This window comes from Malus sylvestris, chromosome 5, assembly GCF_916048215.2.
Source record: "Malus sylvestris chromosome 5, drMalSylv7.2, whole genome shotgun sequence".
Lineage (NCBI taxonomy): Eukaryota > Viridiplantae > Streptophyta > Magnoliopsida > Rosales > Rosaceae > Malus > Malus sylvestris.
The window spans coordinates 6821459-6965637 of NC_062264.1; the positions used below are offsets into that span (position 1 = coordinate 6821459).

The window sequence follows — 144179 nt, forward strand, 5'->3', positions numbered from 1 at the left end:
ACTGTGGCTTATCATGGGGCCCGTGAGTCTTTTATGCTTGATTTCCAGGACAGAGAGAATGGAAAGCATTATCACTCTAATGGATCGCACCCAAGAAAGTCCTTAATAATGGGTGAAACGGGTGGTTAATGGGTTTCGCGGGTTCACCCAAAATGACCCGTTATTTAACGGGTGATTAACAGGTTGACCTGTTAACCACCCGACCCGTTTATCATTCACCCGAAAACTAATTTTAACGAGTCGGGTTGAAAATGCCAGGTATAGGTTGTATGGTTTTTCAAAGAGTTTTCATAAAACATAATGAGTCTCTATATTCATATTTGACCTGAACGTCCGGACGAATTGCATGTTAGATATATGTTTTATGTTGAAGGTTCCAAGTAGAATATAAATTAGGAAAACTTAACCTTCAAAGTGGCATGTGTAGATCATAAGTAATTGGTAAAAATACATAGGATTGCTAGGCGATGGAACCCTAGTGCTTTTATAAATTGGTATTAAAACTCTTTTCTTTTATTGTATTAATTTTGGATGAATTTACTATTAGTTGTTAATTAAAATTCGTATTTAATATTACCCAGTTCCAAAATCACCTTTCTCAATTCTCAGTTTTAAGTAGTTAATTAGGAATTGTTTCTACATAAATCATTAAAATAGTCCTTGTGGAGAATGACCTTGCATGAACATCTATACTACATCCTTGTACTCTTGCAAGTATTTCATGTGATTTTGACCCTATTTGTGTAGACGGTAAAAATCCTATCATCACTAACAGTAAAGACATAACCGTTTGAGGACATGCCTTGTCTTGGGGTGATAAGTTACATGTGTCAGCATAACAACAAGATAAGCATCGTTTCAAGGATCAGGGAAAGGATCCGCTCGGAATGTATAGGGATGACCCCAAATCCATAGTAAGGTAAAAAAAATTTCATGCCAATCCAGTGCCGGCAAATAACACAGTGCTGAATCTTATCAATATATAAACAACAGAGAAGATGTCTTGCCTTATGCAATGAGTTAAGTGCAACAAAGAGTTGAGAAGATGGGAGGGGAAGATTAGAGGAAAGGGTAGAGGAGATGGGAGGGAAGGGGGAGGAATAGAGAGAAAAAGGAAAGGGGGTAGCGAGCTGCTGTCGACCCCAAGCAAGAGCAAAGGGCGGTGATTGAGAATCAGGTCTAGGGTTTGTACTCAATGAGTTATGTCAAATCCTATATTTATTTTAATCATATAAATTTTTAATTCAAAGCATCATAATTCTACACTTACACACCAATTAAGTATGGGATGATCTCAGTGATTGTTTTGATCTACTTTCACATATATTTCATGTCCGGGGAGTGCGATTATTGAGCACAAACAAAAGCAGCAGTCGGTTCCCCAAATGCTACACAAACCGCAAGTCCCAGTAAAAAATATCATCTCAATACAGAGTTCTTGCATTCTTAATTCAATCAATATGGCGACAAGCAATTCTTCATATGGTTGCCTTAAATGGATTAAGTTGTCATGTCATTCAAACTCAATATAAATTGTAGTTCCAACTCCAACCGACTAAAATCAGCCGACATGAACCAAAGACAAATCTAAACAGTGAAGTTGACAATTCTGAGTAACACTAACCGAATACGAAATTGAAAAATTCGCACAATGATTACTTCGTAAAATGCCTGAAACTTGATCTCTAAAATCGAACCACTTGAACCAGTTCTGAAATAAAATTTGACGGATTAAAATATCATCTCTATGATACCGTTTACTTACATTCATAAAGAAATATCATTAGACAGTGACATCATGTATTTTCTTATTATATATGGACGATGGAGTATCATTTTGTAATAAAAGTTGAAAAAGTAAAAAAGAATTCTTTTACAGCTAGTAAGCACTTTTGCATGGACCCCACTTGTAGGAAATTCAATGCAATTCCTTCCTTTTCTTTTCTTTTCTCCTTCAATTCAATCCCTTCTTTGACAATCCCCCCTTTTTCCTCTGTCCATATTTTACGGCTCCAGTCCGAGTCTTTCTTCTCCGCGTCTGACAGACTCTCTCTGTGGACTCTCACCACCACCACCACCACCACCACCACCACCAACTTCTTCACTCCCTTCTACAATTCTTTGCTTTCGATTTCTGCTTTTCAAATACACGCGTCTGGGATCGTATGGATGTCGCAGCAGACAGCCATCTTTGTTCCTTCCGATTGCTTTAACAGTAAGTAATCAATTTATTCCTTCATTTTTCTTTTTCTTGTTTAATTATTTGAGCGCTGAAAATGGTAGGTTTTTATTATTAATAAATAGTTTATTTCTTTATTTTGTATGTGTAATAATCTTGTCCAGTTGTCGAATATCTTGGCGTTTTTAATTTTGGAAACATGAGATTTTGATTGATGATTTTATTTAGTGGATCACTTTTTTTCACTTCAAATTCTTTGTTGGGTTTGTGGGGCTTTTCTCTGATTTTTGCATATCAATTTTCTGAATCAGTTTTTTCGTATGATTTGTTCATAATCTGTTCTCTTGGTGAAGGCTGGAATTCATTCAAGAATTGGGTATTTATCTTCACTTGTTGCTTCTTCTTTTTTTATTTATTTTTGCATCTTTTATTTTTATTTTTTTTATTTTTTACAGAAACAAACCTAATTTTTGGTTTCGGTTTAATGTAAAAATATTTAGGAAGATTTGTGCGTTTTCCGTTTGAATATTCATTTTATATAGTACCATGTGGTTATTTGATGACCAAATTTTAATCTTGATTTGGTTTATTTGGACTTTCATATTATTTGGACTGGTTGTTCAACCTTCTTCTCTTTTTCTTTTTTTTTTCACTGGGTGATGTAAGTATGTGTGCATGTTCATCACCTTGTTTTGTTGTAGTATAATCTGATTATGAATCGATTTGTATTGATCCTTGTAACTAGAATTCGTGTTTAGAAATATCAGATAACCATAAAAGAATCCCGGTTTCTTAAACTTTTAATGGTCAATCTTTAAAGTGTTTAGACTGTTAGCAGGCTGTTAAACATAGATTTTCAACAAGCGAAGATACGATTGGTAACTGGTTTTCCTGTTTTTCCTTGTATTATTGTTTAATTTTTCCTCTTAATTTTGTTTGAACCAAATAGGTGACTAATTAGAAGTCCGTTTTCGGTTTCCTTTTGGAATTGGGTGTGTGGTATGTGTCACTACTGTGGTGCAGTGACACAGTCCAAGGAAAAGAAGATCAAACAGGAGAATTTGAAATCATTACCATTAGGTACAGGATGCCCCAGTCAGTATTGCAAATTTTGTGCATAGAAACAGGAGCGAGAATCTATCAAGCAGGGTAATGCAATTTTATATACAATGCCAATGATCAGTCCAGCAACTTCCTTGTCAAGCAGTGACAGTTGTGTACCTAGCTGCATGCAATAGGTATGTACCCTCCTTTTAAAATTTGTTTCTGGTTACAGTGATCTTTCCAAAGTACTTTGCATGACCAATATTTTACTTTAATTTCCTTTAGGGGTATTCAAGAGGAAAACATGACAGGCAGTTCTCAAGAGGATCTCATTTGTCGGTCTAATGGGAGATTACAACACTCAAGCATTGGACATCCGGTAAATGGACTTGATAGATCAAAAAAACAGAGGCAAATCAACCTGAGCGAAAGTAGTTGTGGCAGTGATGTGTATACAGTAAGAGATGTTCAGATTATGCAGACAAGCGATGACCATGAAGCAAAAGGTAATGTTAATGCAAACACTGGTTCATATAGTGATGGAATTGAGAACTCAAATTCTTTCGAAGATGATACGAATGCTGAGATATGGGAACCCCCTGAACCTGATGATCCAGAGGATGACATGGAGGGTAGTGTTGCTTTCAATGATGACGATGAAGAGGAATGTGGTGATGGCATGAAATGGGGTAAACCGAGTTCTTTGAGTCATTATAGAGATGAAGGAAGTGGGATTTATAGGTTTAAAGAGGAAAAACAAAGAGCAATGGAAGCAGTGATAAATGGAAAGTTTAAAGCCCTGATCAGTCAGCTACTTAAATCCGTGGGTGTTGCATCTTTGGGGGAGGGTGGTGAAAGTTGGGTGGACATTATTGCTTCTTTGTCATGGGAAGCTGCTTCATTTTTAAAACCTGATGCTGTTGTTGGTAAAGCAATGGATCCAGATGGCTACGTGAAAGTAAAATGCATCGCAACTGGTGTTCGCAGCCAAAGGTGACAGTAATAAACAACTGGTTTTCTTTTACGTTTCAGTTTTTAATTGTTAATTATCTTCATCTTTTTTTTTTTTTTTTTTTTTAAATTTAGGTATTTTTATCTTTGTCGATATCTTTATGTTCATTGAAAGCATCATGGCTGCATGTTTTGGATTTTTTTCTTTAGAAAACTGCTGTTGCTAAATTTTTAAATGCAACCTGAGCTTCTTCTTTTTTTTTTCTCTCAAAGTTATATGAGGTTGAAGAGTCAGCTATTTCGACTTCATCTACAACTACAACTTATAATCTTTATAAAAAAAAAAAAAACTTATTTCTCCTTGAATAAATAAAAAATGTTGCATCTTGTTCCTCCTTTCCATTACAGAATTCCTGAAAAAGATAATTAAATTTTTGCCTTCTAACTCATTAGATGTATTTTTTAATATAGGGAATGCTTGCCTGGTTGGTTGCTTAGAATCACCACCCAAAAGTTCTATTGTTTCATTTTATCGATTTTTAAGACTTTTGAGATGCAATTCAACAGTGTAATAATCACCTCACTATTAATTTTAGTTAGCACATTCTGAGAATACTTGTCATCTGGGGAGATGAAAATGTAAATGTGTGTATGCCACTGCAGTCAACTAGTGAAAGGTTTGGTCTTCAAAAGGCATGCTGCACACAAGCATATGTCGACCAAGTACAAGAACCCAAGGTTGTTGCTAATCAAGGGAATACTTGGTCAGTCTTCAAGTGGATTGTCATCCTTTGATTCAATGGAACAGGTAACTGGATAATAATTCAGTCATTATATCAGGGCAGTAAACAATTACATGTTCTCATATTTTCTTGCTAACAGGAAAAGGGTTATCTGAAGTTTGTCATTGAAATGTTAGAACTGTGCCATCCAGATGTGATTTTAGTGGAAAAAACTGTTTCTCGTGATATTCAAGAGTCTATTCTTGACAAAGGAATGACACTGATCTTTGACATGAAGCTCCATCGCCTAGAGAGAGTTGCTCGTTGTACTGGATCACCAATTTTGTCATCAGATACAATGACGAGCGAAAAGCTAAAAAAGTGCGACTCTTTTCACATTGAAAAATTTAAAGAGGAACATGCTGGAGGTGGAGGAAAGGTCCCAAGTAAAACATTAATGTTTATTGAGGGCTGTCCTACACGCCTTGGCTGTACGGTTAGTGAATAATCCACCCCATTTTAGTCTGATATTTGCATGATCTATACACACATGTTCCAGTGTTGAATACTTTAATGACACTCCAAAGTCCTTTTGAATATGAATTTTCCGTATAATATTTGATTCTTACATGTTGCATTGTTCTTTCTGTAACATTCACGTTCAAATAGCTTAAGCTTAACTTAAATAATTGCATCTTATTTTTTCACACTTATTATTAAAAATAGTGCCATACTGGGAACTACTGCTCAAAGAAGGAGCTGCTGTATTTCCGGAAAATATTTATCTCATCTCAAGTTATATTTACTCAGTCAATGTCTTTTTTAATCTACAATTTCAGAGCCCTACAACTTCTTTAATTCACTCAATGTGCCTTCTTTCTCCATCATTTTTATTGAGTCATAACTTTAAATTTGAACTGCCTAGGTTCAGAGTTCAGACCACTCTTTTTTCATTGGACTTCTTGAACATTCTTTTGTGATCTGACACTAGCAAACATATGATAAGCATTTTGTCAAATTTCGTAAGAGAATGAAAACTTTTGTAGACTGCTTAGCATCTCATATGAATAACTGTGCTTGAATTTACCCTACAGATTTTGTTGAAAGGAGCACAGAGTGATGAATTGAAGAAGGTCAAGTGTGTAGTGCAGTGTGCAGTTATTCTGGCGTATCATTTAATTCATGAGACTGCTTTCCTTGTTGACCAGAGAGCAATGTTCTCTACACTTCCATTTGCTGATGTAGAAACTGATTTGTCCACTGATAAAGAAACCCTTAATTTAGGATCTATTAACCCATGTGTTCATCAGAATACAGAGACTAATGCTGAAACTGGGTCTGATACAGTTGATATTCCCAGTTCCAATGGATTTAATGAAGGATGTTCCCACGATTCTACCTTGGAATTTGAAGGCCGTTCCACTTCCGATGCATCTTACAACCCTGCTGTACTTCCTGGCTTCTCGTCCATTTCAGCATCATTAAGGAAAGTTATAGGGGAGAATTTTCCTCAAGCATCTTCTTCTTATCAGTCTCTTTCTTCATACTTTGGATTCAGTGGAAGAGAACTGAATGACCCGATCACAAGATCTGTTTCTGCTTGTACAACTCCCGAGGCAACTGATCATTGTGATGTTGAAGATAAAGGTAGTTTCCACGAAGAGAGATCACTTAATGGGCATAATCAGACATCATTTACATGCTCGGAAGCGTCTCTTGAGGTGAAAGAAAATGGTGGAAATAGTGAAGATCAAATGAAAAGTAAGAACCAAATCAGCACTGTGTTGGATTCTCAGAGTATTTTGGTTTTGATGTCTAGCCAAAATGCTTTAAGAGGCACTGTTTGTGAGCAGAGCCATTTTTCTCATATCATGTTCTACAAGAATTTCGATATCCCCATCGGAAAGTTTCTTCAAGATAATTTACTCAATCAGGTTGCACATATCTCTAACCTTAGGCATTTTACTGACATTTACTTGTTGCATGGTATGTCGTAAATGGTTAGGTCCAATGTGTTATTATGTATGGGTTAGGATCCGGGGACACACATTTTGACACATGTTTTTGTGGCTCCCATGTAACTTTTTTCAAGGATCTGAATCGTCTATATTTCAATGCATCATTCATTGATCATCCTTGCTAAAATTGGACAAATCCAAAACCATTAAGACATTCATTTGTAGTGAAGAGGATGGACGAATACGGTTCTACAAAGAACACTAAATTAATCCAATGGTCATATGTGTTTCGGATTTGGGTGCTTTTTAGTAGTCATGATCTTTGAGGTAAGACATAAAAGATAGACGGTTGGATCGTTGAATACATTACGGAGTGGGCCCCACAAAAAATGTGTCAAAATGTGTCATAGAGGTGTGTCGCCGGATCCTAACCCATTATGTATATATGTTTTCTGGAATGTTTTCAGTCATTCAAGTACTGACTATCAGTTCCTCCTTTACATTAAGGATTTGATTTTTTTTTCAAACTTAAAAAAAAAAAAAAAAAAAAAAGCATTTTTGAAGATGGGACTGAATGAAACTTGTATCCTGCAGCAAAGCCAGTGCACATCATGTGGTGAACTTCCAGAAGCTCACTTCTACTATTATGCACATCGTAACAAGCAGCTTACTATCCGAGTTAAACGGCTCCCTGGAGAAGTGCATTTGCCTGGTGAAGCAGAAGGGAAACTTTGGATGTGGAGTCGATGTGGTAAATGTAAATCTAGGAATGGAATCTCAAAGTGTACAAAAAGAGTATTGATTTCCACTTCTGCTCGTTGTCTATCATTTGGAAATTTCCTGGAGCTCAATTTCTCGAACCCATCTTTGTCTAATTTATTTTCTAGCTGCGGCCATTCTTTGCAGAAGGACTTTCTCTACTTCTTTGGGTATAAATTTATTCGCTCTCATCTAGTGGTACTTTTTGCTTATATCAGCGGTTACTTCAAGTGTATTTTCAAACCTTCTAGTTTATGAAAGGATTTCCATTCAATTACATGGGGAAATCTACTTAGGATTATGCACTATGGGAGGTTGCGTTTGGCACTTATCTGGTGCATGGGAAGACATTTCCTAGGTTAAAAAGCATTTTGATGCTGTGCTACATTCTGTTTTTATGGTTATTTTAATTTTTAGAATAAAATCATGGGAAAAAGTTGCATATTCTTTTGGATTGGATCTGTTAGTATATTTTGGTGTATCTACTTTTATATTAAGTCTGCAAGCAAGCAACTATACACTTTATTTTTTATTTTTTTTTATCCTTATTATGTTATTTTTGGACACTCTGCAGATTAGGCCCTATGGTTGCTCTGTTCAAGTGTTCCCCCGTCACGACTTATACTGTTTCTGTGCCTCCTCTGAAGCTTCCGTTCAGCAGTTCAATTAGACAAGACTGGCTTATGAAAGAAACTCAAAATGTATATTTATTTTCTGATTTTTGCTTGCTTCTTTGATTTCTGATGATTCATTATTATGTCATATGCCTATGGCAGAAACATTAGCCTTCTCTTACCTAACCTTTTCCTATTTCCTTGCACTGGATGTGACCTTTTTGTTTCAATCCAGGTGTACATGAAATTGATTTACTTGTTCAAAGAGGTTGCCAACTCTTTAGAGAAGATGAGATCTCAGTTTGATGGGTTGACTTTGAAACTTCGAGGCTCATTTAAAGAATTCTCTGACATCGAAGAGATGCTAAAGCAAGAAAAATCTGAGTTCGAGGTCACCTTTCTCTATACATTTTTTTGTCCTGTTAATTTTGTGGCATGTATTGCAGAAAGGCTTTGTTGTTGTTGTATTGCAGAAAGGATTGCTTGGTAGTCTTTGTTTGAATGTGAATGCATTTGTTACAGTATGTTGCTAACATTGCCCATACTTCTGTAATGGCTTTTGTGATCTGTGAAAAAGGTTGTATTGCTCGAGTGTTCTTTATTATTTCCATAATAATTGCCTAATTTGTTTGTGTACGGACATTTGGTCTGGATCTTCTCATTTGTATGTAGGATGACATTCTTGTACAGATTTGTTGTCCTTTTAAAAAATTATTACTTTTCAGATGCATTGAATTCATTTTGTTATTTGTTTTAAACTGAACTTTTACGATTTCCTTTTTAAACATTTAAGAATGATGTTATGAAGGATGTGAGCTTTGTCTGCTTATAAATCTTTAGTTCATGAACTTCTTTAGTTCACGAATTTTTTTTGTTCTCGGTAGTAAATTCAATTGTAGGAAATTTGCTTTTCATCCTTTTCACCGGATCCTAATTACAAAAACAGGTAGTGCTCAAGAATGCTGTTACCAAGACTGAGAACTTGGACCAGGCTGCCTACAAACTACTTAGCTTGAACAGAGTACTGTGGGAACTGCTCCTTGAAGCATGCATTTGGGAACAGCGCTTGCATTCATTACTGTCACTAGATCCTATGATGATCCATTCTAGAGCTTCTGAGAAGGTAGAGCCAGAAAAAGTTGATTCGGATATTGGTATCAAATTAGAAGTCAAATTGGATACAGCTGCAGATGCTGATGGATCTCCAATAGAAGACATTCCAATTGAAGGTCCTGTTCAAGAATCTAATGGAGCTGATCCAGTTGATGTGTCCGATTTGGCTGAGGGTTTCAAAACACCGAATGTGGATGGTTCAAGCCCAAAACGGTTGGCCAGGCAGGGGTCCAATCTGAGAAATGGCTCCAGCTATGATCATTGTGAGAATGATCAGCTAGCAGAAAATGTGGATTGTGGTGCTTTTGCTGATTCAAATCTATCAATGAAAGGTACTTATTACCGTTCACTATCATTCGACTTGGAAGGTTCACATGACTGGTTTTGGGCACCGTTCTCCGAAATTCGTCAAGTTGGCGTGAGAGATCTACAGAGAGTGTTCTTTTCAAAGTTTGAAACAATTAGTAGCTATACTGCAGAGCACTTACCCACAGCGTATCAGCTGATCACGGAAGAAGGGAAAATGCTGCACATTCCTCTTGGAACTGATAATCATATTGTGTCAGACTATGAAGGAGAACTGTCGAGTATGATTGCTTGTGCACTGGCCATATTGAAAGATCTACCTTTACAAACAGAGGTTGTTGCTGACGATGGCAAGGGAGAGAGTGGAGTTGCTGCGAGAACATTTGAGCATTTACACGGTCTGACTCGACTTCCCACTAATACTACCCTGCATTGGTCTTCAAATGGTTCGTTAGATTTAGACTCTGTCCATAATATGGCAAGCATTTCTTCAGATGAGTCGCGCTTCTCCAGTTTTGATGGGTTGAATTTGTTGGATTCTCTGGTTTCGCCTGGAACTGTTAACCCAGTAGTCCCTGTTGGAGTTTCAAAATCACTTGGCAAGGATAAATATACTGTAATATGTCCATATGCCAATCAATTTCGTGATCTCCGCAATCGATGCTTCCAATCTGAAGTTGATTATATTGCTTCCCTTAGCCGTTGCAGAAACTGGGATGCTAAAGGTGGGAAGAGCAAATCCTTTTTTGCCAAAACACTTGATGACAGGTTGATAATTAAAGAAATCAAGAAGACAGAATTTGAGTCATTTATGAAGTTTTCTGATGAGTATTTCAAGCACATAAAGCTTTCTTTTGACAATGGGAATCAAACATGCCTTGCGAAAGTTCTTGGGATTTATCAGGTTTGTAGCATTTGATTTTCTTTCCATTGGTGGATTGTTTCTTTCTGCGTACTAAAATTTTTCTATGTAGGTGATTGTGAGACAGACAAAAAGTGGGAAAGAGATGAGGCATGATCTGATGGTCATGGAGAATCTTACCTTTGGTCGGAACATCACTCGCCAGTATGATCTGAAAGGTGCTCTACATGCTCGATTCAATTCTGCTACTGATGGTTCCGGAGAGGTTCTTTTGGATCAGAACTTTGTCAATGACATGAACTCATCTCCACTGTATGTTAGTAACAAAGCAAAGCGTATATTGCAGCGGGCTGTGTGGAATGACACAACTTTCCTCAATGTGAGTTGCACATATTTCACTCCATTTGTATGTAGTTCCGGATCTTATGATATTCCTTTAATAACGGCAGAGGATATTACTGGTCCTAGCCTATCTAGAAGGGGTATCTTCTGTTCTATGATAATTTTTTTAATTCTACATTTAATTTTCTTCCACCCGGTTTATTGTTCATTGGCTGCAATTCTATTCTAATTCTATTATAACCTCCGCCCATAAACTGATATGGTTTTGTTCTTAAATTTTTCAGTCAATCAATGTCATGGATTATTCATTGCTTGTGGGAGTAGATAGTGAACGCCGTGAGCTTGTATGTGGCATTATTGATTATCTTAGGCAGTATACATGGGACAAGCAACTAGAGACATGGGTGAAGTCTTCACTTGTGCCAAAAAATGTCTTGCCGACTGTCATCTCTCCAAAAGAGTACAAGAGGCGATTCAGAAAGTTCATGTCTAAGCATTTCTTGAGCGTCCCTGATGATTGGTGCTCACCAGAATCCTCTGACCCTTCACCAATGTGCTGTTGGAAATGATGATTCATCTCATTCAAAATCCCATAGGAAAGGCGGATTAAACAGTTTGTCAACCTAAGCCAGCCTTTTATCCGGTATCATCATTTTTCTTTTCCCCATCGACATATATCACTGCTGCTCCTTTTGACAGCTTTATTACTGTAAATAGTTCATCGTCCAGTTCTGCCCTGTTATTGTGCGATTTTTGGCAAATTTCTGGGGATGGTTTCAGACCTTTTGGTCACAATATTCAGCTAGAAGTATAATTTTTTTTTTGTAAAGCCTTTTAAGAAGGTATAGAGTTGCGGTGGTCGAAAAGCTGAGAGTAAATTGGAATCAGTGAATCGTAGCCATTATTGTTGTTGACGACATTGTTTCTAGTACATCTGTAAATGCTACTCGCGGATTTTCAGTGCCGGAAGTGCGCAAAATACAAGCTAGTGACAAATCTTATACAATTTATTGCTCTTACTCGAGTTTTGTTTGTGTTTTCCGATTTCTATTTCTTTCGGCTTTTCTTCAGTTCGGCTTGAAGCTAATTTGGTTAAAACCCTGCATTTGGTGTATTAAGTAGATTATGTGTGGGCTTGTTTTGGTCTTTACATACTGCTAAATTGCTAATCCAATAAAATATGGATGTTGGTCAGTTGGAGCCTCAGTACTGGAAACTCTTCGAAGTGTGGAAACTTTTGGGAGAGACAGGTATAACATGGCTCACTGACCTTTTCAATAGGATTTTGAAAACGAAGAAGATGCCAAATGAGTGGCGAACGAGCACTTTGGTGCCTATCTACAAGAGTAAGGGCGACGTACAAAATTGCATGAACTATAGGGGTATTAAGCTAATGAGTCATACAATGAAGCTCTGGGAGAGAGTCATTGAGCATAGATTGAGGCAAGAGACACGGGTTTCGGACAACCAATTCGGGTTCATGCCAGACCGCTCAACCATGGAGGCAATCTATCTCTTACGAAGATTGATGGAAAGATATAGAGATGGGAAAAAAGATTTACACATGGTCTTTATAGATTTGGAAAAAGCGTATGATAGGGTCCCAAGAGACATTCTTTGGAGGATTTTAGAGAAGAAAGGAGTACGAGTAGCATATATCCAAGCTATAAAGGATATGTATGAAGGAGCAAAGACTGCCGTAAGAACTCATGAAGGACAAACCGAAAGCTTTCCCATAACTGTAGGATTACATCAAGGCTCATCCTTAAGTCCTTACCTTTTTGCGTTGGTAATGGATGAGTTAACAGGACATATTCAAGATGATATTCCTTGGTGTATGCTTTTCGCAGACGATATAGTGTTGATAGATGAAACTCAGGAAGGGGTAAATGCAAAGCTTAACCTTTGGAGAGAAGTGTTGGAATCTAAAGGTCTTCGTCTAAGCCGATCAAAGACAGAATATATGGAGTGCAAGTTCAGTGCAAATGGAGGCCAAAACGAGTTAGGGGTGAGGATCGGAGATCAAGAAATACCAAAGAGCGACCGTTTTCGTTACCTAGGATCTATCTTGCAAAAGAACGGAGAATTAGATGGAGATCTCAACCACAGAATACAAGCTGGATGGATGAAGTGGAAGAGTGCATCCGGCGTGTTGTGTGACCGCCGTATGCCACTGAAGCTCAAGGGAAAATTTTATAGGACGGCAATAAGGCCGGCGATGCTGTATGGCACAGAATGTTGGGCGGTGAAACATCAACACGTACACAAAATGGGTGTAGCGGAGATGAGGATGCTTCGTTGGATGTGGGCACACGAGAAAGGATAAGATTAGGAATGAGGATATCCGGGGTAAAGTAGGAGTAGCCGAAATTGAAGGAAAGATGAGAGAAAATCGGTTACGGTGGTTTGGACATGTGCAAAGAAGGCCTATTGACGCTCCGATTAGAAGATGCGACTATGGGACAGAGGTTCAAGGCCGAAGGGGTAGAGGAAGACCTAGGAAAACTTTGGAAGAGACTCTAAGAAAAGACTTAGAGTACTTGGATCTAACGAAGGACATGACTCAGGATCGAGCACAATGGCGTTCTAAGATTCATATAGCCGATCCCACTCAGTGAATTGGATTTTCCAAGTCTCCAACCGAGAAGTTTTCCTCACTCGGGAAATTAAGGGAACACTACCCCAACCTACATGCTCCACTCAGAAAGCTTCAACATACAAGCTTCAACAAAAGAAAATTCAAAGAACTTAGCGAAGAAGGCTTTGGTGTATTTAACACAATACGTTGAAATGAAGGAAAGCTTATTTATTGATATCCCCGATAAGCTACAAATATGTACATATACATGAGTCAAAATAAACACACAAGAGGGAGCCTTCACAAAGGTTGCTTAGGAGAAGTCTCAGCAGTCGGTAGAGCCCCAGAAAGAGAAGGCACCGGAGGGGGATCATTTGGAGCCTCAGTACTGGACAGAACCCTAAAAGGAGGAGGCATCAGAGGTTGATCATTCGAAGCTTCATTACGCGGTACAACCTCAGAAGACGAAGGCAATAAATGCCTTTGGAACAAACCCACAAATCTCTGATGATCAAGTAAAACCTGGCCATCAGTTTCCTTCATCTGGTCAAGCTTCCTCTTCATGTTTGTAGCATAGTCATGTGCGAGCCGGTGCAACTGTTTATTCTCATGCTTGAGCCCTCTAATCTCCTGTTTGAGACTCATCACTTCAGCCGCCAATGATTCAACTTGGCGGGTTCGAGCAAATAGGCGTTGGGCCATATTAGACACAGAACCTGCACACTGAACACTGAGAGCCAGCGAATCCTTAACAGCTAACTCATCAGACCGTTTGGAAAGTAGTCTGTTATCTTTGGGGGTGAGAAGGTTCCTGGCCACCACCGCAGCGGTCATATCATTCTTCATCACAGAATCCCCAACGGTAAGAGGACCAGTAGGGGAGACGAAGGATGGGCGCCATATGTTGTCTGGAGAAGGCGGGGCTGCCTCTTCAACAAGGTTCAAGTCAAAACGACGGTCGGAGGGGCCAGACATTTTCAAAGGTGTTGAAGAGAAAAGAGGTCGGACAAATCAAGATCTTAGAAGTGCAAGAATGAAGCTTCTACTGGTGGAGATTCAAGTGTGCTTTGGAACTTAATGCCAGCCCCTATAAGAATCTGCACTCGACGGAGCTTCAGAAATCGAAGAGGCGCCTGCTCAGAAATCGAAGAGGCGTTTGCTTTCTCAAAAGCTGGGCTGCTTAGAGATCACGAGGGTTGATCTCAGATATCGAAGAGGCGTTTGCTTTCTCAAAAGTTGGGCTGCTCTAAGACCACGAAGGTCGATCTCAGAAATCGAAGAGGCGCTCGCTTTCTCAAAAGCTGGGCTCCCCAGAGACCACGAGGGCCGATCTCAGAAATCGAAGAGGCACCTACTTTTCCAGCCTTGTCAGCACCTGTCACACGCACACTCAGCTTTGCGGAAATTATGGGCATTCTGTCGAAGACTTCTGGGGAAGTAGAAAACTCATGAATCTTACTGTTCAATCACCCACTTCCCACACGCAACAATAGCTCATGGGTACCACAGATAACTTTGCCAAAGTTCTCTGCCAAAGTTGAGCACGTGAAGCTTGCAGCTCCCACTACATCGCTCTGACCAAGAAGGGTAAAAGAATAGCAAAGAAACAGCACTAACAAAGTTTAGACCCATAAATTTTGAAGGTCTAGCTACCATATTATTACCCACAAGGGTAAAGGAACAGTACCACTGCTGGATAATTGGAAAGTCCCTGTGTGTCAACCTCTGTGCTTCGTGGCAAGGTAGACTAGCAAACATGCCCAACCTTTACTCACATTCGAGAAAACACTCCCAATAAGATTGCTTGCTCCAAAATCGAAGAGGCACCGTCCTCCGAATCTCGAGAGCCAGACTCCCAACATGACTACTTTCTTAAAAATCGAAGAGAGGGTAAAGGAACAGTACCATTGCTGGATAATTGGAAAGTCCCTGTGTGTCAACCTCTGTGCTTCGTGGCAAGGTAGACTAGCAAACATGCCCAACCTTTACCCACATTCGAGAAAACACTCCCAACAAGATTGCTTGCTCCAAAATCGAAGAGGCACCGCCCTCCGAATCTCGAGAGCCAGACTCCCAACATGATTACTTTCTCAAAAATCGAAGAGACACTGCTCCCCGAATCTTCGAGAGCCAGAGCCCCAGCATGATTGCTTTCTCAAAAAATCGATAAGGCATCGTTCTCCAAATCAATCGAAGAGGCACTCGCTTTCTCAAAAGCTGGGCTGCTCAGAGACCACGAGGGCCGATCTCAGAAATCGAAGAAGCACCTATTATTCTAGCCTTATCAGCACCTGTCACACGCACACTCAGCTTTGCAGAAATTATAGGCATTCTGTCGAAGACTTCTGGTGAAGTAGAAAGCACATGAATCTTACTGTTCAATCACCCACTTCCCACACGCAACAATAGCTCATGGGTACCATAGATAACTTTGCCAAAGTTCTCTGCCAAAGTTGAGCACGTGAAGCTTGCAGCTCCCACTACATCGCTCTGACCAAGAAAGGTAAAAAAATAGCAAAGAAACAGCACTAACAAAGTTTAGACACATAAATTTTGAAGGTCTAGCTACCATATTATTACCCACAAGGGTAAAGGAACAGTACCATTGCTGAATAATTGGAAAGTTCCTGTGTGTCAACCTCTGTGCTTCGTGGCAAGGTAGACTAGCAAACATGCCCAACTTTTACTCACATTCGAGAAAACACTCCCAACAAAATTGCTTGCTCCAAAATCGAAGAGGCACCGTCCTCCGAATCTCGAGAGCCAGACTCCCAACATGACTACTTTCTCAAAAGCGAAGAGAGGGTAAAGGAACAGTACCATTGCTAGATAATTGGAAAGTCCCTGTGTGTCAACCTTTGTGCTTCGGGGCAAGGTAGACTAGCAAACATGCCCAACCTTTACTCACATTCGAGACAACACTCCCAACAGGATTGCTTGCTCCAAAATCGAAGAGGCACCGCCCTCCGAATCTCGAGAGCCAGACTCCCAACATGATTACTTCCTCAAAAATCGAAGAGACACTGCTCTCCGAATCTCGAGAACCAGACCCCCAGCATGATTGCTTTCTCAAAAATCGAAGAGGCATCGCTCTCCGAATCTCGAGAGCCAGATACCACAGACCACTTTTTCAAAGTGCTCTGACAGAGTTAAAACATGTGAAACTGGCAGCTCCCACTACCGTGCTATGACCAAGCAGGGTAAATGAATAGCATTACTACTTGTTGTTAGGGAGACTCCTATATATGTCGACCTCCATCCCCAACGGACAGGCAGACCTGCAAAAATGCTCAACCCTTCATCATATCTGAGAGGGCACTCCCAACGAAGCCTTTCGAAATATTCAGCTTTCTTTCCCCCCGATAATACCTCTGTAAACAAGCTATACTAGAGCAAGAATATCTCATATCATCAGGATTAAAAGCAAGAGTATCCCATATCATGCTTTTTCCCTGTCTTTTCCTTTGGCCTTGTTTTTACCTGCAAGACAAGGAGAAAGAGAGCAATCAGTCAGCACTTGGAATCAAGCTTCCAGCCAGGAACTGACTGCCTGGAACCCCTTACCTGATTACTTACCTGGCATTGCTCTCGAGTACTCATCTTCAACATCTTATGTTTCCAGGGAAGATTCCGCATCTGCTTGAGGAACAGATAGGGCAAGTGCGAAGGATACAAGGAAGCATGTGGAGACAAGCGTAACAGCACACGTGCCGATACATCCATTACTCTGTCAAAAGCAAAAGTATCCCATATCAGCAGGGTGGAACGTACTCTAGATTTGATGGACTTGTTTTGACCCTCAAATTCTTCAGTCGGCCTTATACTCTGGAGGAAACTAGAAAACCCTCCAGCTCAGTTCAAGAATAAGCCTGTGGAAAGTTACTTCTTCAAAAGCAAAAGTATCTCATATCATCTCTTCTCATTTTTCTTCTCTTTATCCTTCATGCTGCTGCAAGATGGGGAGAAGGTGAACAATCGGTCGGAGCTCTGATTGCTTACCTTGTCTGTCACCTCTTTCAGCAGACCCCCTAGCTCGGCGACTTGGGGGACTCCTACTACATGGTTTGTATCGCGCTTGACCAAGCTTGAAACTACAAGTAAGCTTCAAGTGAAATTGATACATTACCTTGTGCATCTCCACCAGTTAAAGATACCACCCCTGGATGGAGGAAGAGTACTTCCAGAGAAGATGCCACATCTACCTATGAGACAGATAAGGCAAGTCAAGATGACACCACACTCCGATACTTAGAAGTCTCGTGATTACGAGATCATTCTCCCACAATATTTCCTAATGTCATTTGTACTAAATCATTCACTTGTACTCACTAAAGGAGAGCTTGAACTTATGTACTTGTGTAAACCCTTCACAATTAATGAGAACTCTTCTATTTCGTGGACGTAGCCAATCTGGGTGAACCACGTACATCTTGTGTTTGCTTTCCTATCTCTATCCATTTATATACTTATCCACACTAATGACCGGAGCAATCTAGCGAAGATCACAAAAAGCGACCGTTTTCGCTACCTAGGATCTATCTTGCAAGAGAACGGAGAATGAGATGGAGATCTCAACCATAGAATACGAGCTGGATGGATGAAGTGTAAGAGTGCATCCGGCGTGTTGTGTGACCGTCGTAGGCCACTGAAGCTCAAGGGAAAATTTTATAGGACGGCAATAAGGCCAGCGATGTTGTATGGCACAGAATGTTGGGCGGTTAAGCATCAACACGTACACAAAATGGGTGTAGCGGAGATGAGGATGCTTTGTGGGATGTGTGGGCACACGAGAAAGGATAAGATTGGGAATGAGGATATCCGAGGTAAAGTAGGAGTAGCCGAAATTGTAGGAAAGATGAGAGAAAATCGGCTCCGGTGATTTGGACATGTGCAAAGAAGGCCGACTGACGCTCCGGTTCGAAGATGTGACTACGGGACAGAGGTTCAGGGCCGAAGGGGTAGAGGAAGACCTAGGAAAACTTTGGAAGAGACTCTAAGAAAAGACTTAGAGTACTTGGATCTAACGGAGGACATGACACAAAACCGAGCGCAATGGCGTTCTAGGATTCATATAGCCGACCCCACTTAGTGGGAAAAGGCTTTGTTGTTGTTGTTGTTGTTGTTGTTGTTGTTTGATGTCTCGGTCAGGTGAAATTCATTAAATAAAGGCTAATACAAGGTTGGGAAAGTCCGAGACATACCAAAACAACCAAGCAAGCAAGAGTACAACCAAATAAAATACCAGGGAAAATGCCCAACAGGGGAGCCCATACAACACTAACCCCAATTAAGAGGAGGGGCCGACGGCTGGGAAGAGTTTGTGGGTAAAGACCTTGGCGAGGAAGAGAGAAGATGAGAAATTTTAGAGGGAGAGTCTTGCTTGTGTTTCAAGTAGGTGCTTGTTTAGAAAAAAAAAGACATTTGAAAATGCTTTTTTACAACCCACAAACACTAACCAAAAGTGATTTTTCGTTATTATATCTAAAAACACTTTCATTTCACCAAAAGTGCTTATGATAATGCTTGACATTGAACTTTAAAAACAATTGAAGTGCTTTATGAAAGAAACATATGTTATGTGTATCCTTAATAAAGCAAGCACTTGAATTTATCTTAAAAATTTCGATGTACTCCAAATAAAAACACTTTTATTGAAAGTGAATCTGAGCAAAAATGCTCTTTAGAGAAGCATTTCCAAACGGAGTCGACAAAGAAAACCTTCCAACAGGAAATTCAATACTTAACAAACAGAGAATTGCTTGTCCCCCTCACTTGAACAAAGAATCCTCCCTTTCTGCAGGGCGGTTGTTATAAAATCCCTTCCATCTAAATTGCCTCAGAAGCAATTGCCTCCTTGAGAAACGATGGACAACAACTCCATCATCCAAGACCTCATTGAAAGCACTGAAGAACATGATGACGATCAACATAACGAATCCAATTTCATGTTTGCTATGAATGCAATACTAAGTGGCACTGCACGTCTCAATGCTCTCCTGCCCACAGCCCCCATTCTTTCCTTCACCATTTTCACTCCTCTCTTCACCAACGACGGCGTATGCACCCCTTTCAACCGCTGGCTGACGGGTTTCTTCATCGCTCTTTCAGCAGCATCCTGCATTTTCTTTACATTCACCGATAGCTTCAAAACAGCAACTGGCAGGTTATACTACGGAGTGGCCACATTTCGGGGAATATGGACTTTCAATGGCGGCCGGAAAAGGTCACGCATGCCCTCCGATTATAGGTTGAGATGGGCTGATCTCTTCCATGCATCGCTTTCGGTAATCGCGTTTCTAACGTTTGCAGCTTCGCATTATGATGTTGTGGGTTGTTATTATCCGGCAATGCCTAGGAGGGTGACCAACAGTCTTCCTCTTGTGGTAGGGTTTGTAGTTAGTGTTTTGTTTGTGTTGTTTCCTTCTAAGAGAAGGGGAATTGGATATCCTTTCTTGCTGCTGGGGGATGCCTTTTACTCTAGTTGTTGATAAACTTTATTAAGGGAAAGGAAGATTAACCGGGAACCAAAGGAATACATTCTATTTCCACTAAGAGTGGAAGGAATAAATTTGTTACAAATTCGTCACTTATGAAATTCGACATATGACTTTTCAGTTACAAGTGAACAAGAATATCATTCAGCATTGCCTCTTCCTCTAGCCCTCCTCCCGTCTCCTTCGCCCCCTCTTTTTTACTGTACCTTCTTCCTTCTAGCCTCCTCCTCGCCCTTTCTCTCTAAAACTTTCTCACTCTCCCGTTCTCTGCCCTCAATTGCCTTCTATAGTTGCCATTTTAAGAGTCGGTGGCAGGTATTCTAGGTAATCTTCGCCTCTTCCCTAACATTTATTGTCGAATTTGGCTATTTTATTGTCTATAGTTTTCCACCTTTTCCTTCTCCCTACCGTCCCTTTCAAACCCGTACCTCCACTCTCCCCATCTATTTTCTCTACCTTCCATCCTCATAATCCATCTCCACCACAACCTTTGCATAGCCACATGAGCAGTGAATCGAAGAGGGATGTCATATCTGTTTTCGCCCCTCACTGCCCCTCCTCGACTGGCATGTCGGATTTCCCTCGAGGCCAAGCGTCATGCGGCTTTGGCCAAAATTGGAGAATCCCATGATAAAGAACCTTGTGCACAAAGCCTTTAGCAGAAGCAAGAACCTAGATTATATAACTGACCCTCTAGAATTACATCAAGGATAACTCCAACATTCTTGAAGTTGAAGCAACAACCATTGTTAACATAACAAAACCATCCATTTATGTTTTGTCAAAACTAGGACACAAAACACAGACATTGCAATGATTTTGGGCAACATTTCGTGTGACATAGACTTTCAATGGCGGCCGGAACAAACCATGCCTGCCCTCCGATCAAAGGTTGAGACGGGCTGATCACTTCCATGCATCGCTTTCAGTAATCGCGTTTCTAGTGTTTGCAGCTTCGCATTATGATGTTGCGGGTTGTTATTATCCGGCAACGCCTAGGAGGGTGACCAACACTCTTCCTCTTGTGGTAGGGTTTGTAGTTAGTGTCTTGTTTGTGTCCTTTCCTTCTAAGAGAAGGGGAATTGGCTACCTTTCTTGCTGCCGAGGGATACTTTTTTAGTCTCTAGATGTTGATAAACTTTATAAAAGTAAAGGAAGCTTACAGGGAACGAAAGGAATATAATTTGTGTGTGAATAAATTTGTAACCAATTACCGTTCTCACAAAGAATAAAAAGAAAAAATTATGACAAAGGCTATTGCACAACAAGAGATACAATTATGTATAAGTATAGGCCTATAAAAGTCACGTACAGTGGCAACGGCGTGGAACTGAAACACCGGGAGGTTTTCTCCTTTCACGAACGATTGATTCCTTGATCATTGGCAACTTTTGATGAACCTTCTTCCACATGTGGTTCACTGCACCGTCGGGAGGAATTGGCCCGATGCCACCAGGATGACCATTGTCATACTCAAACATGGGCTGAAACTGTGCCATTGTTTGACGAAATCTATCCCTCTGCTCTCTAGTAAAGGTCCTAAGATGGCTCACAATCCAGTTCGGTTTCAACGCATCATCGACTGCCACAAAAACAGAAAACTCTGAATAATCTACCATCCCTTCGAAAGGAAGTTCTATGTTGTCACTGACAATAACGGGTATACAGAGACTTTGCATTGCATCGAACAGCCGACATGAAGTGGGAGTGTCCCCAGCTGGATGCAAGCAAAACTCTGAAGTTCTCATCCCTTTTATGGACTGTTCCCTCCCAGTGGCGTTAGGGAAGCCTTCTTCCATGATAACATCTGGCTCATTAACCAACAAGTCCCACAATGTTTCTCGAACTAAGCCTCCCTGTTATCAGAAAACTCAGTTATGTTGCTAAAATAATTACACAACATAGACAAGTTAGCTTTATGCCAACCAAGATTAGGTCACAAACATAGTATCCTATATCACATAAAGCATTATAATGATTGTTAAACTTTACGACAACCCAGCGATGAATGACATGAGATGTACGCAATGCATTAGGACATAAAAAGAGTGTATCTGGTGGCACTTCAAGAGTTTGCCACATAACAATATAAACAAACTATTTTAAGACTAATTGCAGTTTCAACAATGTCAGTTCAGTGATGAAACCGGGGAAGAAAGTGCAATTTACAAAGTGATGAGTTACAAGCAGTCAAAAAAGAAAGGCAATGAAAATCATGTCATATGTCAGATACAATGGGAGAAGTAAGATTCAAATCTAGCATACTAACCCGGTGCCTATGTTTAGCTCCTTTAAAGTAAAGTAGCGTTTGACGCTTCTTATTTTCTGTCAGTTGCAATCGGGGAAGTAGATGGGTGTAGGGCACAATGACATCTTTGAGTAGTGACACTTGTGTGTGCTGAATCACATCTGATGAGTTACCGTTTGATGACCTGGATTCGAGTGCGTACCACCCTCCAAAATCTACAACGAGAAGGACCGCCGGGGCTATCTCTGCTCGAACGTGCCACATTGCCACTGGGTCTGCCAAAAATGCTTCAAGTTTTAACACAACCTACAAACCCAGAGACTAAATCATAAGCTGCTATAGCATATACTACATTTACATTGTTCTCTTAACATTTTAATGGTGCTCCCAGTTACCTCCAATTGATCAAATGGTATCCAAGAAAATAAAACTTTGAAAATCGCAACGTCTTGATAAAAGGACCAAACTTTCTAAATTCCAAGGATCAAATGGAGAATGGAGATGGATTCATTGCAAATACTAGAACACATTTAAATCTACAGACCCACATAAATAATCACAGAAATCACACCAAAATCACCACCTAATCATCAAAACCAGTGAACAATCCCATCAATTACTCAATGGCCATTAGCACAAATCGAATTTAAATAATAGCAATTAAATCCCAACGAAAAAATTAAATAAAAAGCCAACATACCAGTAAGCACAAACACATGGTCTCTTCCACCTGACCTTTTCCAAGCCTCAGTGTTCTTCACAAAGTCCACCACTTGCCTCTGCCTCTCATAGTCCTCATTCCCAGCCTTCTTCCTAAACACCCCTTTAGCCGTAGCCAGCTGCAATTCTGCGCTCAAGGTCGCGAAAAAGGGGACGAAAACAACGTCGGCTTCGTCGGCATCGAAAACCCGGGAGGAAAACGACCCAGTTCTGTGCTCCGGAGGGGTCATCAGGTCCCCCAAAATCCAGTACTCGGCGCTGTACTGTTTGATCAATGGATTATCTGGATAGGGTGGAAATTCAAGGTTTTTGGGCAAATGGGAGTCTGGGATTTGGTGGTCGGTGTCCGTTTGGAGGCGGGAATCGGGGCCGGAAGCCCAATACTTTTCGAGGAGGCCATAGTTGAGGGATCTGGGGAGGTCTGCTAGGTAGACTTTGAGGGAATTTTGGGGAGAGAGAGGGGCGTTTAGGGAAATGAAAGATGAGCAAGAAGGAGAAGGAGAGGAAGAAGGAGAAGGATTGGAGAGGAAGAAGAGAGAAAGAGAGAGAGCGCAGAGGAGAGTGAATGCGAAGAAGAGAGTGGGAACAGAGCAAACGGATGAAGAAGGTGTCGTTGTGGCGGTGCCCTTCACTGCCATGCCTTTTGCTTTCCTTCTCTTTGGTTTGGTCGCATAAGGAAATCGATGAAAATGAAACCCGTACTTAGACACACAGGCATTGATCAACTAATTAAATTCATTGCAAAGACTTAAATTATAATTTAATTTTTTATGTTGTTTATTGGATTCAGCATCTAAAATCTTTCAACTTTTTAATGTCATTTTAAATTGATTTCAATCATTTTAACAAACGATATTATCTATCTTAAAGAGATGAAAGAGTTAGCTAAACCTAACAATGTACTATCAATAATATGATTCAAATTTATCTTTGACGACTAGTGATATTCCTCTTCATTTATAAATAAGAGGTATTAGGTTCGATTCTCGTTAAAGGCGAATTTGAACCACATTATTACTAGCTCATTGTGAGGCTAAGCCTACCCCCTCCCCTTAGTGTAGATAATATCATTTGTCGTTTGTTCAACAATAAAAAAATTCGTTTTTGATGAAAATCAAATATAAAACCTCTCACTTACAGATGAAAAATACATAACATTAAGTGGCTTGTTTATTAATACTTAAAAGTCCAAGTTTTGTAGAGTTTGGTGAATAATAGGTATAAATTAAGCGCGTTATGGGGACATGTCCACCGAGGCACATCAACATGAAGCAAGAGCCCATAATTGCATGTCTTGGAGGATCCCAGGTCTATTATATCATATTATTATTTTATCCTGCACTTCCGAAGCTTCCTTTAGAATTTACTGTTGGACTATACTAGCCTCGGTGGCGCGTGGTGCGTGGCTCGCGCAATTTAGCGGTTGAATACTAAGCCTCAATGCTACTACCGTCCGGGCACATGCGGTATCACGCAGTTTATGACCTGTTTGATCATAATTTCGTTTGTAGCTAATAATTTTCAGTTTTTGAATTAGATATAGAAGAAAAAAATTAAGGGAGAAACGAGGAATGCTACAGAGGGGTGGAATGCTGTTGAAGAAATGCATAGTGAAAATCTAAAAACAAGAACGATTTTAGGGGCGGGCTTGGGTCGAGCCGGGTCCATTTTTGGTGGATCCGGACTTGCCTTTTTTTTTTTTTTTTTTTTTTTTTTTTTTGTAAATGAGTTCAAGTTGGTATGAATTATGCATTTTTATTAGTGGAATCGACTCATTTAGATCTGTTTGATACGGTCTAGTTCTTACGGGTCAAACAGATTTGTTTTCAATCATGTCGTATAACAAAACAACAATATAAAAGGATCTCTATGTGTTCTATACAAAAGAATTATGTCTAACAAAGCCAATACAACAATCGTTGTTTTATTCCTTTGTAGGGTTAGATAGATGTGAAATTATGAATATGTGCTTCATTGTAGACCAGCAACCCTTGATAGTCTAGGCCAGATCACCCACACATAAAAAATGTCGATTCAATTTTGGACTTGTTTTTACACAAGCAGGGTCCAACTTGGATCATTTTAAAAATTAAAAGTAAGAATCAAATAGTTTTACATGAGGTCAAGTAATACGATTTGGATATGTATTTTGCCTTCATGCATTTTCCTTCATTTCTTTCCTTCTCTCCCATTGCCCTTCATCATCACTCCTTTTCCCCAAAAACTAATCTTACTTCTCAAGCACAAAAATTAAAATCTAAAAACAAGAAATCTAAAGTATAAGATAATCCGGACATGTGGGTACTTTGCATTCTTTCGGGTCTCTTTTGAAGTATTGTCCAAAACAGAAATCTCTCAAATCATGTGGTTTTCATCACCAACATTTCATTTTCGGAAACACATCAATTGTTAGTATGTTTGATTAGAGTTTCATAATTAAATGGTTTTCGATACGACTGATCTGCCAAGGACATTATAAACAAACGCGACGATTTTCGATGGTTACAAATGGACAAACTTTCCCAGAGGGAAAAGTGTGTTCAATGTAGCCATATCTAACAAAAATAGACTGCAAGATTGTCTCCTACAACTATACCATGGAAAGAGCCTTCTTTTCTCCAGTCAAACTGGAAAACTCTTAACGCCCCATCACAACCTCGTCAAAGTTCCAGTCCCTCACGATATCCCTTCTCACAGCCCGGCTTCGAACTAGCCTTGGGGTACCTGGTATGGAACCGCTGTTTGAAAGAGTTGGTTGCGGGGTTACTTTGGATGATGCAATGTTGGAATGTCTTGGCAATGGAAGAGATGGCCTCCGTGTTAAGCAGTTGGCAATAGCAGAACATCTTCCATCATTTTCTGTGCTCGATACAGAGTAACTCCTAAAAGAGTGTGACGGACTTTCTACACTGCACACAAGGCATGCCAAACTCATATTTAGACTTGCAACCTGCCACCGATTGCAGAGTTCAAATCTGCAATTTACATCAAGATAGAACCATAAAGTTAGCCCATTCCATTTAGATGATAGATTAATAAATAGCACACAATTAAAAGAGAAGAATACAGATGGAAGCAAAAAATGAAGAAACTTTTTTTTAAAAGATGTAAACTGTTTTTACAACTACTAGACTATTAGTAGTCATAGAGAACAAGTAAATTCTGTATCCAAGGAATGCAAAAGACCAGGTAACCGAAGCATTAGAAACTGGGGACTGCACATTATGCCAAGTTGTATAAGAGATCAAAGCTGTATTCTTGAGCTTTTGAAGGGTGAGTATTGTTCTCATGTTGTAAAGATTATGATAAGGACATGCAATCACAAAGTAACAAATAAGCAACGTAGAATAGAGTGCCAAAACTACGCATTGATTCAGCACAACGCTTCTTTATGTGTGTGAGCAACAACACAACAACAACAACAAAGCCTTATCCCACTAAGTGGGGTCGGCTCTATGAATCCTAGAACGCCAATGCGCTTGGTTTTGTGCTATGTCTTCCGTTTTATCCAAGTAGTCCAAGTCTTTTCTTAAAGTCTCTTTCCAAGTCTTCCTAGGTCTTCCTCTACCCCTTTGGCCTAGAGCCTCTGTCTCGTAATCACATCTTCTAACCGGAGCGTCTGTAGGTCTTCGTTTCACATGTCCAAACCATCTTAATAGATTTTCTCTCATCTTATGTGTGTGAGCACTCGCAACAAAATTAAGTTAGAACTATTACTATGAAGGTTTGGTCAAATACATCTGTAAGTTCACTCGGTAACTACAAATACATAACCCATAATGTTGCCAGACCTCACCTAAGGGTTAATCAAGTTAAGTTTCAACAGTCATACGCCTTGCACTTTGATTTCTCTTTCAAAACATTAGTTTAGAATCTAAAGGCCAAGCTTGTTATATGAACTCAGTTATGAACATTGAATGTGCGTAAATGACCATGTATGATATTTGCTCATTTCTTAAAATCTCGTACTTATTTGGATCATCTGGTAGCTACACTACACCTTTATTACAGTCATGTCTTAGTTGCATGAATATGCATGCATGAAGTAAAGGGTCCAGGTACCGCAGGTCCAAAGGAGGCCCATTCCTTTCAATTTATCAAAGGAAAAATATACAAATGAAAAGCATCATCATCCTTTGATGCATCTACAAGGAATAAACTGAATGAAATAGGGAAATCTTAATATAACACTCAGAGAAGCACGTGAATATTTGAAGGACCACAAAACAGTAAAAGTAGAAAATGTTAGCTGGCTAAATGAAACACTAAGAGAAAATAATAACTGTCCTTCACAACAAGTCAGTACGGTTCAGTTCATAGCTCCTATACCATTGACTCTAATCTTGATGATAGCTTAATAGAATTACATTGTTTTTGTTCCTGCTCTAGACAAGCACTTGGAATATTATTATTCAATGCAGTACATAACCAGTTCTTATCTTCTAGTAGTGCTTTTTGATACAACGATAAGCCACACAAAGGGCCAAGGTATCGAACTCATCATTTGCAGCAATGCTAACTGTTGAGCAAGAGGTTATTGCTTTAGCTTAAATGTCACATGAAGGAACTCAATTAATAGTGTTGACAACTGTGAGATTAAAAAGATGCAGGACGACATAAGGTCGGTGTGGCCTATGATTGCCATGAGCTTAGGATGATAGAAACTTTAAGTCGTAAGGCATTCTTAAGGAAAATGATATTTAATGATCTATATATTACTTTTTGGTCACAAGCAGCAATCAAACACAAAACACACCGTATCTACATCTACACACACACCCCACCCCTCTCCCCCCAACTTTGGTGAAAATTGTGCAATTAAAGTATACGATCCTTGATTTCCATTGCCTTGTCATTTTAAAACCAAAACCGTAGAAAAAATTGGTCAAACAATATTAAAACCAACATATATGCTATATGGCAAATAATGTGTCTAGGCAGTTAGAAAATAAAACATCATAAAACAAGGGTGCTGTTATTGGCACTCCAAAAATCTCATTGTGCACTCCAAACGTTCTATATTTCTTATTTAGAAAGAAAAATACACTAATGAGGAGTGGCCAAAGAAATTTTTGGAGTGCCAACAACAATACCCTAAAAAAAATGTGCCGGAAGTAGGATGTTTATATGGATGTGTCTGGGGGCAGAGAAACAATTTGGATGATCTCAGAGAGAAAAAAAATTGAAGTAGCACCAGTTGAACACAAAATGAGAGAGAACTTATCACGGTGGTCGTTTAACAAAGACCAATAAGTGCCCCAATAGATGCATCAAAAGTGACCTAATCAATAATGAAGGTTGGTGCCAGAGAAAGAGGAAAATCAAAATAATATGGTTAAAGGTAACTAAGAAAGATATGATAATGTGACTCTCACAAAATTATGAGTTAGGATATGATGGAATGTAGCACTAGAACTCATGGCCATTGCTTCTGTTTGTTGTGTTCTAGTGTTTCAAAGTATGTCAAGTATTTGTTCACACGTATATGCACAACTAGTTATAGATTTTCATATCGCTTGTCTAATTCTTTTAAAATAGTTATTTCAAGTTAAAATTCCTCTATTTATTTTCTAACTGATTAAGGGCTGGTTTGGTATTGCTGTGCTTTAAAAAAAAGCTGCTGTGAGAATAAGCGGCTGTGCTGTGAGAATAAGCGGCTGTGAAATAAATCAGCAAAGTGTTTGGTAAACTTTTTTGTAAAAGTTCTTTTGGAAAAAAAAAACAGTCTGATAGTGGATCTTTTCATTAAAGGAGCACTGTAGCTCCGTGTGCTTTGAAAAAAAGCCAATTTTCCAAAGCTGCAAATAGCAGCTTCAGCTTTTTCCTTTGATTTCAGCTTATTCTCACAGCAGCTTCCAAAATAAGCCTTTTTTTTTCAGTTTACCAAACACCTAAAACCCTCACAGCTTTTTTTCATGGGTGCTTTTTTTTTAAGCACCTCACTCCCAAACCACCCCTAAGAATTTTGTACACCTTGAACATTACAAAGGTTCTCACCTGGAAAGAAGGCTTCATGCACTTATACACTTACTCTTCAGAGTCTAACTTCAATAGCCGTGCACCAAAAGACCCTTCTGAATAATAATACTAATAAGGTACATTAGGCTTCTACTTCCTACCCCGGAAATAGAATGCAATTAGGATTCTAATCAAATAAGGATATAAAACCAAATTAAGAAACTGAATCAAGTTCTAAATTCGAACACTGTGTATTGAAAATCCAGCCCCACAATCCTCCTAGCAGCAACAATTTGTTACCCCCCAGATCTTATGTTGCTAACCAAAGAACAATCAAAGAAAACCCTTATCTGATTATTCCACAGGCAAATGAATAAACATGAATTCCAAGATATTTGGGAGTTAGAGCAATTCAATTGATAAACACCCAGAACACAGTAAACCAAAATTGAAATAGACAAAAGCAGAAAAAGATCAACATATGCAAATAAAATAAAAACGCTTTTGTAAGATGTAATCAAACAAAATAAATGGAAGTAAAAGAAAGGATCTGAGATCTGAGAGACATACAGACCTTCTGTGTTCTGAGTTTGATGCGGAAGCTTGCTAAGGCGGTGGTGGCTGGTGGCGTTGATTCTTTCAGCGAGAGAGAGAGAGCGGAGGAGAGTGTTATATTTATGGGCGGTAGTTGGTAAAGGCAAGAGAGGATCATAATATTCTACGATTCTGGGAAATTTGTGCGACTTCTTTGGGATGTAGTCCGCCTAGTGGTGGCCCACACGGAATCTATCTCTACACAAGTGGGCTTGTGCTGAATTATGTACAACTCCCTATCCAATACGTCCACTTTTGATTTTTGAATAAGGACCAGTTAAAAGATGGTTCAAATCTTCTGCACTTAAAAGAGGTTGTGGTCTCTTTGTAGCCTTTTTAATTTCGTGAGGATAACATTTAGTACTTACCATTGAATACATTATAAACTCATTTTTGACACATGTTCATTCATAAAAAATGAAGTACCTAAGTGTATGAAATACTTACTATTAAATACAGTATAAACTCATTTTTGACACATGTCCATTCATAAAAAACGAAGAACCTAAGTGTATGAAATACTCACTACTAGGTAGCTAAGTATTATCTATTTCGTGACACTTGTCCATTCATTAACTCTTACTTTAACAATGTCACTATCTCTAAATAAAAAATAAAACTCTAAGAAGAAAAACCATAAAAACGAATTTGAACCACATTATTGGTATTTCTCTTCCATTGTAAGTGAGAGGTTTTAGGTTTTTTTTTTTAAACCGAAAGAGGTTTTAGGTTTGGTTCTCACCAAAAGAGAATTTGAACTATATTATTGCTAACTCATTGTGAGGCTAAATCACTCCTTACTCTTAATGTAGATTATATCGTTTGTTCAAATAAAATAAAATAAAAAGCCGCCCCCACCCACCCATCCACCCAATACCGACCACCACCATTGCACCTCATCAACATCACCACCCCTCTCATCTTCCTCATCCTCTCTCTCCTTCTCCCTTATGATTATTTCTTAGAAAAGTCCACATACTTTGCAAAAAAAAAAATCCCTATTCCCACCTCCTATAACTTTCTACGTAAACCATGAATTTGGTATTTCCCCTCACTCCTCAAGTTTTTCTATCATTTTCCATTTATGTAAGCAATGCTTTATGGCACGGAATATTGGATTATGAAGAATCAACACGCACACAAAATGAGTGAAACAGAGATGAGATTGCTTCGTTGAATGTAGGGGCACACGAGAAAAGATAAGATTAGTAACGAGGGTGAATTAGGAGTAGCCAAAATTGAAGATAAGATGAAAGAAAATCGGTTAAGGGAGTTTGGACGTGTGAAATAAAGACATACAGACGCTCTGGTTAGAAGATGTGATTACGAGACAGAAGCTTAGGGCCAAAAGGATAGAGGAAGACATAGAAATACTTGAAAATAGACTCTAAGAAAAGACTTTGACTATTTGGATCTAATAGAAGACATAGCACAAAACTGAACGTAATGACGTTCTATAATTCATATAGCCGACCTCACTTAATGGAATAAGACTTTGTTGTTGTTATTGAGAATGGTGGACTAGTGGTGATGTGCCCAATATCAGCAAAGCTATGGAGGGTAACGAAAGGACTGCTCGGTGTGTGACTATGAATTTGAGGAAAGGGTAATGCTAGAAAGACAAAATTTGTAAACAAAATGATATGTCACTAATAAGGATGAGTACGTTTATCAATGTTTAGGTAATAATCCAATCATCAACTTTCAGGTAATTAGTTTATCAAATTTTGTCTACAAATTTAGTTTCTCTAGTATTACCCTTGAAATTTAACAGGAAAGAAGTGATACTGTTAAGTTGGACTAAGTGAGTGACAAATGTCATGAAATTGGAGATCACAAACTGTTCGAGTGGAGAAAATTTGAACTCCTAACTAGCTAGCTTTTGTTTAATGCATACAGTTCCAACGTATGCTACTGGTCATAGTTCCAAACAAAACGGGTCAGCCGTAGGTAGTAAATAATCTGATGAGTAGTAGATGATATAGTATTTGTAATCTGTAATATGTCTATTTCAATGTCGGGAAACAGCGACCAAGTCAAGAAGAACCATTTACAGTCAACAACCACACCCCTCATATTTAGCCCTGATTTGGTACTGAGGTGATTCTGAAAAAAACTGATATAAAAAAAAACTGGGAGTTTTTTTGTGTTTGGTAAACATTCAGCTTCAGTTTTTTTTCACAGTTTTGGGTGAAAAAGCCAAAAACAAGAAGCTGCAAAACCTAGCTTTGAAAAACCGGCTTTTTTTTCACATCTGTTTTACATAAAAGTTTACCAAACACTATAATACTGCTTTTTTTTTTCAAAAACATTTTTACAAAAAAGTTTACCAAACACTCTGCTGCTTTATTTCACAGCTGCTTATTCTCACAGCACAGCAGAAACAGTTTTTTTTCAAAACACAACAATACCAAACTAGCCCTTAATCTTTCAATCACGACAAGGAGAAAATATGTTCTTGTAACCCAAATACAAGCCGGTACTGAGAGTATAAATTTCATGTCAGAAGAACATGAATATACCATCAATGACATAAATATTGTTACGTTACAAATAGAGTACAACATTTAATCTTTAGATCTATTTCACCTGGTGTCATCGGTTGAAAAATAATCTACGAGGCCTCCTTGTTGCTTACAAGGCTTTTCAATGATTTGTATTACAACCTGCATATATATGATCATTTCATGTAAAAATAACATTTAAGATTTCACCTTTTATGGTAGCTAGTAAAGCTTTATTTATATACGAGTATATTATGGAGTGCAATCAGATAGACTACTATTTGATAATTGTTGGAGGATACATAGACAAACATAAAGTTCATCACTCAAACCCAACACACTGAATTTTCTCTACCTACACGCCCTCCGTACATTGTTAAAGAGTTATACCTTAAGTGGCTAATAGTGTTTAGCTTTACACTCGAGTTTCTATATCGAATCTCCATCTTGTAATATCGCTCGTATAAAAGGAGCTCTCGTTACTGACTTTTGAATCACCGGGTGTGGTTCGTGGATGTTTAACAAGGTCTTATCCGTGAGTGATTATACGTATTTGAAATTACATTGATACATTATACAAATAAAAATAGTGATAGAGGCTTGCATATAGAATTTTGTCTCTACTCAGTGCTTGTAGTTCGATGGACGTTTGATTCACTAGAATTCAATGATCAAACTAGAATTTTAGCACCGAAAAACTTGGCTTTTGGCGAATATCTTTGTAATTCTTTCAGCAATAAGGTTTTGGGATTTAAAAGGAGAATTCATTTTTTCTTTGTTCTAAATGTCATGCATGCAGATGGATACACACACACACACACATATATATATATATATAATGCACATATGCTTGTTTGCAATAAGTATGAATATGGGATGCAACTTTTGGAAGGCATTTGCTCAGAGGTGTGTGTTGCTCTTTGGCGTTCTTTCATCGTCTCAGACTCTATTGATTAAAAAATAATTTAAAATAAAAAAATTAATTATTAAATTTAATATTAGAGTCCGAGCCCAAGGTCCATCTTTTGACAATTAAATATATTTTAATTATATATTAAATTATCACAGACCCAAGCCAAATCCAAGGTTTAAGCCCAATATTGCTTCTGATAGTCCATCATTCCAATCACTACTTTGTATGATGGACAAGATGTTATAAAGTGTGTGAAACTTCCCAACTTGATTAATTTGGAACAAATGAAATGAAAGAAAATTTCCACTCAAAAAAAAAAAAAAACAAATTGGCTTGTAAAAGTAATAACTTCACCACATTTTGCAAGATTTTTCTTTTTGTTTGAGAAAAGAAATTATTTTTCTATATTCACAAGCTAGACAAGAATTATATGCATAAAAATATGTCATCAATTTGGTGATGATTGCAGAAGTTGCACAGTTTGGGAGCTCGAGAGTTTGTGGTGACGATGTCAAAGAAATCCAATTGGGTGTAATCCTATGGTGCGGATGAGCCGACCAACAAATAATGTGCATGCAGAAAATGAACCGGCTGGGCAGCTCATCTCTTCAATACTCACTTGAAGTCGTTGGTTGATGTTATGAGAACACAGAGACCGGGCTCCGCTCTTGTATTTGTCAACTCCTACAAGATCATCAAAAATCCCGTCTCCAAAGGTACGTATAGAGATCTCTTTTCCAAACATTCATTCACGTCTTTATCCATCTGAGGTTTTGTCTTCGAAATAAAATAAGATGATCAACATGAGACACATAAACACTCTTTAATAAATTATCATATATGATGATGTTCTTAGCATTCATCCCTGCTTGGAAGTTGCCCATAAACAATTCGTACACGTGTAAACCAAGAGCATGTATTTATATGTAAAAAAAAAAAAGAAAAATGCTAAGGAGACTCTTGAGCGAGAGAGCACGGGAAGGGAGGGGAGGTGTGATATGCATAAATGTGAATGCAGAAGCTCAAAAGGGTGCACTGGTTGGTTGTCTTTTCTGTTTTTATTTTATTTTTATTTTTTTATTTTAAATTTATGTATTAATAGGGAACGATGTTAAGTTGTGATTAATGCCTCGTTTGGTATTGTTTTTTTTTCACTATAAACTGCTTCACATTAAAGTTAAGTAGCAAAAAAAGTGTTTGGTAAAAGTAAAATAACCTGCTTATTTAAAAAGTAATGACCTTTAGACATCAACTTTTAAAAGCAGCATATAGGTTGCTTTTAAAAGTTGTTTTAATAAAAAACGGACTTAAGCCTTTAATAAATATTTTCAATTGTTGTAATACCTTCATTAATTTTTTAAAATGACATTATTTAGCCTTCCACACACATTTTATCCCTTAGAGAATAAAGTGACCACTACGACCTACCATTACAAACAGTAACCTTACACCATCAACACCATTACAACCACCATTATTGTCACCACCATAATCGTAACTGCAACCGTTGCCACTACCAACATACCATCATCGTCACCACCATCATTGCCACCACGGCCACCACCACCACCATAACCACAACTGCCATTACAACCACCACCACCAACACTACCATTGTGCCTAACACCATTGATACCTCTATACCCCAACCACCACATCCCACACTACTAGCGCCACCATCATACATCCACCATAACCACAACTGCCACCACCGCCACCACCGCCACCACCATTGTTACCTCTACACCTTAACGACCACAACCCACTATTAACACCCACTACTACCACCACCACCACCATTACCACCATTGTCCCCGCCATTATTGACGTCTTCCCAAGTTCTACTACTATGTTCATTTTGTGATTGTATACAATTATATTACCTTTACATTAAAATTTACCAAATATTTTTACACTGCTTTTCTTACTCACAACACTTTTAAAATATAGTTAACCAAAACTCATCTACTTTATTTTATAGCTGATTATTCTTAAAGTACAGCAGAAGCAGTTTTTTTTTAAAAGCACAATAATCCCAAACTGACCCTAAGTGATGAAATTTAAAAGGACATGTGTCGACAAATGAAATAAGCCACATAGAAGCACAGGGAGTTCTAAATGTAGAAGATTTGGACTCCTCTGATCAAAAGTGGGACTCTTCATAAATCTTGCGCCATCTCATTTTTGTGGCATTCCCGTGCCATCATTATAAAACAACGTGTCAAAAAGATGAGGTGACAAGTTTATAGAGTCCCACTTTAAGAAAGTCTCTTTAGCATTTCTCGTAAAAAAAAAATTAATGGAATTTTGCAGGATTCAAGGATGCTAGCACCAATTGTTGTGAAGTGGCATCAATAAATGATGGAGGGATTGGAATTTTGGGCAATAAGGGAGGGCAAGTGTGCGGAAACAAAAGCAGTCCTGTGTTCCTTGATGGTTTGCATCCAACGGAAGATGTGAACGTTCAACTAGCAACCAAGGCCTTTGTCTCTTCCCTTAAAACTGAAGTTTATCCCACTAATACTAAGCGAATGACCAAATGCAAAATATAGGGTTATCATCAGATCAGATCAGACTCTCCAAAATATATATGTATGGACTGTTAAACATTAAAGTTGATGTTTTGGAGAATCTAAATAGCCATGTATTTTTTGTCTTTTGTTTGTATGTGCTGGCAGTGCCTAGAATTATCTTTTTGGTATTATTTATTAGGTCCAGCTTTATTGTCTCTTAGAGAGAGAGAAAAAAAAAAAGAGGAGTCTTTAGAAAGAAACGAAAAGACACTAGTTGTGCCTTTCCTCCTCCCTGTACCAGATCTTTTTGTGTGTGCAGAAAATAGAAGTTGGAGTTTTTTTATTCATCTTTTTAGCTTGTTCTTCTTTACATATTTGTGTGTTGATCTTGGGCTAGTGTATTGTATTACACTATTGTTGTTGTTTACATGGTATCAGAGCCACAAAGGTGGTAACTGGTTGTTTGCTTGAATCCCTTGGTGAAGAAGATCAGCTGGTGTTGCTCCAAAAGATGGAATCTTTAAGTCGGGTTACTGGGCTCGGCATAGAGCTGCTCAATCCATCAAATTACAAGATCTGGAGATCATGTATGGAGTCGTATCTAGTTGGTGAAGATTTATGGGATGTTGTTGGAGGAGCGTACACAACCAAACCCGAAGACGGTGCAGATGCCGATGACTTGAAATGGTGGGTAATGACTAATGCGAAAGCCGAGTTCGTGTTGAAGAGATCTGTTTCTCATGGGTTATTCGAACATATCATCAAGTGCAAGTCTGCCAATGACATTTGGGAGACTCTTGACAGACTATTCAACAAAAAGGACATTGGGAGGCTACAGATGCTGGAGAATGAATTGGCAAATTCAAGTCAAGGTGACCTTTCAATTTCTCAATTTTTCTTGAAGATTAAGAACTTGTGTTCCGAAATTTCCCTTTTAGATCCGAATGAGCCCGTCTCTGAAGCTCGAATAAGGAGACACATTATTCGTGGCTTAAAAAAGGAGTACACTTCTTTTGTGGCTTCAATTCAAGGATGGGATCGACAACCCACCTTGGAAGAGTTTGAGAATTTGTTGTCATCTCAATAGTCTCTAGCTCGCCAAATGGCTGGAGTGTCTATTTCGAACAACTCCGGAGATGCTCTTTTTACTGGAAAAAAGAAGAATTTTAAGTTTGATAAAAGGGATTACAAGAAATTTGATGCTGCACCTAAAGAGTCATTTAATCAAAGAGATAAAAGGCCTCTCAAGTGTCATCGATGTGGAAAACTTGGTCACATTCAAAAATTCTGTAGAGTTAAAATGAGCGAAGGAAATGTGGCTGAAACAAATGGCAACTCTCGTATTTCTAGCAATTCAGAAGATGAAGAAAACTGGGGGAAGTGTTTTCTAGCAGAAACTTCAACCATTGATGCCATGGCTATTAACTTTAAAGATGAATGGATTGTGGATTCCGGTTGTGGCCATCATTTGACAGGTGATGAGTCAAAGTTTGTCTATTTACAGCCGCACAAAGGAAATGAAGCAATGGTGACAGCCGACAACACAGTGCACCAAGTTGAAAAAGAAGGTACTGTGATCATTAATGATGGAGGTAATGATTCTATCACATTGAAAAATGTTTTCCATGTTCCGGGGATGAAGAAAAATTTATTTTCTGTTCCTAATGCTGTGGATGCTGGTAATTTTGTCTTATTTGGACCAAAAGATGTGAAATTTCTCCGGAATATAGAAATTTTAAAAGCTGATGTTGTCCATACCGGTATGAGGGTAAAAGATACATTTGTTTTATCTGCCTCTTCATCATATATTGATAAAGTTAGCTGCAATGAAAATGCTTCCTTATGGCATGCTAGGTTAGGGCATGTTAATATGGAAAAATTGAAGGTGATGGTTCAGAAAAATCTTGTAAATGGGCTGCCTAATATTTCAATTTTTCCCAGCAAAGTCATTTGTGAAGGATGTCAATTTGGCAAGGCTCATCATCTTCCTTTTGCCAAATCTAATTCTAGAAGCAAAGCTCCTTTAGAATGCATTCATGGTGATGTTATGGGACCAACTAGAACTCATTCCTTCCCTGGTTTTCGCTACATGCTAATTCTTGTTGATGATTTTTCAAGATTTACATGGGTCTATTTCATAAAACAGAAGTCAGAGGTTCTCTCCAAGTTTCAGGAGTTCAAGGAGACTGTGGAAGGTGTTCTTGGTTTGAAAATTAAATGCTTGCGTACAGATAATGGTGGGGAGTTTACTTCCGAAAGCTTCTTCAAATTTTGTCAACAATTTGGCATAAGAAGGCAATTATCCTGTGCTGAAACTCCGCAGCAAAACGGAGTTGCTGAACGGAAGATTAGACACTTGACGGAGACATGTAGAAGCTGGTTACATGCTAAAAACTTGCCGAAAGCCTTGTGGGCAGAAAGTATGATGTGTGCAGTCCATGTGATTAATCGGTTGCCCCTCAGTCCGAATAATATGAAAACTCCATATGAGTTGATATTTGGTGATAAGCCTAGTGTAAAACACTTCAAAGTGCTTGGCTCAATTTGTTATGTTCATGTGCCTGACTCTAAGAGAGGGAAGCTAGATTCGAAGGCGAAAAAAATGCATTTTTGTGGGATATGATGAAAGAAAAAAAGGTTGGAGATGTATGGATCTTGAGACGCACAGTTGTGTTGTGTCAAGGGATGTGATCTTTGATGAAATCTCTTCTTTTTATGGCTAGAAAAATGAATCAACCGACGACAACACTCAAGAACCTATTGTAATTGAGTTGCCTTCGTCTTCCAATCCTCCTAGTGTTCATCATACTTCACATGTTGGTGAGTGATGCGATGAAAGTTACACACTCAAATTAAACCCTCTTGTTGTCAAATTGTAGTATAAATGCAAGTATGGATCGTTCTAAACCGGGGATTAAGAGGGCTTGCTAAAACCTCTAAACTGACTCAAAAACAACAAAACAGATTTTAAACACTTTGGAACAAGAAAGTAAAATGGGGGTTTTGATTTGGATGAATTCGAAATAAACAAGCAAGTTACAAAACTAGGCAGATTATAAAATGAATTTGAGAAATAAGATGATGGATGGATTAGTTAGAGGTCCGTTCTTCACACATGACACACTTGTACATGAATCGATTTCCAATTGCTTTTGAATAAACTATGATGCTCAACACCCCAGATTAACCGTGATGCACAAATTAACCCTCAGATTTTCCTTTACTCATTGAGTTGGATGAATGCATGCAACAACCCAAATCATTCTCTAAAAGTCCCCTATATGAATGCATAATAGAGATACAATCAGAGATCATTACGTTCAATGAAAATCATAAGTGTTGACGAGGCAATTGTAACTATGAATGCATGATACATTTGCCAAGAATTCAATTAACACAATTGTGACAAACAACTTTCACTACTCATGAATATAAACTTGTAACGATTAGGTGAAACTCATTTATATTCTAGCATCTAATTCATGCATGAAAACTAAGTATGCATCCTTAATAAACATACAAGAATCAGTTATGAATAAAATAGATAATTGAATTGCAATCACGACTTATCAAATCACAATTGGAAGAAATCAATTCATATCTCAAGCATGTTCATGGATTCAAACTTCCCCCTAACTAAATAGGGGTTTAGCCACTCATAATTGCAACAAAATTAGAAAATAATAAAGTAGACATTGAAAGCAAGAACGAAGTACACCTAAAACGCTCCAATCTTCAAGCTTGAAACGCCAATGACCTTCTTTTTCCCCACCTTGTTGCGGCACAAGTGTCTATGGATGTTTATGGATGAATGGAAGGATCATGGATAGGTTTAGATTGGATGGAGAATGTGGCAAAGAGTGGAGAGTTGTGTAGATGATGTGTGTGTGTGATTTTGGATCAAGATGGGATTCTTTTGGAAGGGGAATGGTGGATGTATTTATAGGCTAGGGAGAGGACCACTCCATTTCCTTTGCATGTGCAGATTGCATGGGTGTGTGCTGTCCATGTTTCCCTTTACATTTGCACACACATGCTTCATCATTTCAGCCACCAATCCACCCATTTTCTGCCCATGTTTCTCCTTTCCTTTGCATGTGGGTGTCCTCTTTCTTTCCCATGTGTGTGTATGATGTTGTCTCCATGTTCTTTGCATGTGTTTGCTGCCATGTTCCTTTCTTTCCCATGTGTGTGCTGCCATGTTATCATTATTTCCACATCCACAAGCTGTCACACTTGCACACACACATGCTCTTCATCATTTTATTAGCCAAATCTGCTTAGCCCTTTTCTGAACCTTTCAGTGTTACAATGCCCATAACTTCTTCTAGAAAACTGATATTAAGAATCCGTAAATTTCTCCAGAAAATAGACATCCGTAGCTTTCCAAGCATATAAGGCTCATTCTCTCATTCATTTTGAGCGGTTCGTAACATGCTTCCAAAGTCAGCTAATCTGCACAGGCAATTTTGACGAATTTGTTACTTAATATCTCACTTGTGCTACTTTTCTTTTATTTGCTTGATAAATCACACAAAACACAAAAACATAGTAAATAGCTCAAAAATATAAGGAACTAACTAAGAAAAGACAAGTGAATTTTATGTAAAATATATATAAATATGAGCTTATCAAATACCCCCACACTTAGCTTTTGCTAGTCCTCGAGCAAAATAAAGAAAACAAAACACAACCTAAACCTTCCAACGTTTGCCTCAGGGATTTCCAACGCACATGACAAGTTAAAAATCATCATTCCCACAGATTTTCGTCAACTTAACACTTAAGCACATACTTCATCACAGTCACCACTTACTAGTTCACATTTAACCAATTAAAACGATGTTTTGAATGTAGTAACATGCCTTAGAGGATTTGCTCAATTCCTTACAAGATATGCACTCAATTTTCACTCAGATTTTCTGACTACACACCCTGCACTAGGTACATGTGAAAAGATTGATGTAAACATGAAAACTAGTATTCACATATATGTATAACAAGAAAGCATTTTCTAGTATTAATAAGCATGTTTAGATATGATCTCATGAATGGAATGCTACTACTTAGATGCAAGAACCAGTGACATCATATGCTCATACCAATTCCAAACTCCACATATTGAAACGCATAACACTCAAGATGAAGTTAAGGGTTGCAACGAGGTTTAAGGGTAATGGCTAACAAAGAAAGGATAGGGATAATAAACGTTTTGAAAGCAATAGCAAGCAAAGTAATGAAATAAACGCTTGGAATTCACTCAATAATGCAGAAATTAACTTTTAAACACAACGGGAAGATTCAAGCAACACTTAGGGCCGAATTCCATGTTTTGGACCCTTTCTTCAACAAACAACACTTTAGAGCTCTTTTTCACAACTTTTCTTCTTCTCATTCTATTTTCCACGAATGTTTCTTTTTCTTTTTTCTTTTTCTTTTCTACCCATGCCTTATTAAGGACTTTGGCACACACACACACACAAGAATCACTTCCCCCACACTTGTTTTTCTGCAAAAGTTCAACAAAAGGAATTCCTTCTAAATTATGTTTTACTATGCTTCAAGAACAAGGGTATGGATGGTCCTAATCTAGTCTAGGTGAGGATAGTGTGGGTTAACAAAGAACATAGGCTACACAAGGCTCAACGGGGTTAAACTTAAACACATAATGAAATAGGGCACGACAATTTGGCTGTGGTGGTCACTATACAACTTCATCTTGAATATGTGTTATGCAAATCAATAGCATGCTTTGAATGAAATGGGCATGAGTTCTAGCATTTGGAACTAAATGATGAAACGCCTTCTAAGTAGCAACCAAGCAAAGAATAACGAGATCATACAACGACTTTAGAAAACAACAATGCACAGATTATTAACTCTCCAAATAAACGTTTTAGGCTCAAGTCTCACAAGGTTGTAGCGTTACTTTGAGTTCCTTCCTTTAAGCATGTTACAAAAACAGATTTTTTTCCTTTATGATTGCATGTGAATTTATAAATTATAACCACAACCAAGCATAAACCAAGGAGTAAATCAAACTTCCATCCATGTTTATAACTCTCTTTAACAGTCATGCAATTAAAAACCAATTCCTCATCACTGTGTTGAAAGGTATCCTAAGACACAAATAAACACACAAAAACAACTCTTTTTGGGTTTTTCAAAACAATTTTTCAAAATTTTATGAGATTTTCGGATTTTTATGTCAAAACACACTAAAACACTCCAAAACAACATAAAAACACTTAAAAACAACAAGGAACAACACTAGAAGTAATGGGTGATAAACTCCCATGAATTTCATGCAAAACAACTTGGTTACCCCCCACACTTAAATCAAACATTGTCCTCAATGTTTCAGGCATAAACTCACACAAAAACAAGCAAACAAACAAACAACTAATAAACATGACAAGTATGGCAAAGTAAAAACCAGACAGAGTAGAGTTTAAGAACGCAAATCTGGTTATGGATAGATGATCTTGTTGACTTTCCACAGCTTTAATCTCGAACTGGGCTAGGGAACTTCTTAGCAAGGAAAAGGAGACTTGATTGGTGGTGGTGATTTGATGTCCTTGTACGGCGAGGCTTTGCTCTTTGGTGACTGATGAATCCATATGTTATTGAAGCTTCTCGAGCTCTTGGTTTCAACTCAGACTCATTCTGCTGGGTTGATTGAGTCTGCAGGCAGCATTCTTCTCTACTTGTTTCTTCTGCATGGCAGGTAGCACGAGGTAGAGGTGATGGTCTGTTTCTTTGTTCAATCTGTCCAAGTGCCGACCGATTGCTTTCTTTCTCCTTGTCTCGCAGGCAAGAGCAAGGGTAAAGGAAAAACATGCCATGAGATATCTTTGCCTTTGACTCTGATGATATGAGATACTTTTGCTTTTTAAGAAGTATCTTTCCACAGGTTTATTCTTGAACTGGGATGGGGAACTTCTTAGCAAGGAAAAGGAGACTTGATCTTGAAGATGAATTAGCACGTTGTCTCCACATGCTTCAAGGCCTTATCTGTTCTCCAGGCATATGTGGCATCTTCTTCGGAAGTACATCAGCAGTTGAAGATGAGCACTCGAGAGCAATGCTAGGTAAGCAATCAGGAAGGAGTTCCAGGCAGTCGGTTCTTAGATCGGAAGATTGACACGAAGTGCTGGCTGATTGCTCGCTTTCTCCTTGTCACAAAGACAAGGAAAAGGACAGAGAGAAAGCATGATATGAGATACTTTTGCTTTCAACCTTCATGATATGAAATACTTTTGCTCTTGATGACTTGTTTGCAGAGGTACCCCAAGGGATGAGAAACACAGAGTAAATCGAGATGCTTCGTTGGGAATGCATTTTCGGAGATGAAGAAGGGTTATGTATGTCTGCCTTGCTATGGAGGGTGAAGGACGACATTTATAGGAATTAATAACCGATACTATTCTTTCACTCTTGTCGACACCCGTTGGATGATTGAACAATAAACTTCACGTGCTTTCTACTTCACCAGAAATCTTCGACAGATTGCCCGTAATTTCCCCAAAGCTGACTGTGTATGTGACAGGTGCTGACACGTCTGGAAAAGCAAGTGCCTCTTCGATATCTGGAATCGGCGCTTCGACAAACTGCCCGTGATTTTCACAAAGCTGACTCTACATGTGACAGATGTTGACATGTCTGGAAAAACGCTTCGACAAACTGCCCGTGATTTCCGCAAAGCTGACTCTGCATGTGACAGATGTTGACACGTCTGTAAAAGCAGATGGTTGGAATCGGCGCTTCGACAAACTGCCCGTGATTTCCGCAAAGCTTACTCTGCATGTGACAGGTGATGACACATCTGAAAAAGCAAGTGCCTCTTCGATTTCTGAGATCGGCCCGTGGTTTCTGAGCAGCCCAGCTTTTGAGAAAGCAAACGTCTCTTCGATCTCTAAGCTTGCCTCTTCGATTTCTGAAGTTCCATCGAGTGCTGATTTTTAAAGAAAGGCACGTATCACATTCCAAAGCACACTTGAATTTTCCGCTTGTAGAAGCTCCCTACTTGTACTTCTAAGAACTTGATTTGTCCGACTTCTTCTTTTTCTTCACACCTTCGAATATGTCTTGCCTTTCTGACCATCGCCTTAACTTGAATGTCGGGGAAAATAGTGACATATCTTCTCCAAACAACATTTGGCAGCCATCCTTCGTATCCCCAAATGGTCCTCTTACAGTTGGGGATTCCATGATGATGAATGATACAACCGCTTCGGTGGTGGCCAGAAATCTTCTCACTCCTAGAGACACTAGGATACTTTCCAGGCGGTCCGATAAACTGGCTGTTCAGGACTCTCTGGCCTACAACGTCCGATGTGCAGGCTCAGTATCAAACATGGGCCAGCGCCTTCTTGCTCGATCTTGTCAGGTTGAGTCGTTGATGGCTGAAGTGGCTAGTCTTCGGCAAGAGGTCAGAGTGCTTAGGCATGAGAATAAAGAGTTACACATGCTCGCAACTAATTACTCAACAAGCATGAAGAGGAAGCTTGATCAGCTGTAGGAGTCCGAAGTGCGGATTCAGAGTGATCATCAGAGGTTTGTGGCGTTACTCCAGCGGCAACTTCTGCCTTCGTCCTCTGACGCTTCACCAAGTGTTGAGGCTCCGGATAATCAATCTCTGGTGCTTCGTCTTTCTGGAGCTCCGTCGAATGTTGAGGCACCTCCTGGCCAATGAAGACTCCTTACTGTTTATTTGCACCTTCTTGTACTTTTCTACCTTTCTACCTAATGTTCCTCTTCCACGAAAATTAATGTAAAAATACTTTGTTTACTTGTCAAAGTTTCAAACATAAACCTATACCAACAAAAAAAAAAAAAAAAACAATCAAACAAGCAACAAATAAATATGACAAACATGGCAAAATAAAATTGCAAAAAAGGGAAGGTTTTTAGGAACGCAAAACCAATCGTGGAGCAATTCAAAAATCGTCCTTATTTGAATACATGGGTTGCCTCCCAAGAAGCACTTGCTTTAACGCCTTGCAGCCAGACGATACCTCCAGTTAAGCTTGAATAGGACCCACGGTATGGAGGGGTATGTCCTCCATGGCTTGCTCCTCAAAATACTCATACATTGGCTCTCTGAATGGAAGGGAATAGTAATCTTTCCTGATTGGGGCGTTGAGCATCCTAAAGTCAATGTATTCATTCCCACCAGCTTGGATTCGATTGAGGACCTGCACCATACTAGGTAACAACCTATTAGTTGAAATGGGAATCGAAATTGGAATAGATGGCTTACCAATGTGTTGCAATGAAGTGGCAGCACTGTCAACAGATTTTCCAAATGTGCTTTCGGCCAAATTATGCATTTGGAGGTCAGTGGTGTGTTGTTTGTGCTCCACTCCAATTCCCTCTTCGTTGATGGTTGGAAATTCATCCTTCATGGTTGGTGCTGAAGGTTCTTGCCCTATATCTTTAATTACATCAATGGCAAAACAAGAACGAACATCAGTAAGATTCACATTAGATTCAGGAATTTTAAAGTGAATCATATCACCACCAAATGCCATTGTTAATGCTCCCTTAGCCACATCAATCTTGGTTTGAGCTGTTTTCATGAAAGGTCGTCCAAGCAAGATTGATGATGGTGGAAAGTGGGCTGCATCCTCCATGTCAAGCACATAGAAATCTGCAGGAAAAATTAAGTGGTCTACCTGCACCAACACATCTTCCAAAACTCCTTTCGGGTAAGCATTAGATTTATTGGCTAGTTGAATAACAACACCATCATGTTTAAGCTCTCCTAGATTCATAGATGCATAAACAGAATATGGCATGACATTAATTGATGCACCTAGATCTAGCATAGCATGTTCAAACCTTGTATTACCAATTACACAAGGAATTGTGAAACTACCCGGATCTTTGCATTTGGGTGGCAGCTTTCTTTGTAACATTGCGGAGACATTCTCGCTTACATGTACCACTTCTTTCTCCCGAATACGTTTCCTTGTTGTACAAAGCTTCTTCAAAAACTTGGCATACTTCGGGATTTGCTTTATAGCATCAAGGAGTGGGATATTGACATGCACCTTTCTAAATGTCTCCAGAACATCGTTTTCCTCTTCTTCGTTCTTGGCTTGCAAAAATCTGCTAGGAAAGGGTACATTGGGTGGAATATGGTTAGTATTAACCGAAATTGGACCCATCTTACCTGATTTGGACTAATTAGGATGTGGAGAAGGTGTAAGGGGTTGCGGTATGGATTGCCCAATCCTTGCCGTGGGTGTGCTAGTGCTCCCTTTCTCGTTTTGCAGCCTTTCGTCCTCTTTTTAGGCAAATTTGGGAGTGTCGGACTCACTTCCAGCTTCTTTTCCACTACGCAACATGATGGCTTTGGCAGATTCGAATCCGCCCTTTGGATTCACATTTGTTGAACTGGGTAACTTGCCTTGTTCTCTACTGAATTGCCCCATGAACTCAGCCATTTGTCCCATTTGTTTTTTCAAATCTTCCACTTCCTTGGCTTGATTTTGCATGCCCTGCGCCACATTGGTTAATAATTGAACAAGTTGATCATTATCCATGGACGAACCTGTTCTCGGTTGGGCCGGGGGTGGTTGATTTTGTTGATATGGCCGTGGGAACCCAGGGGGGTTTTGCCTAAATCCCCCTTGTTGTGTAGGTTGTTGGGGCTCTCTCCACTTCATATTTGGGTGATCTCTCCATCTGGGGTTGTATGTGTTTGAGTATAGATCGTATCTGGTTTGATTTTGGCCTTGGAATCCAATAGCATTGGCAGATTCCCATCCACCATTCTCGATCAACTGAGGGCAATTCTCGAATGGATGCCCTTGGATGGAGCATACGGTGCAAACTTGATTTTCTTGTGGTTTTGACCCAATTACAACCTGAGACACAAGAGAGGTAAGATTAGCAAGTTGTGATTGAATTTCAGAAATTGCATTTACCTCATTCACACTATGTTACCGTGGGCCTTCTCTTTGTCCAACACCCTCATATTGTTGTGCATTGTGTGCTTGGTTTGCAATTAAAGTCTTGGCAGCCACTGGAGTCATGTCAACCAACACACCACCCGCCGATGCATCTAGCATTTGACGTTCAATGGGGAGGAGTCCTTCGTAGAAGTGTTGAATGGGCAGCTCCTCCTTCATTTGGTGCTGTGGACATGAAACAACAAGAGTTTTATAACGTTCATAATATGTGGGAAACGATTCATCTTGATTTTGTTGAATCCCACTAATCTTCTTCATCAAGAGAATGACTCTTGAAGTGGGGAAGAACTTCTCTAAAAACGCCCTCTTCATGCTTTCCCAAGAAGTGACCATTCCGGGTGCTAACTCATAAAGCCAATCTTTAGCCCTTTCCAAAAGAGAGAATGGAAATGCCTTCATCATCAAAATGTTCCCATCGACATTGATGGGTGTCATGCTCGAACAAACCACTTCGGACTCTTTAAGATGCTTGTTTGGATCTTCCATGGACAGCCCATGGTATTTAGGAATGTGATGCAACAAGCTTGACTTCAATTCGAACTCATTGGTCTTGCCTTGAGCAGCCATGGGGTATTGAATGCAAAGGGGTGCGGCATTGGCCAACCCCGAGACCGAGAGTTCTTTGATTGTACGATTGTCTGCTGCCATGACTTCTTCTTCTTTTTCTTCAAATTCAGATTCGGCCTCTGAACTTGAACTAGGTTCACTAGGTTCTGGATGCCTCATCTTTCTTCTCAAAGTTCTTTCAAAATCGCCGTCGAACTCCGAGATGTTTGCACTAATATGTTGAGAACTACGAGTTATAAACTAGTACCTGAAAATAAGAAATAAACCCAATCAGCAAACTAAAATAAAAACACACGAAAATAAATAAAAAGAAACAACGAGGGATTAGCAAAGTTTGCTAATCCCTGGCAACGGCGCCAAAATTTGATGCGATGAAAGTTAAGCACTCAAATTAAACCCTCTTGTTGTCAAATTGTAGTATAAATGCAAGTAGGGATCATTCTAAACCGGGGATTAAGAGGGCTTGCTAAAACCTCTAAACTGACTCAAAAACAACAAAACAGATTTTAAACACTTTGGAACAAGAAAGTAAAATGGGGGTTTTGATTTGGATGAATTCGAAATAAACAAGCAAGTTATAAAACTAGGCAGATTATAAAATGAATTTGAGAAATAAGATGATGGATGGATTAGTTAGAGGTCCGTTCTTCACACATGACACATTTGTACATGAATCGATTTCCAATTGCTTTTGAATAAACTATGATGCTCAACACCCCAGATTAACCGTGATGCACAAATTAACCCTCAGATTTTCCTTTACTCATTGAGTTAGATGAATGCATGCAACAACCCAAATCATTCTCTAAAAGTCCCCTATATGAATGCATAATAGAGATACAATCAGAGATCATTACGTTCAATGAAAATCATAAGTGTTGACGAGGCAATTGTAACTATGAATGCATGATACATTTGCCAAGAATTCAATTAACACGATTGTGACAAACAACCTTCACTACTCATGAATATAAACTTGTAACGATTAGGTGAAACTCATTTATATTCTAACATCTAATTCATGCATGAAAACTAAGTATGCATCCTTAATAAACATACAAGAATCAGTTATGAATAAAATAGATAATTGAATTGCAATCACGACTTATCAAATCACAATTGGAAGAAATCAATTCATATCTCAAGCATGTTCATGGCTTCAAACTCCCCCCTAACTAAATAGGGGTTTAGCCACTCATAATTGCAACAAAATTAGAAAATAATAAAGTAGACATTGAAAGCAAGAACGAAGTACACCTAAAACGCTCCAATCTTCAAGCTTGAAACGCCAAAGACCTTCTTTTTCCCCACCTTGTTGCGGCACAAGTGTCTATGAATGTTTATGGATGAATGGAAGGATCATGGATAGGTTTAGATTGGATGGAGAATGTGGCAAAGAGTGGAGAGTTGTGTAGATGATGTGTGTGTGTGATTTTGGATCAAGATGGGATTCTTTTGGAAGGGGAATGGTGGATGTATTTATAGGCTAGGGAGAGGACCACTCCATTTCCTTTGCATGTGCAGATTGCATGGGTGTGTGCTATCCATGTTTCCCTTTACATTTGCACACACATGCTTCATCATTTCAGCCACCAATCCACCCATTTTCTGCCCATGTTTCTCCTTTCCTTTGCATGTGGGTGTCCTCTTTCTTTCCCATGTGTGTGTATGATGTTGTCTCCATGTTCTTTGCATGTGTTTGCTGCCATGTTCCTTTCTTTCCCATGTGTGTGCTGCCATGTTATCATTATTTCCACATCTACAAGCTGTCACACTAGCACACACACATGCTCTTCATCATTTTATTAGGCAAATCTGCTCAGCCCTTTTCTGATCCTTTCAGTGTTACAATGCCCATACCTTCTTCTAGAAAAATGATATTAAGAATCTGTAAATTTCTCCAGAAAATAGACATCCGTAGCTTTCCAAGCATATAAGGCTCATTCTCTCATTCATTCTGAGCTGTTCGTAACATGCTTCCAAAGTCAGCTAATCTGCACAGGCAGTTTTGACGAATTTGTCACTTAATATCTCACTTGTGCTACTTTTCTTTTCTTTGCTTGATAAATCACACAAAACACAAAAACATAGTAAATAGCTAAAAAATTTAAGGAACTAACTAAGAAAAGACAAGTGAATTTTATGTAAAATATATATAAATATGAGCTTATCAGTGAGCAAGGTGAAAGGGGGAGTGTTAGTCTGCAAAATGTTGAAATGATGGAGGATGTGGGATCTCTAGAGCAAGAAGAAGTTGAACAAAATCAGAGGCCAAAAAGAACCATCACCAAACCGGCAAGGTTTCGAGATGAAAACTTTACAAGTACTTATTCTTGTTTTTTTGCAGGTCCAATTGATAAAGCAGAACCTTCTCATTATGAAGAAGCCAAAGATGTCAAAGAATGGAGGACAGCCATGGATGAAGAAATGCATGCCCTTATGAAGAATGAGACATGGGATTTGGTGCCGCAACCTGAAAAATGTGCATCTTATTACATGTAAGTGGGTTTACAGATTGAAGAGAAGAGTTGATGGAAGCATAGACAAATTTAAGGCTAGGCTAGTTGCTCGTGGTTTCTCTCAAAGCTATGGAGATGATTATGAAGAGACTTTGAGTCCCGTAGCAAAAATGACATCTGTTCGTGTGGTGATCTCGTTGGCGGCGTGTCAAGGATGGAAGTTGTGGCAACTTGACGTTAAAAACGCATTTTTATATGGAGATCTTGACAAAGATATTTATATGCAGCAACCAACCAGATATGTATCCCAAACCAATCCAGGTTATGTGTGCAAACTAAAGAAAGCCCTTTATGGGTTGAAACAAGCGCCACGTGCTTGGTATGGAAAAAGAGCTGAGTTCTTGTAGTTTTGTGGCTATCGTGCTTCAGATTCAGATTCAAGCTTATTTGTTAAGAAACATGGGAATCTGCATATGGTTGTTCTCTTGTACGTGGATGAGATGATAGTTACTGGAAGTGATGAAAATGAGGTTGCAAAGCTTCGAGCGGAACTATCTACTCGATTTGATATAAAGAACTTGGGTGAGTTAAGTCATTTTCTTGGCTTAGAAGTGCAAAACATGGCAAATGGAATTTTTATGTCACAACAAGGATATGCTCAGAAGCTTGTTGAAAGGTTTGGGCTCAAGTTGTCCAAGAAACGCTCTACTCCCCTTGACAAAGATAAGAAATTAAGGCGTAAGGAAGGATCACTTCTTCCAGATCCTAAAACCTATCGTGCTCTTGTTGGTAGTCTTCTTTACTTGACTATAACAAGGCCGGACATTGCATTTGCTGTTGGGATTGTTAGTAGATACTTGCAAGAACCTCGAAAGCCTCATTTAGAAGCTGCAAAGGATATTATGAAGTATGTAAACTCTACACTTGATTTTGGACTTCTTTACAAAATAGGTGCTGGCTTTGTGATGAATGGTTACACAGATGCTGATTTTGGAGGAGATATGGATGACAGAAGATCCACATCAGGTTATGTATTTTTGTGTGACTCTACAAGTGTTTCTTGGTGCAGCAAGAAACAAGACTCAGTTTCACTCTCTACTACAGAAGCGGAGTATAAGGCTGCCTCACTCGCAGCTCAAGAATGTGTTTGGCTACGAAGACTCATCAAGGATGTTTATCAACCTTGTGGCAAATCAACTACTCTTTTTTGTGATAATCAGAGTGCTATCAAGCTTGCATCAAATCCTATTTTCCATGCTAGGACCAAGCATATTGAGATCGAGCATCATTTCATTCGTGAAAAGGTTCTTGATGGAACCGTTAAGAATGAACATGTGAGCAGCAAGGAGAATGTTGCAGACATCTTTACTAAAGCTCTCTCAAGGGGACCATTTGAAGCTCTTCGTGTGAAGCTTGGACTTGTTTCCAAAACATCACTTTAAGGGGGAGTGTTAAACATTAAAGTTGATGTTTTGAAGAATCTAAATAGCCATGTATTTTTTGTCTTTTGTTTGTATGTGCTGGCAGTGTCTAGAATTATCTTTTTGGTATTATTTATTAGGTCCAGCTTTATTGTCTCTTAGAGAGAGAGAGAGAAAAAAAAAGGAGTCTTTAGAAAGAAACGAAAAGACACTAGTTGTGCCTTTCCTCCTCCCTGTACTAGATCTTTTTGTGTGTGTAGAAAATAGAAGTTGGAGTTTTTTTATTCATCTTTTTAGCTTGTTCTTCTTTTCATCTTTGTGTGTTGATCTTGGGCTAGTGTATTGTATTACACTGTTGTTGTTGTTTACATGGACTACTACGTATCAAGTTGGATTATGAATCTAAGTATGAACTTAATTAAAATATACGAGTCGAATTACTTTGTAATATGCTAGGCTGTTTTCTATTACGTTTCCAATAAATGTGTCGATAATATTATCAAGTTTGGATAGTTTAGTTTAGACTGTAGTTTCTTGGATTAAAAACTCGTAGTTAATTGCTAAATTGCCCCTAAGGTCTCGTTTCGTATGAAGGATTTGATTGGATTGGAATGGATAAACAACTATTTTCAAGGTATGTTAAAAGAAGAAAGGAAAAATGTTCGGCGAACTTGGACACAAATATATATTTGTGTTACAAGAGAATAGCCTTGTACACAAATATATATTTGTGTTACACGCGCCAAAGGGTCTCTCTTCTAAGGGTGGTGAAGCACATGTCAACGAGTCTTCCATCCAATATTGAACTAGTCCCTCATCAAAGAGTCTTCCCTCAAAATGATGACATGACAAATGTAGGGTCAGGTCACACAAATATCCATGTTAACACATTATCTTTTTTTCTCTTTCGTACCAAACGAGCCCTAAGCATCAAGTTGGTTCTCTCTCTCACTTGTATTAGGTAAGATTTGGGATGAACATTTGCCCTTAGAAAACTAAAATCTGGCTATACTGAATCGACAGTCTGATTTGGTCTGGCACATATTTATTTATTTATATTTTATACTATTATATTGAAGAGGTTAATGTAGAAATATTGAATTGGCTGATTTCGTTCATAAAGTAAACTCTTTATTTATACATCACCAGCTTTGTGACTCAAGGATTAGAACTCCACTCAAGGATTAGAACTCCTTAATAAGTAAGAAAATCTAATTTACATATAAGTATAATACTTGTGGAACAAATAATCTTTTCGTGCTCACGGCTCACAGCTCCTTAAAAAGCAGGAAAATCTAAAACTTAATGACATCCGAAGAACAAGTTTGACCAATAAAAGATGAAGCCGAAGTTTATGAAGCTCTTTGGTGAGAGGGCCCATCTTTACGTGCTCACGGCTCACGTCTCACATAATAATTTATAATTCGTTGTGTTTAGTGCGAGCAAAAAATACGAAATTAGTAGCCATATATATGTGGTACAAAGGTTCTCACAACACATAATAGTGCCAATACAAAGCAGGATAACGGAGTTCACAATACAAATAAGATAGACGTAAATTTTCAGCACAAGCATGGGCCAAGATACGATACTCATTTTGACCCAAAAAAGGTACGATAATCATATTTTGCACTTGAGCGTGAGACAATATGCTACTTAGTAGGGATCCAAGAGATCAAGTTTGACCTAAGAAAACTTAAAAACCCCGAAGTGGAAGGTTTTAAATTTTATTCTTGGATTGAGGAGGAGCCGTCATACTTCTTCCTTGTAAAGTCACAAAATATTTTCGATACTATTAACACATAATAGTGCCAATACAAGTGAGAAGATTTAGATTCGATTTTTGTCAAATGCGAATTTGAACCACATTATTATGGTTAACGTGTGAGGTTTACTTCACAGCCTCATCCCTTTAGTGTAGATAATATCATTTGTTAAAAAAAAAAAAGACTTTGAAGTTGGTATTCTAATAACAAATTGATTTGGATATGATGAGAAGACCAAACTGATTTGAATCCATATCACAACTTCAAATCATTTAGTCCTACCTTTAACATATTTTTGCTTTTTTGATACAAACATATGCTTTGCTAGGGTTAGTCGAATTTCCATATCATTTCCTCAAACGCGCTTTTTGAACAAAATATGGTCCTCCTATTTTTAGGGCTGGTTTGGTATTGCTGTGCTTTGAAAAAAAGCTGCTGTGAAAATAAGCGGCTGTGAAATAAATCAGTAGAGTGTTTGGTAAACTTTTTTGTAAAAGTGCTTTTGGAAAAAAAAGCAATCTAATAGTGGGTCTTTTCATTAAAGAAGCACTGTAGCTCCATGTGCTTTGAAAAAAAGCCAGTTTTCCAAAGCTGCAAATAGCAGCTTCAGATTTTTCCTTTGATTTCAGCTTATTCTCACAGCAGCTTCCAAAATAAGCTCTTTTTTTTCAGTTTACCAAACACCTAAAACCCTCACAGCTTTTTTTCATGGGTGCTTTTTTTTTAAGCACCTCACTCCCAAACTAGGTCTTAGTCAAGCTTTCCACAATCCACACAGTCCACGCCCGTTGAGTGAAGGGGAAGACAACATTACTCAAACTAGTCTCATTTCAGCTCAAGTCTTTATGTAGGAAGTCAACTGACGTGATCAACCCGTCAACGCAACCCCTCATTCACAGAAACTTCTTCCATCCGGCACCTGGAGATGGCCGCCACGGGTTGATGTGAAGGAGGGGGGAGAGAGAGAGGAGGGAAAGGGGGTGTTAAAGTCTAAATGTGGGGTAGCGGTGGGTCTCAAATTAGAGAGTGGTGGGCCATGAGTTGTTTATTTTTTGTGGAGGCTGGACATATGAGGTGGTCTGGATGCCGGTCCTAAGAATCTCTCCTCATTCACGCCCAACATTTCTTCCCCTTCCCACAAATTTCTATAGACGAAAAAACCACAGTTTTTCTTTTTTATTTCTATTTTAGTAGAGCAATAACGTTGGTAAGTTAAATGGTTGTTAGGAGAGGAAAATCGATAAAAATCGAATTTCCACCATAGTGCGTAAATATGATTGCTTTTAGCTACTAGTATATAAACAAACTTAAGAATTGCAGGTTTTGTATCTTTGACAAGATGGTTGTTTCACATCAACTTTGCATACCCAGAAAGACTTGGGTTGCGTATATTTATAGCCAACATACAGATTACATTTAGGGTTTGAAAACCCTAGTTACATAAAGTCCTAAGCCTATCCAACTCCGAAGAGAGAAGTCTTTGAAACCAAATACAAGACTTCAAACAAACAGTCTTTGAAACCAAATACAGGACTTCACACAAACTAACGACTCGGTCTAACATCCCCCCGCAAGCTGAGAGGACGAGGAACAACTGGAAGCTTGGAAACCAGTAGTTTGAACCGTGAGGAAGACAACCCTTTCGTGAACATATCAGCCACCTGATCGCGAGAGCAGATAAAATTAACAAGAAGCTCACCACGAACCACTTTTTCCCGAACATAATGATAATCAACCTCCAAATGTTTCGTGCGAGAGTGGAAAACAGGATTCGACGCCAATGCAATGGAGGAGACATTATCACACCAGATTTGAGGACGAAGAAGAGGGAGTTGTAAGTCACGAAACAAAGACCGGAGCCATGATATTTCAGCAGCAGTGTAGGCAAGTTGCCTATATTCAGCTTCCGTGCTTGATCTGGAAACCGTTTTCTGTTTCTTGGAGCTCCACGAAACCAAGTTGGAGCCCAGATATATACCAAAACCCCCTGTGGAGTGCCTCGTGTCAGGATCTCCAGCATAATCAGCATCGGAAAAGGCATGGAGATGCATATTTCCAGGTTTATAGAGAAGGCCGTGATCATGTGTAGATTTGACGTAACGAAGAATGCGTTTCACAGCCGTCCAATGTATGTTAGTTGGAGCATTCATAAACTGGCAAACCTGGTTCACGGCATAAGAAAGATCAGGACGGGTGATGGTTAGATATTGTAGCGCACCAACAATGTTGCGGTAAGTGTGGGGATCAGGATGAGGGTCCCCATTACAGAGGCTCAGTTTTTGACCAGCAGGAACTGGAGTAGCAATAGGTTTAACATCAACAAATTTGGTTCGTTGAAGGAGGTCCAATGCATACTTAGTTTGACTAAGATGCATCTAGTTCTTCATGTAGGAAACTTCAACACCCAGAAAATAATGTAGAGGCCCTAAATCTTTCATCGAAAACATCGTACTGAGCTGTTGAATTAAATGATTCATTTGGCGGGGGTTATTTCCTGTAAGCAAAATATCATCCACATAGATTAATAAAATCAAATACACTCCACGTTGGTTGAAAACGAACAGTGAGTAATCACAGCTGGATTCCTGAAAACCCAAATGTAGCAAGAAATCCGAGAAACGTTAAAACCATGCTCGCGGTGCTTGCTTCAAACCATACAAGCTCCGTTGTAATTTACACACATGATTAGGATACTGTTGATCGACAAAACCAATGGGCTGCTTCATGTACACATCCTCTGTTAGGTAACCATGTAAAAATGCGTTTTGGACATTGAGTTGACGCACTGGCCAATGATTCAAAACTGCCAAACTAAGTACTAACCGAATCGTACTGTGCTTTACCACAGGACTAAACGTTTCACCATAGTCAACGCCCTCTTTTTGATGAAAACCATTCGCCACTAAGCGGGCTTTGTGACGTTCTATCGAACCATCTGCGCGTCGTTTAATCTTGTAAACCCACTTGTTGGGAAGCACGTTCATGTTGGGTTTGTAAGGAACAAGATTCCACGTCCCACACCGTTGTAAAGCATTGAATTCTTTGACCATAGCATCTCTCCATTCGTCTTTTTTAACTGCGTGATTGAAACACGTAGGCTCAACAAATTGGTCATTAGTTACCACATGCAATGCATACTTGGGATTAGGTTTACGGATGCCATCCTGAGAACGAGTGGTCATAGAGTGAACTGGAGGTGACGCATGCACAGACTGCGCTGGTTGAACATAGGCTGGGACAGATTCTTGCTCAGTTGGTAAGCCTAAGGGTAAGATAGACGCACTAGGGTTAGGTGGAACAATGGGTAAGCATGTAGATTCAGGTGGACTAGGTTGGGACACGGACGCAGGTAATGGTGAGGTAGGGTTTGGGGTAGAAGCATGGAGAGGGGATTGACACACGGCGTCAGGTGGCTGGCTGTGAGGGTTTAGAGAAGAGGAATGAGGAAGATTAGGAAAAACAAACAGTAAGTCTGGGGTGGAATTGTTACCTGAGGTGACGTTTTCCTTTGGAGGTGTGGAATCCTGAAACGGAAAGGAGTCCTCATCAAATAGGACATGGCGAGACAAATAGACCCGTCTCGTGGATAAATCCAAACATTTATAGCCTTGATGATCCAAGGAATATCCTAAGAAAACACACGATTTGGACTTGGGTTTGAGCTTGTTTTGTGTATAAGGGCGTAGCCAAGGGAAACACCTACACCCAAACACTTTAAAGAAATCATACTGTGGTTTTCTGCAAAACAATTTTTCATAGGGAGACATTGTACCAAGCACTCGAGTAGGAAGCCTATTTATGATGTAGGTGGCTGTTTGACACGCATCAACCCAATAGTGGGAAGGAATGTGAGCATGAGACAACATGACTATGGCTGTTTCTACAATATGACGGTGTTTGCGCTCGGCGAGACCATTTTGTTCAGGATGTTTAGGACATGAAAACCTTTGACAAATGCCATGCTTTGCAAGAAAATCATGAAACATATGGCTTGTATACTTGCCACCTTCATCACATTGAATTACTTTGATTGAACGATTGAACATGTTTTCAACTTTTGCTTTGAATTTCATGAAAATGTGAAACACTTCCGACTTAGTTTTCATTGGAAAAACCCACGAATATTTTGAAAAATCATCAACAAATAATACGTAATAACGATAACCTTCAATTGAAACAATGGGGGAACACCAAACATCGGAATGCAAAAGTTCTAACGGAAACTTTGAAACGGACTCGGAAGACTTAAGGCAATTTGGTACTCTTGCCTAAAGGACATGAATGACAAAAACGTAAATCAGAGGTGCCACTATTTGGCACTTGTTTATTGGAAATCAAAAACTTTATTATTGTAGACGCAGAATGACCAAGACGAGCATGCCACTTCTGTGCAGACACTCGAACTCCAAAACATGCAGACAAGAAACGTTTGGATAATCCACCGCCATTTGGAAATGGGTATAACCCATTCTCACACCTCCCTTGGAAAAACGTCTTCTGGGTCTTGAGGTCCTTTATAACAAAAAAAGATGGAAAAATAAGTATATAACAGTGGTTATCAAGGGTAAAACGATGGGCAGAAATTAGGCTAGTTGAGGCGAAAGGACAGTGTAAGATATCATTTAGGTTAAAGGAGCAAGAATCAGTCTTAATTTTAGTCGAACCAGAATGGGCAATAGATAGTCCAGAATCATTACCTACACCTCCAATATTTTCATTACCAGTATATTCCTTGGGATTCACCAAATTATGAAGGTCAGGAGTCACATGAGCATTCGCCCCAGTGTCAAGTAACCAAGACCTATTTTGTTGACGATTAAGTGGGAGTGGAGATGATGCCATAGCACTGAGACGCTGGGCTGGGATACGCCCCTCGTATGCAGCATTCATCTGTTGGTAGCAGTCAAGGGCTGGATGCCCTTCTCTTCTACAAATCTGGCACGTTATGCGGCCACTTTCACATCCAAACCTGTCTGCAGACTGCACACGTTGATTGTTGTTACTGTTGTTTCCGTTGCAAGGAGCACCCCCTCGCTGGGATAGAGAAGAACCACGATTGGACGGACCACCACCACGGCCCGCGCCTCGAGAACTTCCACCACGTCCTCTTGTAGCGACATATGCATTCACTGGAGCAGTTTCAACCAAAGGAACAGTCTGTTCCACCATTCTCCTCTCAGTAGTGAGAAGGAGAGCCTCCAAAGTAGGGTACGTGATAGGAGTATCACATGCTTGCGCAGCATTCACAGTCATTTCAAAAGCCGGTCCCAGATTATTAAGAATAATCTGAACTAACTCATCATCATCAACAGGCTTGCCAGCTAGGGCAAGGTTATCAGAAATAGAATTCATTTTGTCAAGGAAATCAGCAACAGAGAGGTCACCTTTTTTGGTTTGTAGCAGCTCGTTTCGTAAGAACAAGATTATGTTTTGTGAAGATGACGCATAGCGTTGCTCCAGAGCCTCCCAGGTTGCACGCGAAATGCGTTTGCTTGCCACGGTGGACAGTACAGAGGCGGTGAGGGAACCATTGATCCAACTAAGGATCATTTGGTCCTGTTGCACCCAGCTAGTGTATGCGGGATTAACTGCTATGTCTCCAGCGAGATGCTTTGTAGGACAAACACAGGAGCCATCCACGTATCCCATCAAATCTCGACTCTTCAGAATAGGAAGAATCTGTGCCAACCACAAAGGATAGTTGGTTCGGTCCAGCTTAATATTAACGATGGTGGTCATTGCGGAGCAAAAAGGATTGATTGTAGGTGGTGGGGTAGGGATAAGGTTGTTGCTGGAGTTGGTGGCATTGGTGTTAACTTCTGACAACATAGTAGAAGGTAGTGGACAATTGGAAAAAAAAAATTTGGATCGTTGTCGTTGGACTCAAAAGGCTCTGTGTACCATAAACAAACTTAAGAACTGCAGATTTTGTATCTTTGACAAGAGGGTTGTTTCACATCAACTTTGCATACCCAGAAAGACTTAGGTTGCGTATATTTATAGCCAACATACAGATTACATTTAGGGTTTGAAAACCCTAGTTACATAAAGTCCTAAGCCTATCCAACTCCGAAGAGAGAAGTCTTTGAAACCAAATACAAGACTTCAAACAAACAATCTTTGAAACCAAATACAGGACTTCACACAACTAACGACTCGGTCTAACAGTATAGTGTCATCCGCAAAAACCTAACAATTTATTTTCTTTATATAAAATCCCCTATACTTTTCTTTAGTACTGTCTTCTCCCCTCTAACAATATTAGTCCCTGACATGCATGCATGGGGAAGAAAATCAGTCCTAGAAATAAATCTTTTCTTCGATCTGGGTTCTCTACTATGATCCCTGACCGCTGTAGAATTCTTGGTCATTGAATTCTTGATTCAGTACATGTCATACATCGTAGCATAATAACCTTTGTAGCCCAAAAATGAGCAGGTATGGCCGCCAAACCACCTCCCTTGTCCTGTATTTCAACTTCCATTTCTTCTTGTCCTTGTTCTGCTACCATCCTCTTCCCATGGTCTTTTCTCAACTCTCCACAAACCAGAAAACCACCATGATCCATCTCTCCAACAACCTCAATACTCCTACTAGAGTTGTTCCATGGGACGTCAACAAAGAACCAAACCCATGTTTGTGGACGGGAGTTCGGTGCAATCCCCAGACCAATTCATCCAATTCATCCATCATCCAGATTTCTCTGTCAGGGCATTCTCTATCTTCCTCGGACTTTCTGCCCCTCGTTTACCGAATTGAGTCTCTGCAGATTCTAGATGTGTCCGACAACCGTCTGACCACAATCCCACCTGGGTTTATCTCGGATTGTGGAAAGCTAGGCGGGTTAAAGCTGCTCAATTTTAGTGTGAACAATTTGGTGGGTCGTCTGCCTGATTTTGTTGGGTTTTCAGGGTTGGTGGCTTTGGACTTTGCTGAGAATAACTTGAATGGAAGCATTGACTCCGAGTTGGACTGGTTGGTCGGGCTCAGAAGCTTGAACCTTAGCTTCAACCATTTTACTGGGTTTGTTCCAACCCATCTCGGAAAGTCCAAGGTTTTGGAGGAGCTTGAGCTTTCTATGAATATGTTTGATGGTCCTATCCCTGTTGAACTTGTGGGATACCAGAATTTCACTCTGATTGATCTTAGCAGAAATCGGCTTTCCGGGTGTGTTCCTGATGGAATCAGAGAGCTCGCCAAGTTGGAGGTTTTGATTCTTTCGGCCAATAAGTTATCCGGCAGAATCCCACAAAGCATTTCAAATATCACCAGCCTCTGGAGATTTGCAGCAAATTCTAACAATTTCAATGGTTCAATTCCTGATGGCATTGCAAAGCATCTGAAAAACTTGGATCTCAGTTATAATAAATTGAGTGGGTCGATTCCATCGGACCTTTTGTCATCGTTGAATCTGCATACTCTGGATTTGTCTAATAATAGAATTGAGGGACAGATACCGCCAGTTCTATCTCCGAGCTTGGTCAGGTTGAGACTGGGAAGCAATTTGCTTGATGGGAAGATACCTTCTACAGCAAATGCAACACATCAAAAGTTGACCTACTTGGAGATGGAAAACAATAACTTGACTGGATCGATTTCTCCTGAATTGGGTGATTGCCGGAATTTGGCGCTGCTGAATTTGGCTCACAATCACCTGTCCGGGGCTTTACTAGCAGAGTTGGGTAAGCTTAGCAGTCTTGAGGTCTTGAGACTTCAATCGAACAATTTGAGTGGTGGAATTCCAATCCAAATTACACAACTACCCAAGTTGTCCGTTCTGAATATCAGCTGGAATTTTCTCAACAGCTCAATACCACCTTCAGTTTCAAAAATGCAGAGTCTTATTAACATGAACTTACAAGGCAACAAGCTCAGCGGTTCCATTCCCGTCGGTATTGCCTCCATGAATTCTCTGATGGAACTCCAACTTGGAGAAAATCAATTAAGTGGTGAGATTCCAAGAATGCCGATGAATTTACAGATTGCTTTGAATCTCAGCAGCAATCTTTTTCAAGGACCTATTCCGGAAACTCTTTCAAGGCTCAGTGGATTAGAAATTCTAGATCTCTCAAATAACAAATTCTCAGGTGAGATACCTGGTTTTTTGACTAGAATGGGAGCCTTGACACAGTTGTTACTTTCTAATAATGAGCTCTCTGGAGAAATTCCGGATTTCCGTTCTTGGGTCATGGTCAACACAAGTGGGAACGAGGGTGTGACTAACAGAACAACAAAAAGCACTCCACCCCAAACGCAGAAGAAAGAAATGTCATTGTCATGTGCTGGGAAAATTCTTTTTGCGATTGGGGCTACTGTTTTTGTTGTTGTATCGATCACCATCCTTGCAATACCACTATCTGGATACAAATTGGTCAAAAAAAGAAATTATTAATTGCTTTTAATTAGATTATGATGTGAAGATTCTTCGACGTATGCGTTTGCATTTTCTTTTTAAGGTACTTCTTTAAGCTGCTCTCCTAATTGTTCTATCAGCTCCAATATATATAGACTTCTCCTGCATTCTAGAGAAGGTGAAGGGATAACAACGCTTAATAACAATTTTCTTCAGTTTAACACCAGTTGAGCGATGATCGTGCCCCACGATTTCCACAACCTTGAGGAAATTATGGGACAAGTTGGTGGCTCTCTCAAATTTTCTCAGTGAGATCGACAGGCAATCTGCACCAAAAGAACAACTTTTAGTCTATATATTGTTGAATTAATGGCCACAAGTGTCCAAAAAACCTTTCGGCTATTAAACAAAACAAAAGAAAAAAAAGACAACATGATGATGTTTGTTGAAAAGAGAAAAGATGGACAACATCATTGTGTCTCTTCCTTGTTTTGGGTGAAAATATTTTTCTTTTTCTTTTACCTTTAACACCTGTGGGTTTTGGTTCTAGACTTTGAGTTGTTGCCTTTGAAGCTAGACATAGAGAGCTTATTTTCTGTAGAGAGGAGGGAGAGTTGCAGAGAGCCCAAACAGAAGAAGAAGCTGCTGCTTCATTTGATTAGTAATCATCAACCAAAGTAGTTGTTGTTGTAATAGCTTTGAGCTATATGTATAGAGAAGAAATTATTCATTATATTTATTTCTCTATTTGTTTCTTTGGTGTGTGAGAGCTATTGGGTGTATTGGGCTTTTGGGTTGTGAGATTGCCAACACTTTGTAAACTCCCATTTGGTTGATAGTGGATTATTGGGTGAGCTCCTACTGCTCCGAGGACGTACTCCAGTTACACTGACTGTTGAGGAATCTCGTTAAAATCTTGGTGTCTTTTATATTTTGTTCTTGCATTTTCATTTGAAAATTTCCTGTGGGTTAGCTTGAGTTGGTTCCATTTGGTTTGGTGCTATCCTAGCACAACAATTGGTATCAGAGCACTAGTTGCTCTTGGGTACTGTCTAGTTGCCAAAGATGTCAGACGGGCAAGATGAAAATCCTTTTGGAAGCAGCTCCGGGTTTGCAAGAACTACGGTGCAAAATGCAAAGTTCGAAGTGGAAAAGTTTGATGGCACAAACAACTTCGGGATGTGGTAATGTGAGGTCAAAGATGTGTTGGCTCAACAAGATCTACTTGCTGCTTTGGGAGAGAAGCCGGAAGCTATGTCGAAGCCGGAATGGGAGAAATTAAATTTGTGGGCTTGCTCTTCAATTCGGTTGTGCCTTGCAAAAACTCAGAAGTATTTTGTGATGCGGGAGACATTAGCAAGTGTGTTGTGGCAAAAATTGGAAGACAAGTATATGACGAAGAGTGCAGAGAACCGGCTACACTTGAAGAAAAAGCTCTACCGCTTCCAATACAAAGAAGGTACAAACATGATTAGACACCTTGATGTTTTTAATAAGTTGATTGCCGACTTGTTAAATTTAGATGAGGACATTAAGGATGAAGATAAGGCCTTAATATTGTTGAATTCCTTGCCGGACTCTTATGAGCATTTTGTTACAACTATTATGAATGGTAAAGAAACTGTGAAATTTGAAGATGTGTCAAATGCCTTGATGAATTATGAAATGAGGCATAGAGATAAAAATCATGATAGTACCTCTGAAGCTTTATTTGTTAGAGGTAGATCATCGGAGAGGAGGTCATCTTCTAGCAGAAAAAATCACAGTCTCGACCTAGGGGAAACTCTAAAGGTAGAAAACCTTTGGAAAGGGATGAATGTGCCTTTTGTCATAATAAGGGTCATTGGAAGAAAGATTGTCCTAAGTTGAAGACCAAAGGAAAAGAAAGTTCTGAAGCCAATGTTGTTGAGGTTGAAACAGATGTTTTTGATTTTGCTTTAACCACTTCCTCATCATTTGATTGTGCTACTAAGTGGGTGTTGGATACGGGTTGTACTCATCATATGACTCCTCACAAGGATTGGTTTTCAAGCTTGAAAGAGTTTGATGGTGGCGTTGTGTTCATGGGAGATGACAATCCTTGCACAACAAAAGGGATTGGTACAGTTCGTTTGAAGTTGCATGATGGTATGGTTAAAGAGTTGACAGGTGTTCGGTATGTACCGAATTTGAAGAAAAATCTTATTTCTTTGGGTACTTTGGAATCCAAGGGTTTCAGGTTTCATTCAGATGGACAGACATTGAAAGTTACTTATGGTGCACTTGTTGTGATGAAAGCTCCTAGATGTGACCATTTGTATTTATTGCAGGGAAGCACTGTGACAGGTGAAGCATCTGTAGTCTCTGAAAATATAGGCACATCTGATTCAGATACTACTAGATTGTGGCATATGAGATTAGGCCATGCCGGTGAGAAAGCTCTACAAGGGCTTGTGAAACAAGGTCTTCTAAAAGGTGCCACGACTTGTAAGCTTGATTTCTGCGAGCATTGTGTCTTGGGGAAGCAAACTAGAGTGAAGTTTGGTACTGCCGTACATCAGACGAAGGGCATTCTTGATTATGTGCATTCGGATGTTTGGGGTCCTACAAAGACTCCCTCTTTGAGTGGTAGACATTGGTTCGTGACCTTTGTTGATGATTATTCAAGAAGGTCTTGGGTCTACACTATGAAGCACAAGAGTGAGGTGTTGAGCATTTTCTTGGGTTGGAAGAAAATGGTTGAAAACCAGACTGGGAAAAAGATTAAAATTTTGAGATCGGATAATGGTGGTGAATACACATCCTATCCTTTCTTTAAAGTTTGCAAAGAGGAAGGAATTGTGAGACATTTCAGTGTTCGGGGAACTCCACAACAAAATGGAGTTGCAGAAAGATTGAATCGAACCTTGCTTGAGAAGGTTAGATGTATGTTGTCTCAGTCGGGTTTAAGCAAGTCATTTTGGGCAGAGGCAGTTAATTATGCATGTCACATCATCAACCGATTACCCTCAGCTGCTGTTCAGGGTAAGACACCAATGGAGGTATGGACTGGAAAACCTTCTTCTGATTATGACTATATCCGTATTTTTGGTTCACCTGCTTATTTTCATGTGACTAAAAATAAACTTGATCCTAGAGCCAAAAAGGCTATCTTTCTTGGTTTTAGTAGTGGTGTCAAAGGTTACAGGTTGTGGTGCCCAGAGATGAAAAAACTTGTAATCAGCAGAGATGTGACATTTGATGAAGAAAGTATGTACAAAGGCTCTGAGAAGAATGTGAAAAATGCCCAACAGGTGGAGCTTGAGAAAGTTGCCTCTGGTACTTCAAATCCTATTTCCGCTGATGTCGAAGCCACTACAAGTGAAGAAGTTGGAGACCATGAGGATGTTGAAGAAGTTGAACTTGAAGATTCTATTCAAGTTGAAGAGCAAGTTTCATCTCAAGAGTCTATTGCCAATAACAGAGGAAATAGACAAATTACCAAGCCAGCTCAGTATAATGATTATGTTGCTTTTGCTCTTCCTATTATCACTGAAGAGATTCCATCCAATTATGAGGAAGCCATTGAGAGTGAGGAGAAGAAGAGGTGGTGCAATGCCATGGGTGATGAGATGAATTCTCTCTTGAAGAACAAGACTTGGGAGTTAGCTAAATTGCCTAAGGGCAAGAAAGCTATCGGTTGCAAATGGGTGTATGCCAAGAAGGAAGATGCTGATGAGAAAAGCAATGTGAGATTTAAAGCAAGATTAGTTGCTAAAGGGTATGCACAAAAGGAGGGCATTGACTACAATGAAATATTTTCTCCGGTTGTGAAGCACTCCTCAATTCGTATTATGTTAGCTCTTGTTGCACAATATGATCTTGAGCTTGTGCAACTTGATGTGAAGACGACTTTCCTACATGGTGATTTGAATGAAGAGATTTATATGTGTCAACCGGATGGGTATATAGTGAAAGGGAAGGAGAACTTGTTTTGCAAATTGAAGAAATCACTATATGGCTTGAAGCAATCTCCAAGGCAATGGTATTTGAGGTTTGATAAATTTATGAGAGGCCAAAATTATTCTAGAAGTCAATATGATCATTGTGTGTACTTCAAGAAATTGCAAGATGGGTCTTTCATTTATTTGTTGATATATGTTGATGATATGTTGATTGCCTCAAAAAATGTTGAAGAGATTGAAAAATTGAAGAAGCAAATGAAGAATGAGTTTGAGATGAAGGATCTTGGTGAAGCGAAGAAGATCCTTGGCATGGAGATCACTAGAGATAGAGAGAAGGGTTTGGTCAGTTTGAATCAAAGACAATACCTTGAGAAGTTGATTCGGAAGTTTGGAGTTCATGATTCAACCAAACCGGTTAGTACCCATTTGGCTCCTCATTTTAAATTGAGTTCTCTACAATGTCCTAAAAATGATAAAGAGAAGTTGCAAATGAAAAATATACCATATGCAAATTTGGTTGGTAGTTTGATGTATGCAATGGTATGCTCTAGACCGGATATTGCTCATGCAGTTGGCATGGTGAGTCGATATATGCATAATCCAGGTAAAGAGCATTGGCAAGCAGCTAAGTGGATATTAAGATATCTCCATGGTACTCGAGATGTTGGTTTATGCTTTGAGAGGGATGACTTTGGTATTGGTCATTTTGTAGTTGGTTATGTTGATTCAGATTATGCAGGTGATCTGGATGGAAGGAAATCTACTACAGGCTATGTGTTTACTATGGCTGAAGGACCAGTTTGTTGGAGGTCCATTTTGCAGTCGTCTGTTTCCTTGTCTACTACAGAGGCTGAATATATGGCAGTTGCTGAAGCTATAAAGGAGGCCATTTGGATACATGGGCTGATTAGAGATTTGGGGGTTGATCAGAAGCAGGTGGAGGTACATTGTGATAGTCAGAGTGCCATTTATTTGGCTAAGTATCAGGTTCATCATGTGAGGACCAAGCACATAGATGTGCGTTATCACTTTGTTCGTGAAATTGTTGGTGAAGGGGAAATCATTCTCCAGAAGATTCCAACTAAAGACAACCCCGCTGATATGTTGACTAAGGTTGTTGGTGTAGCCAAGTTTGTTCACTGTTTGAACTTGGCTCACATTATGCCTATATAAAGAAGGCGTTGAGCAGTAGAAGTTTTGGAGCATTTGGCTCGGCATGAGTTGTTCTCTTGCTAGTGTTCGGGAGTGATGTTGTGTGCTAATTGTGTTGGTTGGCTTATCATGGCGTTTTTCGGAACTTGACCAAGGTGGAGATTGTTGAATTAATGGCCACAAGTGTCCAAAAAACCTTTCGGCTATTAAACAAAACAAAAGAAAAAAAAGACAACATGATGATGTTTGTTGAAAAGAGAAAAGATGGACAACATCATTGTGTCTCTTCCTTGTTTTGGGTGAAAAGATTTTTCTTTTTCTTTTACCTTTAACACCCGTGGGTTTTGGTTCTAGACTTTGAGTTGTTGCCTTTGAAGCTAGACATAGAGAGCTTATTTTCTGTAGAGAGGAGGGAGAGTTGCAGAGAGCCCAAACAGAAGAAGAAGTTGCTGCTTCATTTGATTAGTAATCATCAACCAAAGTAGTTGTTGTTGTAATAGCTTTGAGCTATATGTATAGAGAAGAAATTATTCATTATATTTCTTTCTCTATTTGTTTCTTTGGTGTGTGAGAGCTATTTGGTGTATTGGGCTTTTGGGTTGTGAGATTGCCAACACTTTGTAAACTCCCATTTGGTTGATAGTGGATTATTGGGTGAGCTCCTACTGCTCCGAGGACGTACTCCAGTTACACTGACTGTTGAGGAACCTCGTTAAAATCTTGGTGTCTTTTATATTTTGTTCTTGCATTTTCATTTGAAAATTTCCTGTGGGTTAGCTTGAGTTGGTTCCATTTGGTTTGGTGCTATCCTAGCACAAAATATATATGTAACAACCAAGACTTCCATCAAACCTATAGCTACCAAGTAAATATATGATTAAACTCCATTGTCGTTAGAGCAATATACAAGTGAACATGTATCTCTTAGAAATTAGAATACAGGACAATATAACTCGACATTTGACACTTGTAAACGATCTCAATGGACAGTTACATCATTCTCTGTATGCCCTGGAAAATATTAATCGAATAAAAAGATAGAACATTCTATCACCAAACGAACATTCATCACTGTGGGACTTAAATAAAATAAATTATAATATTATTCAGCCAATATAGTCTGTTTTATTGTTTGGTGCTCATAATTAAAATATATGAGTCGAATGACTTTGTAAATGCTAGATTGTTTTCTATGAATCTATTACGTTTCCAATAAATGTGTCGATAATATTATCGAGTTTGGAGATTTTAGTTTAGACTGTAGTTTCTTGGATTAAAAACTCGTAGTTAATTGCTAAATTGTCCCTAAAGTCTCGTTTCATATGAAGGATTGGTTGATTGGAATGGATAAACAATTATTTTCAAGTTATGTTAAAAGAAAAAAGAAAATTTTAAATAAAACAAATTTTAAAATTTTCAAAATGCTGACTTTTCAAAATATTGTTGTAGCAAAGTTGCCCAATATATATGTGTGCGTATTTCACATACTAAAATTACTCCGTGATTTACTAATAATGGTACCCATAACAAGAAGACCCTACTCAGAAATCACTCGTAAGAGACCACTTGTTTATGTGACAACAACCACTTTTGCGGTAAAATCGTAATTTACTAGGTCGACCGATGAATTTGGAGTTTTAAGCTAAAGAAGAGACCACTCGTTTATTTACTCTGAAGTCTAAAAGTGCCTTGGCAAGAAGAGACCCTGTTAGGATCAAAACTTGAACTTTGGGCTCAAGAAAAGAGCTGGCCCAAAAGGAGGCCCGAAAGGGAAGACAGCTGAAGCCCAGTCAAAGCCCAGAAGGCAGAAAGGGCCTTTTCTGACTTGGTGCAGCTCATGAAGACTACTTGCTTACCTACCCAAAGGCCAAGTGGTATAGACTGATCAGCTACACAGCCCATAAAGTACTTTATGATGGCAGTACATGTAAAAAAGCTGATGAGTCATCACCCTCCAAACCGCATTCGGGCAAGGTTGCGGCTACAGGAGACCAAGCCGAGTTGTCTATATAAGAAGAAAGAGAAACCAGGAATAAAAACATTCAATCAAACAAACAAATGCAAGCACAAACTCTGCTCAAAGCCAGATTTGCCTTCAAAACGAAGCTGTAGTCAGCCCAAACATTCATCCCTCTCGGGACAAGCCTTCATCCCTCGCGGGATAAACCTTCACTCAAACCCTTGTAATAGCTCTGCTACCTTGTTCAAACTTGATGTAGTATCGATTCATCTTTTGTAAATCTCTCTCCCTCCCTGAGGCTTTCAAACCTTTGATAAACCATAAAGATAGGAACCTACAAGACGACCAGGCTTGCCCGACAAGGTTAAAACCTTGCCCGACCTTCTTTGTTTTTTGTCTTTTCATTCATTAGCCTAGCAATATGTTGTATACTTCCAGTTATATTCAAGTTATTTCTAGCAAGATAACTATTAAAAGGCTTTCTCAGTACTTGGATCCGATTTGAATATATCTTCAGTGTTCAAACCAGATCCAAGTCCTAAGCCCTCGGGCATGTAAATCTGATTAGTTAAAAGTCCTTGGCCTCAAGGCATAAAAAAGAATCTTATGTGGACTTAACCCATCCATGACAATCCTTGATAAACGAGAAGTCCGAAGTTACTTGGGGCGCAAGTAATCGACCTACCTCCTAGTCTTATTTCTATTACATTATGATTATCATAGAACGCTTAAGCACGGGAAGGATTCTGATAGGAAGCCTCAAGGCCTACATCTAAGGCCCCACGAAGGCACCTATTTGGATTCATTCCGTTCTACGGTCTAGAACGTTTGAGTATAAGAACGAACTCTAATGGGAAACCTCAAGGCCTACACCTAAGGCCCCACAAAGGCACCTATTTGGGTTCATTCTACCTCTCCAACTCGGGTAATCAGAAGTATAATAGTTATAAGACTCATGCATTCACAAGAACAAATATGATGTGTTCGAGCACTGGTTTAGTTATTAATAGGAAGCCTCAAGGCCTACACCTAAGGCCCCACAAAGGCACCTGTTATAACTAACACGGTTTCTCGGATATATACATATACAACCAAAACTCGACATCTATTTCACATTTGCCATACTAAAGATGGCAGTGGCACGCCTGAGCACTTAAAAGTTAACCTTGATTGTGAGCCTCAAGGCCTACACCTAAGGCCCCACAAAGGCACATTTCAAAGTTAACTTTGTCCTTCTCTTTCAGCCTTGCCCGACGAGCCTTGCCCGACAAGCCTTGCCCGACGAGACTTGCCCGACAAAGCCCGACAGCGAAGCAAAAGCCCGACAGCAGCCCTCAACCGGCGTCAACCTCCCGGGGAGCTGTGTGCTCGTCGGCCAGGAAACATCCCCGACGGAAATTCCTGACGCGAACAGACCCATTACTCAATAGTTCAGTCAACTCCACTCTCCAACCAACACGCCTAACATTTTCTCTTCTTCCCGTTCCCACAACATTTCCATTCCTCTAAAACCCCATAATCCAAACCCAAACCCAACCAGACATCTCTATGCAATTCTCGCTCTCTCTCTCTTTCTCTGACCTACTCCTCCAACCTGAAAATCACATAAACTAAATACACAAATCTCCCTTCATATTTTTACATAATAAAGAATCAATTACCGAAAAATGAGCAGGTATGGCCGCCAAACCACCTCACTTGTCCTGTATTTCAATTTCCATTTCTTCTTGTCCTTGTTCTGCTACCATCCTCTTCCCATGGTCTTCTCTCAACTCTCCTCAAACCAGAAAATCGCCATGATCCTTCTCTCCAACAACCTCAACACTCCTACTAGAGTTGTTTCATGGGACGTCAACAAAGAACCAAACCCGTGTTTGTGGACGGGAGTTCGTTGCAATCCCCCGACCAATTCATCCGTCATCCACATTTCACTGTCCGGCTATTCCCTCTCTTCCTCAGACTTTTTGCCACTCGTTTGTCGGATTCAGTCTCTGCAGATTCTCGATGTGTCCGGCAACCGTCTGACCACAATCCCACCTGGGTTTATCTTAAATTGTGGAAAGCTAGGCGGGTTAAAGCTGCTCAATTTTAGTATGAACAATTTGGAGGGTCGTCTTCCCTATTTTGTCAGGTTCTCTGGGTTGGAGGTTTTGGACTTTGCTCGGAACAACTTGACTGGAAGCATTGACTCCGAGTTGGACGGGTTGGTTGGGCTCAGAAGCTTGAACCTTAACTTCAACCATTTTACTGGGTCTGTTCCGACCCGTCTCGGAAAATCCAAGGTTTTGGAGGAGCTTGAGCTTTCTATGATTACGTTTGATGGTCCTATCCCTGCTGAACTTGTGGGATACCAGAATTTGACTCTGATTGATCTTAGCGGAAATCGGCTTTCCGGGAGTGTTCCTGATGGAATCGGAGAGCTCGCCAAGTTGGTGGTTTTGATTCTTTCGGCTAATGGATTATCCGGCAGAATCCCACAAAGCATTTCCAATACCACCAGCCTCTGGAGATTTGCAGCAAGTTCTAACAATTTCAATGGTTCAATTCCTGATGGCATTGCAAAGCATCTGAAAAACTTGGACCTCAGTTATAATAGCTTGAGTAGGTCGATTCCATCGGACTTCTTGTCATCGTTGAATCTGCATACTCTGGATTTGTCGAACAATAGATTGGAGGGACAGATACCGCCAGTTCTATCTCCAAGCTTGGTCAGGTTGAGACTGGGAAGCAATTCGCTTGATGGGAAGATACCTTCTACAGCAAATGCAACACATCAAAAGTTGACCTACTTGGAAATGGAAAACAATAAATTAACTGGATCAATTCCTCCTGAATTGGGTGATTGCCAGAATTTGGCGTTGCTGAATTTGGCTCAGAATCACCTGTCTAGGGTTTCACCGGTGGAGTTGGGTAGCCTTAGCCATCTTCAGGTCTTGAAACTTCAATTTAACAATTTAAGTGGTGGAATTCCAATTCAAATTACTCAACTGCCCAAGTTGTCCATTCTGAATATCAGCTGGAATTCTCTCAACGGTTCAATACCTCCTTCAGTTTCAAACATGCAGAGTCTTATTAACATGAACTTACAGGGCAACGAGTTCAGCGGTTCCATTCCCAACAGCATTGCCTCCATAGCAAGGCAGACAGACAGAACCTTTCTTCATCTCCGAGAATGGCTTCCCAACGAAGCCTCTCGAGTCACTCAGTATTCATTATTCCTTGGGGTACCTCTGCAAACAAATGACACCAAAGCAAAAGTATCTCATATCACCAGGGTAGAAAGCAAGAGTATCTCATATCATGCGTTCTCCCTGTCCTTTCCTTTGTCCTTGTTCTTACCTGCAAAGATAAGGATAAAGAAAGCAATATGTCGGAACCTCCACTCAAACTCGGGTAAGGAACCAACTGCTTGGAACCCTTCCCTGATTGCCTACCTAACACCGCTCTCGAGTACTCGTCTTCCACTGCTGTTGTACTTCCAAAGAAGCTGCCACATATGCCTGAAGAACAGATAAGGCAAGTCAAAATGATACCTTGCAGCACGTGGAGACAACGTGCAGAAGAAACAAGCAGAGAAGAATGCAGCTTGCACAGTCAACTCAGCAGAATGAGTCTGAGATGAAGAACTCGAGAAGCTGCCACATCCGCCTGAGGAACAGATAAAGGAAATGAAAATGATACCTTGAAGCATGTGGAGACAAGTGCAACAAAGCACATGCTGATTCATCCGCTACTTCTTCAAAATCAAAAGTATCTCATATCATCAGGGTTGCAATCACTCTAGGTAGTGGACTCGTTTTGACCCTCAAATTCTTGGGTCGACTCGCTAGGCGTTGTGGGCTGCACGTGCCGATTCACCACCATTGAATCAAATCCTTAAAGATCAAGTCACCAACTGGAAGAAGAGCCCATCAATCTTGAAGATCATACCATTGACCAAACTGCTCAGGTGTGAATTAGAAAGATTGAACAAGGCAACAAGTCGTCACCTTCACCTCGTGCCTGCTTGCCATGTGTTCGAGTCAACCTTCAAGAATCAAGCCTCGACGGCCCTTGAAGAAGCTTCCAGCCAAATTCAAGATCAAGCCTCGACGGCCCTTGAGGAAATCACAAGCCCGATTTAAGATCAAGCGTCCACCATATTTGAATCAAATCCAGTTCAAGAATAAGCTGTGGAAAACCAACAATTGGAGGAATCCAGAAAATCCACCAACCCAGTTCAAGATCAAAGCTGTGGAAAGTCAACAAGCGCAACAAAATACGTGTCGATTCATCCACTACCAAAGCCAAAGATCATCTACCACATGAAGCTCCTTGTGGTCCAATTTCAACCTTCAAGATCAAGTCTCGACGGCCCTTGAAGAAATCTCCAACCCAATTCAAGATCAAGCATCAACGGCCATTGAAGAAATTTCCAGCCCAATTCAAGATCAAGCCCCAACGGCCTTTGGATCGACATCTACAATAAGGGACTTCAAAACACATCTCCTACACATGACAAGCACATGTCTACGACGCGCCTTGAAGTGGGGGCATTTGTAGACATCGAAATTTCGGTAAATAAATGTTGACCGATAAATCAAAGTTTCAGCGCTCATGTATTACATAAATTTTACATGTAGCGTGTGTCTAAACAAAAAATCAAGAATCATCGGAAAAGTCATCAAACAAGACACGTGTCAACATCTGGCAGAAACGACTTATTTCATCTGGAATATTATATTCAAAATTAGGCCTTGGAAAATTCTATAAATAGAAGCCAATTTCATTCATTTAGGGGAACCAATTCATATTTCACCTTGAAGCTCTGAAGCTCTGAAACTCCGAAGCTCTCAAGCATCCAGGTTCCCGAAGAATCAAGAAAGCCTTCTTCGTTCTTCGTTCATCGTTCTTCCAAGATCAAGCCCCGACGGCCCTTGAAGAAAGTGTTCTTCGTTCCTCGTTCATCGTTCTTCCAAGATCAAGCCCCGACGGCCCTTGGATCAACAATCACCAACTCAAGATCAAGCCCCAACGGCCCTTTGGATTAACAATCATCCACCAATTCAAGATCAAGCCCCAAAGGCCCCTTGAAGAACTTCCACCAATTCAAGATCAAGCCCCGACGGCCCTTGAAGAAAGCACCATCATTCATCATCCGTTCATCTTAAGATCAAGCCCCAACGGCCCTTGGATCAACAACATCAACAAAATACACACATCCAACCGTTCTTCAAGATCAAGCCCAAAAGCCCTTGAAAGATCCGTTCATCACCATCCTCAAGATCAAGCCCAAAAGCCCTTGAAGATCCGTTCATCACCATTATTCAAGATCAAGCCTCAGCAGCCTTTGAAGAAACACTCATCCTCAAGATCAAGCCCCAACGGCTCCTTGAAGATCCGCTCAAATCCACCTTCAAAGATCAAGTCCACGGCCCTTGAAGAACATTCATCCAAGATCAAGCCTCGACGGCCCTTGGATCAATCACACATCCACAAATACACAACTGATGGAGATCGAATCAGAGGATCAAATGTGTGAGAGAGATTGTAACCTAAAATCATCAAATACAAATATTATTTTGTGCACGTTGTTCTTGTCGCTTTCGTTTCAGGAAATTTTCGTGTTCACAACCTTCATTACTTTTTTTAAATGACATTATTTAGCCTTCCACACATATTTTATCCCTTAGAGAATAAAGTGACCGCTACGACCTACCATTACAAACACTAACCTTACACCATCAACGCCATTACAACCACCATTGTTGTTACCACCATACCGTAACTGCAACCGTTGCCATTGCCAACATACCATCATCGTCACCACCATCATTGCCGCCACGGCCACCACCACTACCATAACCACAAATGCCACCACAACCACCACCACTACCACTACCAATGTGCCTAACACCATTGATACCTCTATACCCTAACCACCACATCCCACACTACTAGTGCCACCATCATACATCCACCATAACCACAATCGTCACCACCGCCACTATGACCACAACTGCCACCACTGGCGCTACCACCGCCACCACCATTGTTACCTCTACACCTCAACCACCACATCCCACTATTAACACCCACTACCACCACCACCACCACCATTACCACCATTGTCCCCGCCACTATTGTCATCTTCCCAACTTCTACTACTATGTTCATTTTGTCATTGTTTACAATTATATTACCTTTACATTAAAATTTACCAAAGATTTTTACACTGCTTTTCTTACTCACAACACTTTTAAAATACAGTTAACCAAAACTCATCTGCTTTATTTTACAGCTGATTATTTTTAAAATACAACAGAAGTAGTTTTTCAAAAAAGCATAGGAATCCCAAACTGGCCTTAAGTGATGAAATTTAAAAGGACATGTGTCAAATGAAATAAGCCACAGAGAAGCACAAGGAGTTCTAAATGCAGAAGATTTGGACTCCTCTGATCAAAAGTATGACTCTTTATGAATCTTGCGCCACCTCATTTTTGTGGCATTCCCGTGCCATCATTATAAAACAACGTGTCAAAAAGATGAGGTGGCAAGTTCATAAAGAGTTCCACTTTAAGAAATTCTCTTTAGCATTTCTCATAAAAAAAAAGTAATGGAATTTTGCAGGATTCAAGGATGCTAGCACCAATTGTTGTGAAGTGGCATCAATAAATGATGGAGGGATTGGAATTTTGGGCAATAAGGGAGGGCAAGTGTGCGGAAACAAAAGCAATCCTGTGTTCCTTGATGGTTTGCATCCAACGGAAGATGTGAACGTTCAACTAGCAACCAAGGCCTTCGTCTCTTCCCTTAAAACTGAAGTTTATCCCACTAATACTAAGCGAATGACCAAATGCAAAATATAGGGTTATCATCAGATCAGATCAGACTCTCCAAAATATATATGTATGGACTACTACGTATCAAGTTGGATTATGAATCTAAGTATGAACTTAATTAATATACGAGTCGAATTACTTTGTAATATGCTAGGCTGTTTTCTATTACGTTTCCAATAAATGTGTCGATAATATTATCAAGTTTGGATAGTTTAGTTTAAACTGTAGTTTCTTGGATTAAAAACTCGTAGTTAATTGCTAAATTGCCCCTAAGGTCCTGTTTTGTATGAAGGATTTGATTGGATTGGAATGGATAAACAACTATTTCCAAGGTATGTTAAAAGAAGAAAGGAAAAATGTTCAGCGAACTTGGACACAAATATATATTTGTGTTACAAGAGAATAGCCTTGTACACAAATATATATTTGTGTTACACGGGCCAAAGGGTCTCTCTTCTAAGGGTGGTGAAGCGCGGGTCAACGAGTCTCCCATCCAATATTGAATTAGTCCCTCATCAAAGAGTCTTCCCTCAAAATGATGACATGACAAATGTAGGGTCGGGTCACACAAATATCCATGTTAACACATTATCTTTTTTTCTCTTTCGTACCAAATGAGCCCTAAGCGTCAAATTGGTTCTCTCTCTCACTTGTATTAGGTAAGATTTGGGATGAACATTTGCCCTTAGAAAACTAAAATCTGGCTATACTGAATCGACAGTCTTATTTGGTCTGGCACATATTTATTTATTTATATTTTATACTATTATATTGAAGAGGCTGATGTAGAAATATTGAATTGGTTGATTTCGTTCATAAAGTAAACTCTTTATATATACATCACCAGCTTTGTGACTCAAGGATAAGAACTCCTTAATAAGTAAGAAAATCTAATTTACATATAAGTATAATACTTGTGGAACAAATAATCTTTTCGTGCTCACGGCTCACAGCTCCTTAAAAAGCAGGAAAATCTAAAACTTAATGACATCCGAAGAACAAGTTTGGCCAATAAAAGATGAAGCCGAAGTTTATGAAGCTCTTTGGTGAGAGGGTCCATCTTTATGCGCTCACAGCTCATGTCTCACGTCTCACATAATAAGTTATAAATTCGCTGTGTTTAGTGCGAGCAAAAAATACGAAATTAGTAGCCATATATGTGGTACAAAGGTTCTCACAACACATAATAGTGCCAATACAAAGCAGGATGACGGAGTTCACACTACAAATAAGATAGACGTAAATTTTCAGCACAAGCATGGACCAAGATACGATACTCATTTTGACCCAAAAAAGGTACGATACTCATATTTTGCAATTGAACGTGAGACAATATGCTACTTAGTAGGGATCCAAGAGATCAAGTTTGACCTAAGATAAAAACCCCGAAGTGGAAGGTTTTAAATTTTATTCTTGGATTGAGGAGGAGCCGTCATACTCCTTCCTTGTAAAGTCACAAAATATTTTCAATACTATTAACACATAATAGTGCCAATACAAGTGAGAAGATTTAGATTCGATTCTTGTCAAATGCGAATTTGAACCACATTATTATGGTTAGAGTGTGAGGTTTAGTCCACAGCATCACTCCTTTAGTGTAGATAATATCATTTGTTAAAAAAAAAAATACTTTGAAGTTGGTATTCTAATAACAAATTGATTCGGATATGATGAGAAGACCAAACTGATTTGAATCCATATCACAACTTCAAATCATTTAGTCCTACCTTTAACATATTTTTGCTTTTTTGAAACAAACATATGCTTTGCTAGGGTTAGTCGAATTTCCATATCATTTCCTCAAACGCGCTTTTTGAACAAAAGCTGGTCCTCCTACTTTTAGTCAAGCTTTCCACAATCCACAGTCCACGCCCGTTGAGTGAAGAGGAATGAGAAGACAACATTACTCAAACTATAGTCTCATTTCAGCTCAAGTCTTTATGTAGTAAGTCAACTGACGTGATCAACCCGTCAACGCAACCCCTCATTCACAGAAACTTCTTCCATACGGCACCCGGAGATGGCGGCCACGGGTTGATGTGACATGAGGGGGGAGAGAGAAAGAGAGAGAGAGAGGAGGGAGAGGGGGTGTTAAAGTCTAAATGTGGGGTAGCGGTGGGTCTCAAATTAGAGAGTGGTGGGCCATGAGTTGTTTATTTTTTGTGGAGGCTGGACATATGAGGTGGTCTGGATGCCGGTCCTAAGAATCTCTCCTCATTCATGCCCAACATTTCTTCCCCTTCCCACAAATTTCCATAGACGAAAAACCCAAACGGTTTTTATTTTTTATTTTTATTTTAGTAGAGCAATAACATTGGTACGTTAGATGGTTGTTAGGAGAGGAAAATCGATAAAAATCAAATTTGCACCATAGCGCAAAAATATGATTACTTTTAGTTACATCCGCAAAAACCTAACAATTTATTTTCTTCTCACTTTTCTTTATATAAAATCCCCTGTACTTTTCTTTAGTACCGTCTTCTCCCCTCTAACAATATTAGTCCCTGACATGCATGCATGGGGAAGAAAATCAGTCCTAGAAATAAATCTTTTCTTCGATGGGGGTTCTCTACTATGATCCCTGACTGCCATAGAATTCTTGGTCATTGAATTCTTGATTCAGTACATGTCAAACATCGTAGCATACTAACCTTTGTAGCCCAAAAATGAGCAGGTATGGCCTCCAAACCACCTCCCTTGTCCTGTATTTCAACTTCCATTTCTTCTTGTCCTTGTTCAGCTACCTTCCTCTTCCTATGGTCCTCTCTCAACTCTCCTCAAACCAGAAAACCGCCATGATCAATCTCTCCAACAACCTCAACACTCCTACTGGAGTTGTTTCATGGGACGTCAACAATGAACCAAACCCATGTTTGTGGACGGGAGTTCGGTGCAATCCCCCGCCCAATTCATCTGTCATCCAGATTTCTCTGTCCGGGCATTTTCTATCTTCCTCGGACTTTCTGCCACTCGTTTGTCGGATTCAGTCTCTGCAGATTCTCGATGTGTCCGGCAACCATCTGACCACAATCCCACCTGGGTTTATCTCGGATTGTGGAAAGCTAGGCGGGTTAAAGCTGCTCAATTTTAGTATGAACAATTTGAAGGGTCGTCTTCCTGATTTTGTTGGGTTTTCTGGGTTGGAGGCTTTGGACTTTGCTCGGAATAACTTGAATGGAAGCATTGACTCCGAGTTGGACGGGTTGGTCGGGCTCAGAAGCTTGAACCTTAGCTTCAACCATTTTACCGGGTCTGTTCCGACCCGTCTCGGAAAATCCAAGGTTTTGGAGGAGCTTGAGCTTTCTATGAATACGTTTGATGGTCCTATCCCTGCTGAACTTGTGGGATACCAGAATTTGACTCTGATTGATCTTAGCGGAAATTGCCTTTCCGGGAGTGTTCCTGATGGAATCGGAGAGCTCGCCAAGTTGGAGGTTTTGATTCTTTCCGCCAATCGATTATCGGGCAGAATCCCACAAAGCATTTCCAATATCACCAGCCTCTGGAGATTTGCAGCAAATTTTAACAATTTCAATGGTTCAATTCCTGATGTCATTGCAAAGCATCTGAAAAACTTGGACCTCAGTTATAATAGCTTGAGTGGGTCGATTCCATCGGACCTCTTGTCATCGTTGAATCTGCATACTCTGGATTTGTCGAACAATAGATTGGAGGGACAGATACCGGCAGTTCTATCTTCGAGCTTGGTCAGGTTGAGACTGGGAAGCAATTTGCTTGATGGGAAGATACCTTCTACAGCAAATGCAACACATCAAACGTTGACCTACTTGGAGATGGAAAACAATAACTTAACTGGATCAATTCCTCCTGAATTGGGTGATTGCCAGAATTTGGCGTTGCTGAATTTGGCTCAGAATCACCTGTCTGGGGCTCTGCCGGTGGAGTTGGGTAGCCTTAGCCATCTTCAGGTCTTGAAACTTCAATTTAACAATTTGAGTGGTCGAATTCCAATTCAAATTACTCAACTGCCCAAGTTGAACATTCTGAATATCAGCTGGAATTCTCTCAACGGTTCAATACCTCCTTCAGTTTCAAACATGCAGAGCCTTATTAACATGAACTTACAGGGCAACAAGCTGAGCGGTTCCATTCCAAACAGCATTGCCTCCATGGATTCTCTGATGGAACTCCAACTTGGAGAAAATCACTTAAGTGGCGACATTCCAATAATGCCAACGTCTTTGCAGATTGCTTTGAATCTCAGCAGCAATCTTTTTCAAGGAACTATTCCCGAAACTCTTTCGAGGCTCAGTGTATTAGAAATTTTGGATCTCTCAAATAACAAATTCTCAGGTATGATACCGGATTTTTTTACTGGATTGGGAACCTTGACACAGTTGTTACTTTCTAACAATGATCTCTCTGGAGAAATTCCGAATTTCGCTTCGTGGGTCATGGTCGACGCAAGTGGGAACAAGGGTTTGACTAACAGAACAAGAAGAAGCACTTCACCCCAAATGGAGAAGAAAGAAATGTCATGTGCTGGGAAAATTCTTTTTGCGATTGGGGCTACTGTTTTTGTTGTTGTATCGATCACCATCCTTGCAATACCACTATCTGGATACAAATTGGTCAAAAAAAGAAATTATTGATTGCTTTTAGTTAGATTATGATGTGAAGATTCTTCGACGTATGCGTTTGCATTTTCTTTATATACAAAACAATACTTACGTTTTGTTAACAAAAAACTCAACGTTTGAAGGCACTTCTTTAAGCTGATCTCCTAATTGTTCTATCAGCTCCTCCAATATATATAGACTTCTCCTGCATTCTAGAGAAGGTGAAAGCATAACGACGCTTAATAACAATTTTCTTCAGTTTAACACCAGTATAGTTGAGCGATGATGATAGGTAAGATGATTCATGGAAGGTGGGGTCGGGAAAAAGAGTGAGAGGGGTGTGAAGAAACATAGGGGATGAATGATGGGTTGTCACTGACCCCAAGTCGGAGAAAAGGGCTGCGGTTGTGGAGTTCCTAAATCTAAAAGTATTTTTTTTTTTGGGCAAAGGAGGTAGTGGGCTTCGTCTTCCATAATAATTTAATATCCAACTCGTCATTTAAATCAACAAGAATACCACTAAATCGTAAATACATAATAACGTAAAAAGCTAAACTTTAAACCATAACAAGTAGAGGGGGAGTTAATAAGATCAAAAAAGGGAAATTATAACAGGATTAAGCCAAACCGACCCTGGTCTTTCCGAAAGCTCCCCTCCCTCCCGCCCCACTCTCATCTTCAGCTTTGGAGATTGTTGTATATTCTTTTTCGTGGTTTTTGTGTTAATATATTTGTGTTGCAAGAGAATAAGCTTGTACACAAATAAACACAAATATATATTTGTCTTAGACGCGCCAAAGGGTCTCTCATCTAAGGGTGATGAAGCTCGGGTCAATTATTCTTCCATTTAACTGTGATTTAGTTCCTCTAGTTTCTCTCAAAATAATGATATGGCAAATGTCGAGCCGGGTCACACAAATATCCATGTTAACGCCTTATCTTTTTTTTTCTTTCGTATCAAATGAGTCTAAGTGTAAAAGTTGGTTCTCTCTCTCACTTGTACAAGGTAAGATTTGGGATGAACATTTGCCCTTAGAAAACTAAAATCTGGCCCTACTGAATCGACAGTCTGATTTGGTCCGGCAAATATTTATTTATTTTTATTTTGTACTATTATATTGAACACGTTAATGTAGAAATATTGAATCGGTCGATTTCGTTCATAAAGTAAACTCTTTATATATACATCAGGAGCTTTGTGAATCAAGGATTAGAACTCCTTAAAAAGTAAGAAAATCTAATTTACATATAAGTATAATACTTGTGGAACAAATAATCTTTTCGTGCTCACGGCTCACAGATCCTTAAAAAGTAAGAAAATCTAAAAGGACAAGTTTGGCCAATAAAAGATGAAGCCGAAGTTTGTGAAGCTCTTTGGTGAGAGGCCCATCTTCACGCGCTCACGGCTCACATACAAATTTATAATTTATTGTGTTTAGTGTGATTAAAAAATACCAAATTAGCAGCCATATATGTAGTACGAAGGTTCTCCCAACACATATTAGTGCCAATACAAAGTAGAATAATGGAACTCACACTACAAGTAAAATAGACGTAAATTTATAACACAAGCATGGGCCAAGGTATGATACTCATTTTGACCCAAAAAAAGATATAATACTCATATTTTGTACTTGAACGTGAGACAATACGCTACTTAGTAGATCTCCAAGAGATCAAGTTCGACCTAAGAAAACTCAAAAACCACGAAATGGAAGGTTTTCTAAATTTCATTCTTGGATCGAGGAGGAGCTGTCGTACTCCTTCCTTGTAAAGTCACAAAACATTTTCAATACTATTAACACATAATAGTGCCAATACAAAGCAGGATGACGAAGCTCACGCTACAAGTAAGATAGAGATAAATTTGCCGCTTTGTAATACGGTCTAGTGGTATTCCTTTTCACTTGTAAGTGAGAGGTCTTAGGTTCGATTCTCGCAAAAGACAAATTTGAACCATATGGTTAAACCTAGTATAAGGCTTAGCCCACTCCCCCATCTCCTTAGTGTAGATAATATCGTTTGTTAAAAAAAAAAACTTTTAAGTTGATATTCTAATAACAAATTGATTCGGAAATGATGAGAGGACCAAACTGATTTGAATTTAGTCCTACCTTTAACATATTTTAAAACAAAAATCATTTAGTCCTACCTTTAACGTATTTTTGCTTTTTTGAACGCAACATATGTTTTGCTTTGCTAGGTTTAGTCGAATTTCCATATCATTTCCTCAAAAGCGCTTTTTGAACAGAAGCTGGTCCTCCTACTTTTAGTCAAGCTTTCCACAATCTACATTTCCAGAGTCCATGCCCATTGAGGGAAGGGGAATGATAAGACAACATTACTCAAACTAGTCTCAGTTCAGCTCAAGTCTTCATGCAGTAAGTCAACTGACGTGATCAACCCGTCAACGCAACCCCTCATTCATGGAAAATTCTATTCCTATGGTGTTGTCTCAACTATCCTCAAACCAACAAACCACCATGATCAATCTCTCCCACAATCTTAACAGTACTCCTACTAGTTTTGCTGTTTCTGTCCGTGTTTGATAGATTTTTGAGCTATATTTCTCTATATAATTGTAATCAATTCAACAAGAAATTGAAATGAATGCAAAGCTGGAATATTAGAGAAGAACTTTCAAGAAGAGGAGTACGTTGCTCCCTTCAAATTTGCATTGGATTCGATCCAAGAAACTCGGCTGAAAACCAGCTATATAGCCGTTGCCAATACATCAAAGCACCGTGACTATGATCACGTGCAACACACATGCTTTCACTTAACTTCTAACTAACTAGACACGTGGCAAGATACACTCCATTGAGATGTTTTAATCTTGTCCGTTCATTACATAATTTGAATACCAACTACTCCTACACTTATACATTTCGAGCTTCTTCTTCTTCTTCATTGCAACAACCTTGGATGATTGAACCAGTTGACATGCTTATGCTCCAACACTCTTTTCTAAGCTGGTAGCTGGTTTAACTCCAAGCTTCTCTCTGAGTGCAAAGAAACGATCTTTGGGAAGTGCCTTGGTGAAAATATCAGCAAGCTGATCTTCTAATTTGCAATAGATTAGCTTAATGATGTTTGACTGCAGTGCTTCTTGAATGTAATGATACCTTCTTCCAATGTGCTTTGTTCTTTGATGGAACACATGATTTCTTGTCATGGCAATGGTAGTTGTATTATCACAGTAAATAGGAGTAGCTTCAACTTATTCTTCACCAAAATCTTGAAGCACAAACCTCAATCACACAACTTGAGTGGTTGCTTCAATTGCACTCATGTGACTCAGCTTCAGCTGTTGACAGAACTACACTATGCTGCTTAACTGAGGCCTAAGAGAAAACCTCACTTCCAAATGAGAAAGCATATCCATATGTGTTTTTCATATCAGTTTCATCCTCATTCCAATCACTGTCACAGTAGCCTATGAGAATTGATTCTTTGCCTTTCTCATACTCAATTCCATAGTCTAAAGTGCCTTGTATATATCTGAGCACTCTCTTTGCTACTCCCAAATGCTTCTTTGTTGGTCCATGCATGAATCTAGCAAGTAAGCTAGTTGCAAACATAATATCTGGTCTAGTTACAGTCAGATACAAAAGACTTCCCACCAATTGCCTATACACATTCTCATCTATTTTCTTACTCTCATCATCTTTCTTGAGCTTGTCACTCACCACCAATGGAGTACTAGCAGATTTGTAGTCCTTTAACCCAAATTTCTGTAGTAGACTTACTACATATTTCCTTTGGTTAATAAAAATTCCAGATTCAAATTGAAGAATTCCCATTCCAAGGAAATGATATAGTAGTCCCAAGTCTGTCATTTCATATCTTCTCATCATGTCACACTTAAATTCTTCCAGCAACTCAGTGCTACTACATGTGTAGATAATGTCATCTGCATAAATTGAGACAATGATGCTTTCATTTTCTCCCCTTGACTTCATATACAATATTGCTTCACTTGGACTTCAGGTGAATCCGCAGTTATGTAAATGAGCATTAATTTCTTCATACCAAGCCCTTGGAGTTTGCTTTAATCCATACAGAACTTTCTTAAGCTTGTAGACATTATCTTCTGCACCTTGCACAATATAACCATCTGGCTGATCAATAAAAACTTCATCTTGTAACACTCAATTTAGAAAAGTTGATTTCACATCTAATTCATACAACTTCCACTTCTTTTGAGCTGATAAAGCCATGAGTGTTCTGATGGTATCCAATCTTGCAACTGGAGCAAAAGTTTCATTGAAATCAACCACAGGCTTCTGTGTACCAGCCTTCCCTTGTGCTTTTGAATTGTCCCATCTAGATTCAGTTTGGTCTTGTAGATCCATTTTACTCTAATAATGGGTTTGCTTAATGGTCTGTCAACCAATTCCCAGGTCTTGTTTTTCTCTATCATCTCAATCTCAGCATCCATTGCTTTCTTCCAAGCTATATCAGTGGCTGCATCAATGAAATTTTCTAGTTCAATCATGCTTACATTGCATTTGGCATAGATTTCACTCAGTGATCTCTCTTTGACTGGTGTAGCTTTAGCTGTGCTTAACTCACCACTCTCAGTTTGAGAATTGGTACATTCATGTGTTACACACTTGCTCCATTCTAGCTGAATACCATGATTAATCTTAGGTAGATTGAGATTAACAGGAAATGATAGTTTGTCACATTTTTCTGCATTCTAATTCCAAGTACCCTTTTCATCAAATACAACACTTCTTGACAGAAATATCTTATTGGTACTCAAATTGTAGATCCTGTCTCTTTTCTTCATCTACCCATATCCAACAAATATACCTTTCCTAGAAGATATATCCAAACACCTTGAAGTGTTGAATACTTCGTTTTTTGCCACTGAAAGCTTCAGAAGGAGTTTTGTGTTCCACAGTCTTGGTTGGACACTTGTTGAGTAGGTACACAGCTGTGTTAACAACTTCTTCCCAGATTTCATAAGGCAGGTACTTGTCATGAAGCATACTTTTAGCCATTTCAACAATGGTTATGTTCTTTCTTTCAGCAACACCATTTTGCTATGGGGAATAAGCCACTGTCAATTGTTTCTCCAGCCCCAAATCTTCACATAACTGATTAAATTTATGAGAGTTGTACTCTCCACCTCTATCACCTTTTAACTTTAGAATTTTGTAGCCACTTAGCAATTCAACCATGGCTTTGAACTTCTTGAACACTTTGAACACTTCTGATTTGTAATTCAGAAGGTAAACCCAACACATTCTGGTTACATCATCAATGAAAGTCAAGAAGTATCCGTTTTCTCCAAATGTTGTGACCTGCATTGGTCCACAAACATCTGAGTGGATTAATTCCATATGCTTGCTTACTCTCAAAGTCCATTCTTTACTGAAGGCATATCTGTGCTGCTTTCCTGCAATGCATCCTTCACATACTCCAGAAAACTTCTTGAGTTTTGGTAACCCCAACACCATTTCCTTATTTGATAACAACTGCAATCTGTTTCAAATGCCCCAACCTTTTATGCCATTCCCAAGCATCACCGTCACAACTGACTTTTAGTGCAGAACCATTCATATCCTCCATGAGCAATAGGAAACACCTATTGCCAGTCATTTGTACTGTAACAACATGACTCTCCAAACTCCTATCTTCAAAGATTGCAACCTGATCATCTCCAAATAATAAAAAATAACCATGTTGCATCATTTGCACTACACTTAGGAGATTTTTCATCCAGTCCTGGCATAAGCATTACTTCTTTAATGTGTCTAGTGCCCTTCTTGGTTTCAATCACCAAGGTTTATTTCCGACAAGCTTGAAAAATCTATCCATTCCCCATTTTGATTCTTGTTGAGACACTTTTGTCCAGATTAATCAACATAGACTCATGTGAAGTCATGTGATTGCTAAATCCACTGTCAATATACCAAACATGCTTACTTTTGACAATTGCAACATAATTACAAGCAAAGAACATTGAGGTTTCCTCCTCCATTCTCTGTGCAACTTGAACCTGTTGAACTAGTTTACTTCTACAGTCTCTGGCAAAATGATTGAATCTACCACAGTTGTGACACTTAGGCTTCCCTTTGAATCTACATTCACTATAGTGCATATTTCAAAAGATTTTACATGCCTGTCTTGTGTTCTCCTTGTTAAACCAGGGTTTGACAGCATTTTGAGACCCATCATTACCCTTAAAATCACCCTTCTTATCCCTAAATTTGAAAGGTTTCTTCCCTTTGTACCCAGTGGTTTGTGATCCACTCTTATTTTGGATACTAAGATTGCTAAATGCCTTATCACTCCCTCATCTTCAATATGTCTCCTCAATCTTTGCTCAAATCCTTTCAGTGTTGCAACAACCTCATTTGGATCAATATCATCCAATTTCTTAGTTCCCTTAATAACAGAAACAATATTATCATATGCTGGAGTTAGACTAATTAGCATTTTCTCAATTAGTCTTTTGTTTGGCAAGGTTTCATCAAGCATCTTCATCTTGTTCACAAAACTAGATAATCTAGCTAGATAATTGGAGAGATTCATTATTTCTCATCCTAGCATATTCAAAATCACGGTGAATACCTTATAATTTCATAGCCATGACTTGAGCATCACCCTTGAATTCTTGCTTAAGAACATCCCAAGCATCCTTTGTAGTTTCTTGATTTGCAATTCTGGGAAGGATCTCATCACTCACAGCTCCTTGTACCAGTCCCAGTGCATTTGCATCTCTGGAAATGAGATCCTAATTAGCAATGACTTGCTTCTGATTCGTCTCTTTCCTTTCCTTCGATAATATGGAGCCATCTTCAACAAAACTCCACAGATTATGAGACTTGAAAATTGTTTTCATCCTGATACACTAGAATTCATAATTAACTCCAGTGAATACTAGTGCACGAAGATCGATGTTAGATCCAGCCATTTTTAGCTTCTGAGTTCTGAGTTCTGAGTTGAAAACCCAAATGAGCACTTACAAATTCATAGTTCACTCCCAGATTCAAATCCAACCTGGCTCTGATACAATGTTAGTGTTTGATCGAGTTTTGAGCTATATTTCTCTATGTAATTGTAATCAATTCAACAAGAAATTGAAATGAATGCAAAGCTAGAATATCATAGAAGAACTTTCAAGAAGAGGAGTACGTTTCTCTCTTCAAATCTGCGTTGGATTCGATCCAAGAAACTCGGCTGAAAGCCAGCTATATAGCCGTTGCCAATACATCAAAGCACCGTGACTATGATCACGTGTAACACACATGCTTTCACTTAACTTCTAACTAACTAAACACGTGGCAAGATACACACCATTGAGATATTTTAATCTTGTCCGTTCATTACATAATTTGAATACCAACTACTCCTACACTTATACATTTCAAGCTTCTTCTTCTTCTTCATTGCAACAACCTTGGATGATTTAACTAGCTGCCATGCTTATGCTCTAGTAGTTTCATGGGACATCAACAAAGAAGAGACCACTCGTTTATTTACTATGAATTCTAAAAGTGTCTACAAGAACCCGTTAGTCAATAGTCTAGTCCCTTCCACTTACCACTACTTTTCCATTCCTCAAAAACCCCATAACCCAAACACAAACAGACATCCCTCTCTGCAATTCTCTCTCTCTCTCTCTGACCTCCTCCTCCCACCTGAAAATCATATAGACTATATAGTATACAAATTTCGCTTCATATTTATAAATAATAAAAAACCAAACGCAAGTGCAAAGACAATAATCTTTTGTAGCCAAAAAATGAGCAGGTATGGCCGCCAAACCACCTTTCTTGTCCTGTATTTCAACTTCCATTTCTTATTGTCCTTGTTCTACTACCATCCTCTTCCCATGGTCTTCTCTCAACTCTCCTCAAACCAGAAAACCGCCATCCATCTCTCCAACAACCTCAGCACTCCCACTAGAGTTGTTCCATGGGACGTCAACAAAGAACCAAACCCATGTTTGTGGTGCAATCCCCTGACCAATTCATCTGTCATCCAGATTTCTCTGTCCGGGCATTCTTTATCTTCCATGTGTTGGAGCAATATTAGAAAATATGGGAAAAACAATATAATTCCAATGATAATAATAATAAAGAAATTCACAACATCAATTATATATGAGATTAATATAAACAACTAGAGTGAAAGTTAGAATAACTGACAAACTTGGAGATTGATGCTTGCATAAATGCAATGTCATAAAGATAGAATTTCGCATCTACTCTTGTGCTTGTAGTTCGGTAGGCGTCTATCTCTCAGGATTCAACAATCTATAATCCGAAGTTAAAGCACTTCAATCTTCGGACTTTGACAAACTTTATATATTCTGTACTCTCAAAACACGACTCGGAATTTGACACACGACGCATGAGAAAAATAAAGTGAGGAAACCCTATTTCTCAAGAGTAAAAATTAACTACAATTTTCTATATTTAATACCAATAGTTTCATGAGTTTATATAGAATCCAATTTCTATTTATTAAAAAGATGTAACTTTTCATCTATAAGTATCCATCACTTATCAAGGAATACACCTAAACAACGTAACCTTTCTAAGAAATTAACACCACGGACTCCCTTCCCCTCGTTTGCCGGATTGAGTCTCTGCAGATTCTAGATGTGTCGTCTGACCACAATTCCGTCTGATTTTTTCTCAGATTGTGGAAAGCCAGGTGGGTTAAAGATGCTCAATTTTAGTGTGAACAATTTGGTGGGTGGTCTGCCAGATGTTGTTGGGTTTTCGGGGTTGGAGGCTTTGGACTTCGCTCGGGTTGGTCAAGCTCAGAAGCTTGAACCTTACCTTCAACCGTTTTACTGGGTCTGTTCCAACCCGTCTCGGAAAGTCCAAGGCTTTGGAGGAGCTTGAGCTTTCTGTGAATGTATTTGATGGTCCTATCCCTGTTCAAATTGTGGGATATCAGAATTTGACTCTGATTGATTTTAGCGAAAATCGGCTTTTCGGGATTGTTCCTGATGGAATTGGAGAGCTCGCCAAGTTGGAGGTATTGATTCTTTTGGCTAATAGATTATCCGGCAGAATGCCACAAAGCATTTATAGTATCACCAACCTTTGGAGATTTGCAGCAAATTCTAACGATTTCAGTGGTTCAATTCCTGGTGGCATTGCAAAGCATCTGAAAAACTTGGTCCTCAGTTATAATAACCTGAGTGGGTTGATTCCATCGGACCTGTTGCCATCATCGAATCTGCAGACACTGGATTTGTCGAATAATATATTGGAGGGACAGATACCACCAGTTCTATCTCCAAGCTTGGTTAGGTTGAGACTGGGAAGCAATTCGCTTGATGGTGTAATACCTACCGCGACGATTGCAACACTGAAAAAACTAACATACTTGGAGCTGGAAAACAATAACTTGACTAGATTGATTTCTCCTGAATTGGGTGATTGCCGGAATTTGGTGCCGCTGAATTTGGCTCACGATCACCTGTCCGGGGCTTTACCAGCGAATTTGGGTAAGCTTAGCAGTCTTGAAGCCTTGAAACTTCAATTTAACAATTTGAGTGGTGAAATTTCAATTCAAATTACTCAACTGCCCAAGTTGTCCATTCTGAATATTAGCTGGAATTCTCTCAACGGTTCAATACCTCCTTCAGTTTCAAACATGCAGAATCTTACTAACATGAACTCACAAGGCAACAAGCTGAGCGGTTCCATTCCCGCCAGTATTGCCTCCATGGATTCTCTGATGGAACTCCAACTTGGAGAAAATCACTTAAGTGGTGACATTCCAAGAATGCCGATGTCTTTGCAGATTGCTTTGAATCTCAGCAGCAATCTTTTTCGAGGACCTATTTCGGAAACTCTTTCGACGCTCAAGGAATTAGAAATTCTGGATCTCTCAAATAACAAATTCTCAGGTAAGATGCCTGATTTTTTTACTAAATTGGGAACCTTGACACAGTCGTTACTTTCTAACAATGAGCTCTGTGGAGAAATTCCAGAGTTCCATTCTTGGGTCATGGTCGACACAAGTGGGAATGAGGGTATGACTAACAGAACAACAAGAAGCACTCTGCCCAAATCGGAGAAGAAAAAATCATATGCAGTTTTGACAATTGTTCTTGCAATTGTAGCAGCTGCGATTACCTTTGGAGCGATCACCATCCTTGCTACAGCATGATTCTCTTAATTGTTCTACCTGCTCCATTGTTATATAGACTTCTGCTTTCTAGAGAAGGTGAAAGGATAACGACGCTTAATAACAATTTTCTTCAGTTTAACATCAGTTGGTGGCTCTCTCAAATTTTCTCAGTGAGATCGATAGGCCAACCGCACCAAAAGAACAACTTTTATTCTTTACTATAAATTTGTGTCCTCGCACTTGATAGCCATGTCATCACTTAACGGATTAATGAATGAAAAATGTAACGGAGATATTATTTTGAAATAAAATGGCACGTGAGGTATGAAAGTGAAATGCTTTAAAGATGTTGTATGAGTTTGTGCAAAACCTCAAACCTGAGGTAGTGTGTAATTTACCCTAAAAAATTATATGAAAGATTATGTTTGAAATATATAAAAATTGTATCACGAAGGCATGCTACCTAAAAACTGAAAACTGTCTTTTAAACAGAATGGTTAAAGCATATGACTAAATTGTAACAAATGTTTGAAGAATTAGTAGACCTCTTCTTCTAGCTGCGTTATCATAAATTCAAGTCCAATAGTGTGCGCCAAAAATCGCAATTAAAACACAATTTCAATATAAAAATTAAATTAAAATCGACTTAATTAATAATTTATTTTGCCAATATCATTTTAAGAAAATGATTATGATGATGTAGAGGGGATTGAATCGAAGGAAACAGAATATCCACACACTTCATTTTACTTTTTACACACCCTTCTAATTTTTTGCCGTCCAATTGGATGGATTGAAGAAGATCAACAGACAGAAATTAACAAGGGGTGTGTGAGAATTAATTTCGGATGTGTGGATAGCACACCCTAACAGAAATTAAGATTGATGAAGAATGAACTGAACTCACAGTGTTGCGGAATAAAACACTCAAAGTTAGAAGTAGGAAAGAAAACATTCAAGTTGTAACTTAATCATTGAGACTATTAATTCTATTCAGTTATTTGTTCACGGGACGGGGGATTCGAACTTGGCTTCTTCCAACATTAGGAAGAGAATAACATGAGAATATCACGGGATGGAACACACCAAACCAAGACAAACATAAGCAACCGTGGTATTCACCGGTGACCGCTCCTTTAGTTCTTCTTCTTTGCTTTCGTTTTGTTTTAATCTTTTTTCTTTTGGGACTCTATCGGGTTAAATTACCATACAAATGTTGGTTCATTGGCATCTTTGTACTCAAAACATCATACTAAAGATAATACTTTCAAACAAACTACAATCCCATTTTTTATCATCAACTTAGCAATCTCAAAGTAAGACAGCACTTCTGCTTTCTATAAAATCCTTTTCAAATTGGGTAATGCTAGATAGACTAAATTTTTAAATCAAATTTGTAAACTAAATGATGTTTTACCAATAGGAAATAAGCACGTCAATCAACTCTTAAGTAATAATCAAATCATTAACATCAACATCATTTGGTTTAAAAATAAATTAAAAAATAAATCATAATATTATTCATACGGAGGCTGTTTTATTGTTGGTGCACATAATCTCACATCGGCCATATCAGTTTTTTTTTTCTCTTCTTCTAGCCACCATATAACAAGGGCTTTGGATAAGGAAAAGACACACCAAGAGAAACAATTTTTCTGGCTTTATTTGTTTATTCTATCATCAAGTGAACCTTCAACACAACTCATCCTGTTCATCAACATCAGCCATGCATTGTTTATTTGTTTCACTTTTATTTCCTTGTTAAGCTAATTCCTTGATATTCACCATTCATGGATCATTAGAGCTGTTGACCCTATGAGATTCAGTGAATGAGAATTTATTGTGCTAAAAAATTTACCATCTGGCCTCCATATTTACCCAATCCCCCAGTTTTCTGTATGATTGTATCAGTTTACCTATAACAATGTAAGTTTGCTTACCTTTCCGCATCAATGTACCAAAACAACCTGCAAAAGTTCGTTTAGTTAAACCAAACACAGAAATCAATCATGTCTATGCACTTTGGTGAGGGTTCAATCGGCACTGGTCTTCCTCTCTCCCAACAATTTAACCCACTAACGCGCTATCGTTTGTCAAAAAACCAAACATTGTTTGTGTTTGGGTCATAAATAAAAATAAGGTCTACTAGGAAGGCAATCTATTTTTATTTACTCAAAGCCACGCAACACGGCCCACTAACTTCAAGGCCCAACCAAGATCCTATCCTAGGGCTCAGGTGACTAACTCACATAACTCCAAAGCCATTTGACGATTCCAGCTTGACCCTCATCAAAGCGCGTCTTCCACGTAGACGAACAAACCTAGAAATATCTCATCTGTTTAAATGTCGATGAGCACATTATTCGACAAGCTAATGTCACTGCAGTAATCATGCAAAATGCCACAGGACAAAGCTAAAGACCACCATCCAGGAATTACAATCATTGTCAGCGACAAATGACTGATCTAGTCTTGCTACAACTCAATGAGAAGATTGAGGCTGCTCTTTCCCAATTGTCCATAAATAGAGCCAAAGGCTCAAGCTCAGGACCTTTGTCAAATTCAACCTCTACGATTATGCAAACCTCAAGTGATTTTTCAATCAACCCAACTGCTTTTTAGCATAACTTAAATTGCTCTTTAGCAAAACCTCTAGTTCTTCAGCTATAATCTCAAAGTCTTCTTTCGAAGTATATACTGCCTACAATCCCTGATATTTGAAAAACTTTTACAGCTTTGCCACCCCATGGTATAACTCGATTCACATGCAATTCCAACCACCCTAATCACCTCTTTGAGGCATTGTTTCAATTTTAGTTCAATCCAATACAGTAACCTTGGTGGATTCCTTTAACATTATCTTGTCCTAACATGGCCTCAATCTTGCTTGAATTTACTACTTTCTTTACATTTTCAAGTCTTATTAACTTTTCAAGTCATGTAGGTTGGCTCATCAACCCAGAATCACTTCTATAAACGTTTTTAATCTTGATTCCATCATGAAATGATTACATCCAATTTCTTGGTTTTACTTTTGTTTTCAGTTATTACTTAGGCATACATTTATTTCGCACTGGATTTGAAGTCTTCATTCACTCAAGACATAAGATAGAACTTAATCGAATCAGCGTCCTATTTGGTGCACATTCAATTGGTTAAGAAGTTAGATCTACATGTAAACACAACATAACCTTATACACATTACTCTCTATTGACAGCCTCCAATAGTGGCATGCCTATTCTTTCTTTCCCTCAACCCATCTCGTGGTACTGAGATTGAAAGTAACACTCAAGACAAATACGTGTTGAACACAACCAAAACTCCGTCCGAATTTCGATACCAACAATTAGGCTTAATCTACTAATTACGTTCATACAGTTAGCTATATTAACTTTTGCATGTCGTATTGGTGCGTTAATGTGGAACGGTAATAAATTGCATTGACCTTCGTCAGGATAGGGTGGGTGGGGGCTAAACTATTGTACCAAATTAGAAAAGCACAAAAAGTGAGATTGCAGCACCAAGACTTTTTGTTTCTTTTATCTTTTATTACTGGAACCATTTGGTCCATTTCTGAATTGAACAAGAATTGATAAAATGAAATAAAAAAATAAATGAAAAAAACCCTTAATTAACGAGCAAGAGATTCAAATGAGCTATATATATATACATAAGGTTTTGCAAATAGTCGTCTTTATTTTATTTTTTGAGAATGTGTTGCGCATAAGTTTAATCCGCATGCAAATAATTTGTAATTCAATTAATTAAAAATATTTATTCTGAAATTAGAGATTCTATGTTTGATTTCCCCGCTTATTTAATATTACTTGTATCAAAACAAAAACATAAACAAATGTGGGTGAATATACATAAATCCATTTTTTGGAAGAAATTATTGCACAACCAAACTCAAACAAATGTGGGTGAATATTAATTAAGACAGACTTTACGGTCAACAAATACCCGTTCACCGGGTTCTTCTACTCATACTTTGGGGAAAAAACGAAGAGTTTGTTCCTGGAAATAAGCCAAATTTAAACCCTTCCTTTGTCTCCTTGTAACAAAAATAATAGCAGCAACCACTTACCATGCAATACCACTATCTGGAAAAACCATACAAACCACTTGTGGTTTTGTTCTCATTGTTTGCCTCTGTATCTCCAATCGGTTCCGATTGTGATTTCACAGAAGATCATGGGGCTGCAGCGACGATCGAAGGCATTTTTGTGTTTGGAAGCTCTTTGGTTGACAATGGCAACAATAACTTCCTCAAAAGCACGGCGAAAGCCGATTACTTGCCTTATGGAATAGATTTCCCAAGTGGATTACCTTCTGGGAGATTCACAAATGGTAAAAATGTGATTGACCTTCTTGGTGAACAACTGATGCTTCCTTCCTTCATCCCACCATTTAAGGACCGTTCAACCAAGGGGTCTAACATTGTTCATGGTGTCAACCATGCCTCTGGCTCTTCGGGTATCTTAGATGATACAGGCTTTGTTGGGGTACGTACGTCTGAACCTATACTAATATTTTTAGTTATTTTTATATAGTCGAACACAAGAAATTCGATAAACAGTTCATATAAATATTTACCCACATATTGATCCAACGTTTTTGATAAACAATATACATATTTAAGGGTGCATTAATTCTTTTAGGTCATCATTCAAGGGAGTAAACTTCTACGCTAAGAATTTGTCTATTTGTACGAGTACATTATAAAAACCTTGAATTGATCTCGACTCTATTCACTTTTTCCTTCATACTATGGTAGAGATTTGTGAAATATTAGTCAATTCGTATAATTGTAGACATTGAATTTGATGAAACAAGATTAAAGAAAGAAACATCTTGTACTTAGATTGGAACATATATTAGCTACACTAGCCAACCCACCTGGGACGTATTCATGTAAGTAAAAGATTTAAATTCATATGCAACATGTGATTGACAACCATACACAAATAGTAGTACTCACGTGTTTCACAAGTGACCTATATATAGTTGCATCTGCTTGCTTGATCTGTATGACAAAATTAATGATTCTATATTTCATATATATAGTAAGTAATTTTCCTATATATAAAGTCAAGAAATTTCCGATTCGAGTAAATTTAATTTAAAGTTATATTTACCATCCATAGTTAGTAATTTAAATTAAGAATTTAAGATAATCAATCATTAAGCTAGCTAGTTAATATTTCAGGGAAATATTGTTATAAGTTTGAGTCAGCAAATCCGGGACTTTGAGGAGGTGACATTGCCAGAGTTAGAAGCTCAGCTGGCGTGCAATAGCTCTCAATCTCTTCCAAGATACTTGTTTGTTGTGGGAGTTGGTGGGAATGATTACATGTTCAACTATTTCCTCAAGAGATCCTACTTGCAAATTGATCTCCAAACCTTCACAGCAACTCTCATAGCATCTCTAGCTCAAAAACTCAAGGTGCATTACCGTATCAATAAAGCTATTTGGATACATAATTTTTTTTAAGGGGTGGAAGAAGAATATCATTAGACCTTAGTAAGTATCATTTGGACAAATAAAGGGAACACACTAGTTGACACACTTTCTAATATAAGTGAGTCCTATCATTATATGTAGATCTCACATATAATAGAGTATGTGTCGTCAAGGGCGTCAGTTTCGTGTGTTCAAACATCATCCCTTATAGTGTGACTATTTTGTTTGAGCAAGTAATTTTGACACAATTTTAATCATGAAAGCGATTTAGTTTTGCAGAAATTGTACATTTTGGGAGGTCGAAAATTTGTGGTAATGTCGATAAATCCACTAGGGTACAGTCCTGTTGTTAACAGGCCAAATTATATTGGCAGTCCTCAAGCTCTGAACCAAGCAGCTCATCTGTACAACACTCAACTGAGGACACTGCTGGATGCTCTCAAAAGTGATATGCCTGACTTCAGTTTTGCTTTGGTCAATACATATAACATTATTACTAACATCATCCAGAATCCTACGTCCACAGGTAATTCAACCCTGAATTTTATTTTGTTTCGATTAATCAACAACTATCATCCTCGAGAGATATGAAGTTAGAAAATTGATCCTAAAAATAACCAGAAAATTAAGTTATATGAGAATGATTCCAATTATTGAGTCAATAAATTACACTTCTTCCATACAATAAATGATCAACTATCTAAGAGACAGATATTCGGGGTCGTTTAATAATCATTTCGTTTTTTGTTTTCATTAAAACTAAAATCTTGTAATTTCAGTTTTCAAAAAACCAAAAAGTGAAAACTCAATAGAGAGTAGATATCAGTTTTCATTTTTATTTTTTAGAAACCTGAAAGTAGTTACCAAATAAGATTTCCATTTTCAACTTTCAAAAAAGTGAAAAAAAAAAAAACTAAAAACGAAATGGTCATCAAACAGTCCAAAAAATAACCAATCATAAAATAGGAATAAAAAAATAAATGATCCTACAATTAATAGATAAAACTCACTTTTACCAAATCACATAACAATAATGTCATACGAATCAAACTCAAGATGTCTAATTCTTATATATAGGACTCGAACTCACCTAAACCATTGTTGAACGCCTTATAACATAAACAACAAAATGTTATGTCTTATTTTTTTTGGTGCCTTTATTATAACAGGCTTTGAAGACACGAGCAATCCCTGTTGCAAAGTGAAATCTCAAATTGAAGGTTCTTTTCATTCATCTTTTGATGACCTTCTTCTAGGCTTCTCTATCGATACAGAATCTCTGGTGAAATAACAAATTAACAAATGCAGGTGGAAATGGAGTATTATGCGAAAGAGGTGGAGAAACATGTGAGAACAGAAACAGGACGACAATTGTTTTCTTTGATGGGTTGCATCCAACGGAAGCGTTGAATGTTCAAATAGCAACCAAGGCTTATACTTCCACTCTTGAATTTCATGTTTATCCCATTAACGTCAAACAACTTGCCCAACTTTGATTATATATCCTCGTATTATTATCTTAAATAATTGAAATTTCTCCTTGAAACTTGTCACAAATTTGTTTGTCATATTACCCATCTTAGATCAAACGGGATGTTGAGGGGGAGCAAAAGGTGCGGTTACACGGGCCCCAAATTTGAAGGGTTCCCAAAATTTGTTATCTAATATTATGTAATAATGTTCTATATTAAAAAAAAATTGATTTTGTTAATACTTTAAAATCTCTTTGTGCACCGCTTATAAAAGTAATTTTTTTTCCCTTTCTAAATATAAAAATTTGGTATACAATGAAATATTTTGTGTGCCAGTAATAACACCTGAAAAATAATATATATAATAATATTATATGTTCAAGTGAAACTTCAAAGTTAGAGTTTTTTGTTTTTTGTTTTTCATGTTTGGTTGTTTAAGACTGAACTGCTTTTGATTATTTAGTGAAGGTTATGTTTGTAACTTTTTTTACTTATAATTAATGACATTTGTAAACTTGTATTCAGTGAGTGTTAAAACTTGTTTTGATTTAAGTGAATGTTTTCTAGCATCAATACATTGTTTTTTATTTTATTTAAACTATCTTAAGGAGGGGCCCTCTTTCAAATTTTCCACAGGGCCTTCAAAATCTCAGAGACAGCCCTATCTTAGACCTTATATTAGATGACAACATAAGTTAACTTTTTTTTACTAGTTGCCTCTATATCTAAAATTTGAAACATAGATTATATAATATGGAAAAAAAAAACACTCAATATTAGGAGGCAATCTCCAAAAAAAGAACATGGTTAAAAATTAAGATAGGGTTTCAAGGACCTTGTTTCTTCTCATGTGATTTCCTCATTCGCTGATTCTCAGCTTGTAAAATTTTCAGTTCTTCTTTGTGCCGGGGAAGATGGTAGTGGCTGCAGCATGGTTGTCCATACCATTTTTTAGAAACCTCCATGACCTTCTTCTTGATGTTGGTGGCTTGAGTTGTAGGGTGGAGTTTGTGGTTTTGTGTTGGGTTTGGAGGTGATGGCATGATGAGGGTGGTGGTGACCATTAGTTGGTAGAGGCTATAGTTCCATGACTTTCTTCTCTTCATCTTCAATCTTTTTGTTCTCTTCATCTCACAGTAAGCTTTTCATTTCTTTTGCTTCCATACTTTTCATCTTCTATTTCTTTCTTCATCAACCACTTCATGGCTTATTTTATTTTCTAATTTGATTTTGCAAGGGCTTTATTTAGTTGGATGACTACGTAAAGAGTAGATTGACGACAGAATTCTTCAATAGTTCAGGTTTCATTATTGAATTTCTTGATGTTTAAATTGTTTGTTTAACACACAAGATTATCTATTTAGAGATTTTAATTCAATTAGTAAGATAAATTAGGAATATTTGTGTTCCATTAGTTTATTTTGTTTACTTAAATTGTTATGAAGAAATTGAGATAAATATTATTTGTAAATATTTATGTTAAATTGACAATATTTAATATACCATAAATTGGTAATATTTAGTAATATAGGTATATATTATGTTAATTAATTAAATATTTCACTCTAATTGCTATGAGGATATACAAAACTTAAATTTAATAAATAATCAAGATTGTAGATAAACATATTTTTGTTAACCTTTTATTGTTTTTTTTTAATTTGTTTTACTGTGATAGGTGTTGGAAATTAAATTACAATTGTGATAGTTTGAGGTTGAAAGATAAGTATTGAAATTTCTAATAGTTATGCCTACATGATAGGGATTGAAAGATTGTATGTGACATCTCACATCACCCAGGAGAGTGATCCTTAAATGTGTATTCCCATCCCTACCTAGCACGAGGCCTTTTGGGAGCTCACTGGCTTCGGGTTTCGTTGGAACTCCGAAGTTAAGCGAGAAGGAGGTCTGAGAACTCCCAGGATGGGTGACCCACTGGGAAGTTGCTCGTGAGTTCCCAAAAACAAAACCGTGAGGGAATGGTAAGCCCAAAGCGGACAATATCGTGCTACGGTGGTGGACCGAGCCCGGGAAATGATCCGCCTGGGCTGGGATGTGACATTGTAGGCATCTTAGTTTCAACGTAAAATTTGCTCTCGCACAGTGGTAAAACGTGGAAAAGAGTTGGTTGACAATATCGCGAAATTTGGAAGTGTATACAGATGGTATTAATTTGTTTTTCGATTAAGCAGTTGCGAATGGTGCTGGCCCCGATAAGTTTAGATGTCCTTGCAAAAGATGTTGTAATTGATATACTTTTGTTAGAAAAACTATTGTCGAACATCTTGTGTTGTATGATATGGATAAAGATTACAAAAATGCTTCGTGACGACATCATGGGGAACCTCTCATTGGAGAGCAAAATACGAGGATTGGAGAAGAAGGTGTTGGGCCGTCTACTGAAATAGGAGATCGGTTGACTGGTATTCATGATGTTCTTAATGATGTATTTGTCCAACTATTAACGATAGAATGTGTTGGGCCATCTACTGAACCCCTTTCTAGGGAAAAGCGTCCATAAGAGGTCCAGACTTTTTTCAAGTTGCTTGAAGATGCATATTAAGATTTGTGGTCAAGTTGTAAGGAATTTAAAAAATTGGAGGCAGTTGTAAGATTGTATCAGATCAAGTGTTTAGTAAGAATGTCGGACGGGATCTTCACCACATTACTCGAGTTAATTAAAAAAATGTTGCCTGATGGAGATTGTTTGCCTGAATCTTGTTATAAGGCAAAAAAACTTATAAATGACTTGCGTTTAACGTATGTGAAGATTGATGCGTGTCCCAATAATTGCGTGATCTATTGGAAAGACACTGCAAAGTTGAACGCATGCTCAGTTTGTGGTGAATCAAGATATAAAAATGTCAATGAAGAGGATGGCTCTAGAAAAAAAAATCGCAGCTAAGGTTATGTGGTATTTTTCTTTATAACCACGATTGCAATGGTTGTATATGTCGAAGCATACAACTGAACATATAAGCTAGCACGCAACTGAATGTCTTAAGGATTGGTTTATGAGACATCCTTCAAATTCTTTAGCATGGAAGCATTTGGATAATTTATATCCGGAGTTTGGATAAAAAATTCTAAATGTCCGATTAGGGTTGGCCAGTGATGAATTTAATCCTTTTGGAAAAATGAGGCAAGACCATAGCACATGGCCTGTGGTGCTTTCAGTTTACATTTTACCGCCCTAGATGTGTATGAAGTAACTAAATTTGTTGTTGTCTCTGTTAATACCAGGACTGCATAGTCCCGTTAAAGAGATTAATGTGTACATGCATCCATTGATTGATGAGTTGAATGAGTTATGGGAGGTAAGCACTCCTACTTATGATGCATATTCCAACCAAAATTCTACGATGAAGGCTACCGTCTTATGGACTATAAGTGATTTTCTGGCTTATGGAATATTATCAGGATGAAGTACACATGGATATAAAACATATCCACATTGCATGCATGATAAAGAATATATTTACTTGCCGGCGAGTCGTAAGATTTGTTATTTGAGGCATCAACGCTTTATTCCTGTTGATCATAGGTTTTGAAGGCAAACCACATCTTTTAATGGTCGGCGAGAGCATAGTAGTGCACTAAGGTAGTGGACTAGTTTACAATGTCTTGAAGAACTTTGTACTTTGAGATTTACTTTTGAAAACCAAAGAAAGATGCTTCGGTTGGGCAACGCAGAAAATGAACTGAGAGCAGTACAAGCAGTAAAAGTCAGTGGAAGAAGAAATTTATTTTTTATGAACTACCTTATTGGAGGCATCTGTTGATTAGACACAATCTTGATGTTATGCATATTGAAAAAAAATATATGTGACAATGTAGTGGGAACATTGTTAGATATAGATAAAAAGTCTTAAAATGAATTGGCTGCACGTGCAGATCTTGAAATCTTGAACATAAGACATGGACAACATCAACGTAGGGAAGGAAATAGAACATTTCGACCTCCAACATTGTTCACGTTGAAAAGAGAAGAAAAAACTGCATTTTGTGAAGTGTTGTCTATTATTTGGGTTCCCGATGGATATTCATCAAATTTGTCACGATGTGTGCATGTGAATGAAGGAAAAATACATGGATTGAAAAGTCACGATTGCCATGTTTTAATGAAGCAGTTACTTTCACTTGCAATACATGCGGTTTTGCCTAAATCTGTTACTATGATATTATTAGAGTTGAGTGCAATTTTCAGACAATTGTGTAGCAAGAAAGAGTCCGAGGAAGGTTTCAAGCAATTGAATTCAAGAATTGCCTTGACATTATGTCAATTGGAGAAGATATTCCTGCTTGCATTTTTTGATGTAATGATGTACCTCCCAGTTCACTTGGCAGATGAAGCAGCTATTGTAGGGCCTATTCAATATAGATGGATGTATCCAATTGAACGGTAATTAACAAATCTTTATAAAATTTGTTAATTTATAATGATAATTTTATTAGTAATTATAATAATTTGTGTTTTGTATTATAGTTATAGGTATTTGCAAACACTGAATCGCTATGTTCGTAATAAGGGTCATCATGAAGGTTCTATTATTGAAGTATGTTTGGTGGATGAGTGCTTGTCCTTTTGTTCCATGTATCTTGGAGATGTCAAGTCTCGTCGCACTCGTAGAGGTCAAAATGAAGATGGTATTGGACGTGGAGTATCTGGTGGGTTATCAATTTTTTACTCTAAAGAATGTTATATGGGTTCATGAGAAAATGTGGAGCTCGAGTTAAATTTTCTCGATCAGTGTCACAGATACATTCTAAATAATTGTTATGAGGTCAACCCATTTAGAAGGTAAGAACATCTAGTCATACGTCTTAATGTTTTATCAATTGTCTTTACTTTGAAAAATTAGTTAAGCATATTTGGACCTAATTGGCTAGGCAACATGAGGAATTCTTGAAAAATCAACATCGTCGAGCAAGGCTGACAGTGCGACAAATTAAGGAGCTAAGTAAGAAGCAATTTCCATAATGGTTCAAGCAACATGTGAGTTAATATAACAGTCACATTATTACTTTTCTTTCTTTTTTCTTCTTTTTTTATTGTACATTTTAATTATGACGTTTTTATATTTGTCGTGTCAACTTTTATCCCTTTACTTATTATAGATTAATTCAAGATGTCATGCTAATTACATCTTGATATTTGAAGACTTGCATTGGCTAGCCAATTATCCTAGTAGGTTTGTGACGAAATATAAAAGTCACATTATTCATGGGTTCAGATTTCGTACAAAATCTGTGGATGATAAGCATAAGAATCAAAATTATGGTGTCTTTGTACTTGCAAATGTCTTTGGTGCAATTGGACAAGTGAATTGTTATGGCAAAGTCATAGACATGTTTGAGGTTAGATATTGTGGCCCTACCAAAGCAGGCGACAAGGGTCGAGCTGTGATGTTGTTTAAGTGCGAATGGGTTAATAGTGAAAGTCCAAGAGGTATGAAGACCGATCAATATGGATTTACTTTAGTAAACTTCAATCAATTGGGATTTAAAGAGGATCCTTTCATATTAGCTTCACAAGCATTTTATGTGGAGGACACAATTGAAAAAGATTGGCATGTTGTTGTTCGAACGCAACCGAGAGATTTGTTTAACGTATTGAAGGATAATGATGCACTTGATGATTATGCCATACTTGATTTGGATGATCGTGTACTTGACAATGAAAATTTGCATACAAGGGTTGGCGTGGAAGAGACTCCTTTTCACGAAGTATTACCATTGCCTACCCAGTTCCCTGATTTGTCAATGCCGACGATGACCTAATAGAAGATGAAATGGAATAGTTTTATTATTTACTTTATGCTTTTTAAGTATTAATTAGACTATATTTCAATTTGTGTGGTGACTTTTATTTAAAATATTTTAGTTTGTGTGGTAAAATTTAAAATGTTATTTAAAAACACATGGTTTAATTTTATTTTTATTTTTTCACTCATGGCCCTATCGAATATAACCGACACAAACAGAACATAATTTTGGGCGGGATATTTCCCACGACTTTGATTCAAAAAAATTAAAGGCGCACAAAAACCGACGGAGGAAAATTTTGTGACGGTTTTTGGATATTTTTGTCGTTTATAACCGACACAAACCTAACATGCATATTAAATAGGCGGGCGCTTTTTAGTTAGGTTGTCGGATATAACCGACACTATTTACTTTATTGTCGGTCATAACCGACACTATTTACTTTATTGTCGGTCATAACCGACACTATTCTGACATCTATAAATGCACTGTTCTGACATACATAAATGCACTGTATTGACAAAAACATAAAAACTCCGTCGGATTTTAATTTCCTAACGGATATAACCGACAACATTTATTACCCTCACCTACTTCCCATTTTTACTTCATCCGTTTCTCTTCTCTTTCCCATTTTCACTTCAGTTGTTCTTCTCCTTCCCATTCTCACTTCCAACCATTTTTACTCCTACCCATTTTCACTTCTACCCATTTTTACTCCTTTTCCCTTTTCTATGGAGGAACAAAATGAACGTAGGACTCGCGAAGCTGCTATTCCGAAGTGGAAAGGGAGACAACTTTGTCTATCTGATTCAACAGGGAAATGTGTTAGTGAAAATGCCACTTAATTTTCGAAATTGATAGCCTTGAAGGTTAAGGATCCAAGACATATTCTTGAAAATGATGAGGAGGTTTTGTGGGAAAGAATTAAAGTATATATTTTCGTTTTGTACTTCTATATTTCAAGACTATATTTCGGATTTGTACTAACATGTTTGTTTTTATGAATATAGGGGAATATCATTTTTCTTGATGAAGACTGTGACAGAATGCCATTGATTCGTAACATGACTCTCCATGTTGCGGATCATGCATGCAAGGAATACCGTAATGGTTTAAAAGCGGAGTATTACACCAAAAGACAAGAGTATGAGCGCTTAGAACCTCCCCCTGGTGTGGATGGTGGTCAGTGGGCCGATATGTTAGCGTATTGGGATAATCCTAAAACAAAGGTAAAAAATTAATGATTTGATATTTGGTATTGAAATATGTTTGTCTTATAAGGTTTTTTTTTTATTTTTTTATTTTTTATTTATTTACTTTTCATGAGGTGGCAGAGAAAAACAAGTATAATCGAGAGTTAAAAACGATAAACCATCCAACTGGTTCAAAAATGTTTGCTCGGGTTTGCGAGGAACTTCTATCTGTTGCTTATTTGTAATATATGTAGTGTTTTTTTATTTTTGTATTCATAATGTGGGGTTAATGTGTATATGTTGTTCTCTTTTAACATATTTAAAGAAGAACAAGCATGGGAAGGAGCCGGATCCCATCTCTTTTTTTTGAGCTACCCATACCCGGAAAGATGACTCTTGGATTGATGAATCATCACAACAGAGAGGGGTAAATGATTTATAACTCTATTCAGATTTTGACTATTTGTATTTAATTCTTATTCATCTTTCTATTTGGATTGATGAATCTATGTTCTAACACATTATTTAAACAATAGTATTGCATTTGTTAGAACACATTATTTAAACACAATCTATGTTTTTATGAACCTTGTTTATTTTTCTGTTTGGATTGATGAATCTGTTTTTATGAATCTTATTTATTTTTCTATATTTCAACTCGTAATAATCTTTTATTGTTTGTTTAAATATTATATTGCAAGACATCTATGGAGAGTCAAATTCAGTCAATTGTCGAGTATGGAGAAGAGGACACCTATGAGGTTAGAACACATATTTATATTGAGCAGATGGGTTATGAGACTAGAAATAGGGTTCGAGGTTATAGTCATGGGGTGATACCAAAGATGGTGTCATATACAAGCTCTTCAAGTGTTAGGTCTTCTAGGAAATCATCCAGGGGTGCATTGGCTAAGGTGGTAGTTGAGAACAATTAATTGAGGATGAGGGAGGAAAAAGCCTCGAGAAAGTTGGCGACGGTAACGGTTGAGCTTGAGAAACTAAAGACCTCGCAGCAGCTGGTAAACCAGCAGCAGTAGGCAATGAACTAGCAGATTATGATGGAGCAACAACAAATATTGATGTTGCTTATTCCACAACATCTGCAGCGGCCACTACTCAGCTCTCAGGCATCAAACAGCATTCGGCCCCCAATCAGCCACTGCATATCCCATGCAGCATATGCCTTTTCAGGCGCAATATCCAATGCCAGTATATCGACCTCAGATAGCTTATCCCTGTAACTGACATATTTCTCCAGGTGTTTTCAATGGTGGATTATCCCTGGGTTTGTTTTCCGGATTGCTGTCGAGTAGTTTTGATGAGAATGTGATGAGGTATATGGGAGCACATGGAGTATTGGTAGAAGGCTTTGGATCACATGGAGGATCGGCAGAAGGCTCTAGAGCACAAAGAGGTTTGGCAAAAGGCTCGGGTTCTATTGAATGGTTTGTTGGTTTTCCTTTACGGCTATGTCTGACACTTTATCTACTTCGGACAAATGTTTTTTGTCTAGTTATGTATTATGGTGGATTCAGATGACCATATTTTAGGTTAATTTCTATTTAATGTCTACTTTATGTGTTATGGCGGAGTCTAAAGACATTATTGTAAGTTAATTTATATTTGAATACATATTATGTTTGTTACAAACTTTGTTTATTTTATTCACTCATTAAATTTTTTTATTCATTATGTAAAATTAAAAAACAAACAGAATGGTTCATATTTTTTTTTTAATTATTAATGTTTTTTTGTCGATTGTGACCGATGGAAATAGTAGATTTTACTTTTTAAAAATTTTTCTATTGGTTAGGACCGACATGAAGATGATGTGAATCCGACGGTATTTTTAATTTCCTGGCGGTCAGGAAAGACATTAATTGATAATATCCGACAATAGTTTAGTATTTATTGTCGCATATATCCGACACAAGTTCTGTTTGTTTTAGGGCCTTAACCGATAGAAAATTCATTTCCTAATGCTGACAATTTTGTCGCTTAGTATATCTGCCACTGCATCCATTTTCTGTCGGATTTTGCTTAATATCTAACAGTAATATATGTTTTTTGTCGGTTATCATAGTGACACTAATAAATGGTTTCGTAGTAGTGGACTACCAAAGAAAAAGAGAAAAAAGGATGGAGGAGAGAGACAAAGCGGTAACGACATAAAAGGAAAGAGTAAAAGTATTAAGGGTTAATCTCAGATTACTATCTGAAGTTTCTCAGTTTTCAACATTTCATAGTTTTTTTTTTCATCCCAATCTGGTACCTAAAGTCATAATTCAATGACACTTTCATACATCCGTAAAGTTTTTCGTCAAAATCTTCATTAACTAAAGACTCAGCGCCCATGTAAACCATGATTCTTATCTTCAAAAAATCAAAATTTCAATATCTACTCTCAATTCTCAACCAAATTCGAGCTTTCAAAATTGGCTGGAGGCTCAGTTTCTTGGAAAATGCATAAACTCCTCAACCTAAATCACTAAAAATAATAAAACCCATAAAATATCAGATAAATTTAACTCTACATGCGACACCAAACCCAAAAGAAAAACCCATAAATTTAAAAAAATAAACTGTTAAATAAAAGCCATGAGATAGAGAATGACCAGATGTAAAGGGTTTATGGAGAACACACAGAAGCATCTGAAAATGGGGTTTTTAAAATATATTTATAACTTTATTTTGCTCATTTTATATGTTTTTTTGGGTTTTTATTTTATGATCTTGCACTACTGGATTTAGCTCTAAATTTTTTTGTTCGAGCTTGCTCGTGAGCAGCTCACAGTGTACCTTTTTGTGCTTGGAGCAAAAAAGCTTTGTGCTTGGAGCAAACCGTACCTTTTTGTATCTCTTTTGCCAACCGAGAGAGGAAAGAGAGAGATTGAGGGTGAGGTAGAAGGAAATACAGAGAAATTATCAAGGGGACAGAGGACAAAGGAGAGTGGAAGAGAGAGGAGGAGTCGAGGGAGGAGGTTTAATTTTTTAAACTTTAAAAAGAAAATTCATGTGGGCTAGATTAACACGTACGCACCACGTCATCAGTTAACGAAGGTTTTGATAGAAAACTTAACGAATGTATGAAAATTTCTCAAAATTATGACTTTCGATACTTTACAGGAATGAAAAAACTTGATATATGAAATGTCAACTTTATGGTAGTAAATTGAGATTAACGCAAGTATTAAATAGAAATGGAAAATAAAACAAAATGTTTGTATTATTATTGCACTTAATAAAAATTCACATTGACCGTTGGATTGTTAAAAGATTAAACAAGTTTAGGAGAAAATAAATTAAAATTTAAAAACCGTATATAGTATTAGGATGGTCCAATCAAAACTCTAATTATAAGGAAAAACCGTAACCACTCATTTTAACCAAAACTCAACAAATGGGCAATAATGTGAAAACTACAAAACGTGTAAGAGCATAAGCATAAAATTTGTGGTCGAGTTTTTTTATTAAGTTTGTAAATTGTAAGTAAAGTAAGAAGTCAAAGATGAGCGTTACGTTAATAAAAAAAATGGAAAACTAATGAAAAGGGTTTGAAAACTTTGAGTTTTAACGATAAAGAAAAAATAAAGGGTAAAATGAATAGTACCAGAATTGATTTTTTAATATAAAAATATAATTTTTTGTTAAAATGAACCGTATATAAAATTTTTTTATTAAAGTTTCCTAAAAAAAAATAGAACATTAGTTAGTATGATGTCCTTTTCTCTAACGCAAATGATACGCGCAGCCTGAAATTGACAGGTTAGCTTCGAGGCAGAGGATTTATTGGTCAACTGGGCCCCCAAAGAAAAAGAAAAACGACAAAAATAAAAAAATGAGACAAGTCCGAGAAAACAGAGATCCGACCGCTGTCAGATGTTGAAGTCTTGTCAGGTCACCGCTTTCTTCCGTCCTGTTGTTTGACTAACGCCGTTAACGCACATTAGAGGCCGGACTTTTTCTTCTCAAACCCACGTGTTCAATTCTTGAAAAAGTACCTTCCCTAAATAAAAAAGAATTAATGGCTGGAAAACACAACAACCAAAAGCTAGGAATTTAATAATGATTTGGTATTTATTTTGAAAATTGTTATTACTAATATAAAAATCTCATCGCCTGGCCTTCACACTATCTTACTTTTTATAAATATAAAAAATTTAAGATGCACAGTAGGTATTTTAAAGTGTTATGGTTAATGTTGGAGTTGCATTTAAAAAATCACAAAAGAGTACTAGTGATTTTCAATAATTTACTTTTTTTATTCAAAAGTTTTCAATAAGATTTAGGAGACGCTATTCTTAAATATGACTAGCAAAAACAATGAGGCATTGACGAGCTAACGCATTAGCTACAAAGTTAACATTTCTAAAGATTTAGTGCCACTTAATATTGATGAACTTGGAAGCAAAGTTCGGTAATATTATTTTACGCAGTGTATTGTTGTCGGTTGATCATTTCCATTTGCCTTAGGTTAATCTTTGAGAAAAATAATGAACTTCCAACAAATAAATCAATGCTTTATAGTTTGATGAGACATAATACTAACAAAACTAAATCTTTTTGGTCAATAAAAATATTTGAAAATCTAAATACCTAATTTGAGTTTTCCTCATATTTTTATATATGTTAACGGCGTTTAGCAGCAGATCTAAGCTCGCATTAGTCAAACGCCGTCCTCCCCCCAAATTTGTTAGTCAGAGTCTTCCTTTCCATCCTCACCTCACTCGCTCCTCCCTCCTCCTCCCTCCTTAAATACACCCAACTTTCTCCCCTACCCACCCACCCACCCACCAATGAACTGATACCCAAAATCCAAGGCTCACCTAAAAATGGCGCTCCAAACCCACATCAGTCTTTCACACCTTCTCTTGATCGCCTTTCTCCTCTCCGCCGCCGTTTCCGCCGCTTCCGCCGCCACTACAATCTCACCAGGCTCATCTCTCTCCGCCGCCAACCCAAACACCGCCTGGTCCTCCCCAAACGACACCTTCTCCCTCGGCTTCATCTCCTCCGACCCCCCCACTTCACCGCCTTCTTACGTCGCCGCCATCTCCTACTCCGGCGGCGTCCCCGTCTGGTCCGCTGGTGCAGGAAAAGTAGTTGACTCCGGTGGAACCCTCCAGTTCCTCCAATCCGGCACCCTTCGCCTCGTCAACGGCTCCGGTGCCACTCTCTGGGACTCCAACACCACCAGCCGCGGCGTCTCTTCGGCTGAGATTGACGATTCGGGCAACTTGGTACTCCGAAACGGCACTGTTACGGTCTGGTCCAGCTTCGACAACCCCACTGATTCGATCGTCCCCGGGCAGAACTTCACTGTGAGTAAGGTTTTGCGATCTGGGTTGTACTCGTTTAAGCTTGTGAAAAACGGGAACCTTACACTTTTGTGGAATGATATTAATGTGTATTGGAATCAGGGATTGAATTCTTCTGTTAATACGAATTTGAGTTCGCCTACTCTAGGATTGCGGTCAATTGGTATTCTGTCAATTTCCGATCCACAATTGTCCACTGATGCTATTGTTGCTTATAGTAGTGATTATGCCGAAGCGGGTGATATTTTGCGGTTTTTGAAGTTGGGGAGTGATGGGAATCTTAGGATTTATAGCTCTACTAGAGGTAGTGGGACTGTAACAGAGAGATGGGCAGCTGTTACTGATCAGTGTGAGGTTTTCGGGTATTGTGGGGACATGGGAGTTTGTAGTTATAACGATTCTGATCCGGTATGCGGATGTATGTCTCTTAATTTTGAGCTTGTTGATCCCAAGGATAGCAGGAAAGGGTGTAAGAGGAAGATGGAGATTAAGGATTGTCCTCAGAGTGTGACTATGTTGGACTTGGAACATACTCGGTTCTTGACGTACCCTCCTGAGACAGAGTCGCAGATTTTCTTTGCGGGAATATCGGCTTGCAGGTTGAATTGTCTTGGAAGTAGTGCTTGTGATGCTTCAACGTCTTTGTCTGATGGCACCGGGCTATGTTACTCCAAGACACCAGGTTTTCTGAGCGGGTATCACAGTCCAGCTATGTCCAGTAGTTCATATATCAAGGTATGTGGACCAGTGGTTCCAAATCCATCATCATCACTGGGGACTGCTGGCAACAAAAAAGATTGGAAGTTGCGTGCTTGGATAGTGGTTGTTGTAGTTATTGCCACCCTCTTTGGTTTGATGGCATTTGAAGGTGGTTTGTGGTGGTGGTTTTGCAGAAACAGTCGCAGCTTTGGTGGATTGTCTGCTCAATATGCGCTTCTTGAGTATGCTTCTGGTGCACCGGTTCAGTTCTCGTATAAGGAGCTCCAACGCTCAACGAAGGGATTCAAGGAGAAGCTTGGGGCAGGAGGATTTGGGACTGTTTATAAAGGCATTCTTGCTAATAGAACTGTTGTTGCAGTTAAGCAACTTGAGGGGATTGAGCAAGGGGAGAAACAGTTCAGGATGGAGGTTGCAACAATTAGTAGCACACACCATTTGAATCTGGTGAGGCTGATTGGTTTTTGCTCTGAGGGGCGCCATAGGCTTCTGGTATATGAGTTCATGAAAAATGGGTCCCTTGATAGTTTCCTTTTTGCAACAGAAGAGCAATCAGGAAAGTTGTTGAATTGGGAGTCTCGGTTCAACGTTGCCCTCGGCACTGCAAGGGGGATCACATACCTTCATGAGGAGTGCCGAGACTGCATTGTGCATTGTGATATAAAACCGGAGAACATTCTGTTAGATGAGAATTACAATGCCAAAGTGTCAGATTTTGGCCTCGCAAAGCTCGTTAATCCAAAGGACCATAGGTATCGAACCTTGACACGTGTTAGAGGAACTAGAGGGTATTTGGCACCAGAATGGCTAGCAAATCTTCCAATAACTTCCAAATCTGATGTTTACAGTTACGGTATGGTTTTGCTAGAGATAGTGAGTGGGAGAAGGAATTTTGAAGTTTCTGAGGCGACAAATAGGAAGAAGTTGTCCTTATGGGCTTTTGAGGAATTTGAGAAGGGTAACATCAAGGGAATTGTCGATAGAAGGTTAGTCGACCAAGATGTTGATATGGATCAAGTGAAGAGAGCAATTCAGGTAACCTTCTGGTGCATACAGGAACAACCATCTCACAGGCCAATGATGGGAAAGGTTGTGCAGATGCTGGAAGGAATTACAGAAATTGAAAACCCCCCAGACCCAAGGGCTGTCATCGAAGGGTCTGCCAGTGGAACCAGCATGACTGTGAGCGGTAATATCAGCCCTTTATCCACTGCCGCAGACTCAGCCCCAGCTCCCTCCTCATTTTCATCGTTCCAAATTTCGGGAGTATCGCCTCTAACATCAGGGAGGAATACGGAGAAGGCAACTGCATCCCTTATACAGTCCGGCCCAAATTGAATCTCATTTCCACACATATGTTTTCTTCTTGTATTCCAGTTCTATTTATCCAATTCAATACAGTGAAACTAGGAAGTCATTGTCTTACATTAATTAAGACAATATATTTTTGTTATGTTATCGTGTAAAAATTGTTTATAAATGATATTATATGATGCTTTAAAGTAGAGCTTGCTATTAGACTTGGGTCAATTGTTTAATATATCAAGTTCATTGAAGATTCATAGTCAAGATAGTCTTCACGCCGTGCTTTAACAGATGCAGAGATTTTATAATTTAGTTGTCATATAATTGACCTACAGAAGGTTCCGTTTTGATTAGTGCATTATTTTCTTTTGTTTACAGATTAGATAAGCAGTTCGGTATTCTTATTTGCATAGTATTTTATCCATCGTTCGTTTGTTTGCATAGTATTTTTCTTCTCAGGGATTAATGTGAAACGCTCTGCGGCTGATTACTTGGTGCTTTTCTTTTGTAAAAGAAGCCCGTATCTCTAACCATGCGTGACATGATGTAGCCGCTTTGCTATGAGGGAAGCATGCAGGTGGTTAAGGAAGAATTATGTGAAGGGTAAGGCTCCTTAAATGAATCATTCTTTTGAATCTTTTTGAAATTAGAAACTATCATCCTCTAGAGATATGAAATTAGAAGCTCGATCTTAAAAATGACCGGAAAATTAAATTATATGAGAGTGATTCCAATTCTTGAGTTAATATATTAAAAACTGGCAACAAAATGGTCATCAAACGGTCCAAAAAATAACCAAACTAAAACAAATGTGGGTGAATATTAATAGATAGAACTCACATTTACCTAGTCACATAACAATAATGTCATACGAATCAAACTCAAGATGTCTAATTCTTATGTATAGGATTCAAACTCACCTAAACCATTGTCGAACGCCTTATAACAAAGACAATGAAATGTTATGACTTATGTTTTTTGGTGCCTTTATTACAACAGGCTTTGAAGACACGAGCAACCCCTGTTGCAAAGTGATATCTCAAATTCAAGGTTCATTTCATTCATCATTTCATGACCTTCTTCTAGGCTTCTCTGTCGATATATATATATATATATATATAATCTCTGGTGCAATAACAAATTAACAAATGCAGGTGGAAATGGAGTATTGTGTAAAAGAGGTGGAGAAACACGTGAGAACAGAAACAGGACGACAATTGTTTTCTTTGATGGGTTGCATCCAACGGAAGCGTTGAATGTTCAAATAGCAACCAAGGCTTATGCTTCCACTCTTGAATTTCATGTCCCATTAATGTCAAACAACTTGCCCAACTTTGATTATATATCCTCATATTATATCTTAAATAATTGAAATTTTACTTTGAAACTTGTCACAAATGTGTTTGTCATATTACCCATCTTAACCATATATTAGATGATAACATAAGTTTAACTTCTTTTTTTTTTTTTACTAGTTACCTCAATATCTAAAATTTCAAACATAGATTATTTATTATGAAAAAAAAAAATTCAATGATATGAAATTATATTAGGAGGACAATCTCTTAACAAAGAACAGGGTTAAAAATTCAGATAGGATTTAAAGGAGCTTATTTTTTTCTATCATGTGATTTCTTCATTCACCGATTCTCAACTTGTAAAATTTTCAGTTCTTCTAGTTGAATATCAGAGTGTGCGACGAACAAGATTACAAAATAATAAAAATTTTATTAAACAAACAAGAATGCCGAAACGGCTACAAAACTTCAAAAGGTTACATCGTGACTTATTATTCATACTAAACTATAAGCTATATTTATAGAGAGCAAAACCTAGAAACCGTAATTCGAATGGGGTAGGTCCCACTAAACTAACAATCAAACCCAAATAATCAAATAAACATAAAATACTAATATTTTCTAACACCTTCGTCATACTCATGGCGGTACATGATATGAATTTGCCAACAAGCAGATGTGGATGCAAGCTCCATTATGCTAATTTTCGATGCCAATTTTAATATGAAATTTCATCGGTGCAAGTGCAAGATTCCAAATACCAATGTCAATGCCAGTGCAAGATTTCATGCCAATGCCAAATGTGAGCTTCCAAACAACCTAAGCAAACAAGCAAAAAATCAAATTTACCATGTTCACAATGTCACTCAAGTGGTCACCATTACAAACACTTGAGTGATCGTTAGTCCAACAAAACTCTTCCGTGGGCAACAATTGGCCCAACAAAACAATCCCTCTCACGGGTAAACAAATTCACTTTTCCTATTCTTTGTCCTTTTTTTTTTATTTGCTGGGGGTTTTCTCCTCTGCAAGCAAAACTTTTTTTTTTTCTCTTTCAATTTTCTTTTCCTTCGTTACTTTTTCAATTCTCCTGGGACTTTCTTTAACTTGTGAAAAACAAGAGCAAGTGCTTACTGCAGGGGTGACCCCGATTGCAATGCAGATACGGGTTCAGGTTCCAGACAGCAGGTGTAGATTCAGATCAAGGTGGTGATGCAAGTTAGATCGCAAGGGACGGTAGTGATGTCGTGAGGTGGATTTGATGGGACCTTGTCTCTGGTGCAGAAGGGATTGTAGCAGATGGTTCGTGCACATGCTAGTGTGAGTGGGTCACAAGCGGTGCGGGTTCATGGTTCAAGAAGCAAACGGGTTAGGTTGTCTGGGCAGATTACAGTGCGGTGGTGGCAACAAGAAAAAATTCGACTACGGGTGCTTTGCACGAAGAACAAGCAAACACATTTTGACCACAATGAACAACGACAATTTTTAAGATGAATCTAAAGCAGAAAAAAAAACAAACAGCAGAAGACAACGGACGAAACTGATACCTAGTAAACTGACAAACAAAACTGATACAAACAAATTGACACCAATCAAGAGCAGATTAAATCCCAAATGATCAAACTCAAATCTGCTCTGATACCAAGTTGAATATCAGAGTGCTCGACGAACAATATTACAAAATAATAAAAAATTTATTAAACAAACAAAAATGCCGAAACGACTACAAAACTCCAAGAGACTACATCGTGACTTATTATTCATACTAAACTATAAGCTATATTTATAAAGAACAAAACCTAGAAACCCTAATTCGGATGGGCTAGGCCCTACTAAACTAACAACCAAACCCAAATAATCAAATAAACATAAAATACTAATATTTTCCAACACTTCTTTGTGATGGTGAAGATGGTAGTGGCTACATCATGGTTGTCCATACCATTTTTAGCAACCTCCATAACCTTCTTCTTGATGTTGGCGTCTTGAGTTGTTAGGTGGAGTTTGTGGTTTTGCGTTGATTTGGAGGTGATGGCATGATGGGGGTGGTGATGACCATTAGTTTGTGAAGGCTATAATTTCATGACTTTCTATTGATTTTGGTGACAAAGTAATCTAGTTCATTTAACAAATTTTTAACTTGGCTTAATGGTTGTGACATTTTCAATAGGTTGGTACTTGTTTGGAATGTGATTTTTATCTAGTATAGTGACATAGAAGAACAATCCATGGATGACTACCAAGGGAAAAAAAGATAAAGGGATGGAGAAGTGATACAAAGCGGTAACGATATAGAAGGAAAGAGTAAAAGTATTAAGCATTAATCTTAGATTACTACTCTAAAGTTTCTTGGTTTTCAATATTTCATACATGAAGTTTTTTTCGTCCCAGTCTGGTACGTAAAGTCATAATTTTAGAATACTTTCATACATCCGTTAAGTTTAATGTCATAACCTCCATTAATTAAAGATGTGGTGCTCACGTGAACCATGATTGGACACCATGTGTCAATCTAGCTCACATAAAACTTAAAAAATATAAAAAAAAAACTAAAAAATTAAAAAACTAAACCCAATAAAAAAAACAAAAAAAAACTAACAAGTGTTCGACCCCCTTTATGATTTCAAGTCTTCATAATGACCCCCTTTGTTAGGCATTATGAAGACTTGTTTTAAGACTTAAATTTAGGCATTATGACGATTTTTTTTTATTTTTTATGATCTATTGATTCAAACATGAATCCTAAGCTTACTAGAGCTTATTTTGCTATTTAGTATATGCCTAATTTTCCAGAACTTATTTGTTACAGTTGATGAAGCACATGTTGACCAAGGGTGATTGATGTTGTTTTTAGACTTTATGGAATTACAAAAATCATGAATGTATAGTTCTGATGAAAAAACTAGTTTTACATGCCACCAAAAACACCGGATAGTCATCATTTCCCCACCATACCAATTATTTTACCATCTCTAAGAAAAACAGCAACCAGAATTTTGGTTCATAGGTTGTCCCCTAATCTGCACGGTTGGAGGCTTGATATTGTTCATCAGTTGCGTTACCATTAAAATGTTTTAGGACTATGCAATCATAACTATAGCATACTCAACGAATTTAGGCAAAAATCAAGTAATTTTTACAAAATTGGGGGTTTGACTTATGCGTCCAATTTTTGTGCCACGTCGACTTGAAAATTTTCGACTGCTTATGAATGCTAATAATCCACAGGTGTAGAATGTACTGTTCTTCCCTAGTTGGTGAAAAGAAGGTAAGTTCTTTCATCATCCATTTGGTGAGAAGAGTGGTGAGTTGCCGAAGCAAAAATGTTTATTAAAGTACTAGTTGTATCTTCCACCACCTGGTTGGTGATACGAAGATGAGTTCCTTCATCACCTAGTTGGTAAGAAGAGTAGTGAGTTACCGAGGCAAAAATGTTTATTAAAGTACTAGTTGTATCTTTCACCACCTAGTTGGTGATAGGAAGGTGAGTTCCTTCATCACCTAGTTGGTAAGAAGAGTGATGAGTTGCCGAGGCAAAAATGTTTATTAAAGTACTAGTTGTATCTTTCACCACCTAGTTGGTGATACGAATGTGAGTTCCTTCATCACTTAGTTGGTGAAAATAAGGGCAAGTTGCTGAGGCACATTGTAGCAAGTGTCGAATGGAAAAATGCATATTGACACCCCTTCGAAGCTCAGTTGGCTTATGTATGAATGTGTTGAAATGTATGATGTTTTCTTGATTGACATGAGTGATGCTTATGAATGTTTTGCTATGCATGAAGGAATCCATTGTTTGGATATGTGAACCATGTTGGTTGTAACACTTAGTTTCACTTACTTTATGTCAAATACGCATGCTGAAGCTTTGAGTTAGAGTATAGAGATAGGTCAGCATAGACCAAGTGTTCCAATGCTAGGAATGTAAAAAACTCAGAAGAAGTTTTCTGAATTCCCTCTTCATTAAATAATTGTTGAATGGCTTGTGTTACAAGGGATCTCAAACGGTTGAAGGTCAAAACATTTGTAATGCGTATGCCTTATGGGAAAAGCATTCCTTTCAGCACCTAGTCCCCCATTTTGAAAGAGTGAGGCTTGACCCAATGGTCATAATAGCTGAAGGTACGTTCACCCCTGGTTGTCTTAATACGAACCTTTATCACTCTTGTTGTAATGAGCTTGTTGAGAGTAAAAATCCTTTCTCTTACCAATAGATGAATAGATTTGGTGACTTAGTGGGAAGCTAAGTGAGGCAGGAGAGGATGCAATAGGTGTCTAGATGGCCAAAACCTTCTCACTTGGTAGAACTTGACTTCCGCTCCCTACTTCTTGGTAGGGGTTAATCATGTGAGGGTTCCCTTGGTATGTCATTACCTCGATAAAGGCATGATTGTAAGCTTGTATCATCACCTCAGAGTAAGTGTTCCAACTGTTAACATTGATCATGTACTTAAAGAAGCATTCACGCATGCTTACCCTGAAGGCTCTGAATGTTGTTTTATCATCTGTCTCAATGCAACAAGAGTACTCATGATTGAAGCAACCATCATATTCACTCAATGGCTCATCCAACTTTTGACAAATGGTGTATAACTCATTAGTGGAGTGTAAGCGATCAGCTTGGAAGATGTGTTGAGCCACAAAGAGTTGTCTTAGCTCAACGAAGGAATCCATAATATTAGTTGAAGACGACAATACCAATTGAGAGCCCCACCAGAGAGAGTTGAGGGGAATATAAGACATTGTTCCTTATCATTGTGTCTTCGGTATGCCATGGTAGATTCAAAGACGTGGATATGCTCAATTGGATATTCCATCCCAGTATACCATTGTAAGCCAAGTTTATGTTTAGTTTTTCCTTGTAGAGGGGTGCCAAGGATCCTCCTTGTTGTAGGAGAATGATATTCTTTTATAGTTGAGGAGAGTCTCCAACTTTTGTCCGCGGTCGATGTGGGACTTTATGAACTTTATAGTGACGTTGACATGTGTCGTGCTGTGATTGGCCTCCTGGTTGGAGGGAAACTCTTGTGTTTTGACAGAGGTGCCCCATCATGAACCCCTCAGTGGATCCTTGAAGGTATGAAGTTGACTGGTGCTTGGTAGTTTCGGGATTGGTCAAGTATGGTACAAACATAGTATATGCCTAATTTTCTAGAACTTATTTGTTATAGTTGATGAAGCACATGTTTACTATGGGTGATTTATGTTGTTTTTAGACCTTATGGAATTACAAAAATCATGAATGTATCATTCTAATGAAAAAACTAGTTTTACATGCCACCAAAAACACCGAATAGTCATCATTTCCCCACCACACCAATTATTTTACCCTCTCTAAGAAAAATAGCAACTAGAATTTTGGTTCACAAGTTGTCCCCTAATCTGCACAGTTAGAGGCTTGATGTTGTTCATCAGTTAGGTTACCATTAAAATGTTTTAAGACTATGCAATCATAACTATAGCATACTCAATGAATTTAGGCAAAAATCAAGTACTTTTTACAAAATTGGGAGTATGACTTATGCGTCCAATTTTGGCGCCATGTTGACTTGGACAATTTTATTCTAACCAGCCCTATGGAGTTAATTGACGAAAATACCCCCCCCCCCCAAGTGACATGCTTTAATGGCAAAGTGGATGGAAAGTAACGGTAGGTGGTAGATTCCAACAATTAATAAAGTTCAGGTAGTAAAAATACACAATTGAAAATTTAGGTGGTATTTGCGCATATGCTTTCAAGTTTAGGCGGTATTTGTGCAAAATTCCCTAAAATATAATTATAAAGAAAAAACGTAGCCACTCATTTTTAACCAAAATTCAACAAATGTGCAAGAATGTGAAAACTACAACACGTGAAAGAGAATAAGCATGAAATTTGTGGTTTAAGTTATGGATGTAAATTTCCGTCGTCTCTTCCTTTGACAAAAATGCACCTGCAAAATAATAACACCTAAGATTAAGGCCAAAAGTCTCACGCATCTACGATGAATTTTTTTTTTTGGGGGGGGCTTTGGCTGAAGAATCTCTGATGCCAAAGTTAGAATTCTGAAAAGAATGTGTTTGAGTGTTTGTGGGTAGCAAAAGCCTCCTGAATTTTGGAGATAAATGGTGTATTTATAAAAGAGATGGAGGAGATGGGCCGGCCCTTTCGGGCCCTAGGCTTGTGTTTAAGGGGAATATTCCAAGATATGTGTGTAAATAAATATCTTGGAGTCATTTGGTAAATATCCTAAATAAATGGGATTATGATTACTTACTTGAAATAGGTCTTCTTTGATTAGGAATGTATTTAAGAATAAGGATCCTATCATAAATACCTTTGAGTTTTCCTACGGGTAGGGGTGTCTTGAGCAGTCGTTGATCTCTTCCTGCTTGACCTCAGCTGCCTGTGGTGAATAAAACTGCTCCATGATGGGCTGCTTGTCAGCTCCATAATAGGGGTAGTCTTGTCTTTCTTGGGGAATAATCCACATGTCAGCTCCATGATTTTTGGGATTATTTTTTGTTCTATAAATGCCCCCACACCTGCTGGGCTGCTTGCAAAAAAGGGCAGGAGATGCAGGAACCCAAAGCCGTAATGGAGTTTGTGTCCTAATTTGATGTAGAATGCCTTATTAATTTGGAATTTAAATTCTTCTAGGAAATGGATTGTAATTGCCACCAAAACCTATTAAGTCTGCATCAAGCAAGGGGGTTAAATAAATTTAGAGTGCAATTAAAACCCTACAAGAAAGAGAGAAAGTCAAAGGATATTTGTTCCCCCTCTCCTAGCAATCTTCTTCACTTATACGTGCAAATAATTGTGTTATGTTGCTTCTCTTCTTCTCCAAGGTAAGAAAAAATTAATTTTCTCTTTCTTCTTGATTTTTCCGAGCCTCGGGGCTTGAATTTTGGCTCGACGAGGGTCGAAGACTTAAGAAAGTGTGTAGTCATAGGCTGCTGCGTGGCAGCTGCATGGGGCAACTCAACTAACTGGGCCAGGTGCGGCTCAGCTAGACCGAGTAGGTCAGTGCTGGGGCACGTGGACCTGGGTCTTAGGTTGTTAAACTCAGGCCCATGCAACGAGGGAGAGATGTAAGAGAGATGGAAGAACTTGGGTACCTGCCTTTTCCTATTGGTTTGGGTTGTAAGGGCCTGCTAGTCAGAGAGAGAGACAAGGGAGCCAGCAAGTAGGTCATCAATAGACTTGAGTCCAAGGAATTGGAGCTGCAAGAAGCATTGTCTGCCAGCGAAAACCTGAATAAGGAACTAGATGAGTTGCATAATGCTCGTACTGACCTGATTGAGGAGACTAAGCAGTTGAAGAGCGAGAAGTCTAGTCTTGAGGTTGTCCTTGCCCAAGGTCAAGCTGACTTCTACAAGCTTGGCTACATAGATCATTTATTTCGCATGTCGTCTCACTATGCATTTTTCTATAAGAACTTTAAGCTTTTTGCTATTTCTTCTGAGAATCTGCTTAAGTTTTTCTTTGAAAGGGTCGTTAGTGGAGCAGCTAAAGATCAGGCTTCCCAGGTAGGTGCGGCTGAAGCTGGTGCTGCCTAGGTAAAGACAGCTGATGACAGTGCTGCCCAAGATGAGGCAGCTGTAGATGAAGCACGGGAGGTTGATGTTGTTAGGAGAGATGCAGCTGCTGAAGATGTCTAAGCTGATGATGAGTAGTCTTTTTAGATAGACTTTAGGATTTACTTTATTTTCCTTTCCTGCTTTGCCTTTTCCTTTGCTTGAATTATGTTGGCCTTCGTGCCAATTTAACAATTTACTAGAAAATTATAAACTATTTTTTCTCGCTTTACTTCATCTTTGTCTCTTTACTTTGCTTCAAGCTTTTGCCATAGAATGAACAACTAAGCAGGCTGCTTTGAACAAAGAAGTTAAGCCCATATCCATTGCTTTAAGCCCCAACTTCGGGTTGTCGGGTGCGAATCTTCGCTTGCTTGTGGCATCTTTTGAAACGGCTAACTTGCAGAGCCAAATGACCTCTATAGTTGCATGCTTTGCATCGGTGGTCCACTAGATCTTTAATCACAAAGTCGTTAGCAAAGCGTGCTGCTTTTTAATAAACAGACGAGCTTGCATGACCTATGTGACTATCGATCTAGGCTTATAACCTCTGCAAAGCTGTTAACAAGAGAGTCATCAGCTAAACGCCTTACTTACAGAAGCAGACATGACTACTCGATTGTTAACTTTGATCTTCTAAGGCATTGAATTGTTGAGCTTTATCTTGTGTTGTTACCCCATGCCCATTAGCTGCTTAGCTGGTCATCATTTCTCCAATCCTTTAAGCTACATGGCCTGCATCATAACATACAAAAGATTGTTGGGACATGAAATTCACTACCCTTTCGCTTCAAAAGTGCATGGTTTTATGGAATTTCTTGGGGAGTGGTTCGAAAGAACGTTTTGGACTTTATGTAACCAATTCGGTAGGTTATGTAGTAAATAGCACAATATTTTAAGAATCAGTGTGAACCCAAAGGATTATTTTGCGCTAAGTAGTGCATATGCACGTTAACCTGTTAACCTCTCACAAGATTGTTCGATTGTATAATTTTATGCAGCTAACTGCTCGAAGAGTGTACCTTAGGCAGTCATTCATAAACCATAAGCTACTCATTAATTGGCAACAACTTTAGGTTCCCAGGGATCTTCTAGAAATTGTAGGTCGCTCGTTAAATTGGTAGCGACTTTAGGTTTCCAAGGATACGCAAAGATTACTAGTTAATCATATACAAGATGCTCAGCTACTTATGCTAGTTGGTCACATCAAGGATGCTCAACCGCGTACACCCCATACATGTGGCCAGAGTTAGAATTCCATATCCTCGCAGAGATCACCTACGTATTACACCAGAGATGCTGAGTTGCAAATGTTAGCTGGTTACATCACGAATGGTCAAAAGGGATGTCCATCTAATGGGTAGAGGGAATACTATTTCGTAACATGAAGTCGCTAGTTGGTCATGTACAGGATGCTCAATCGAGGGTTGCCAGTAACTGGTCACATCAAGGATGCATAATTTACGGTCCATCATCATAGGTAGCCGTCCAACGGGCGAATAACGTTGCTTGCCTCATTCGTCTTTAAGGCTCAGGTCTCCACGAATCAAGCCAAAGGCCTAAAATCCTTCAATCTACTTAAGCCTTGAAAAAGACCATTGTGGCTACTTCTAGGGATGTTAATGTAGGCCATCGTGCTCTAGTTACACCAAGGCAGTCCGACCCATCCACGTTTGGATATTTAGAGTGTATAGTTTACCCTCTCCCAATAGGAGAGCAAAGTTGGTCCCTAAGGGGTGCAATTTCTGCAATACATCATTGATTTAGCGCGATCTTCAATGAGAGCAGGAGTAATCTTTATTGAAAAATGAGAGGAATGATATTGAACTTAGCTGAAAGGTAGAAACTACGTAACAACTAGATAGTCATCGGCTTACGAGGTAGTGTTTGTCGAGCTGCTTGAGTCTTCGAGCTTTATTCCGTTCGAGCAGTGCACAGGGTGAAATAGGAAGTCATGTGTAGTACATCTGCAGGTTATAGGTATTCCACTGCTTGTTGATCTCTTTCTCGTTTATGGTGGTGAGAGTGTATATACCCTTGTTATTTGCTCTGCTAACTTTGTACGGACCTTCCCAGATAAGATTCATCTTTTTGGAGCCTTCTCTTCGGGCAGTGATGAATGTTTTTCTTAGGACTAGATCTCTAAGCTCAAACTGCCGAATCTTTGCCTTTTTGTTATAGTTGGAGATGAGCTGTTGCTCGTAGGCTGCAATACGGGTGATAATCTTCTTGCGTTCTTCATCTACCAGATAAAGATTTGTGGCCATCTCCTTTCTATTCTGCAACAAAGTTGGCAGTATGGTGCCGATGCCCGACATGATGACATTGGGAGGGATGATTGCTTCTGAACCAAATGCCAAGGAGAAAGGAGTTTCACTTGTTGCTCGTTGTTTGGTTATACGATACGCCTAGGTTACCTGGAAGTTCGTCTGTCACTTTTGCTGCTTGTCTGTGAGGTATATCTTAAAGCAGTCCAGGATTGTCTTGTTGGATTCCTCCGCCTACCAGTTGCCATAGGGATATCTAGGCATTGACATGTGCTACTTGATGCCATATTTCTAGAATAACTTTGCCAAGTCTTTGCCCACGAATTACAGGCCGTTGTCCGTGATGATAGATTGTGGGATGCTAAATAGATAAATGATGTTCCTCCACATGAAGCGCTCTATGTTTGATTGAGCAGTGGTGGTCATGGGCTCGGCTTCTACCCATTTAGTGAAGTAGTAGGTAGCCACGATTATCATGCATTTGGCCCTAGTAACAGGCAACATAGGCCCTACCAGGTTAATTGCCCACTACAGGATGGCCATGGGACTGTCTCCGAGTAGAGCTTGATGATAGACAGTGCAGGTACAGGCTTGAAACTTTGGCAGCTATCATACTTTGAACAAATTTCTTAGCGTCTTGATGCACGGTGAGCCAGTAGTAGCCGCTGTTGAAGACCTTTGGTGTTAAGGATCGTCCTCTTAAGTGGTTTCCACAAAATCTTTCATGGATCGAGCTTAGAACTTTCAAGTCGTCTAGAGGCGCTAGACAGCGAAAATGTGGGCCTAAAAAGGATCTTCGGACTAGAATGTCGTTCCACATGTAATAGCGTGTTGCCTTTATTTGGAGCTTCCTAGCTTCCAATCTTTCTGTAGGGAGTGTCCATTTGACTAGGTAGTCAATGATAGAGTTTTGCCAGCTTGGGGTTGTATTGACTTGTAACATCTCGACTGCTAGTTTTTTTTTTCTATGCTCGGTTTTCCCAAATACTTGATTAGGATGGAGCGTTTGAACTGGTAGTCCAAAGTAAAGCCTAAGGCTACCAGGACATTTGCATGAACATTGTTTGCTCATGGCACTTGTGTGAGGGTGTAAGTCTGAAACGCCTCAAGATGTTTTCGTACCTTCTTGAAGTATAGTGCCATCTTTGGAAGTTTTGATGCATACATCCCAGTAGTTTGGAGCTGAGAATCATAATAAATTATGTCTTTCTTGACTACTATATCTTGTGCCATCCAAAGGCCTGTCAATAAGGCCTTCATACTTTGATTTATTCTTTAATGCCTTAAAGCATATAGTAATTGCCTACTCGAGCATCGAGCCGTTTGGGGTGATGAGAACCAAGCCTGCTCCATAACCCTTGTAGTTGGATGAACCGTTGATGTGCTGGTGCCTAAAGTTTTTGTCAGAAAGGGTTAGTGCGGCCAATGAGTGTTTGGCTGCTTCAGAGGGCTCCTTTGGGTTGTGCTATTGCGTCTTCTAGGCTGGGAGTGAACTCCGCTATGAAGTCTACCAAAGCCTAAGCTTTTATCGCCATGTAGGGTCGGTAAACCAAGTCGTATTGGCCGAGTTCTAATGCCCACTTCATGACTCGTTAAGAGGTGTTTGGACCATATAGGATAAATTGTAGGGGATACTAAGTCATGACGATGACCGTATGCGCCTGAAAGTATGGGCTGAGCTTCCTAGCTACAACAATTAGCACTAAAATTATTTTTTCAATCCTCGAGTATCTTGTTTCTGCATCGAGGGGAGCTTTAGAAGTGTAAAATACTAGCAGTTGGGCCCCTAGCTCTTCTTATATAAGGGCAGAGCTTACTACTATGTCTGAGACTGCCAAGTAGATGTATAATTCCTCGGCTGCTTCCGGCTTAAATAGTAGTAGATGGGATGTCAAATATCTCTTCAAGTCGTGAAATGCTTTCTCGCACTCGTCGTCCCACTTGTCTCTTTGCACCTTCTTAATGGCCTTGAAACAAAGGCTTGCATCGATCAATTGAGCGCAAGATGAAACAATTCAATGCGATTGGTCGTTCGGTCAGACTTTGGATTTCCTCGCTAGGTTACAAGATATCTTAAGAATCAACCTAAGGAGACTCTAAATATGCATTTGGCAGGGTTGAGCTCCATCTTGTACTTCTAATGATACTGAATGTCTCTGCCAAGTTTCTGAGATGGTCTAACCGCTGCTTTTCTTTTACCATGATGTCGTCAACGTAGACCTTCATGTTAACCCCAATCTACTTCTTGAACATTATGTTTACTAACCTTTGATAGGTAGCTCCTGCATTCTTGAGGCCAAAAAGCATAACCTTGTAGCAGTAGGTGCCTCGCTTAATCACAAATGTAGTTTTCTCTTTGTCAGGGTCGAACATGGCGATTTGATTGTTGTTGGAATATGCGTCCAAGAAGTTGAATAGTTGGTTCCCTACAGTTAAGTCCACCAGTAAGTCAATTCGGGGGACATGGAATGGATCTTTTAGGCAAGCCTTGTTGAGGTCGGTGTAGTCAACGCATACTCTCTACTTACCCTTCTTTTTCTTCATTACCAACATGATGTTGGCTAGCCATACTGAATGCGCCACTTCCTTGATGAATCCAGCTTTCAGTAGCTTTTTTATCTCTGCCTCAATTATTTTTACTCGTTCTATAGCGAAGTGTCTTCTTTTCTGGATCACCAGTTAAGCAACGGGGTTGACACATAGCTTGTGGTAGGCTACCTTGGGATCAATGTCAGGCATGTCGGAGGGTGATCATGCAAAAAGTCTTGGTTTTCCTTAAAGAATGTCGTAAGCTTTTTTTTTTCCTTCAGGCTTAGTGGTGAACCGATTCTAGTCGTCTTCTCCGGCTGCTCGGGATTAAGAATGATGTATTTACGTCATCTTCTGGCTTACTTTATCGACTATAGCATGTGCTAGTTGAACAGACACTACTAGAGCATCATCGTGCGGAAGTCAACTCCCTTAGCATCCTGCTCAGTGAAACCAATGATGGGGCCAGGTATCGTCGACTGCCAGAACCTATGAGATTGTTATAGCATGCTGGATCTTCCTTTTCTTGGAGTTGTTTGTTGCCCCCAAGTATTCAGACTTAGCGAAAATGTCGTTGATTCTGATGGTCTTGGTAGGCTACTACGTCTGTGTTCCTCCTAGGCTGCGTAGCTGGCTTGTCCAAGTATCTGTCACATATACCCTCATTCACCAGCTTCTCTAGGTAATCCCTCCAGGTATAGCAAGTGTCGATTGTGTGACTAGCTTGGAGGTGTCTCCTTTAAGTTATCTTGGCAGCTTAAACCAAGGCTCACTCTTGAGGTCGCAGAGGATCTGGTTGATTAGGATTGAGAACTTGGTATAATTCTTGGTAGCCTAACCTCCTCTTATCGAGGACCAGTCTCTGCGCTTGGACCCCTGCCCGCTTCGTTCGTTGGATTGCTTCATGTCCATCTTTTTTCTGAGTTGTCTCGAACTCATTCTAAGGTTGCTTAGGTGTTTTTTTGCTTGTCAGGCCTTATCCTAAAGTGTATGCTTCTCTACTAAAGCGAACGAGTCTGTTAGAGTCATGTCTTATTTCATGATCAATTCTCCAAATAGGGGATGATCTGCTGAGAGTCCTTTTTGGAAGGCTATGCTGGCAATTGAGTTGTTGCAGCTGACTATCTTCGCCTTCTCTGTCTTGAACCTCTTTACAAAGTTGCAGATCGACTTTTTTAAATTCTTTTTTATGTTGAAGAGATGATCGGACTTTTTCTTGATCGAGCAGTAGGATGAATATTCCTTAATGAAAACTGCGCAAAGCTAGTCGAAACTCCAGATAGACTGTGGAGGCAAAGTATGGAACTAACATGCACCTCGCCTTACAAAGTAGTGGCGAATATCTTGCGCAATAAAGGTTCGTTGCTTCTGTAGAGGATCATCGTGCTGCGGTAGTGCTTCAAGTGCCTTTCCAGGTCTCTGTCTCCCTTGAATAGGGTGAAATGTGGCGTGTTGAATTTACTCAGGGGCTCCATTTGCTCGATCTCATCCTTGAAAGATGATTTGCCCATGTGTGCCACATCTCTACAAATGGTCTCGTCTGTGGTCTTGATGCACTGAAATCTGCGAAATTGTTCAATCATGAGCTTGTTTACTTCTTCTTGAATTTGCCTCTGCCAGGGCAGCCCATTGCCCCCGGTTATGACCTGCTAGTCTCAATTGCTCTTCCCTATGCTCGGCTCATCTATGTCGTGGATGTGGTACGTTCCTAGTAGGTGAGCGTGTAAAGTCTAGTATTAAGTGTTTGGTTTTCCTTGTCAAATATTGTATTTATGTACCACATGCTCAATTTAGTTTTAGACTACATTATCTGATTATGAGATGTTTTTACTAGGATTAAACATTCAAGGACGTGGCTCACCGCACGTCAAAGGTTTATTCATGCATGTGCATCTCATATCTCTATCTGTGTTGCATTCTATCTAGTTTAATTGTCTAGCCAGATTTGCGCCCTGAATTCCAGCTGTCTAGGCACACAGATTATGACAGCCCACAAGGGTTGACTGACATTTTTCTGATGGTAGTCATTTTCTGGCCATTGATCTGCCTAGATCTCTTTTGCAGTCGACAAGTGTCATTAGGACAAGTTGGCTGATAGAAAATCAGATTTCCCTGGGTATATTTACTTCTAGGGTTTTAGATTGTTCTTGGGGGTTTAGAGTTTATTTTTAGAGAGAGAGAGAGTTTCTTTAAGGCTTTAAGCTTGCATCTTCTCCATTTATGAAACCCTAGCTGCCAAACCTTTCGCATGCATTAAACACCTAATGATTGTCTATTAGGGTTGCATTGTTTTATGGTTTTGCATTTATGCCTTGGTCTGGTGTTAAGCTTTAAATTCGTTTTTAGACCAAGCTTTTGGATTTAAGTTAGATTCTGAAGGAAAATTTTTGTCCTAGCTAAGAACAAGTAAGAACATTTATATTAAATTTATATTAATTTATTGAATTTAGATTTCAATTAAATTAGTTACCAAGAGTGAAGTTTAGAAAATAATTATTTAAAATTCGTTGACCTTTCGAGGTCACAAATAACGTTTTCGAATAGATCTTGAAACCACGAACGCATGGGCGAAAGCCATTTGCGAGTCCGGATTATAACGGTATAGTTATGGACATTTGAAATCATTTACTAAACTATAGTTTTTAATTAATTAAAATCCCACTTTGTGGGAAAGAGGCCCAATCATGTAAGATTTAAGGTGGACCAATTCGAAAAGAAAAAAAAAGGTGGACTTTGAAGGCAGCACAGGAGGAAGAAAAGAAAAAGGGGGCGGAAGAAAAAAAAAGAAAAGAAAAGGGGGACTTAGAGGACAGCACAGGAGGAAGAAAAGAAAAAGGGGGGAAGAAGAAAAAAAAAGGAGGAAGAGAAAATGAAAAAGGGAGTTGCGAAAGAGAAGGGGAAAAAGAACGTTCTTTCACATTCTTCCAGGCTTTGCGAGGAAAGAAAAAGGAACAGGGAGGAGGTGGCTCTTCCATAGCTATTGGAAGAAAATCCTTCTTTCTTCAGGCAAAAATCGGAGAGAGAGGAGTTAGAGAACGTGATTGTGAAGGAAGGATTCAGAGACTTAAAGGGTAAATTCCTTGTTACTTCATTATCTTGATTTTCGAATTTAACTTTCTTAAGTTGAATTGAAACTGCCACGATATATTGGAGTTCTTATTTCTATTTAGGGCTTCTATCATTCAATGAACTAGTCTACACATGAATTAGAGTTGGGTATTTTGGATTGGGTGTGTAGATCACATTTCTTGATCAAGGGTTTGGTTCAAAAGGTCAATTTCTTGTTAATTTTGAGTCATGTTAGTTTTGGATGTTGTATACATGACATCTGGACTACCTGGAAGTATTTTGGGATTTGTTATATGAATTGGAAGTGGGCTGTTACGTAAGTTGTACAAAATTGATTTCCTTGCAAAGAAAACTCATGTTTCGAGTAGCCTTCTTAGGCTCTTAATTTCTAGGCCTTTATGTGCTCCTTTGGAGAAAAATTTTAGTGTGTTGAAAGTACATATGTTCTTGGTCGTAACCCAATTGTTTTCACTCATATCCGTTGAGTTTTGGTTGATCAAAACCTTATTTAAACTTGGGTCGCGAGCTGCCAAATAGCAGCAAAAAATTGGGTGTCCGGTTTCAAGACTTCGTTTTTCTTTTGGCATAACTTCCAATTTAGAGCTCCGTTTTCTACAAACTTTGTATGCTTTTATAGTACATAACACAAGCTTCAAACCCCATATAATATTACATGATTTGGTTTAGTTTTGAATGTTCCAAAGGGAGCCTAAACTTGGTCCAATGGTGCTGTTTTCTGCAGATTTTGTGGAGAAGTAGAGCACTGTTTTTGCCATACCTAGTTTCTTGCCAGATTCCTTTCTAATCTTATTTACCATTAATTGAGTGATGGTATTAATATCATTTGTGGATATGACTTGGTTTTATAAATGTGTTTTCTATTAAATGTGATTCTTTTATAATTGGCCATCGATCTATTTTTATTAAATGTGATTTGGTTCATGGATGGGTATTATTTGTGGAAAAGTGATTTGAATTGTATATTGAAATGTGAATTTTATATATATATATATATATATATATATATATATATATATATATATATATATATGCCATAGACCCATGTTAATTAAATGTGAATTCTATTGAAGTGTTATTTTATTTTTGGTCATTGATCTATTTTCATTAAGTATGATTTGACTTGTGCATTGGAAATATGGTATGTATTGTATGATTGGATTGATGTGATGAAATGCAAGGGTTAGTAGTGGACCATTAACCATGGGTTTTGTTGCCTTCGAAACATGTTTCAACCCTTGTGTCATTATTCATCCTTGTTTCGTTGAGTCTTTGTACCTTAAGTAACTTGATCCATGTCTTGTTTTATTGATTGGTATTACACATTCTACTCCGCAATTCCGTTGAGTGATGGTCTGGAATCCCTTCTACTCCACGATTCCATTGAGTGAGGATCCAGAATCGTATCCTGGTTTGGATTCTACTCCGCGATTCCGTTGAATGATGATCAAGAATCGTATCCTGGTTTGGATTCCGTTAAGTGATGGTCCAGAATCCCTTCTACTCCGCGATTCCGTTGAGTGATGATTCGGAATCGTATCCTGGTTTGGATTATGTTGAGTGATAATCCGGAATCCCTTATACTCCGCGATTCTGTTGAGTGATGGTCCGGAATCCCTTCTACTCCGCGATTCCGTTGAGTGATGTTCCAGAATCGTATCTAACTTGGGTTTCATTTAGTGGTGGTTATGCATTGTGCTCTATGATTCCGTTGAGTGATGGTCCGGAATCGTATCCACTTGGATTCTGTTAAGAGCTGGTTCGGAATCCCTCATACTTCGTGATTTCGTTAAGAGCTGGTATGGAATCCCTCATACTTCATGATTCCATTGAGAGATGGTTCGGGATCGTGTTCACCTTGGATTTTATTAAGTTTGGATCGAGATAGCTTTAAAGATGTAGGCTTCGGCCGAACTATGTCGCTCTAGACCTACTTTTCATGGTGTTGTATGAGATTATGATTATGAGCTGTTGTGATTTGCTGCAGACAAACCGTTGGATGTTTGGGTGACTCCTTCGGAGTTGTTAGAGTTCCTTGGTTAAATTTGTGAAATGATATGTTACTGCATTCATTGATTAAACAATTAAATGCTAAGATCATGTATCTTTGATTCATGATTAATTAATTGATGTGATTGTGGAATGACGTTGGGTATGATTGAGATTATTATGATTAGAGTAGTTGATTAATGTGGCTTGAGAATAACATTGTGCTTCGTTGGTTCTTTGATATGTTACATACTATGATTTGTTGTAGTATGTGAAACAGGGTGATTTATATGATGGATGAATTAGAAAGTATATGTTTGAGAATGGGTTACATATGTGTATGAAAGATGATAATTGTTGTTGACATAAGGTTGATGTGTAATATGGTGCCTTATGATTTTCTGTTAGAAGTATTTTACGGAAAGATAGAGTTGACGATTGTGGAACTACGAATGGCTTGATCCCTATTAAGGGTACATAGGCAGTCTAACGAGAAGGTTAGATGCATCCATAAAGTAAACGAAAAATTACTTTGAAATTTGATTCTCGAGTTGTGATTTGCCATATTCCGGAGATGGGGTATGTAAGATATACGAGTAGTTGGAGACGTCACGTGTCGACCCTGGACGTATGTCGGGATCGGGGCGTGACAGGTAAAGTTGCTCCATAGATAGGGATTTAGGAATTAAGTTTTTGTGATCTTTGTATGAACCTTTGTTTACTCTAGTAGATTGGACTCAATGGAGAGTCCCTGGTTTTTTAACCCAAAGATGGGTTTTTCCAACCAAAAATATCTTGTGTTCAAGTTATTGTTATTGTGTTACCCATCTCACATACACATACATGCTACATATATTTGTTGATCATTAAAATGGTATGTGCTCACATTCTGGCCTACTTGACATATTAATAACTTGCAACGAACTGCACCCTTGCTGACTAGGATAATGTTTGGGAATTGAAATTGGTAATTGAATCTTTCATTTATTGACTAACAAATCTATCTTAATTGACTAGCGGGCTTAACTAGTTAGTCCAGCGGATTATAATTTTTATTTACAGGTTATTCCACATGGTACCAATTTCAATTGGTATTAGATGCTTGCTCTGGATATACATAGAGTGATCTCTGGGATTTGCTGATATTGGGTGAAATCTAACCATGGACCATGATCGTGTCAATGGCTCGTGTAATACACCTCCATTCTTTAATGGTACAAATTATGTTGTTTGGAACAAGAAGTTTAAGATATTCTTTGAGGCTTAAGATCTTGTAGTTATTAATTATCTCACTCTTGAGTGGATGGCTCCATCGATGCTAGTCAATGGAGAGACTGTGATTAAGCCAAAAGCTGAGTCGACTCAAGAAGAAATTGCTTCGGCCATGGCTAATAGGAAAACAAAAAATGTTATTGTTTATACCATTTCGTCTAATCAGTTTGCTCATGTTCGATATTGCACAATGACCAAGTAAGCTTGGGACAAACTTTGAATTCTCCATGAGGGTGATAAACAAGTTTGAGAGATTTAAAGCTCCAAATGACTCTTTCGAAAATTAAGGATTTGAGAATGCTTGAGTTTGAGACTTTCTCGGTCTTCATTGAGAAAGTTGAAATGTTAATAAATGAAGCCTTGCGGTTAGGAAGCCTATTGATGAATTGTTCAAAAGATTTTGAGATGCTTGCCCAAGAGATTTCAAGCAAAGAGGGCCGCCATTCAAGAGTTTCAGGACCTAAATGACATCAAGGTTGAAAATTTGGTAGGGTAAGTCATCACCTATGAGATGGAACTTGACATGGATGAAAGTGACTCCAAGAAAAGAAAAGAAAAGAAGTAGCCCTTCATAGGGTTGAGAATTGTGAAGGTGTTGCCTCAAAAGATAATCATGCTCTATTCAGCTAACAATTCAGATGAATTCTAAAAAACAAACGAAAATATTCTAAATGGTTTAGTGAGTCATCAAACAGTAGGGAAAAACAATCCACTGGAGTGAAGCATAAAGGGTTCATTAGAAAATGAGACAAAGGTTTATTGAAGGTCCTTAGTCAAAAGCACGAAAAGGCAATGATGGTTACTTTGCATGTGGTGGAAGTGGACATCGTGTTGCTGATTATGCTAACACCAAACTCCTTAGTGAAAAGCACGGCAAGGCAATGATGGTTACTTGGAGTGATAAAAATGATCAAGGTTCTATGCATTCTGATAAGTTGTCAGAAGATGAAGAAAAAGTTATTGCTTTTGTTGCTCCAATTGAGGAAGTGTCTCTAAGTGATGTAATTCTATTCTGAATGGCAATGAGGAGATGACCTATGATGAATTGTGCATTAAGTATGATACACTCTTTGATGAGACTTGCTCTACAAAAGTGGTGAAGATTAAACTAACTAAGAAAGTTACTGAGCTACAGAAGGAAAACAAGTCTCTTCGTCTAGCTAGAATTGAATACTATTTGAGATAAAAAAAGTTGACAAGATGCTAAACATTGGGAAACTACACAGTGACAAAAGTGGTCTTGACTTTGTAGAATGTGGATTAAGCTACATCCCCACTAAAACAAAATTTGTGAGAGAATGTAGACATGTATCTCAAAATGTCAAACCATGTCTAATAAACTCATATTTATATATATTTTACATCAAATTCAATTTTCTTTTCTTAGTTCCTTATATTTTTTAGCTATTTACTTTGTTTTTGTGTTTTGTAGGATTTGTCAAGCAAAGAAAAGAAAATTAACACAAGTGGGATTTTAAGTAACAAATTCTTCAAAATTGCCTGTGCAGATCAGCTGACTTTGGAAGCAAGTTTCGAATAGCTCAGAATGAATTAGAGAATTTGGAAAGCTACGGTGTCTATTTTCTGGACCATTTCATGGATTGCTAATATCATTTTTCTAGAAGAAGTTATGGTCATTTTAACACTGAAAGGTTCCTAAAAGGTTGAGCAGGTTGTAACTGAAAAGAAAGCATTGAAAGCAATAAATCCAATAAATCTAACAGCCAAAACTGATGCAGCCAAGAACAAGCCAGCTGACACCTATTCAAATATCAGAGGAAATGGAATTAAATATGAGGATTAAATGGGAGTAATGGGCATAAAGGCTGCCCAAAGAGTTACATTTTTTTTAGCATTTTCTCTAACTTATTGTCATCACTAAATTGCTATTAGTGGGGGGAGGTATGGAGAAGAAAATGATGCAACAAGAATTAGTTTAAAAGTAGCGTTGGGGGAGGAAATAAAGGGTAGTTTTTACATAAATAAATTTTGAAAAAGACAAAAAAAAAAGAAAAAACAAGGGCTGCAGGTTGCAGCAGAAATGAAGGAAAAAGACAAGGCATCAGCGTTGGAGAAGGAAATGAGGAAGGAGGAAATCTTGGTAAATCTTAGTGTTAATAAGGAAAATCAATTGGATATTTGTGTGCTACTTTGTGGTGTGCTTTTAATTCTATCAAGTTTTTAGCGCCGTTGCCTGGGAATGTTATTTCTAATGACTTATTTTTCTATTGTTTTCTTTTCTTGTCTAATTAGTGTTTTTGTTTTTATTTCAAGTACTCTTTGTAGTATATGCATACTCGAAGGTCCAATAGCATTGAGCTAGCTTCCTTTGATCCTGAGCTTGAACGAACACTTCAAAAGCTTCAGAGAAAAATCAAGCAGAAGCGTGCATCCGTGTCTTTATCACCATCTTCTTCACCACATTTGAGTTCGAAAGAGGAGGAAGAACTACAAGAAGGCATGGTTGATAACCGTACTTTGAGGGAGTTGGCCACGCCAAATACGGATCAACAACCATTGTGCCTCACATATCCAAATGTAGAAGGAGGATTTGAGCTTAAGTCTGGCATGATTCACTACTTGCCTAAGTTCTATGGCTTCTCAACAGAGGATGCCAACAAGCATCTCATGGAGTTTCACGTGGTATGCTCAGGAATGAGACTAGCAAACGTGGATGAGGAGTAAGTCAAGTTAAGGGCATTCCCATTTACATTAGAAGCTAAGTCAAAGGAGTGGCTTTACAATTTACCTCCAGGATCAATGAACACATGGAACCAGGTGAAGCAAGCATCTTGGAGCAATATTTTCCAACCACAAAAGCTGCAAGCATAAGGAAAGACATGTGCAATCCGACAACAACATGGAGAGCCCTTTGGAGATTACTATGAGCGGTTCACGCATTTGGTTGCATCTTGTTCTAATCATCAGATTTTAGAGCATCTTTTAATACAGTATTTTTATGAAGGATTGTGTGGTATTGATCGTTTAATGCTTGATGCAGCAAGTGGATGAGCATTCATGGACAAGACACCAACAAATGCTAAGGCATTATTAAAGACCATGCTGGCAACACACGACAATTTGGAGGGAGAGATGAGCTACCTCTTAAAAAAATTAATAAGGTAAGTGCTAATTCTAGTATTGAATTACAATTAGCTAACTTGACTAATCTTGTGCAACAGGTTATGGTGGTTCTAAAATAGGTCTCGGTGTATGTTCAATGATGGGACATGCCACAGACATATGTCATTCATAAATGGATCAAGGTGGTCTTGAGCAAGCTAATGCATTAGGAGGCTTTCAGGGGCAACAAAGGAAAAAGTATGATCCATACTCCAACAACTATAATGCGGGTTGGCACGATCATCCACACTTAAAGTGGAATAATCAAGACAACGGACAACAATTTGTTCCTAACAACTATAACTGTCCACCTGGCTTCTTTCAAACCAAGACCACAAGCACCATTTCAGCTTCAGCCTCAACAACAAGAAGCTCTAAGTAAGTCTCTTGAGGATTTAATTGCTTCTTTAGCTAACTCTACTTGATCTCATCAACAGAAAACAGACAAAGCAATTGAAAACCTTGAGCGCTAAATGAGTCAGTTAGCAAGTTTGATAGGGCAACAACACTAACCAGGAAGGTTGCCTACCCAAACCATGGTGAATCCAAATGCGAAGCAGATGAATATTGTGACTTTAAGGAGTGGAAAAGAAGTTTTTGAGCATCCAAGGATGCAAAAGAGGACAAGAAAATATACAAATAAGCAATAGGAGATACAAACCAAAAATCTTGAGCAAGATGAGGCTTCAACAAAAACTGAAAAGTCTCATAAAGCTATAGAATTGAACAAAAAAGATTTTGATGAGGTAAGTAAAGAAGTTCAAATTCATTTAACTCATGTGTCCCTATTCCTTTCCCTCGTAGGTTTATGAAGTCTAAGAAAGAGCAAACTGATAAGAAAATTTTGGATACTTTCCAGAAAGTCCAAGTGAACTTACCTCTTTTAGATGCCCTAAAACAAGTGCCCAAGTATGCAAAGTTCCTTAAAGAGCTTTGTACGAACAAGAGGAGATTCAATTATCGAGAAACTGTGGCATTAAATGAGAAAGTATCAGCCGTCTTGCAGAGAAAGCTGCCATTAAATGGCATTAAACGAGAAAGTATCACCTATTGGAGGATGTACTTATGCAAGTGAATGAGCTCATTTTTCCCACTAAATTTTTTGTTCTTGAGATAGAACATGACCTTATGCCTACTGCACTTCCTCTTATATTGGGAAGACTATTCCTTAGAATGGCATGTACGAAGATTGATGTCTACGATGGTACCTTAACCATGGAAATTGATGGAGAAAACATCAAGTTCAGAATCCTCAATGCTATGAGGTACCCTAGTGATTTTGAATCTTGTTTGTCTATTGATGCGTTTGACTATTTTGTGCAGGATTGTTTTAATGAAGGTGTGGGACAAGATAATTTAGAGAATGCGTTAGTGCATAGCATTACACATGGAAAGCTTAATTATTCTAAGCACATTGAAGAAGAATTAATCCAGATTGTGGTAGCCCTTGATTCTCTTTCACCAATTCGTGGTAAGTCTTCTTCCTATTTTATTTCTCTTCTTACTTCTAACAAAAAAAACTCTTCCTTCTGTGATTCAGGCACCCAAATTGGAGCTTAAACCGATTCTTGAACATTTGAAGTATGCATTTGTTGGAGAGGATGAAACATTACCAGTCATCATATCGCCACAACTCATAATAGAAGAGGGGGAGAAACTGATCTAGGTACTGAAGGATTACAAAACTGCAATAGCTTGGAGCATTGCAAATATCAAAGGTATAAATCCAACTACATGTATGCATAAGATTCTGTTGGAGGAAGGTGCAAAACCAACAAGGGAAGCTTAACGACGTTTGAACCCACTTACGATGGAGGTCGTCAAGAAAGAGGTTATCAAACTTCTTGATGTTGGCATCATATATTCTATCTCGGATAGCAAGTGGGTGAGCCATGTTCAAGTAGTTCCGAAGTGATCTGAAGTCACATTTGTTAATAACGAAGCTAGTGAGCTAGTGAGCTAGTGCCTACACGTGTGCAAAATAGTTGGAGAGTCTGTACAGACTATCGAAAGATAAACAGCACCACACACAATGATCACTTTCCAGTCCCATTCATTGATCAAATGTTAGAAAGGTTAGCTAGTCATTCTCATTATTACTTTCTTGATGGCTATTCTAGATATAATCAGATTGCAGTTGCTTTAAAGGATCAAGAAAAGACGACTTTCACATGTCCATTTGGCACATTTGCATATCGGACGATGTCGTTTGGACTTTGCAACGCCCTCGCCACATTTCAAAAGTGTATGGGAAGTATCTTTTATGATATGATTGAGAAAATCATTGAAGTGTTCATGGATGATTTTTCAGTTTATGGTGATTCTTTTGATACATGTCTACATAATATTTCCCTAGTTTTAAAATGTTGTCAAGAAACTAATCTGGTCTTAAATTGGGAAAAATGCCATTTCATGGTTTCAAATGGATTAGATCTAGGACATATCATATCTGAAAAGAGAATTGAAGTTGATAAATCTAAAGTAGAACTTGTTAGTTCTTTACCCCTCCCTACTACTGTCAGGGAGATTCGTTCTTTTCTTGGACATAAGGGTTTCTACCGTAGGTTTGTGAAGGACTTCTCAATGATTTCTAGATCCTTATGTAGTTTGCTTCAAAAGGATGCAACATTTGATATGAATGAAGAGTGTGTGGTAGCATTCAACAAGCCTAAGGAGTTGTTATCTACAACTCTTGTGATCATGCCACCAAATTGGAGTTTACCTTTTGAGTTGATGTGCGATGCTTCAGACTATGTCGTCGATGCAGTTCTAAGACAGCGTGTCAACAAAGTGACACATGTCATCTATTATGCATCACAAACACTCAATGATGCACAGTTGAACTATTTAACAATAGAGAATGAGCTTCTAGCTGTTGTATTTGCTTTAGAAAAATTTAGATCTTATCTGATTGGGACTAAAGTTATTGTGTTTTCTGACCATGCAGCTTTGAAATATCTACTCACAAAAAATGATACAAAATCGAGACTCATTTGATGGACAATTCAGCTTCAAGAGTTTGACTTAGAGATCAAGGATAAGAAAGAGAGTGAGAATGTTGTAGCGGATCATCTTAGCAAACTTGTGCATTCAAACACAGAAGAAGATCTCATCCCTTTACGTGAGAGTTTTCCGGATGAGCAATTGTTTTCGTTAAAGGCCACTGACCCTTGGTATGCAGATATTATCAATTACAAGGTCACCAAAAAGATTCTGGATGATTTTACACGTGCTTGGAAAGATAAGCTTGTCAAAATCGCCAAATACTACGAGTGGGATGATCCTTATTTGTGGAAATATTGCCTTGATCAATTGATTAGAAGGTGTGTCCCCAAATTTGAGTTTAAATCTGTTCTAACTTTTTGTCATTCTTATGCATGTGGCGGCCATTTTGGAGCAAAGAGGACAGCCCTTAAGGTGTTAGATAGTGGTTTTTATTGGCCTAGTTTGTTTAAGGATGCGTACGAGTTTTGTCGAATATACAAGGAGAAATCAAAAGCATTTCATGACAAGATGATATCAAGGAAGAGCATTGTCATTGGACAAAAGTTCTTCTATTTACTTCTTGCCTTCGGTTATTTACAGGTAAGCTTCGCTCCCGATGGGTTGGTCCATTTGTTATAACTAATATTTTTCCTCATGGTGCCGTAGAAATCCAAAGTACGAAGACCGGAAATGTGTTCAAAGTGAATGGGCATAAACTCGAGCCATATTACGAGTCTTTTGCGGAGCATGAAGTGGAGGTTGTACCCCTCCAAGAACCAGCTCCCCTTGAATGATTACTCTTGGAACATTTGGTTATGTTCACCCTTGGAGGTGATTGCAAAATTGAAGTTTGGGGGTCATCGCTTGATTTTACTGCAAATTGGGGAAGTTTTTAGTCCAAATGCTTTATTTTGTTTCTTACTATTTTATTTTATTTTTATTTTATGCATTATTGTGTTTTCTAACATTGGGGACAATGTCCAGTTTAAGTTTGGGGGTAAGGATTAAAAAAAATGACCAAATTGAAAATTTTCGTACCTTCAACTAAAAACTGGTTTGATTTGTTTCCATGTTGTTTCTTTTTGTTTTCTTAGTTAGTTTTATTTACTCTAAACAAAAACACAAAAAGCTTTAGAAAATTTGAAAATCCAAAAATATAGTCTTTTTTTTTTTATTGTTTTGAATTAGATTCCCGACCCAATGATATAATTGGATTGAATTTGAACCACGATGATCAAGAACTTAGTAAGCATGTGTTGTGTGAAATTCCTTATTCTCTTATTAGCCTTGTACATGTTTAATCATCTTTGAAAAACCAAATCCACATAGCCTTGTTGATATGAAACTAAAGCATGACTTAAAGCTTCATATGTGAATATAGTGACCATATACATCCTATGTGAGTTTTTTAGCCTATCGAAAGTGTGTGCATTATTCATACACTCATATTCTTTCATGTGTGATGAACTTATGTGACTTACATCTCTAGAACTTACGTAACGATCTTTCGAAATGTTTGTTATTTGATTGCATGAACTTGAAAATGATAGATCAGCTGACTTTGGAAGCAAGTTACAAATAGCTCAGAATGAATTAGGAAATGAGCCTTATATTCTTGGAAAGCTACGGATGTCTATTTTCTAGACCATTTCACGGATTGCTAGTATCATTTTTCTAGAAGAAGTTATGACCTTTTTAACACTTAAAGGTTCCCAAGAGGCTGAGCAGTTTGTAACTGACAAGAAAGCATTGAAAGCAATAAATCCAATAAATCTAGCAGCCAAAACTGATGCAGCCAAGAACAAGCCAGCTGACACCTATTCAAATATCAGAGGAAATGGAATTAAAGATGAGGATTAAGTGGGAGAAATGGGCATAAAGGCTGCCCAAAGAGTTACAATTGTTTTACCATTTTCTCTCACTTATTGTCATCACTAAATTGCTATTAGTGGGGGGAGTTACGGAGAAGAAAATGATGCAACAAGAATTGGTTTAAAATCAGTGTTGTGGGAGGAAATAAAGGGTAGTTTTTACAGAAATAAATTTTGAAAAAGAAAAAAAAAGGCTTCAGGTTGCAACGGAAAGGAATGAAAAAGACAAGGCATCAGCGTTGGAGAAACAAGGGAGGAAGGAGGAAATCTTGGCATTCTCTTCTTTTGGTTTTATCTTCTCAAACTCATGTCTTTCTTTTGGTTTTATTTAAGGATTATGTGTAACTAATTTTTAGAAGTTAGGGGCTGTTTTGAAACCTCGAATATGATTGCAAGTTTGTTATGACATTTCATTTGCATTACTTTTATGAATAGATGAAAATTGCTTCACTACTTGTCTCATTGATGAATTCTTTATGTGTTTTCTATAGATGCATACTTAGTAAGCATATCTAGGATTCTAATGCTATGAATATGTGTGTGCCTGCCCTTGTCAAATGAGGACCTACATATGTTCTAGAGTAGTACTTGTTAATTGCGATTAACATGTGAACTAATTTCTAGGATAAGTAAGACAACGCTAGTACTTACGATGCCTTGTGATGACTCAAACTCTTTTTGTTCTTAATGATTTCTATTGGTTAAATCTATGAACACGCCATTCTAGATTGCATGCTAGGGACTAAGTTAAGTTGAAAACGTCATTCTCTTAACATACTACATAAGAAAGAGTAATAGGTTGAGTTCTAACATTGAGCCAACTTGAGCACCTTCATCCGGAAATAAAAGGAATTTGAATGAAACATAACATGTTTGCATGATTATTTGGTGGTGGATAGCAATTCCCGTAACTCGTTTTTCTTAATTTGTGAACTACATAAAATATGTTTATGTCCTGTTTTTGTTCAATTTAATTTAAATAGCAAATCAACTCCAAAAATCCCAAAAATTTGTGCATGTGTACCTTTGTGTGTCTAGTGTCTGTATATAAACTTTTGTAGACTTTAGATAAGTGTAAGTCGGTCTAATAATTATTGTTCGGTTGCTGGCCAATAGGGGTAGCAACCTAGTTTTCGTGACATTTTAAGTAGGTAGCTAAAACAATCTTCTGTTGGAAAGACCCTAATTTTCATATGCTACAATTGACAAATCTTAGTATTAATAAGGAAAATCAATAGGATATTTGTGTGATACTTTGTGGTGTGCTTTTAATCCTACAATGTCCAAAGACAAGATCTATTCCTACGTGTCATCACTATGGTGAAGTTGGGCACATTCATCCAAAATGTAGAAAATTGTACTCTAGAAAGACCAATTTACTGAAGGATCAAGTGGATCGTCTAGTCATCAAAGTCAACAGAATTGCTAAGCTTGTTCATTCTTCTTCATCTGAAAATATTAAGCAAAGTTCGAAATGGGTTCAGAAGGACTCAAACAGGTGCCTTGTTGTTCTAAATGCTCTATTTGTTACCAAACCAAATGTGTGGTACCTTGATAGTGGGTGTTGTCATCACGTGACTGGATACAATAAGACTTTCTCATATTTTGCTCCTTTTATTGGGAATGGTGTTGTGTTTGGTGGTGGAGACAAGTCTCAGATCACAGGAAAAGGTGATGTCAAGATCCCTAGATTACCTAAGCTTGAGAATGTTAACTATGTTGATGGGTTCAAGTTTAATCTCATTAGCATTAGCCAGTTTGTGATGATGTGGCTGATGAAGTGTGCTTCTCAAAAAGAGGGTGTCGAATTGTAGATTAACACATAAAAAAATTGCTTGTACTTCCGAGATCTGGAGACAATTGCTACATTATTGATGTATCTGAAGTTGCCGAATACTCCAAGTGCCACAAAGCTATTGATGAAGCTAGTATATTGTGGCATAAGAGACTTGGGCATGTGAACTTTAAAGACCTCAAGAAGTTGTTCAAACATGAGGTTGTGAAGGGGCTGCCACCTCTTTATGTTTCTGACTCCTATGTTTGCAAACCATGTCAATTAGGATAGCAATCTAGGGTGGCACACAAGAAAGTGATTGACATTGGAACAACTAAGCCTCTTCAATTGATTCATATGGATCTAGTTAGACCAATTCAAACCTTATCTCTTGGTGGCAAGAAGTACATCTTGGTAATTGTGGATGACTACTTTAGATTCACTTGGGTATGCTTTTAAAGGGAAAAAATCAGATACCTTTCAACAATTCATCACTGTATACAAAGTAATATTGAATGAATCCCTGTTTAGCCATCCTACTCTAGTCAGAATCAAAATTGATCATGGAACTGAATTTGAGAATGTTGAATTTGATGATTTATGTTCAACCAATGGCATCAAGCATGAGTTTTCTGCTCCAATCACCCCTCAACAAAATGGTGTAGTGGAAAGGAAAAATTGTGTTTTGATATATATGACTAGGGTGCTACTTAACAGCAAAAACTTGGTAAAGATTTTTGGGCTGAGGCCATGAACACCGTTTGCTACATCTCAAATCAGGTGCTTCTCCGACCTAGCATTAATGTGACACCTTATGAACTTTGGTGAGGTAAAAATCCAATGGTAAAGTACTTCAAAGTCTTTGGGAGTGTTTGCTACATTCGATGTGATCGCGAACATCTAGCAAAGCTTAATACTAAGAGTGATAAAGGAACCTTCTTGGGGTACTCCAACACAAGTCGGGCTTATAAGGTTTCCAATCTAAGAACAAAAGCCATCATGGAGTCCATAAATGTCAAGATTGATGACACTGATGTCCCTCCTTCTTTGGCAACTGAAAATAATGATGTGTTATTTCCCTCTTCCAAGGATAACGGTGATGTTTTTGGTAAGTCAAGTTGTAAATGTTTACTATGTTTCCCAAATTGAGCCCAAGAATATCAAAGATGCTCTAACTAATGAAGAATGGACCTTAGCCATGCAGGAAGAGCTGAATCATTTTGAGAGGAATGAAGTCTAGTTTATTGTCGATCGTCCATTGAACACTAACGTTATTGGCACTAAATGGATCTACAAGAACAAGTCTAATGAGTTAGGAAATGTAATGAGAAAAAATGACAGACTTGTTGCTCAAGGATACTCTCAACTTGAAGGTGTTGATTTTGATGAAACCTTTGCTTTTGTTGTTCGTCTTGAATTAGTCAGACTTATTTGTGTTATTGCATGCCATTTAAAGTTCAAGCTTTTTCAAATGGATATCAAAACCAGATTCCTTAATGGATATCTTAATGAGAAAGTCATACGTGGAACAACCTAAAGGTTTTGGAGAATCATCACAAGCCAAATCGAGTGTACAAACTAAGGAAGGCTCTCTACAGTCTTAAACAAGCCCCATGTGCTTGGTATGATAGGTTGTATTCTCATCTTCTTGCTCATGGTTATATTTGTGGCTCTGTTGATAAAACTTTGTTTGTTAAGAAGGTTCAATCTCATGTTGTGATTGCTTAAGTGCATGTGGATGACATAGTTGTTGGGTCTACTTTTGATTCTCTTGTGAAATAATTTATCAATATAATGATGAGTGAATTTAAGATGAGCTTGGTTGGTGAATTAAACTACTTCCTTGGACTATAAGTAAAACAAGAAAAGGATGGCATCTTCATCTCTCAAACAAAGTATGCCAAGAACTTGGTGAAGAAGTTTAGCCTCGAAGGTTCAAAAGCTACTAGATCTTCACAAATACTCAAGTGGCAAAGATGTTGGTCAAACTCTACTCTATATAGAAGCATGATTGGAAGCTTACTATACCTAACTTCTAGTTAACCAGACATCACATTTGTTGTTGGGGTATGTGCACGGTTTCAAAGTTGTCCCAAAAAGTCTCACTTACAGGCAGTCAAGAGGATTGTTAAGTATGTGTGTGACACCACAGATTATGGACTACAATACACGCATGACACCAATACCAACTTGGTTGGATATAGTGATGTCGATTGGGTGGGGTGCATTGATGATCAAAAGAGTACTTCTTGGGGAGCTTTCTATGTTGGGAACAATTTGGTTGCTTGGCACATCAAGAAGCAAAATTGTGTCTCTTTGTCTACTACCAAGGCAAAGTATATGGCTGCTGAGAGTTGTTGCACTCAACTGATATGGATGAAACAAATGTTCAGTGACTACGGTATATCTCAATCCACTTTTCTTGTTTATTGTGACAACATGAGTGCAATTGATATCTCTAAGAACCCTGTCTAACATTCAAAAACCAAACATATTGACATTAGGCATCATTTCATTAGAGATCTTGTGGAAGGTAAAATTCTTACCTTAACCTTTGTACCAACTGAAAAACAACTAGCTAACATATTCACTAAAGCCCTAGATAATCGAAGGTACAAGGATCTTTAACGGTCTATTGGTCTTTGTGACATGAATTAAATCAATTGTATAGCCTTGCTTCCAAGAATTGAATATTTTGTCTAGTCTCTATGCATGCTTTTGTATAGTCAATTATCTCATTAGATAACCTCATTTTGCTCTATGTATGCATCTCTTATCAGTCATGCATTGTTAGTAATATATGGAATAGCCTTGGATAATGTTTCATAGTAATGTCAAAGGTTCTCCCACTTCTCTCAGATGGCCTCTGAAAAATCATTTTTTCAATCATCCAAATCTAGTGGTGTTCTTGAATTTAATGTTGCTTTGGTCCTAATTGAGTGGTAGTGACCTTACTTACTCTCTAATATGGACCATGTGCCAATTATCTTCTTTTTGTCCTCTCTCTAAATCAAAACAAAAAAAAAAAATCAAATGGGAGAATGCTTTATGAAAGGGATGTCTTCAAAAGAAAGTATATATTATCAAATAGGAAAATCTCTTCATTTTGGCCCTCCATGCAATGTCATAAGTAGTGCTTCAAGTTCCTCCTCCGTAGGTCATCTATTAAATTCTCTTAAATATCAACGGTTACTCGTCAAAATTTCACCTTCATTCAAATGACCTTGGCACTTCTCAAATTGGTACCTCTCTCAAAGTTCCTCACCAGAGTTGGCTTATCCTTCAAGCCTTATGCCTTACTTTTTGCGAGACTTGTCCATTGTCCATATTATGTAGGAAATGTTGTCTCTTAAGGTCAATGGATTATTAAAAGCTTGGTTAACTTTGAAAATGCTTTTTAGATTAAATGCTTGGTTCTATGATTTCAATATGGTTGTCTCCAATCTTATCCCCTTACCTTGACACATCACAGTTATATCATGGGCAAGTGTGTTCATCTCTATATTACTGTCTTTGTATGCCTTGAAGAGTTGTCTTTTGAGAATTGCATTGCATATTGTTTCTGTCAAACACTTGTCATATTAATATCTCTTGGAAGCATCGATATTCAAACTACTTTCTATTATCCCTTTCATGGCTTGTGTTTTAGCTATCATCTATTGGCACAAAGATTCAACTGTTATCTTTATCTCTATCATCTTAATGAGTTGTCTTCGGTTGTT

At 38.5% G+C, this 144179-nt stretch overlaps 8 protein-coding genes and 2 pseudogenes across 9 annotated transcripts; 8 read left to right on the forward strand and 2 right to left on the reverse strand.

Moving 5' to 3' along the window:
* Positions 1–1949: 1949 nt before the first annotated feature.
* LOC126621269 (putative 1-phosphatidylinositol-3-phosphate 5-kinase FAB1D) lies at positions 1950–11869 on the forward strand. 2 transcript variants are annotated; one of them, XM_050289666.1, is made up of 12 exons: positions 1950–2215; positions 3129–3417; positions 3509–4216; positions 4838–4982; positions 5057–5392; positions 5991–6830; positions 7449–7783; positions 8188–8314; positions 8463–8618; positions 9174–10550; positions 10621–10887; positions 11135–11869. In XM_050289666.1, exons 3-12 carry the CDS (start codon positions 3528–3530, stop codon positions 11417–11419), a joined length of 4557 nt encoding a protein of 1518 aa, XP_050145623.1. In that variant the 5' UTR covers positions 1950–2215; positions 3129–3417; positions 3509–3527; the 3' UTR covers positions 11420–11869. The 2 variants fall into 2 exon arrangements, with proteins under 2 accessions (XP_050145623.1, XP_050145624.1); XM_050289667.1 differs by having other exon boundaries at positions 3203–3417.
* A 7423-nt stretch (positions 11870–19292) lies between these two features.
* Positions 19293–20042, forward strand: LOC126624728 (protein DMP2-like). Its single transcript, XM_050293830.1, has one exon. It carries the CDS (start codon positions 19293–19295, stop codon positions 19914–19916), a length of 624 nt encoding a protein of 207 aa, XP_050149787.1. The 3' UTR covers positions 19917–20042.
* Positions 20043–21088: 1046 nt separating this feature from the next.
* On the reverse strand, positions 21089–23598 carry LOC126624727 (probable arabinosyltransferase ARAD1). Its single transcript, XM_050293829.1, has 3 exons — positions 22871–23598; positions 22192–22445; positions 21089–21778 (listed from the first exon to the last, which is right to left on the reverse strand). The coding sequence occupies exons 1-3, from the start codon at positions 23526–23528 to the stop codon at positions 21227–21229; spliced, it is 1464 nt and encodes a 487-aa protein (XP_050149786.1). The 5' UTR covers positions 23529–23598; the 3' UTR covers positions 21089–21226.
* Positions 23599–25241: 1643 nt separating this feature from the next.
* Positions 25242–29636, reverse strand: LOC126623252 (uncharacterized; annotated as a pseudogene).
* Positions 29637–58782: 29146 nt separating this feature from the next.
* LOC126623250 (LRR receptor-like serine/threonine-protein kinase GSO1) lies at positions 58783–60983 on the forward strand. Its single transcript, XM_050292072.1, has one exon. The coding sequence runs from the start codon at positions 58995–58997 to the stop codon at positions 60954–60956; it is 1962 nt and encodes a 653-aa protein (XP_050148029.1). The 5' UTR covers positions 58783–58994; the 3' UTR covers positions 60957–60983.
* Positions 60984–69383: 8400 nt separating this feature from the next.
* LOC126622510 (probable leucine-rich repeat receptor-like protein kinase At2g33170) lies at positions 69384–89502 on the forward strand. Its single transcript, XM_050291310.1, has 2 exons — positions 69384–70994; positions 88967–89502. The coding sequence occupies exons 1-2, from the start codon at positions 69620–69622 to the stop codon at positions 89500–89502; spliced, it is 1911 nt and encodes a 636-aa protein (XP_050147267.1). The 5' UTR covers positions 69384–69619.
* Positions 77133–79442, forward strand: LOC126623251 (LRR receptor-like serine/threonine-protein kinase FLS2). Its single transcript, XM_050292073.1, has one exon. It carries the CDS (start codon positions 77440–77442, stop codon positions 79384–79386), a length of 1947 nt encoding a protein of 648 aa, XP_050148030.1. The 5' UTR covers positions 77133–77439; the 3' UTR covers positions 79387–79442.
* A 3936-nt stretch (positions 89503–93438) lies between the features above and the next one.
* LOC126621851 (GDSL esterase/lipase At1g29670-like) lies at positions 93439–96485 on the forward strand. The gene is made up of 5 exons (XM_050290461.1): positions 93439–93969; positions 94674–94910; positions 95208–95454; positions 96098–96148; positions 96237–96485. Exons 1-5 carry the CDS (start codon positions 93553–93555, stop codon positions 96422–96424), a joined length of 1140 nt encoding a protein of 379 aa, XP_050146418.1. The 5' UTR covers positions 93439–93552; the 3' UTR covers positions 96425–96485.
* A 6415-nt stretch (positions 96486–102900) lies between these two features.
* Positions 102901–104297, forward strand: LOC126622511 (uncharacterized; annotated as a pseudogene).
* Positions 104298–108124: 3827 nt separating this feature from the next.
* Positions 108125–110902, forward strand: LOC126621847 (G-type lectin S-receptor-like serine/threonine-protein kinase At1g34300). Its single transcript, XM_050290457.1, has one exon. It carries the CDS (start codon positions 108195–108197, stop codon positions 110733–110735), a length of 2541 nt encoding a protein of 846 aa, XP_050146414.1. The 5' UTR covers positions 108125–108194; the 3' UTR covers positions 110736–110902.
* Positions 110903–144179: the final 33277 nt, after the last annotated feature.

Excerpts from the sequence above, each read along its gene's own strand:
- LOC126621847 (XM_050290457.1), top strand. The coding sequence starts at position 108,195 with ATGGCGCTCCAAACCCACATCAGTCTTTCACACCTTCTCTTGATCGCC.
- LOC126621269 (XM_050289666.1), top strand. The coding sequence starts at position 3,528 with ATGACAGGCAGTTCTCAAGAGGATCTCATTTGTCGGTCTAATGGGAGA. Across the intron at positions 10,551-10,620 it reads AAGTTCTTGGGATTTATCAG|GTGATTGTGAGACAGACAAA; the intron begins GTTTGTAGCATT and ends TTTTCTATGTAG. Across the intron at positions 10,888-11,134 it reads ATGACACAACTTTCCTCAAT|TCAATCAATGTCATGGATTA; the intron begins GTGAGTTGCACA and ends TAAATTTTTCAG.
- LOC126624728 (XM_050293830.1), top strand. The coding sequence starts at position 19,293 with ATGGACAACAACTCCATCATCCAAGACCTCATTGAAAGCACTGAAGAA.
- LOC126622510 (XM_050291310.1), top strand. The coding sequence starts at position 69,620 with ATGAGCAGGTATGGCCGCCAAACCACCTCACTTGTCCTGTATTTCAAT. Across the intron at positions 70,995-88,966 it reads TTCTCTCAACGGTTCAATAC|CTCCTTCAGTTTCAAACATG; the intron begins CTCCTTCAGTTT and ends ACGGTTCAATAC.
- LOC126623251 (XM_050292073.1), top strand. The coding sequence starts at position 77,440 with ATGAGCAGGTATGGCCTCCAAACCACCTCCCTTGTCCTGTATTTCAAC.
- LOC126621851 (XM_050290461.1), top strand. The coding sequence starts at position 93,553 with ATGCAATACCACTATCTGGAAAAACCATACAAACCACTTGTGGTTTTG. Across the intron at positions 93,970-94,673 it reads ATGATACAGGCTTTGTTGGG|GGAAATATTGTTATAAGTTT; the intron begins GTACGTACGTCT and ends TTAATATTTCAG. Across the intron at positions 95,455-96,097 it reads CCAGAATCCTACGTCCACAG|GCTTTGAAGACACGAGCAAT; the intron begins GTAATTCAACCC and ends TTATTATAACAG.
- LOC126623250 (XM_050292072.1), top strand. The coding sequence starts at position 58,995 with ATGAGCAGGTATGGCCGCCAAACCACCTCCCTTGTCCTGTATTTCAAC.
- LOC126624727 (XM_050293829.1), bottom strand. The coding sequence starts at position 23,528 with ATGGCAGTGAAGGGCACCGCCACAACGACACCTTCTTCATCCGTTTGC. Across the intron at positions 22,446-22,870 it reads CCATGTGTTTGTGCTTACTG|ACCCAGTGGCAATGTGGCAC; the intron begins GTATGTTGGCTT and ends CATTTTTGGCAG. Across the intron at positions 21,779-22,191 it reads GAGCTAAACATAGGCACCGG|GGAGGCTTAGTTCGAGAAAC; the intron begins GTTAGTATGCTA and ends TTCTGATAACAG.